The sequence below is a fragment of the Bos mutus genome, chromosome 12 (genome assembly GCF_027580195.1).
Source record: "Bos mutus isolate GX-2022 chromosome 12, NWIPB_WYAK_1.1, whole genome shotgun sequence".
NCBI classification, from domain to species: Eukaryota; Metazoa; Chordata; class Mammalia; order Artiodactyla; family Bovidae; genus Bos; species Bos mutus.
In genome coordinates, this window is record NC_091628.1 from 74,942,721 (window position 1) to 75,086,598 (window position 143,878).

General features: G+C 44.8%; 2 protein-coding genes and 1 long non-coding RNA gene across 6 annotated transcripts; 2 read left to right on the forward strand and 1 right to left on the reverse strand.

The window, feature by feature from the left end:
- Positions 1-1,571: 1,571 nt before the first annotated feature.
- On the reverse strand, positions 1,572-13,373 carry LOC138990234 (uncharacterized). 3 transcript variants are annotated; one of them, XR_011466357.1, is made up of 3 exons: positions 13,274-13,373; positions 5,698-5,827; positions 1,572-2,033 (listed from the first exon to the last, which is right to left on the reverse strand). It is a non-coding gene; the product is annotated as an uncharacterized lncRNA (long non-coding RNA). The 3 variants fall into 3 exon arrangements; XR_011466355.1 differs by having other exon boundaries at positions 1,572-5,827; XR_011466356.1 differs by having other exon boundaries at positions 1,572-9,468; positions 13,274-13,343.
- A 77-nt stretch (positions 13,374-13,450) lies between these two features.
- Positions 13,451-40,369, forward strand: ARGLU1 (arginine and glutamate rich 1). Of its 2 annotated transcripts, none has more exons than XR_011466354.1 (4): positions 13,451-14,027; positions 23,019-23,244; positions 25,045-25,614; positions 39,521-39,586. XR_011466354.1 is itself a non-coding variant. In XM_070380758.1 (4 exons), the coding sequence occupies exons 1-4, from the start codon at positions 13,681-13,683 to the stop codon at positions 39,683-39,685; spliced, it is 822 nt and encodes a 273-aa protein (XP_070236859.1). In that variant the 5' UTR covers positions 13,460-13,680; the 3' UTR covers positions 39,686-40,369. The 2 variants fall into 2 exon arrangements, 1 of the variants encoding a protein (XP_070236859.1); XM_070380758.1 differs by having other exon boundaries at positions 13,460-14,027; positions 25,531-25,614; positions 39,521-40,369.
- Positions 40,370-47,595: 7,226 nt separating this feature from the next.
- On the forward strand, positions 47,596-96,539 carry EFNB2 (ephrin B2). The gene is made up of 5 exons (XM_070380759.1): positions 47,596-48,091; positions 73,640-73,923; positions 91,322-91,414; positions 92,148-92,261; positions 94,423-96,539. Exons 1-5 carry the CDS (start codon positions 47,970-47,972, stop codon positions 94,809-94,811), a joined length of 1,002 nt encoding a protein of 333 aa, XP_070236860.1. The 5' UTR covers positions 47,596-47,969; the 3' UTR covers positions 94,812-96,539.
- Positions 96,540-143,878: the final 47,339 nt, after the last annotated feature.

Below are 143,878 nucleotides of genomic sequence, written 5' to 3' on the forward strand. Positions count from 1 at the left end.
TAACAATCCTGTTCATGTGCTCTGGAATATTATGTAGTGTTTAAAAAACAAGTTAAATCTCTACTTTATTGACAGACCAAAACTCCAAAGACATGTGGTTAAGTCATTTAAAAAAGTAAACAAATAATATATTTGATAAATACAGGAAAACATCTAGAGGTGTATGCAACAAATATAATAGACATTATCTCTGTGGGAAAAGTACTGAGGGAGACCGTCTTATCCACGTGTGCCGCGTGCTAAGCCGCTTCAGTCGTGTCCGACTCTTAGCAGCCCTGTGGACTGGGGCCTCCCAGGCTCCTCTGTCCATGGGATTCTCCAGGCAAGAACACTGGAGTGGGTTGCCATGCCCTCCTCCAGGGGATCTTCTCAACCCAGGGGTCGAACCCACATCTCTTATATCTCTTGTGGTGGCAGGCGAGTACTTTACCATTTGAATATTTTCAACAAGAGCATATTTTTATATTATGTGTGTAGAAAAAAGATAAAGCAAGTGTGCCAATTACCAACTGGTATTTTCCTCTTGTGCACTTATGATAAATTTTCATATTTTACTTCCCTTTTAAATGTCCTATTTACATTTCATTTTTTTAATTTAAAAACTGTAAATTAATCTTTAGTAATTCCTATTTTTCCTACTGATAATACTATTTTTATTGTAATAGCATACTTATTTTGCTATGATTATCATATAATAAGCATGTAAACACAAAAATTAACAAAAATTGAACAATATTATCACTGTTTTTCAACCATTTATTTACTATATATGAGGTATTTCCATATGAATATTATACATCTATATCAGTATTCATGGTGATTTCATTCTATTTCATTGGATATATATTATATGGATATATATTGTTATCTCGTAACCCCCTTCTTTTTGAACATTTATGCTGTATTCCTGTTTTTATTTTTAACTATTACAAACAATTCCAAGAAGTATACATTTGAGCTTGATTGGCTTGCATTTTTAAAAAAAATTTAGTAGTGCAAATTATTGTCCAGAAAAGTTGCACTGTTTTAAACTTGCAGTGAGCAGGAATACATTTTCCCCTACCAGTAAAATAATTGTTGATGTCAGCATTTTAAAAAATCTTCAGTATATGGTAAAAAAATAGAATCATTTAATGTTTAAATGTATGAGTCTTTACTTATTAGTGACAATGTTAATATCTGTCTTTCATTCTTTAGTGAAATTTATGCCCTTTCCTTACTGGGATATTCACTTTTGTTATTGAATTATAAGCTCTTTTTATATTTTAAGGCTATTTGGTCTTTACAACATGTGTTGAAATCTTTTTTACCAGATCATTTAATTTTAAACATTCTTTTAAAACTTTCATCATAAAGACTCTTTAAATTCTTATTTATTAAAATTAGAAATATTTTCTCTTACCATTTTTTCCTCAGAGTCACATTTTGACAATCACCCAAAATATACATGTAAGAAAATAAAAATCCTTAAAGCACTATTACAGTTTCATTTTTTACCTTTAAAATATTTAAAATATGAATAAAAAAGAAAATGTGTGTCTAGGTGCATAAGACATAAAAACATTAAAGACTTTAATTCACCTTATATTTATTGATTTATTCATACACAAAACAGGTAGGACATGAAATTTATTTTTCCCCAAGTGGTTAGTTAGCTAATCATCCCAGTACCAATAAATATCATTTATTTGCTGTTGTATAATACCACCTTCATTATATCAATAAAATTATAAATAAACACAGCTTGTTTCTGCATTTCTATTCATTCATTCCTTTATTCATTCAACCAATCTTGACTGAGCAAATAGTACGTTCTGGGCACCGTTGAGGCACAAAGAACACGGCATAAATGAGATGCACGGGAGCCTTGCCTTTGGAAGCTTCTGGTGAAGTCACAGGCACAACAGTGAAGGCACTGTGATCAGCAGGAGGACACAAGGCAGAGGGTGGAGCGACAGCGTGGAAGAAGGGGCAGGAGAGAAACTTTACGGACAGGATCAGAAGTGTCCGGGAGGCCTGAGGTCTCAGCACGCCTGAAAGGAGCAAAGGGAACGTGAATGATGCACAGAGCCCCAGATGTAGTGAGGAAATAAACCTGTGAAAGTCCGGGGGTAGAGAAGCAGCCAGTGCAAAGGCCCCAGGGCAGGACCGGGGTGGGGGAGGTGAGGCCAAGGCAGCTGGACAGAGATCAACAAGCACAAGTTCAGAGATTTAGAGTGGCAGGGGGCTCTTTGCAGCTGTGGATCAAAGTGCAAGTGAAAGTCACTCAGTCATGTCTGACTCTGTGACCCCATGGACTGTACAGTCCATGGACTTCTCCAGGCTAGAATACTGGAGTGGGTAGCCCTTCCCTTCTCCACGGGATCTTCCCAACCCAAGGATGGAACCCAGGTCTCCCACATTGTGGGCAGATTCTTTACCAGCTGAGCCACAAGGGAAGCCCAAAAATACTGGGGTGGGTAGCCTATCCCTTCTTCAGGGGATCTTCCTGACCCAGGAATCGAACCTTGGTCTCCTGCATTGCAGGTGGATTCTTTACCAACTGAGCTATCAAGGAAGCGGCTGTTGATGAAGGTTCTGTGTGTAGGAAGTGTGCTCTGATTCACATCACTTAAACGCGCGCCTTCGCAGCTGTGTGGAAAACTGACCACGTGAGCCAGCACAGGACCAGATTCAATCTGTGAAGCTGAGCTGGAGCTCACAGGACTTGGTGACTGACTGGACACACAGGAGAGGAAGAGGTATGGCTGGAACAGCTGAGGTGGGATGAACTGGAGACGCATGAAGGTTCCGTAAGGAACATCAGGAATCAGGAGTTTGGTTCTGAACAGGTTCCGGCTGAAATTCTTAGGACCTCTCCAAGTGGAGCTATTAAGCAGGTGGCTGGATATACAAGTCTGAACCTCGGGGGAAAAGGTCAGGCTGGAAATACAAGTTTGGGAGGGTCAGGAGCATAAAGCTGGTGTACAGGGCCTGTGGGATCTCCAAGGGAGACAAGATAATCAGAGGGCCTGGGGGAGAATGCAAAGGAATGGTCAGTGGGGGAGAGGGTGCGGTGCCCTGAGCCAGTTCGGTGTTTTCAGGAGAACGGCAGGATGTGAGTGGTGACTAAGGTCAAGACTGCAAATGGACGGTTGGGTTCCGTGAGCTCGGGGTCATTAGTGACATGGACAAGTGCTCTTGCAGTAGAGGCTTTCAGCTGAAGAGAGTTCAGGGCAGAAGGAGTAAGGGTAAAGCTATTTCTACAAGACATGGAGGCTGTTTGAGAAGTGTGCATAAGCAGGCACTCGCATTTTTGTTCTTCCCCATGGAAGTTAATTCAGTATCTTTGCACACTGACGAAGTAACCCAGGAGAAAGAAGAAATTAACCATGCAGGTGAGGGGGATAAAGGCAGGAACAAGAGGAAATAAGGGGCTTTTCCTGGTGGCTCAGACAGTAAAGAATCTGCTTGCAATACAGGAGGCCTGAGTTCAATCCCTGGGTCAGGAAGATCCCCTGGAGAAGGGACTGACTACCTACTCCAGCATTCTTGCCTAGGAAATCCCATGGACAGAGGAACCTGGCAGGTTATGGTCCATGGGGTTGGAAAGAGTCGGACATGACTTAGTGACAAACAACAACAGTTCTTGTTTCATTGGCTACTTTTGTAAATATTATACTTACTTTTGTTGCTTAGTTGCTAAGTCATGTCTTTGCAACCCCATGGACAGTAGCCCACCAGGCTCTGTCCATGGGATTTCTCAGGCAAGAATACCAGAGTGGGTTGCCATTTCCTTCTCCAGGGGATCTTCCCCAACCTATAGATCGATCCCGTGTCTCCTGCATTGATGGGGGTTTCTTTACCACTGAGCCACCAGGGAAACCCCCAAAGAAGGATGCACATAAATAAAGACTCTACACAAAGCAAAGAAAGCAGATACTCTAAGCGAAAGACTTTTAAAAAATATTCTAAAACTGGAAAGACAACAGAAACTAATGTGACCGATAAACATCAGCGGTAAAATTCAAACTGGAACCTGTACCATTTCAGTTGGTACAGTTACAGGAAGACCTATAAAACCACAGCTCTGCAGAGGAGCTGGGGACCTACCTAGTACAGCTCTGCATCCTGCAGTTGAGGACAGCAAGGGCTAGAGAGCTGCAAAATCTTACTCAAAATCAAACAGAAGCCTGAGAGTATCTTCCATCTAGAATGCAGCACTACTTTCATTAATGTTCTTTGAAACATTTATTTGTAAAGGGTATGGTGATGATTTTTAAACACACCTGCACATTCTGTGAGCCCTCAGAAAGAGGCCTCTTCCCCTGAAATCTGCACCAACCCTGGTGACTCAATGGTTACAAACAGAATACAGTAGAAGCGATGGCATGGCTTTGGAAGTCACGTTGAGAAAAAGCTTGGGTAGTTTCTGCCTCACTCGTTCTCTTGGGTCACTGACACTGGGAGCACCGAGCTGGCATGAGGCCCCACGGTGTGCCCAGGCCACAGGTAGGTGATGTAGCTGAGTTTCCAGATGCCCCTGGCCGTCAAGTCATGGTCCCCCTTCTGCTTTCTGCCACTGAACCTTCCCAACTGAGCCCCCAGACAACCTGGAGCAGAGACAAGCCATTTCCACTGTTGTTGTTGTTCAGTCACTCAGTCATGTCTGAGTTTTAACCAACCCATGGGCTGTAGCACACCAGGCTTCCCCTTCCTTTACCATCTCCCGGAGTGTGCTCAAACTCAATGTCCCTTGAGTCAGTGATGCCATCCCACCCATCTCGTCCTCTGTCTTAAGAGGATGAGATGGGTTGGATGGCACCTCCCACTGTACACAGAATCTCTGTGCATGATAAAATGGTTCTTTTAGGCCAAAGTTTTGGGGTGGCTTGTTGCAGCAGCATAAAAATGAATACTATTTTTCCTCCACTACTATGGATTTTTAAATGGAGAGCAAAGAGGTAAAATTTATTCCTAGTCTATTTTATCTTCAAGTCCAACTAAAGCCAAAAGGCTGCACTTGATTGAGAAGAGAAATGAAATAAAACTTGGTTCTGAATTTTAACTTTCTGCAGCACAGAGGAACAAATTATAAGGCTAGCCCAAGAAGTTTTTCTTTTTTAAGTGTCACAAGATTTTCAGATAAACACTTGCTTAGCAGCACAGTTCAGTTCAGTTCAGTCGCTCAGTCGTGTCCGACTCTGTGACCCCATGAACTGCAGCATGCCAGGCCTCCCTGTCCATCACCAACTCCTGGAGTTCACCCAGACTCACGTCCATCGAGTCGGTGATGCCATCCAGCCATCTCATCCTCTATCGTCCCATTCTCTTCCTGCCCCCAATCCCTTCCAGCATCACAGTCTTTTCCAATGAGTCAACTTTTCGCATGAGGTGGCCAAAGTACTGGAGTTTCAGCTTTAGCATCATTCCTTCCGAAGAACACCCAGGACTGATCTCCTTTAGAATGGACTGGTTGGATCTCCTTGCAGTCCAACGGACTCTCAAGAGTCTTCTCCAACACCACAGTTCAAAAGCATAGCAGCACAGTACTCAAGCAAATATCTTGGCAATTAATCACACGTATACAAGATTTTTTTTTCCCCTGGAGAGAAATTTTTTGTTGTTGTTGAAGAACAGAGCTGTACTTTAAAAGTATTTGAAAACAAAAGCAAACCAGAGGCTTCTCTGCTCTAAAGTACAATAAGGCTGACTTACTTTCATAATGTAAACATCTTTTTTTCTTCTAATTAAGCCAAGTAAACAAAGCAGGATGAGGGCTTGTGTTGGTGTCAAGTGTTCTCGGCAGCCCCTGAAATGCCTGGCAGGTACAGACACATTCAGAGACCTGGAAAACCAAGATACTGTATTAAGTGTTTCTGTTAGTTCCCTATGGCTGCTGTAACCAATTACCTCAAAATTTGCGGTTGAAAACAACAGAACTGGACTTCCCTGGCAGCTCAGTGGTAAAGAATCCGCCTGCCAATGCAGGAGACACAGGTTCTATCCCTGATGTGGGCAGATCCCACGTGCAGTGGAGTCACTACGATTACACACCACAACTCTGGAGCCTGTCCTCTAGAGCTCGGGAGCCACAATCACTGAAGCCCACGGGCTGCAACTCCTGATGCCTGTGTGCTTCAGGAGCAGCTGTGAAGCTGTGCAAAAGCCCTTTCACCTCTCCAGTCTCCCGATACTTATATGTGAGCAGGGATTAGCCAAGGCAAATGCAGTCACAGACCAGCAACCAGGCATCACCCAGTGAGGAATGCTGACACTCAGGCCCCACCCTGGACCAACTGAGCCAGCACGAGCATTTAAGCTGGAGCCCCAGCAGCTTCCAGTGCACCTTCAAGCTTGAGGAGCACTGAGCACAGTTCCTGAGGCAGGATGACTTGCCAATAAACGCGAATCCCCCGTGCCTATAAACCCCACAAAGGCACTTACATAAAATGGCTGAGTTTACATTTAATAACTGAAGACAAAAAGTAAAGAAAGGAGGGAGTAGGCCATTCTTAAAAAAAAAAAATGGCTAACTAGGAACAGGCTGGTACTGAAACACTAATTTCTGGGACTCTTTTGGGGAATCTTTTTAAGAAAAGATTGTTCACGCTACATAGGGAAAAGAAATCCAGATATGAGTCACATCTCACTCACATTTTTTTAAGGCTGTATTATCTGAAAGGAACAGGTGAATTCCTAGGTTACTGGTATATGATTTTTGTGGGAGTTAAAACAATTAAGTGTAAAAACAAAACAAAAAGCTTGGAAGTCATGTCTCCATCTCTCAGAACAAGAAAAGAGCTGCATGAACTGAAAGTGTTAGTCCCTCAGTCATGTCCGACTCTGTGCAACCCCACAGACTGTAGCCCACCAGGTTCCTCTGTCCATGGGATTTTCCAGGCAAGAGGACTGGAGTGGGTTGCCATTTCCTTCTCCAGGGGATCTTTCCAACCCAGGGATCAAACCCAGGTTTCCTGTATTGTAAGCAGATTCTTTACCGTCTGAGCTACCAGCGAAGCCCTGTACAAACTGAAAGTCAAAGAAAGGCAATGCCAAAGAATGCTCAAACTACCGCACAATTGCACTCATCTCACACTCTAGTAAAGTAATGCTCAAAATTCTCCAAGCCAGGCTTCAGCAATATGTGAACCGTGACCTTCCTGATGTTCAAGCTGGTTTTAGAAAAGGCAGAGGAACCAGAAATCAAATTGCCAACATCTGCTGGATCATGGAAAAAGCAAGAGAGTTCCAGAAAAACATCTATTTCTGCTTTATTGACTGTGCCAAAGCCTTTGACTGTGTGGATCACAATAAACCGTGGAAAATTCTGAAAGAGATGGGATACCAGACCACCTGATCTGCCTCTTGAGAAATTTGTATGCAGGTCAGGAAACAACAGTTAGAACTGGACATGGAACAACAGACTGGTTCCAAATAGGAAAAGGAGTACGTCAAGGCTGTATATTGTCACCCTGTTTATTTAACTTCTATGCAGAGTACATCATGAGAAACACTGGACTGGAAGAAGCACAAGCTGGAATCAAGACTGCTGGGAGAAATATCAATAACCTCAGATATGCAGATGACACCACCCTTATGGCAGAAAGTGAAGAGGAACTCAAAAGCCTCTTGATGAAAGTGAAAGTGGAGAGTGAAAAAGTTGGCTTAAAGCTCAGCATTCAGAAAACCAAGATCATGGCATCCAGTCCCATCACTTCATGGAAAATAGATGGGAAAACAGTGGAAACAGTGTCAGACTTTACTTTTCTGGGCTCCAAAATCACTGCAGATGGTGACTGCAGCCATGAAATTAAAAGACGCTTACTCCTTGGAAGGAAAGTTATGACCAACCTAGACAGCATATTCAAAAGCAGAGACATTACTTTGCCAACAAAGGTCTGTCTAGTCAAGGCTATGGTTTTTCCAGTGGTCATGTATGGATGTGAGAGTTGGACTGTGAAGAAGGCTGAGAGCTGAAGAATTGATGCTTTTGAACTGTGGTGTTGGAGAAGACTCTTGAGAGTCCCTTGGACTGCAAGGAGATCCAACCAGTCCATTCTGAAGGAGATCAGCCCTGGGATTTCTTTGGAAGGAATGATGCTAAAGCTGAAACTCCAGTACTTTGGCCACCTCATGTGAAGAGTTGACTCATTGGAAAAGACTCTGATGCTGGGAGGGATTGGGAGCAAGAGGAGAAGGAGATGATAGAGGATGAGATGGCTGGATGGCATCACTGACTCGATGGACGTGAGTCTGAGTGAACTCCGGGAGTTGGTGATGGACAGGGAGGCCTGGTGTGCTGCGATTCATGGAGTCGCAAACAGTTGGACACGACTGGGCAACTGATCTGATGTGATCAGAGAACTGAGGTCTTGGGATAAACTAACACCCTGAAAACTACAGACAGGTGAGGACCAAGCACACAGGACCGCACAGCAGAAGCTCTGGGACCAGGAGCAGGGCTTTCGTGGCTCCCACAGCACACTGCTAGACGCTGACGATGGGCTACAGACTAAGCAAGGATCCCCACGTTTTCATGGATTTCATGTCCAGCATCCCCATCAGGTTTTCATGGGGAAGATGGGAGAAAAATCCCCTTGTTTGGCTGGGGGTGGGGGGAATAGTAGCCCTTTCAAAATATGTCGTGACAGAAGTTTAACCAAAGTTTGACTAACACACATTTGCTTCCATTGATCAGTGGGGACAAAATAGTTCAGCTCATTTAAGAGCTAAAGCACGGAAATTTGGAGGGTCTGTGTCTGACCTTTTCATAAGTAATCAAGGTACTCCTGTTAAGTCTCATTTAGTCTTATGGGGGAGACAGGTTCCTTGCAGTGAGCTTTTTCTCCCAACATAAAGTATGAGAAATCTCTTAATTGTCACTGTTTTCCAGGAGTATGGGGTTCAGATAACAGCACCATTAACAGTAAGGCTTTCCAAGGCTGATCTAAGATTCTTCACTATTTCTTCTCTGACTCTTCTTTTCTTTATGTAGATCTGAGTTTCTGACCCTTATCTGACCCTTTCCTTCTCTCTGAAGAACTTTAAAAACTGTTTCTTGCAAGGCAGGTCTACTTTTGCTTCTCAGAGATCTGTATTTCTCTTTTACTTTTGAAGGATAATTGTGCTGGATACAAAATTCTAGGTCATTGTTTTTTGTTTTTTGTTTTTTTTTCTTTCAAAACTCTGAATATGTCACCCCAAGGTCTTCTACTATGCATGGTTTCCGGTAAGAAGTCTGATATGATGCTGACCTTTGTTTCTCTGCATGTAAGTTCATGGAGTGTGCAATGCTGAAACTTTGTTTGTCCCTCATTGGTTCAGTGCATCCTCAGAGACAAGTTCCCAGTATTGAGTGGCTCTGATCCACTTTTATTTTCCAGTTTTTTTTTCTTAAACTGTTCTTGATGGAGTGCCTCTAAGAGAAGCATGTAGGGTGCTCACTAAAAATGCAGACTCTTGGGTCCAAGCACTCTATGAGAATCTCTGGGAAAAGGACACAGGATTTTATATTAAAAACAAATCTCTAGGTGGTAAAACCATTGCTTCATAGTTACGTATTTTATGTCTCATATAATTATTTAAGAGTGATATTTTATGCTTTCCTATATATTTAGATTTCAATCCATCTTAATTTGCTTTCTGTTATGATGCAAAGGCATTCCTTGGTAGTTCAGATGGTAAAAAATCCACCTGCCATGTGGGAGACTTAGGTTCGATCCCTGGCTTGGGAAGATCTTCTGGAGGAGGGCATGGCAACCACTCCAGTATTCTTGCCTGGAGAATCCCCATGGACAGAGAAGCCTGACAGGCTACCATCCATGGGGTCATAAACAGTAAGACATGACTGAGTGACTAAGCACAGCACATGATGCAAAAATCTAAATTAACTGTATTTTTAATGTTTTTACTTTAATTATGCCAGTAGCATTTATTAATAACCCATCTTTTCCCACTAAATTAAAGCATCACCCTTATGATAGATTGTGGAGTTTCTCACAGTTTTAAAAAAAGACGCATTCCTTTATTCTTTTTGTAAAGTATCATGTACTAATCATAAAGAATTTATGACATGCAGAAAAATTAGGTTGTTTTAAAAACCCAGCTGTCTTAGATTGAACAGTATCCCCCCAAAATTCATGTCAACCTAGATTTGTGAACTTATTTGGAAATGCAATCTTTGCAGATTTAATTACATTAACATGAGATCTTTTAGGATTAGTGAAGTCTTTCAGTCATGTCTGACTCTTTGCGACCCTGTGGACTGTAGCCCACCAGGCTCCTCTGTCCGTGGGATTCTCCAGGCAAGAATACTGGAGTGGGTTGCCATTTCCTTCTTAGGGTGGGTCCTAATTAAAAGAATTAGTACTAACATAAGAAGGGAACCTGGGCTTCCCAGGTGGTACAGTGGTAAAGAATCCGCCTGCCAATGCAGAAGACACAAGAGACACGGATTCAATTCCTGGGTCAGAAAGATCCCCGGGAGAAGGAAATGGCAACCCACTCCAGTATTCTTGCCTAGGAAGTCCCATGGACAGAGGAGGCTGGTGGGCTACAGTCCATGGAGTCACAAAGAGCACAACTCAGCACACATGGAGAAAGAACAGATGCACAGTGAATGCCATGTGAGGGCAGAGACTGAGACTGAAAAGCCAAGGAAAGAAAGCATGCGACTACCAGAAACTAAGGCAGAGGCGGGGTATATAGTCTTCTTCCGAGGCTCCAAAAGAACCAACCTTGCCAACATCTTGAGTTTGGACAGCTAGACCCCAGAGCCACAAGCGACTAAGTTTCTGTTGCTTTGTGCCACCAGTCTGACTGCGGTGCTCTACTACTACTACTACTACTAAGTCGCTTCAGTCGTGTCCGACCCTGTGCAACCCCATAGACGGCAGCCCACCAGGCTCCCCCATCCCTGGAATTCTCCAGGCAAGAAAGCTCTAGGAAACCAATATATCAACTACCAAGAAATAACTAACTTTAACATCAAATGGCCCTCATTCCAGATATATTTAGTTCAGTCGCTCAGTTGTATATGACTCTTTGAGACCCCATGGGCTGCAGCATGCCAGGCTTCCCTGTCCTTCACCAACTCCCAGAGGTTACTGAAACTCATGTCTGTTGAGTTGGTGATGCCATCCATCTCATCCTGTGTTGTCCCCTTCTCCTCCCACCTTCAATCATTTCCAGCATCAGGGTCTTTTCCAATAAGTCAGTTCTTTGCATCAGGTGGCCAAAGTATTGGAGCTTCAGCATCAGTCCTTCCAACGAATACTCAGAGCTGATTTTCCTTTAGGATTGACTGGTTTGATCTTCTTGTAGTCCAAGGGACTCTCAAGAGTCTTCACCAACACCACAGTTCAAAGCATCAATTCTTTGGTACTGAACTTTCTTTATGGTCCAACTCTCACATCCATACATGACTACTGGAAAAACCATAGCTTTGACTAGATGGACCTTTGTCAGCAAAGTAACACGGCATTTAGCATGATGTACTCTGCAAATAAGTTATATAAGCAGGGTGACAATATACAGCCTTGATGTACTCCTTTCCCAATTTGAAACCAATCCATTGTTCCATGTCTAGTTCTAATTGTTGCTTCTTGATCTGCATACAGATTTCTTAGGAGGCAGGTAAAGTGGTTTGGTATTCCCATCTGTTTAAGAATTTTTCAGTTTGTTGTGATCCACACAGTCAAAGGCTTTTGTATAGTCAATAAAGCAGAAGTAAATGTTTTTTTGGAACTGTCTTGCTTTTTCTATGATCCAACGGATGTTGGCAATTTGATCTCTGGTTCCTCTGACTTTTCTAAATCCAGCTTGAACATCTGGATGTTCTTGGTTCATGTATCATTGAACTCTTGCTTGGGGAATTATATTTAAGCATGAAGTGTAGTGTGAAAGTGTTAGTCACTCAGTCACGTCCAACTCTTTGTGACCCTATGGACTGTAGCCTGCCAGGCTTCTCTGTCCATGGGATTTTTGCCATTTCCTACTCAAGGGGATCTTCCTAACCCTGGGATTGAACCCCGGTCTCCTGCACTGCAGGCAGATTTTTTACCGTCTGAGCCATCAGGCAAGTCCATAATATGTACACACATATTATATATGTAACAGATTGAGAGAAATATTTCCCATACAAGGTAATTCTGTACACTCTATATCATTAATTATTATTTTACTTGAATGGAGAAGGCAATGGCAACCTACTCCAGTACTCTTGCCTGGAAACTCCTATGGACGGAGGAGCCTGGTAGGCTTCAGTCCATGGGGTTTCGAAGAGTCAGACACAACTGAGTGACTTCACTTTTACTTTTCACTTTCATGCACTAGAGAAGGAAATGGCAACCCACTCGAGTGTTCTTGCCTGGAGAATCCCAGGGATGGCAGAGCCTGGTGGGCTGCCATCTATGGGGTTGCACAGAGTCGGACACAACTGAAGTGACTTAGCAGTAGCAGCATCTTAAAAAAAAGAAAAAAACTGGATTTGTACTATTAGTCTGCTGATGGTTATTTCTGTTTCTGTGCTAACAGCTTGGTGTTTAATTTTTTTATTATTATTACTCCTTTTTTTAGAGTTTTCTTGACCATTCACAACCGTGTGATCCTCTACACAAAATTTAAAATTAGTTACTTTTAAGTCACCCTCGAGAGAATTTGGGATTTTGATGTCAATTGTGCTAATTTTCAAATTTGACTTGGGAAGAATTGGCCTATTTTTGGTCCTGACTTCTCATCCAAAGATCTGGCACGTTTTTTTCATTTACTCAAGTCTTGTTTTCACCAAGAGTAATGGATTTATTTCATCACCAGGATCTTGTAACTCCTTAAACTTTATTCCTAATTACTTTACAGTTTTTGATGCCACTGCAAATAAAATAATTTCCTTTTTAATAGGTTATTACTTGTTCAAAAGGAAAACTGCTAATTTTCCCTCTGCTTATCTCTCTCGAGTTTTAAGCCTCTTACTAAACTCAGTTTTGATGGAGACATCTGAATTTTGGCCCTTGGCCTCTGAAGCGCTGCATTAACCCCTAGCTTTCCTGTATTCCAGCCTCCTTGCCAGCCAGTGAGCTGCACAACCGCGTCATAAAGTGCGGTGTCTCCAGGGCACAGCACCAGCGAGCTCAGCTCAGAGCAAAGTGGTCTGTACCCAGGGCCACTGACACTATTTTGGCCCGCTTGACGAAACCAGCTCCTAAGAAATAACGCCGTCAGTCAGTTCCTACTGAGGCACCTTTCACCTGCGCCAAAAGCAGACGAGCCCAAGATTACGACAGGAGCATCTTACCAGGAAGCAAAAGTGCTCTGGAGCAGAGGCCAGGGAGTCGGCCTCCCGCGCGGCGGGCCGGCGGAAAGAGCCGAGCGCACTCGGAAGCTCCGGCCACGCCTTCCGCAGAGAGCGTCAGGGGGCGGGGCTCGTGCGACGGCGCGTTGAGCGCGGGGCATTGTGGGAGGGGCGGCCGGTGCGGCCGCGGCTGCCATCTTAGCAACTCCTGGCGTTGCGGCCTTGTCGTTGGAGGCGGCCTTCGCGGCGGCCCTCGACCTTAGAGAGAGACGAGAGAGTCAGCTCGCTGACCAGCTTTCTTTCCCTCGGCCTCGACAGACCTGCCGGCCCGCGTCCGGAGGCGGAGGCGCGGGTAGCCCGGCACGTGCAGGGCCCGAAGCCAGCGGTTAGTCACAGCGTCGCCCGGAAGGATGGGCCGGTCTCGGAGCCGGAGCTCGTCCCGCTCCAAGCACACCAAGAGCAGCAAGCACAACAAGAAGCGGAGCCGGTCCCGGTCGCGCTCTCGAGACAAGGAACGCGTGCGGAAGCGCTCTAAGTCCCGGGAAAGTAAACGGAACCGGCGGCGGGAGTCGCGGTCCCGCTCGCGCTCCACCAACACGGCCGTGTCCCGGCGCGAGCGGGACCGGGAGCGCGCCTCGTCCCCGCCCGACCGCATCGACATCTTCGGGCGCACGGTGAGCAAGCGCAGCAGCCTGGACGAGAAGCAGAAGCGAGAGGAGGAGGAGAAGAAGGCAGAGTTCGAGCGGCAGCGGAAAATGTGAGCTTCCGCGCGGGGAATGGTGGGGGTGAGGGGAGTGAGGGGGACGGGGGGAGACGGGTGGTGAGGGGAGACGGCGAGAGGGAGGTGGTGAGGGGGTTGTGAGGGGAGACGGGGTGACGGGGGGCACCGGTGGGGGGCTTGGTGAGGAGAGAGGGGGTGACGGGGTCAATGGGGGGTGGTGAGAGGAGACGGGGGAGAGAGTGGTGAGGGGAGACGGGCTGACGGGCGAGTGGGGGGTGGCAGGGCAAGAAGGGGGTGACGGGGTCAGTGGGGGATGACGGGGACACTGGGGGTGACGGGCGGTGAGAGGTAGCGGGGGTGGCGGGGACACTGGGGTGACGCGGGAGTGAGGGGCGGCGAGGAGGCAGGCGGTGGCTGGGTCGGGGGAGGTGGAGGAGGTTAGAAGAGTCGCCGGAACCGGGCCCCGCGGGCTTGCAGCTTCGGCGTCTGGAATAGCGGGGTCAGGACCTACCCGCGAGTTGGTTGGGGAGGAAGACAGCGGGGACCAGCCTGGGAGGGCTTGGAGGGGAGATCGCGTTTTGGCGCGAGAGGAGGCGGCGGCGGCCGCCAGTCCCGGAAGTGGGGGGTGCAGTTCCGAGCGGGCCGGGAGCCGTGTCGGCCCCCGAGGCTGACGAGGGATGCGGGCCTCTGTCGCGTCGGAGACGTAGGACCCGAATTCTCGGGGTAAAGAAAAACACTCCAAAACCAGGCGTTGAACTTCCGTGTGTTCCTCCTGTTGAGTGATGTCGTGGTCGCTTCTCCCTTCTTGAGCCTCCTTTTTTTTTTGAGGTGTAAAAAGCAAAACACACGAAGCTTAAGTGTATAGTAAGATGGATCTTGACGCGTGTATTCACTTGTGTAACCACCATCCCGAGCAAAGCTGACTCCCTCCTTTTGCTGTGCTGTGCTTAGTCGCTCAGTCGTGTCCGATTCTGAGACCCCGTGGACTGTAGCCTGCCCGGCTCCTCTGTCCATGGGGATTCTCCAGGCAAGAATACTGGAGTGGGTTGCCATCCCCTCCTCCAGGGGATCTTCCCGACCCAGGATCGAACCCAGGTCTCCCACATTGCAGGCGAATTCTGAGCCACCAGGCAATTGTACTGTTTATTCATTTTGCTGTATAGTTCTCTGTAGCACACTTTGGTGCAAGCCTATTGTTTCCCCTTGTGGTGTACTTGCTGTTGAGAAGACAGATTTGCTTTTACTTTTGCATTCATCCCATGTAGAAGAGGCACCTCTCGAGTTCTCTTTTGATCTAAGACTAGGTGCACATCAGTTCAGTTCAGTTCAGTCGCTCAGTTGTGTCCGACTCTTTGCGACCTCATGAATCGCAGCACGCCAGGCCTCCCTGTCCATCATCAACTCCTGGAGTTCACTCAAACTCAAATCCATCGAGTCAGTGATGCCATCCAGCCATCTCATCCTCTGTCCTCCCCTTCTTCTGCCCGAAATCCCTCCCCAGCATCAGAGTCTTTTCCAATGAGTCAACTCTTCGCATGAGGTGGCCAAAGTACTGGGGTTTCAGCTTTAGCATCATTCCTTCCAAAGAACATCCAGGACTGATCTCCTTCAGAATGGACTGGTTGGATCTCCTTGCAGTCCAAGGGACTCTCAAGAGTCTTCTCCAACACCACAGTTCAAAAGCATCAATTGTCCCACACTCAGCTTTCTTCACATAGTCCCAAGCTAATGAAATGGCTTGGGATAATACGGTCTAATCATGAAATTTTGGTTTTAAAGTATAGGGTTCTGTTTTGGTTCAAGACTATGGTGCTCTGATGCTTTGGGTGTTCTTTCCCACCGAGAATTCGACTTGCTGACTCTACCTGTTTAACCAGCCATCTTCCATAGCTCTTGAATGCATGTTTCGAACGTGCCCGTGAGGCAAGACAATTACTGAATGTTGAATTTTCCCGAGCCAAGTTTTTCTTGTATACTGATTGTGCAGGGATTTTAACTTTCTCTGCAGTGTGGCTTGTTTCTAAAAGCAAATCATTAAGAGGTCTGGGAATAGAAAACTAATATTACCGTGGAAGCATTACCTGAAGAGTCCCTTCACTGCATTCCTTTAAAACATGGAAATGCTTTCATTTTTCCTTAGAAATGTCAGTGATTGTATGAACACCAAGTACCCATAATTGTGTCAGAGGAAATTTCGATTACATAGAATCCAGTTTTGTAAAGATGTAGCTCTCAAATAACTATCAACGTATGAGTATTTAAAAAAATTAAGACATCTCTGAGATAATATTTACATATGAAACCAAAGGATACCTCCAAAGAGTAATGGTTTGCCATTTGCTAGAAAGCTCAAGACTAGAAAGCTCCCATACATACGTATGGGAGGAATAGTTAGAAGGATTTAGCAGACTTAACACGAATAACAGAGAAGAAATCCAGAGATGAAATGAGAACATAGAGCAGTTATGTAGTTACAAGTTGATAGAGGAGGCACACTTCCATTAGCTTGTATGAAGGGAGGAGGGGGCAGAACTAGCATCCACCTTAAACTGAATTCCTGTGTGTCCTGCCGTTAGTCACTCAGACATGTCCAACTCTTTGTGACCCATGGACACTAGCCCACCGGCTCCTTTGTCCATGAAATTCTCCAGGCAAGAGTACTGGATGGGTAGCCATTCCCTTCGGAGAAGGCAATGGCACCCCACTCCAGTACTCTTGCCTGGAAAATCCCATGGATGGAGGAGCCTGGTGGGCTACAGTCCATGAGGTCGGTAAGAGTCGGACACAACTGAGCGACTTCACTTTCACTTTTCACTTTCCTGCATTGGAGAAGGAAATGGCAACCCACCCCAGTGTTCTTGCCTGGAGAATCCCAAGGGATGGGGGAGCCTGGTGGGCTGTCGCCTATGGGGTCGCACAGAGTTGGACACGACTGAAGTGACTTAGCAGCAGCAGCAGCCATTCTCTTTTCCAGGGGATCTTCCTGACCAAGGGATTGAACCTGTGTCTCTTGCAGTAGGCACTGCTTAATATGGTCTAATGCAGAGGAGACAATTGAAAGGTCTAGGTTTCACAGCCGTGGGAATGGGCAGAAGTAGTTGTCTATCTACAAATTGTGTTGGTTAGCTTGTTCATCTAATACTTATGGAACATTTGAGAAGTGCCAAGCACTATGCCAAGAGCTGTTATTCTGAAAGATTGATTGGCCCTCCAGGATCCCCTGGAGAAGGAAATGGCAGTCTACTCCAGGACTATTGCCTGGAAAATCCCATGGACAGAGGAGCCTGGTAGGCTACAGTCCATGGGGTTGCAAAGAGTCAGACATGACTGAGAAACTTCACTTTCATGCCTTATGCCAAGAGCTGTTATTCTGAAAGATGATTGACCGTCCAGGATCTCAGTCTAGCTTGAAGATGTATAGGTGGGTAGGTAGGTTATAATACAGTGTGGTAAATTCCATGATAGTGATGTGACTGTGAAAAGGAGGCATCCTAGACAGCTCAACACCTTAGTTCTCTTGAGGAATGAGTGGCAGATAAAGATAGGAGACTGTCAGGCTTGCCATAGGATACGTGGGCACCCAGGGAGGGAGTCCCCCCACCCCTGCCAGAATAAAGGGAGAGGTGCAGATGGTCTTAATGTGGAGTAAAGATATGAATATGGACTTGAAATTCTGTAAGTACGAAAGTCATGGAGTGACTGGAAAGGTAGATTTAGGCTGGGAATCATGGGAAGGGTCTTGTAGGCTGAATTACTGAGCTTGAATTTTGTCATAGAAACCAGAAGGGTTTAAAGCAGGCAAATGGTGTGGGGTTGTTGATTTGTTTTTAAACAGATCAACTGCTGTGTAGGATAAATTACAGTAAATACACATAGGAGTAGTGAAGGAGCAGTTGTTGAAATGGACAAAAGGGACAGATTTAAGAAACATTTAGAGCAAATAAAATTTCATGTGAAACATAAGGGAAGTAAAGCATATTCTTGCCTCTGTTGTGGCCATTGCACCTCAGCTACCAGATGTTTAAGTCATGACACTGTGGGTCAGACTCAGGTAAAATGTCAGAAGCCTGGTGCATGGTGGAGGGGGAGAAATAAAGGGAGTTTCCACTTGGCACTTCCAATGTAGGCACTAGATTTTGAATATAGTGAGTTTATCCAAGCTTGATAGTGGGGGACTGAAACCTGAGAACCTTTGATCCTAGATAGAATGACCCAGGGAGAGTGTGGGGAAGAGCGGGGGTCACAGGGATGTCTGTGATTACCATTGGACAGAAGGAAAGTGCGTGGTCAGGCAGTGAGTGAAGAAGGAGTGGAAGATACACTGTCGAGTGTACCTTCTGGTGAGAGGTCCAGTGTGGGGTGGAGAGAGACAGCAAAATTAAAATTGATTGGGCTTTAGCGATTAGAAAGTCTCAGTAAGATTGGAAACCAGGCTGTTTTGCCATTTACACTTCTGAGACCTTGAATAAACTACCTACCTTGGAGCTTGATTTCTTATCTGTAAAATGGAGATAGCTCTCATGTTTATTGTGAAGGTTAGAAATAGTGCATTTGGGGTACCTAGGTGGTATTTGTCATGTATGCAGTAAGACTCAATAATGTTGTTTGTAAGTTGCATACATGCAACCAGATTGAACCTGGTGAATTTAAGAAGTGACCTTGTAAGTCATAATTTTAATACAATAAAAGGCAGACCTTAAAATTAAATTCTTTTTCTCAATTTTGAGGTTGATAATTCAGTTGGAAAGATCTCCTCATGTCCCAGTCATTCAGTGTTGCGCTCTCTCTCTGCTTCTGCACCCTTATTTTCATGTTTTATTTTGAGATGCTTTATGCCTGTTGTAATAACTGTTGGGGAAAGAGTGACTAAAAATGGCTTGCAACAAATCAGGATAGTAGTGGCGTAGTAACTAGTGTTCAACTGCATGACTTTGAGCGCCTTCTAAATGAGAGTATCTGAAGTGAACTGGGGTCTTAGATAGATTCTGAGAATACTTGGGAGCTTATTGTGAGAGCAAATTCAGTGTGTTGGAACTGCATATCAGGGAGGATAGGGCTTTGAGAAGAACTTTAGGGAGAAAGATCAGGCTGATGTTGAAAAGAATTTTACCAATTTTTAAAGTATTTTGTAGCCAAGTTTTTGTGCATACCTGTGCTGTCCACATTTGTCTGGGGAAATCATGCAGAGTAGGTCATTGCCTGTGGAGCAGCTAGGTTGAGGGCCACCCCTCAGCCACCTGCTTTGCCTCAGAGCCCATCAGAGATGTACATGATGATATGGTGTATAAAGCTTTGGGCAGAGTAGTCAGTACTGAGTAAATACTGTTTGCTAATATTATGAAGCAGTTCCTAGAATTAAGCTCCTTGCACTGAGTTTGTACATTTTAAAGACTTAAAATAATATTGCGTGATACTCTGTGCAAAGTCCCACTCGAATTAATGGTGCTGTGTTGCTGGGCCTTTGCTGTTTGTTCTAGTGGTTGCCGTTTTAAGGTTGATTGTGATCAGTGTTTTTAAAAGACCTGAGACAATGGAGAAAACTTGGTTTTGATTCACCCCTTTCATCAGTGTCAGGTTCTTAACAAGGGGATGAATTTAGCAGAGGACTTTGAGGAAAAAATTAAAGAAAAGAATATCAAGAATGACACTCCTATGACCAAAGTTTAACGAATGGGTATGCAGTAATTACAGTGATATGTTTCATAAGATACTAGTGATGAAATTGGGTTGTTGTTTTTTTTCTTTTCCTGAGAAAGTTTCAGTGCCTCTTTTGAAAGTCAGCCTAATAGCTGCCTTATCAGTGATTATGATAATAAATTTGTCATCAGTAAAAATGAACTCAATTTTTTTTAAGAGCTATCCACCCATCCCACCCTCCTTCAGCTGAGTGGTACAGCAATGTTATGTTGTATTAGGTTTTATTCAGTTTTATACTATATATCTTTGCTTTTGTGGGAAGACAGACAAAGAAAGGGATCCAGACAAAAGAACGGTGGAGTAAAGGGATCCAGAGTCACAGTCGGAAGTCCAGGCTGTGGCTTCTAGCACAGCACCTAGTGTACAGTGGGTGGTTCCTAGAGGCTTGTCCTGTCTCTCAGGTGCTTAATCCCCTGTGCTTGTGTCATTGAGTTTCTGGATGCACGTGTGTGGAGGGAGGGGAATTAAAACAGTGTTGGGCTTTTAACTTTTTCAGAGCTGGATCTAGAGATTGATTACTTTTTTCTGATTGCTGAAATAGCAGTTCTAACCTTACCAAGAATAACAGTGATTATATCATTGATAATCCTTGTAGGGGGCAGCTCTGCACTGGTGCCCTGACCTTGCCTGTCTCCTGACCGGGCACAGCAGCAAGGCCTAATTACAGTCCGGAGTGGGGGTGCCTGTTCCTCCAGGAACAGAGAGAGATAAGCAGCCTTGTGAGAAAGTCCACTGGGCCATTTCCCATCTCCTGGTTTCAGTTAAGCTTGGCAGTTTCTGCTTGCCCTCCCCTCGAGACTGTGAAACTGCTGAGCTGTAGTTACAGAGTTGACTCCTTAGCCGCAGCTGCCTCTTGCCTACACTGCTTGTCACCATGTGTGGCATGTCACCTGGCCCCTCTGGTTTGGTGGCCATCAGTGGGAGCAGAGACCCAGGGAGCTGATACCATGCTGGTGTGGCTTTTGCTGTAAGTAATAACACTGAATTTGTTTAGGCTCATTTAGTACTTACTGACCAAATCTGTGGAAATGTGGCCCCATCAGCCATTGTGCTGTATTGCTGTCATTTAGGGACTGTTTGCTTGTCAGAAACACTAAATATATGTCAGATCTCTTCCATCTTTACCAAACTCCTTAGTTAATTAGGCAGCTTTTCTGCTGATAACCTAACTCAAAGCCTTATCCCATTCTTTTCCCTCTTTACTACTTTGTGTGGAAAGTTTTTAATTGGAACTTGGCTTATAGTGTCCTTTTAAGAGTTGAGTTGTACCATTTTTGAAATTTTTAAATGAAATTTCTTCTAGACTTACACATTTATTAATTTTACAAGAACCAACTAACAAAAGAACGTGTACAGGTTATGTGTGTACTTTTAAAACTTGGTGTTAGGAAAGCTTTCCAGTTTACCAAAATGGAGTACTGTAATCCTCATACTTCATACAGGTTCAGCAATTGTTAGCCTTGCTTGTTTCTTTTCATGTTTGTCTTTCTCTTTGGATGAAGTAGAGAAACAACATGGTTATATTTGAAATGTAGTTTTAATTTGTATTGAAGTCACTGCCTGATTTCCTTTAGATATTCTGGTCACTCAATTTTAGTGCTGAGGTAAATACCTGTTCTATTTTACTGAGCTGCTGTAGATGAAGGCTTATTGGAACTGCCTTAATACGATATTTTATTGAAACTTAAAAAAGGAAAAGGAGCATAGTTAGAGTACATGTTAGGCTTTCATGTTTTCCCCTCCAATTATAATCACCAATAATGTAATGTTGGGAAGAGATAGTTAAGAGGCAAGCAACAGAATCTTCAGAATGGTTATTTCAGATATCTGAAACCTAACAAATTATGCTTTCTCAAGAAGCTCCTATCTCCCTGGCAGAAATACGTAGAGATTATAAATGCAGAAACAGATATGAATCGGAATGTAAGATATGCTGGTGTTAGTATGGTATCACTGAATAAATAACAGGAGTTAAGAATGAAAGCACCTTAGTGGAAATTGAATCACCCCCAAAATAGTTGACTTGAAGTGGATTAGGATATTTAAAGGTCACTTAGAAACTATAAAGTCTTGATAGATAAATTGAATGACTTCATACATACATATGAGTCATCAAAAGATAGAAAGTTTACAGATTTTGTTTAATTTTGTGGTTGTGAGAAAGTTGAAGCATTAATAGATTGACCTCTTAGTATTTAGGTATACTTTCAGAGTCTTGCATTCATTTCAGCACAGATTGTCTCAAATAATGCTGTTGAATAGAAATGTAATGTGAGTCAGATTAAAAAGAAACTAGTGAAGTTAATTTTAATATATTCTGTATCTTTATTTTTTTCTTTTTACTAATCTTCAGTTCAGACTGGATGCATGTGACTAGTGGCTGTCATATTGGAGATGACTTGTATAGTGCGAGGTTTCCACCATGGTGCCTTGATAAATGTCAATATCTTCAGCACCGAATTTCGCCTTGAGTAAATAAGTTCATATATATTATCTAAATGGGATTAGAATAATTCAGCAATATCATGGTGCATTGAACTTTTTAGTAGAAGTGATGATACAAATGCATTTCATCCACTTCCCCATATCTGGAGAAGGAAATGGCAACCCACTCCAGTATTCTTACCTGGAGAATTCCATGGACAGAGGAGCCTGGTGGGCTACAGTCCATGCGGTTGCAAAGAGACACAACTGAGTGACTAGCACTCCCCATATTTGGTAGAGCTTTGAATTGACAGTTAACAAAAGAAAGAACAGGTTCATTAAAGGGAAGAGTTGTGAAGCTAAATAAATCTGTGTTTTGTCTAAAAGCTGAAGTACTATTGCTTTCGCACTGTGAATTTCTTTGGATCTGTATTTATTCTTACCTTGCTTGTAGTGGGGGAGGAGGAATCAATTGAATTGCTTGCTACATAAGTTTCTCCTAACTTTTCTGTAATTCATGGCTTAGATTAAATGGATTGGCAGATGAGCAAATCATATATTTAATAGCTTGTCCTTTCATTATAAAGCTGATAGTTTAAGTAGATTTCCTGTTTCAGATTTACTCTGCGGTTCCTAAAGCTAAGGCATTAAGCTCTTTGTATATACTAGTCTTTTTGTATTTACTTTAGAAAGTGACAGAAGAAAAAACCATGATGTTATATTTATTTGAATTTTGGTATCACTTGACCTCTTGGTATTTATCTTTTCCTTGTATGTTACATGAGAATGAGTTGTAAAATCATGGAAATATATAATCGGACTCTGTTTTACAGACTTAGAACTAGTTCTATTTCAACTCTTCGTTTACTATATTATCAAAACCATTTTTCCCACTTTGTTTGCTAGTCGGCAGCAGGAAATAGAAGAAAAACTCATCGAGGAAGAAACAGCACGAAGAGTGGAAGAACTGGTGGCCAAAAGGGTAGAGGAAGAATTGGAGAAAAGGAAGGATGAAATCGAGCGAGAAGTTCTCCGAAGGGTGGAGGAGGCCAAGCGCATCATGGAAAAGCAGTTGCTCGAAGAACTCGAGCGACAGAGACAAGCTGAGCTTGCAGCACAAAAAGCCAGAGAGGTAACGCTCGGTCGTTGGGAAAGTAGAGACAGTCCATGGCAAAACTTTCAGTGTCGGGTGCCTCCTGCTCAGTTCAGAAAGAGATGGAATACAGACTCATTCCTTTCTCGTCTAAACTTAACATTGCTGTGAAAGTTAATTTTTTAGCCTATTCAGATGTGCTGACTGATACTTAAAAGTTATTTCCATAAAACTATCCAAGGATACTTTTTGATTGAATGAAACTGGCTTACATATTTGAGAAGTGTTTGAAACTTTTGCCATGGCTGCAGGACTTACATTTTTCTTTGGGAGGGTGGGGGGAGACAGGGAGTGGTAAAGGGAAAAGGTTAATAATCCACCTGTGGTTATGTGTTCTTCTTTTCTGTTCATCACTCTTACTGCCTAGACTGTGAGAGGCTTTTTGCCTTCAGTCAGATTAAAAAGAGCAGGGCCTAACGTTGAGTGACAGCACCTGCTTTTGATAAATAGGTTTTCTTGCTCTTCTTTTTTTCCTTCTTTTATTCCTTGCCCCCTACCCCAAATCCTGCTTCAACACAATGGACTAATTCTAGCATTCTGATCATAAGGCCCTCCATTTTCCTAATGTGTTTCAAGGATCTTTTTAGGAAAAATGTCCAGATATTCATCCACTTTTTTAGTATCTACTAACAACTCCTTTTTTCCTCTAGAGAGTTATGAAGGAACAGGTTGTCCTTGTCTGGAGTCAAGCTAAACACACGATTTGTTTTATCAGCAGCTGGAGCAGAAGTTGAAAATGTCTTTCTGTGAGACAGTAATTTGCTACTGAAGCTTTATGGCTTGTTTGCACTGATTACTCCAGGATCCTAAAACTTGCTGAAAGTCACTGAAACAGTCGAGGCAAATTACTTTACAGCACTGAGTGTCCCTCAACATAGTTGCATAATAACTGAATTCCATTGATGTGTGCCATAGGAAAACCCGTAGTTCTATTTTGTTGAACTTCAATGTTTTATTCAAAATAATGTGATTGATCGTCATTTTTAATCTTGACATTATTGTGGAAAAGTTGACCTTATATTAAATCTTTGTTTTCCAGTAAGCATAGTTTTTCAAATGCATTTTCCCTCGTGCTGTCTTTAACTAGATATACATGTCTATATTTAGTGGATGTCACAGCCTCTGCAATTGAGTATATGAAATTTTGATTAGTGCTTTTCATGACGAAGATACTTTTGGAGTAATGGTGCTGTCTTGTAGCGAGTTATTAATCATAGGAAGATTTTTTCTCTTCGTTTGCTTTTTGTTTCATATTAACAAATTTTTTTTTTACACGGACACAACCCTCCTGACAGTCTTCCCAAATATTAAAATCATTTGAATATGTATGCTGTGATCTCAACACTGCCCAAACCATCAAGCAGTCTTCATATAGTTTGCATTATAAAATCTCATTAAATTCTCCAAGAAAAAATAAATTACAGAATTTTATTTCCTGACCATGCACCCCCTGGATTCCTGATTTTCAGTTCAGATTGTAGATGACAAGATAAGCTGCCTTTAGAAATTGTCAACAATTCTGAATGTTAAGTCCATTTTCCCCATGGAAGAAGCCCTTAGTTCCATGAAGTATGGATTACCATTTGTATTTTTCACTAACAGTAAATGTATTTTTCTTATTAATTGTTTGCCTTAGGAATGATGAATTACATTTTTTGTTCCTTCTTACCATAAACATCTGCATTCCTCAGCTCAGCCTTCCTTGTATGTTGTTTCTTTATAAATGGTTGAGCTGCTGATGCAGGTTTTGCCAAGCTAACAGTACAAATCATTTTAAAGAGGAAGCTGGCGCGTATGGCAGCCGAGGAGCACACTCTGCAGGACACTGGACAAGACAGTAAATATTCAACTTTTAATGCTGATTAAAGGAGTATAGGTAAAGAATACGTAGGTATACATAATTGGTGAGACAAATATTCACTTTATTTATCTTTTATATATTATTTTTTAATTTGGTAAATACTATCCAGTTTTGTAGTTGTCCTTGTTGATTTGTGTGATGTTAAAGTATTAGTAGTAACTGCCAGGAAACTGTCATTAGGGAGGGTGTAGTCGGTTGCTGTTTGGACTGGGAGGGATGATTGAAATTTAGTGCTAGAAACAAATGTTAGTGGCTGCACAGTTTATCATTTGTCAGACAGAAGGTAGCTATACAGCTGCCCTGTTAAGTCAGATCAAAAAAGTTCAGAGGAAGATTAGTAAGTATTTATCAATTAAAAAAAAACATTTTATCTTTCTAACATCTTAACATGTCCTCCCCTTTAGGAGGAAGAACGTGCAAAACGTGAGGAGCTGGAGCGAATACTAGAAGAGAATAACCGAAAAATTGCAGAAGCACAAGCCAAACTGGTATGTATAAAGCAAACATGAAAACCAGTTCAGAGCTCTCAGGACTGTTGTAAGGAATTTGATGCAGGAGTAGGAATAGTTCACTAGATTTTGGCTACTACCTCTAGAGGAATCTCTTTGGGGCAAGCCAGAAATTCTGGTTAGTCTGGAGAAAATTCCAGGATTCACAGTGGTTTAGAACAGATTTTCTAGGGGAAATTGAACTGTCCCTAATTTTTTTCTATCCTAACCTCATTCACATTTCTTCTCTACCTAAAACACAAAACCAAAAGTCTGAAGGTATTTACACCCAATAATATGCAATATTTCACTTGGCATAAGTTGCTGTTATCAATTACTAGACAAAATAAGTAGACAGTATTTGATAAAGTGTACCAGGTTAGAAAGTGTTTTGTGTTTTTCAAGTTTATAATCTAACAAAGAACAGAGACTTAAATAATGGCATTGTGAAATAGGCATATGAAAGGAGATACAATTTTTACATTTCAGTAAAGTCAACATAAGAATACCAAAGTAAATTTTTTCAATAGAAAAGCTAATACACATCACTTCTGTTTTTCGTTTCCATTCTGTATTTTAGTACTCCAGTTTTTTGTGTTTGTAGCATATACTAGCATTTAAAAGTAGATAAAGTTTTTGTTGTAGTAGGATTTTCCCACTTAAAAGTGTGAATATATTTTGAAGCATACTCAGTATGATGAAAAAGAAAGCTAGAATTAAAGGAGTATAGATATAAATAAATCAAAAACAAAAAAGATAGACATTATAAGGGAAAACTTTCTTATACAGATGGCATATAGGAATTCTACTTCAAAGTAAGAATATAAATCAAAGATAGAGGAACATGTACTTAACGATGAATGAGCGTTAGTGGTAGTTCCTGCCCAGGAATGAAAACATGGCCCAAGAGGGACTTTTGATTGTAGACAAGTTTTGCGTAGTTAGAAATGGTTGTGAATAATATAGCCATGGGAAAACAGTTGCCACTAAGTTACACTGTAGACTGGGGGGGAAGCAAGATGTAGGTTCCATTTAAGTGGTTTAGAAAAAACAAATTCTGTGACTGTGTTTCTAAAGGCACAGAAAAAGATCTGGGAGTGTCTAAGCAATTTGAGTTTGAGCAGACTCAAACTCAGAGATACAGAAGGACAAGGAAGCCTGGAATGCTGCAGTTCATGGGGCCGAAGAGTGGGACAAGGCAGTTAGAGCTGGATCCTTATGGCCAGGTCGGGGGAATGAGGGAAGACTGCAAATACTTGTTTATAATGAATAAGAATGTGAAAGGTAAACCACCAGCAGTTGGTTCTAGAGCATGATCTTTTACAAGATAATGTACCCCACATAAGAGCCAAACTCGAAATATTCTGAACAACTTACGGAGCTTGACATAAGGACTCTTATTTAATATCATTGTCCTGGTTAAAGTGAAAGCCACAAGGAAAAGGAAAGACTCACTTCTGCTTTACCAAGGAAGAGACATTAATATCTGCTTAGGTAGAAGAGGCACCATGAATGTGAAGTGGATGAGAAGTCATAGTAAGATATATCACTGTATGCTGATCAATAAGTATGTGATAATTTTTTTTTTTTAATAATTCCACATAAGGAAATCTCAGTACAAATAGAGAGTATAAGTTGGAAGTATGCCTCTTAATTTTAGTTTTGCAAGTTGAGCTTTGAATGGTACACGCAGTCTGGTTTGTAAGGCATGGATATTTGTAGAAGACAGGAGCAGTGTAGTTTGGGTTGAAACACTGAAGCCAAATTACCCAGCAGGTGAGGTGGGATTCCTTTCAGAACATGGTGTAAGAGATTGGATAGTAAAGGGGTTTGGGTTGTGGAAGGCCTGAAACGCTGGATGGTGACTCTTGAACTGGGTATATGCTGCTGCAGTCCTGATCCCTCCTGACCCGGGCTGTCTGGGTGCCTAGGGACACCTCCGCCTCCGGTGTTCCTCTAAGAGTATACCCACACGAACCTTAAATTTAGAGCCTTCTGTTTGTCATCACTGGGAAAAGATGAGCAAACATACTCTGGAGCAGCTTCTCAAGTGGTAGTAAAACTGGCCAGATTTTGTTTTTGTCTTGGTTTGCCTCAGACCCCTACTTTTGCAGAACACAGTTAGGATGCGTTATTAGAAAACTGAGATCAGAGTGCTGTAGGAGTTGCTGAAATGCTTCCTGGCTTCTCTTTTGTGGGTCAGTGACAGTTTGCACCGTCTTTGGTCCCTGGACCATACTTAGACCAGCTGCTCCGGGGCAGTATTAACAGATGGTGTAGTGACGCTACTGTTAACTGCACGTTGCCAGTGAAACTTGGGTGAAAAGAAAGGTGTCGTACAGGGAAAGAAGCTAGAATTTGAAAGTTGGTAAGAATTTGGACATAATTAGTCCATTTGCTTCTTGGTTAGGTTCAGTAAAGTTGCAAGTATAAGTTACTGTTCATATTGGAAAAGATTAATTTTTATTCGGTTCTCTTGGTGAACATTTCCTTGCAGGGAAAGTTACAGTGTCCTTTGTGTAGGGAGACAAAATGTATATTTTGCAAAACATATATTGCAGTTTCTTTAATTTTTGTTTTCTCTCCTCTTCCTCTGAATTTTGAGTGCAGTTCTTTAATCTTTATACATATTTACCAAGAAATGGGCTTACCTGGTGGCTCAGTGGTAAGGAACTCGCCTGCTAATGCAGGATATACAGGTTCAATCCCTGGGTCAGGAAGATTCCCTGGAGAAGGAAATGGCAACTCACTCCGTATTCTTGCCTGGGAAATCCCAGGGTTAGAGGAGGCTGGCAGACTACAGTCCATGGGGTCACAAAGAGTCAGACATTACTAGGGAATTCTACATGGAATATATTGAAAATCTTGTTAAAATGATAGATATAATGTATAAAGAACAATATGGAGATAAAAAGGAGTCAAGTCTCTTAAAGACTTTAATGTATTAATTGTGGAGACAAGCACAGTTCCAAGAAAAGTCAACTAATAATATGGAACTGCTTGGTAAGGAGTATGAATTATGTGAGACAACTGACATATCACCCTGAGAACCTTCCTGGAAGAGAGACCTCTGATCTGGACCCTGATGGACAGTTAGAATGAGGACCAGAGTGTGAGGAAATGAAATGTAGTGCAAAGGCCTGGAGGGAAGTAGAGATGGAGAAACAGCAGGAGTTGGGGGACGGGAAGAGCAGTAGCAGTTGTGGTAGTAAGACCACTTTGTGTGTAGCAAGCTGTGTGGTAAGTAATGGGAGAGTAGCTGTCACAGATTCCTGAAAATAAAACCTCTCCTTAGTAGGGAAGCAAAGAAATGGCCCTCTCTTTGCTTTTTCTCTGATACTACATGCCACGTTTGAAGATCTTTTCCTCCTGTCAGTGCCCAGTGCTGGCAGGGATGTGGTCACAGGGACCCTTTGTGCAGAGCGCAGTCCTGGGAGTGGAAATGGGCATGACCATTTTCAGTTCAGTTGCTTATGGACTGTATCCTACCAGGCTCCTCTGTCCATGGGCTTCTCCAGGCAAACGTACTGGAGTGGGTTGCCATTCCCTTCTCCAGGGATCTTCCCGACCCAGGGATAGAACTCTGTAATACAGGAAAAGTAGCTAAATACAAAACTTGCATACATACTATGATTTTCCTAATTTGAAACGTACATTTGCACATTTAATAGAAAAATACACCAAAGTGCTGAGAATAGATATCTCAGATTGGTAGGCTTGTAAGTGATTTTATACTTTTCTCCAGTTTCTACAAGTAATACATGTCACCGTTGTGATCCCAAAAGAGTAACTAGTAAAGAAAGTAAACTTAGGCCACACTTAGACTAACATTTAAGTAGGTCCTCTTGACGAAACTACAGAGATAGATCCCAGTAATGTCTGTAATAAGAAACATGAGCCAAGTGCTGGGCTCTCCTATGTGACAATCATGTTAAGTGGTCTAGACCAAGAGTAATTTTTGCTTATTTCAATTCCAAGTTATCAAGATACTTGATTTTATCTGTTCATAAGGAGACAAAATATTAATGGACATACACGTTTGCTTTATAAAATCAAATGAAAATTAATCAAAATGTGAATTGAGTTGGCTTGGCTTTTTGGCACACCGGGTTAGTATTGGCAGTGTACAGATAGCATCAAACATTTGCAAGGCTGTTAGCATGATGAGATGGAGAATTTTAATTTTCTTCAGTGTTAATACTTAAAAACTGTGTGAAGGTCTTTGCACAGTTTTTTAGTGATGTGTCTGGGAAGAGCCCAGATACTGTTCTGAAATGTATATGAATCTTACTTATTCAGAAAGGGGAACAAACTAAATTAAGGTGATAGGTATTGGCATGGAATAAAATGTTCTAGGCGGTTATATCAGTAGGAAAAATGACCCTCAAATAGTTCCATGAAATTGTAGATCTATCATATATTTCCTCTCTTTAACGTTGAATAGTTTTCCCCCTTTTCCCTTATCACATAGTGAGATTTCCCATGTTCATTGCGCTACATGACAATTGGTATCTCACCAGTTTGAGAGATTTAAAAAATAGTACCATTGTTTACTATGTATGAAATATATCCATATTCTTAGTTTGAATTAAACTAGATCTTACTTTGCAGTTAGGAGAGACTGTAAAAAGTTTTTAGAAAGATGCAAGAAAGCACTTTTTTAAAGCATGTGTACACATGTTGTTGAATACAGATGACTTTCAGTGTTGCAGGTGCACAGCAGGGCGCTTCAGTTAGACACATACATTATTTTTGAAATTATTTTCCATTATAGGTTATTATATTGACTGTAGTTCCCTATGCTATATAGTAAATCTTTGTTGCTTGTTGCACATCTATTTTTTAATTAGAAATCTAGCTTTCTATTCATACTAAGACAAGAGGAATAACAGTGTCATAATTTTTTAGGCAAAAACTCAAGTTTTCTAAAATATATATTTGCATACTATGTATGTATACAAAAGCTTTTAAACTATACTTGTAAAGGCTTGAAAACACAAAAGAGAGATGGAGAAATTGGAGAACATAAACTAAATGAAATGGGAGTGCTGAATATGAAATAGAAAAAATGAAACAAACTAGATAAAAGTAAAAGATCATCATATAGTCCAGTTGTTTAAACATGGCTGCTCATTGGAAACATACCTGGAGCTCTGGAGAAAAAGGCAATACCTGAGCATTTGTATTTTTCAAAAGAATTTCAAGATAATTCTGATATGCATGTGGATTTTAAAAAGTATTTACAGGTTTTTCTATTAAATCCTAGTTTTGATGATACAAAGTTTGATTATTTTTCTGTTGACCAATTGTGATAACAGTGGTATTGACTAATAGTTACATAATCACAGTAGTAAAAATGTTTTATCAGTTTTCACAATCAATAGCCAGACCCCCCCCCCAAAAGAAAAGATAATTACAGTTACAAGCCATAATGGAAAGATGCTTAACTTAACAGTATAAAATAATTACATACAATTTGGGGGTGTCAAGCAGAGTGATGTTGTAAGTGGAACTGTGTGGATGCACATGTCTTCATCCCCCCAGTCAGTCAGTGTCTTTTGGTTGGTGCGTGTAATCTGTTTACATTTAAGGTAGTTATTGATATATGTGATCCTATTACCATTTTCTTAATTGTTTTGGGTTTATTTTCTGTGGGTCTTTCCCTTCTCTTGTGTTTCCTGCCTGGAGAAGTTCCTTTAGCATTTGTTGCAAAGCTAGTTTGGTGGTGCTGAATTCTCTTAACTTTTGCTTGTCTGGAAAGCTTTCGATTTCTGCATCAAATCTGAATGAGAGTCTTGCAGGGTTGAGTATTTTTGGTTGTAGGTTCTTCCCTTTCATCACTTTAAATGTATCCCATTTACATGCCATTCCCTCTGGCTTGTAGAGTTTCTGTTGAGAAATCAGCTGATAGCCTGATGGGAGTTCCCTTGTATGTTATTTGTCGTTTTTCCCTTGTTGCTTCTAATATTTTATCTTTCTTTAATTTTTGTCAGTTTGATCACTATGTGTCTGGGTGTGAGACACCTCCTTGAGTTTATCTTTCCTGGGACTCTCTGTGCTTCCTGGACTTGGTTGACTATTTCCTTTCCCATGTTCAGGAAGTTTTTAGCTATTATTTCTTCAAATATTTTCTTAAGTCCTTTCTCTCTTCCGTCTCCTTCTGGGACCCTTGTAACGCAAATGTTGGTGCGTTTAATTGTCCTCAGGTTGTCCAGAGGTCTTGTAGTCTGTCTTCATTTGTTTTCATTCTTTTTTCTATATTCTGTCCTCCCTTTGTCCGTTCTTCTGCCTCAGTTATTCTGATGTTAATTCTTTCTAGTGTATTATTCATCCCTCTTTGTTCTTTAGTTCTTGTAGGTCTTTGGTAAACATTTCTTGCATCTTCTCAATATTTGCCTCCATGCTTTTTCTGAGATCCTGGGTCATCTTCACTATCATCATTCTGAATTCTTTTTCTGGAAGGTTGCCTATCGCCACTTCATTAGTTGTTTTTCTGGGATTTTATCTTGTCCCTTCATCTGGGACATAACTTTCTGCTCTGTCATCATGATTAACTTTCTGTAATATGGTTTTTGTTTTAGCTGCTATGAGACTGCTTCTTCTGGCTGCTTCTGGCTGCCTTCTGATGGAGGAAGCTAAGGGGCTTGTGTAAGCTTCCTGATGGGAGGAACAGGTGCTGGGAAAAATTGGGCCTTGCTCTGGTGGGCAGGGCCTTGCTCAGGAAAGCTTTAATCTGATTATCTGCTGCTGGGCCTGGGGCAGAGATGGAGGGGGGAGTGGGTCACACTCCATCTCTAGTAGTTGTTTGGTCTGAGGTGACCCAACCCTGGGGTCTCCAGGGCTCTATGGTAGGGTTAGTGGCAAACTCCCAGAGGGTTTACGCTACAGGGGACCCTCCAGTGCCCCTGTCCCTGCGGTGAGCCCCTGCGACCCAGCCTCCCCAGGAGGCCCTCCAGCACTAGCAAGTAGTTTTGGTTCAGTCTCCTGTGGGGTCACTGCTCCTCTTCTCTAGGTCTTGGTGTGTGCAAAACTTTGTTTGTGCTAAGACTGGAGTCTCTGTTTCCCTCAGTCTCCTGGGAGGTCTATGATCAAATCCTGTTGGCTCTCAAGGCCAGATTCCCCGGGGATCCCCAGTCCCTTTGTTGGATCCCAGGCTGGCAAGCCTGATGTGGTGTTCAGAACCTTCACAACAGTGGGAGATCTGTTTTGGTATTATTATTCTCCAGTCTGTGGATCACCCACCTGGCAAGTATGGGGTTTGATTTCATCGTGATTGTGCACCTCCTACCATCTCACTGCAGCGTCTTTGTCTTTGGATGTGGGTCACTGCAGCGTCTTTTTCTTTGGACGTGGGGTGTCTTTTTTGGTGGGTTCCAGTGGTGGTTCTACAGCTCGTTAAAGTTTTGTTGCTCTCACAGGAGATGAGTGCATGTCCTTCTACTCTGCCATCTTGAACCAAAAGCGCTTTTTAATGTTAGTGTAGTAGACTGAAAAATAGCCTCCAGCCCCCTAAAAAAAGATATCCATGTTCTAATCCCCAGAACTTGAGAATGTTACCTTATATGACAGATTAAGAGTTTTACAGATATAAGTTCAGGTCTTGGGGTGGAAAGTCTATCCTGAATTATTACTATGCCCTGAATGCCTTCAGACATTCACCAACTCATCACCAACTCCATGGATGTGAGTTTGAGTAAACTCTGAGAGTTGGTGATAGACAAGGAGGCCTGGCGTGCTGCAATCCATGGTGTCACAAAGAGTCAGACACGACTGAGCGACTGAACTGAACTGAATGCCTTCACATGTATCCTTTCAAGAGGAAGCTAGAAGAGGTTTTACCACAGAACACACAGAAGATGGCAAGAAGAGAGAGGTTGAAAGATACTAGCCTTGAAGACAAGAGTGATGTGGTCAGAATGGAAGAAGTCGTCCTCGCGGCACACAGGACCGGGAAGAAGCTCACAGTGGACTCCCCTAGGCCTTCCCGAGGGAGCACAGCCTGCCGACACCTTGGTATGGGCCCAGCGATGCTGATTTTGGATTTCCAGCCCTCAGATGAACTTTGTGTTGTTTTGAGCCTACCTAGTTTGTGCTAACTTGTTACCTAAAAATGTGGGCATATTTTTGGAATTGGACAGTGGATAGAGGCTGGAAGAATTTTGAGGCACATGATAGAAAATGCCTGGACTGCTTTTGAGAGACTCTAGGTAGGAATATGGACTTGCTAAAGTGCCTCTGGGCCCTGCTGGTTAGGGGTGGGAAGAAAACGAATAACATGTTAATGAAACTGGAGGCAAGGAATTCCTTATTATACAGTGGGAGAAACCTAGCTGGATTGTATCCTACAATTGTGCGAGAGGTAGAACTTACATCATGATGATCTTCAATTCTAAGTAAAGTGCAGTCTTGTTTCTTCTCATAATTTATGAAAAATGCAAGAAGAGAGAAATTGAGCAAAGAACCAGGAAGTAAACTAGATGAGAACTTGATGTTTGTGCTAGAAAGAAGGCCAAAGGTATGACTGGACATCTTGATAATGGGAAAAAGGTTAGGCGTGTGACTCACAGGTTACCTCAGCCATTTTAGCAGAAGCCAGGAGTAGATGAGATTATCCAAGAAGGACCCGTGGAAGAGCCTGTTGGCTCATGGCCACATGTGCCTGGGAGATCAGCAGAAGCACTGCCAACATGGACTGAGAGAGAAGACACCGTGGCAGAAGGGTTTCAGACTTCCAAGCAGATGAGACAGTGGTATGGAGTCAGAACAGAGACGGGAAGATCCTGGCGGAAGGAATGTGGCCCTAGAATGTCAGCACCTTGATTCTGCTGCAGTGATAACTGCCTGCTGGATACACTTCTGTTGTTTTAAGCTGTCCAGTTTGTGGTAATATGTTACAGTGGCTACCGGAAACTAACATAGAAAAGAACGTTTGTAATAGAGCTGAGTGTATGTAAGTTGACTGGTAACGACATGTTTATACAATTTAAGAGATGGGAAAACATGGTATGGCATCAAATTTACAGGTCAATTTAAATATCTTAATTTGAGTTGGAATGGTGGGCAAGTTAGGGTTTTCAGGCATTGAGAGGCTTGTTCCCAGATGATAAGGTAGAAAACTGATTTAATTATGTTGGTGTATTCTGGGCAACTGTTTTTTAAAAACTATGAACATTAAATGTATTGACATTGTGCAGTGTGGTGTGAAGGACAGAGGCTATAGAAACAAGAAAGCCACTGAGGTCATGAAAAGGTGGGCACTTGATAAGGTGGAAATAGAAATAGTAAAGAGAGAACAGCTGAACTTGGTGAGTGAGGAGGGTGTGCAGAGGGAGGAAGAAGAGGAGAGAGAAGAGAAGGAAATCTGCAGTAGGAACCAGGAAGGCCTGGTGTGGTCACGACAAGAGCCGGGGGTCACCAGGCATTAAAAGAAAGCTTTCACAAAAGGAATGCTTATTGAACAAGATAAAAGAACTGAGTAAAAGAGAATTTAGGGCACAGAATTAAAAGAAGTGCATCTAGAAGAGTACAGTTTCTTTTTTGTGAAATTTTAAGACATGAATGGTAAAATCCTGAAAGTGTCAGCTCTCTCTCTTGGCAGTAACGTCGAGCAGTCTCTCCAGAGATCTGGAAGGCAGTGATTTCTGTACCCAGTGTTTCATACCATGCTCAGTTACCAGACAGTTCTTGAAGCAGTTGTTTGTATTTTAGGTAAAATGAAGAGAGAGGAGATGTTATCTAAAGTATGTTTGTTATAAAGGTAGCAAAGGGGAATTGAACTGGAGAGAAAGGGGGCTAGAGGGAGGGTGGTCACGGTTTCTCTGTAGAGAGTAGTTGATGGTACGTGATGGTATATATCCTCAGAAGGTGTCTGTCAGAATAACTGAACTGCCATGGGCCCTTGAGGGGAAAGAGGGTATTACTTTTTTCAAGCCAAACCCTCCCCCCCACCCTTTTTTTGGCTTTGTACATGAATAACATAAAATAGTTTGCCAAGGGTCAAAACTAATTACATCAGATTTTCTTTTTAATACTTTTTACTCATTTTTTATCTAAAATGGGACCTGTATTATACTTGTTAATAGAGGGAAGGGTGTGTTAAAATTGCAAAATGGCAGAGTGAAACATATGCTTTGGAAGGTTAAAATGCAGAAATTCACATTTCCACGTTAGGGGCATGATTCCTAATTGTAATATTTTTTTATTTTTTCCCATCATTCCTGATACATATTTCATAAAAATTCATATGTATTCCAAGTAGAGAGTGATGGTTTTCAGTATCGCTATTTGCTAAAGAAACTGCTGCTAAGAACCTTGATCCAAAATCGTAGACAGGGTAAGGAGAACGTTTAGAAAAGCGTTAATTTTTACAAAGGTAATAGAACCTCTGGGTAAAGAGGGACAGGGAGACAAAAGATCCTGGGAGAGGGGCTAGGTAGACCCTTGTATTACGGCAGTATATGCTGCTTTTGTGTATTTCATCTTAGCAGTTCTTTTGAATGGGGTGAGAGTTGAAAACCTTTTTGAGACCAAGCAGGGCCCTGGGTGCAGTGGCCGGGAAGGCTGGCTTACATCATCAGTGTTGACCTTTCTCTTCGGCCTCCATGGTGTAAGAGAACTTGGTGCTGTCCATCGGTACGAACACGCCTGTGTGTGTCTGCCTCTCATTTGGAAGAATGGTTTCTTGTGTGCACATTGGAAACAAAGATGGGAGAGGAATAAAATGCATACTTGCTTGCAAACGGGATCATGAGAGACAGAGCAGCAGGTCAGTTAGCTGAGAGGGCTGCAGGGCCTTAGAGGAATACCTTTCCAGGCGGCTGTGGAGTCCCACCACACACACTGATGCCCAGTCAGGTTTCCATCTCTTGAAAGGCACTGAGTTAAAATGAGAGAAGACTGGTTTTTCTCAACTAGCCTTTTTTAATATAAAGTTTACTTTATTGTCAAGGTTTATCAATTTACCAACATACTAATTAACTTGCAATTGAAAAGGACTTTGTAATTTTATCAGTTCAACATAGTTTTCTTATTTTAGAGCTAAAATAATGGTTTTTCTTTGGTCACTGTACTTAGGCCTCATATTTTTTGTTTGGCTTAAAGGATAATTTCTAGCATTTATAAAGTATTGTACTTTACAGTACACTCTCATAATTACCGTATTTCATCTTGTAATTACCCTATGATATAATTACTCTGTGATCATTTCATAGTTATTATCATTGCTGTTAGAGTCATTCTTTATATATAAGGGTCAAAAATAATTAAGAATTTCCCCAAGATTATTGAAGTACTGAATCTTAAAAACCAACTTTTATGCATGTCAAATTCTTCCGTTTTACAAAATCTTTGAGTGTTTTACAAATAGGGAGCCTTCCCTAATATATTAAAATTGTTAAAAAACTTATTTCAGGCCACATTTTGGAATACATGTTCTTTACACAAAGACACTTATTTCTGTACCATTTTATTTGAAAATGTCTGTTTTGTTACTTTTTATTTTTTTCTTACAGTTTTGTTGAGATATAATTGACATACAGCACTGTATAGATTAGTGTATAGCCTAAACATTTGACTTATGAAATGATTACCATAAGTTTGCTGAAAATCCATCTCTTTTTTTTGCCCCAAAATATGCTTAGTTTAAAGCCATAATAAACAAACTACGAGTGTGTGTGCATAGAGGCGGGAAAGGCGCTTCAGGTTCTGAGACTCGTTCATCGTCAGGTGCCGGCAGCGGGCCCCGGGCCTCGCTAGCACTGGGCATAGCACTTGTTAGAGTCATCCCAGTTTCATAATGCTCCCCCACTACACAGACACTGTCATCTCCTGTATTTGTAGACTTAATGAAAATGAACATTTGCTTTTTCTTCACTCAAATCTGAAGTGAATTTGAGTACAGTCGAAATAGTTTTTTCTGTCTGTGAAGGAAGTTGCTGTTTAAAGCTTGTTTGATTTTTTTGATTAGGTAGTATCACATAATTCTGGGTTTAACAGTTACGCAGTATTTTCTTTTATAGGGTTTTTCCAGTCTTTTACAAACCGTGTTGCAATAAATTTGTTCAATTTTGCATGTATGCAAGTATATTTATAGAATAAAACTAGTAGAAAATGAAATTGCTGGATATAAAAGTGCTGTGAAAATGTAGTTTGGGGTAGATTAGTGCCAAAGTGCTTTTCATAAATTTCTCAAGTGGGTTGTTGAGGTTGTGATATAAAATCCTTCAATCCCCAGGGTTCTTTCTAATATGCTTTCCTTAAGGCCGAGTTAGAACTTTAGGGATGTCTGTATTGGTGAAAGTTTCCGAAGCACAGGCATGCACCCTGAGAGTCTTTACTACACCTTGATTCAGCTGCGTGTGCCATGCCCCGACCATCTAGAAAGCAATTACAGGAGAATAATGGAGATGAAAGCAATGAATTTTTGACTTTGGAAATAAAAAGCCATTCAGATGATGCAGTGAATATTTTACGATCAAGGTCAAATAGGGAGAAGAGGACAACTCAGTAATAACTGAGATTCAGAAGTCAAGGGTTAGAGCAGGTGGTCTAAACCTTGGCACTGTTAAACTTTGGAGTGAGTTGTTTGTTGTGGGGGCTGTCCTGTGCTTTGGGTGTTTGGCAGTCTGTTCTCTCCCCACGAGATGCCAGCAGCCACCCTCAGTTGGGATGGCTCAAGTCACCACCACACACTGCCTGATGTCCCCTGGGGGAGAGTGGAGTGGAATTGCACCTAGTTGAGAGTTTAAGGAAGTGGACATGGTGTCTTTGGAGAGAAGAGCGACTTGAAGAGGAAAGAGCTAGTGAGAATGGCCTGAATTTTCTTGGTGCAGAGAGGAAATCTGTAGAGAACACAGAAAGTTGGTTGCTTGAGACTGAAGGAGTTGAAGTTATTGCAGGAATTAATTTTATTGGTGTCTATTGAAATTAGCCAGGGAAGCCCAAGAATACTGGAGTGGGTAGCCTATCCCTTCTCTAGGGGATCTTCCCAACCCAGGAGGTACACCTTCAGGTTAAAGATAAACCTTCTGGTAAATTTTCTTGAAATTGGACTGCAAGGAGATCATACCAGTTCATCCTAAAGGAAATCAGTCCTGAATATTCATTGGAAGGACTGATACTGAAGCTGAAACTCCCAATACTTGGGCTACCTGATTCGAAGAACTGACTCATTGAAAAAGACCCTGATGCTGGGAAAGATTGAAGGCAGGAGAAGGGGACAACAGAGGATGAGATGGTTGGATGGCATCACTGACTTGATGGACATGAGTTTGAGCAAGCTCCGGAAGTTAAAGGACAGGGAAGCCTTGGATGCTGCAGTCCATGGGGTTGCAAAGAGTCAGACATGACTGAGCGACTGAACTGAACTGATTGAAATTAGCGTTTTATAGTCAGCCAAGTCAGAAAGGTTTATTTTTCTCTCCAGAAAAAAGTTTATTATTTTTTGGTTGTCAATATGACAGTATAATGTAGCACCATTGAGGATTTTTGTATGCCTTTCTGATTACAAATTTAGTTAAATTGGTAGATAGAATACTCTTTAGAATTCATGCCTCGATTCGTAATTGACAGTTTGTTAGTCTGGTTACTAAAATGATAGATAAAAATAGGTAATAGGACAAAATGTATACTGAGCTCAAGGCATGATTATAGAAACTACTTTTGATCTTCACAATGTTCACGTGCTTTCCTAACAATATGTTCATATATTTTTCACAAAAAACAATATCGGAAAATGTTGGAATAACTTATAAGGAGTTCTTTTCGACTTCCTCAGTGTTTTTCCCTGATACCTTCTATGTCATCTTAGGCAAGATTTTTTTAAACATAAACTTTTGTATACCACTTTTGATTAATTTGTCAGAATATTACAAATAAAAGATTCTAATTTTTTACTTTTAACTTACAGGCTGAAGAACAGTTGAGAATTGTTGAAGAACAAAGAAAGATTCATGAGGAAAGGATGAAACTAGAACAAGAGCGACAGCGTCAACAAAAAGAAGAACAAAAAATTATCCTGGGCAAGGGGAAGTCCAGGCCGAAACTGTCCTTCTCGTTAAAAACCCAGGATTAGACTGCGAACTCTGAACTTTTTACGAAGAAATATGGAAAAACTTTGTATGGTAGCTTCATGTTGAAGTGGTTTTTTTTTTTGTTTGTTTTTTGTTTTTTTAATTTGGAAAATCTGGAAAGTTAGCTTGTTTTAATAGGGGCTATGCTCTACACTTCCCTCCCCTCCCCCTGCCCGCCCACCTCCCAACCCCCTCTTAACGTCCATAAGTCAGATCCTTATCAGATCATTGTTACCTTCTAAAAAGCGATCTATTTTTCACCTGTTGGACTCTGTTAGTGGTCTGAGGAAGAACAGATCACTTTGTAAACTACGGATGGTCTGATAAGGTTTTTACTGACCCACTGACTTTAGAGTTACACTCTGTTTACTACATCATAATGCTGGTTTTGCTGACTTTTTGTTTTTTTATATATTTATAAAAAAAGAAAAAGTTGGTGATTGCATTGGAAGCCCAGGGCGTCACTGGACCTTTGTGGTGTATTGTTAACCAGTGTCTCGTGATACCGTTGCTCTTGGTGTTCCTGACACAGGTAAGGAAACAGTTGGTCACCTCTGGTACAAAATACATACACAATTCAGTATTGTCTCTGTTCACCTTGTTTTTATTTCATTGACAGAATCAAACCAGCATTCCCCACTGTGTAAATAAATGATTTTGCTGAATAAAGTAAAGTCTTAAATTCATATGTTGAAGCAATTTTTTTTAAAGTTCTGATAAGTCTTAAAGAGGGTGGTTTACTTTTTGATGTCAACAATCTAGAAATCCTAGGACTATGCTATATATTTCTTCTAGCTTATACTTTGAACATAGGATTTATATGTACTTTAAATATACTTGAGAATTAGTATTTAATGGCTATTTTTACAAATACATGATTTATGCTGACACAAATTATGGCAGCAATATTACCTTTAAGAAAGATTAAGCACCCAGAAAAAGATGTAAATTCTCGATTCTACACCTCTATTTTAGGATAATAAGTATTATCACCACAAATTATACTTAATAAAGACTAGAAAAATGCTTCTAAAAATTTACAGTATCTTAAATTATTTTCACAGTGGGCCATCAGAAAGAACTTAGCTCTGTTCTTTTACAAAAGGCTAAGGTGGTCAGATCACCCTCAGGGGAGGGTACCTGCACGTTTCTTTTGGGGAAAACACATTTCAACTTAAAAGTTTTTCTTTTGTTTTTGCATGTGGTATCTTATAAATGACTTTTATACACTAGAATCTGCCTCATTTATCTTTACATAGGTTTAAGTCAACTGGCATTAAAACATTTATTCAAGAAAAGGAGATGGATATAAAAAAGCTGCCTGAGATGCATAGATATGTCATCAAAGTAGAGAAACCTTCCAATATTTTTGAGACAGTTTGACCAGTCTTTTAAAAAGTGAAAACATAAGTTAATGAGATGACTAAATGCTAGATTATTTTTGTGTGTGCATGCTTTAGTTTGAGCTCTTCATGAGTCTAATTGTGGTAAGGAACAATAAACTAGGTTTAAGTATCTTTAAAGATAGAATTTTAAATAGGCATGAACTGTAGTGAGAACTGACTTTTAGTAAACATGGTACCTTCTATTCTAATAAAACATTCACTTTATTTACCTAAAGAATTTAGGTTGCTTATGAATCCTTTTTTTAATCTCTAGGTTAGCTCTAATTATTTTATGATTCTTAACACTTTTTTTTAAATGTAACTTTTTTTGGGGGGGGGGTGCAGATCCATTGTTCCTAAGTTGTGTATTCAAGTTTTTGGAAATGTTTATTTAAAAATTGTTTTGCTATACAAGTGTTCTAAACATTGTATCTAAGAGAGTAGCCTGGACTCTAGAATATATGAAATCAGCTATGCGTGCCTTTTTTAATTTTTAAAAGATTTCTCCTGCCTCATACGGTGTGAAATCACAGTGAGTTGCTCAGTAACGTATTGCAGTACCCCTTTGCTGTTGGAGACTCCTGTCCAATAATGAAATTGTTCCTGCTCCAGGCTGCAGGAAAGAGGATGGAATTGTTAATAAAGTACACCCAATCTTCTCTGTGCAACAGCAGTATGTAGTCATTTGTTTTCTTCATTTCTACTGCTTTTGTATACATATTATAAAAGTTCAAATTCTTTCCCAAACTATTAGCAGTTCAGATGTTCCTTAATTTATTAAGTATGCTTTTCTTCACAATTTGTTTTTTAAAGTTATAAGTTCTTACTGCATTACAGAACTAATGACTTTGTTTATTTTTATTACAGTATTTAAAATATGTAGTTATTGCCATTTATATTGTGGAGTTTGCAGAATGAAATCAGTTGTATAAACTAAACCTTTAAATTAGCTATGTGTGAGGACTCTTTAATGCTTGCAAAGAGGGGAAGGGGTTTGTAGTTAAATATACACTACTTCAGTTTCTCTTGTGAAGACAGCAAATTAGGCTCTCCCTGTCCTCAGTTAATTTCTGAGTCAGTTTTACTAGTATTGTCCATAGCTTTTCTGTGTAACCACCAGTACTTTAAGAATTTGCAAATAATTTAGTGTACCAAAAAAAAAAAATTTGCAAAAGAAAATTCGTACTATTTAAATTTTCTGAGGTAAAATAAGCATAGAATCCTGGCCAGTTGAGGTGTATGTATTGTTTCCAAGGCTTTGTTTTATATCAGAGTTCTCAACTAAAGTTTCTCCAAAGATGTTAATAAAACCAGAGCTTCTGTCATCGATTGCCCCAGTTTTCTGCTCCTTTACACCCAGAGCCATCCGTCTGTTTTGTCTGTTGGCCATGAGAAATTCTAAAACAGGGTATCAATTTTTGAGGCTCCATCCAGGAGGCTTGTGAACCCTCAGGTACCAAAGTATGACTGACTAGCGAAAGGACCAGAACCAGTGAAGGTACAGGCTCTGGGAGGCGTGTGAAGGCCAAGCAGTAGGCCCGCTCGGATTGGCTGAATTGCCACTTGCGGAGGTGTTCATTCTTCACCATCACCTTTGTCCTTGATACATTTTCTTGTTGACCCTTGTGTTTTAAGTGCTGTTTTCTCTTTTTTAAACAGTCTGTGGTCCAGTGTCACAGAGTTGCCAGTGGAGCAGTAATTTGTTTTATACTGAATGTTTTGCACTGTATGTTTTGTAGCAGATAGCCATAATTGGTCTTCAGATGGTCAAGTCACATTGCACATTTACTGTGTATCTATAATTACTAGAATGAATGACTTGCAGCTAGGAAGCAATGGAAAGAAAGGGATACAGACAACCCAGCAGGACTTAAAGGTTGGTGTGTGTGTGATTGGACTTGATGGGACGTTGTTTCACAAGATTGTCCCTTTCCTGAGCCTCTGGTGGTTGACCAGGGGATGCTGGGACAGGTTCACTTTTTTTTTAATCTTGCCACGTCTGAAGCCAGTACACCCAAATGGCTCTGGGTGTAAAGGAGCAGTTTCAGAGTAAAAGTAAAATCAGTGTTCAGGTAGTTTTCACTACCACTCAAGCGAAGGTTTATGTGTGTGTGTGTTCAGTAGCGTCAGTAACCTTGTAAGAGTGCTGTAACTGCTCATCGCTAAGCCTGGTTTATTAGGGTTAGAATAAAATGGGTTCTTTGTATACATTTGGGTAATGATTGTTGCCTTCCTCATTTTCCAGGCTTTCACAATGGATTAAATTAATGACAACATGAATTAAAGGAATATATAATTCCAGTTGGTTCTAGGTACTATGAAATTTCTTACTGCAAAATGGGATAAAGGAGCAAAAATGGTTTGATGGAGACTGCTGGTTAGTAATACCCCTTACATGTTGAGAGCAGAATTTATTACACAGGATGTCTGTATCTTAACAGTGCACAAAGTGGGAATCTCAGCATGTTCAGTCACTAAGGCGTGTCCAACTCTTTCCAACCCCACGAACCATAACCTACGAGGCACTTAACGTCCTTCACTGTCTCCCGGAGTTTGCTCAAATTCATGTTCATTGAGTCGGTGATGCCATCTAACCATCTCATCCTCTGTTGCCCCCTTCTTTTGCCTTTAGTGTCTCAGCATCAGAGTCTACCAGCTCTTTGGATCAGGTGGCCAAAGTACTGAAGCTTCAGCATCAGTCCTTCCAGTGAATATTGAGGATTGATTTCCTCCAGGGTTGACTGGTTGGATCTAACGTGAAGTCTTGTGCCAGGTTCCCCAGCTAGTTGGAGCCATACCTACATTCTTTCCACATACAGTGCTTCTGCATTAATATAAGAGCAGTGATCATTTGAGCTGGAGATTTATTAGATTACTATGTGTTTGCCCAGTTGTGTCCAACTCTTGGTGACCCCATGGACTGCAGCCTGCCAGGCTCCTCTGTCCATGGGATTTCCCAGGCAAGAGTACTGCCGTGGGCTGCCATTTACTTCTCCAGGGGATCTTCCTGACCCAGCAATCACGCTCATTTCTCTTGTATATCCTGCTTTGGCAGGTGGGTTCTTTACCACTGGAAAGTCACCTTGGAAGCCATCTGTAGTAGAAAGGAATGGTATTTGGTTCCTTAAAGAGTATATTAGGGTCTATAAGGTATGAGTTGTCATGAAACTTGCCAAAGGGGAAAAATTACTCTCTTGACCAAGAACCCTATGTAATGACTAATACTTTTTTCCTACCAAACTAATAGACACTAACTTAGCATGCTGCAATGTGTAATAATACGAATTTTATAAGCTGATGGGGCAGGAATGTGTGGCAAAGGTGATCTAAGAAAGAGTTCTGTTTTGAAAGGTCTTAACCTGGAAGACCAAGCAAAGTGTCACTCGGGGGAAGAGCTCTTACAACTTAAGTACCTTGTAGGACATGAACTGTATGTAGTGCAGTAGAGGCTTCCAGCCATGTTAGAAAATTCACGGCTTTGACAACATTGAATCCACAAGAATCAAACGTCAGCAATTTTTCTGTAATGTTAAACTTAGACATTTCTTTAGTTTTTTGAAAGTTAAAGGTGTCTTTCAAAGTAAGTCTTGGAATACTGTACAAGGAGTATGTAAGAAAAGTAAGTTCCAAAGACTAAAGCTTGAGTATGAACCCCAAAGGGGTAGGAACATGACTAGTAAGGCACGTTTACTTGGACAAAATTCATTGCCCTCTTATTTTTAAAACTACCACTATCGAACTTTTATATTGACCACTTCATTCTATGTTTATTCAAATTTATATCCATCAACTTTTATATTTGGTTATGTCTGAAATCCCTCAAAGTTTGATTAGAGTTTTAAAAATTTCTTCCTTAACACTGGAGGTAGTTGAAGTAATTTTTGCTGAAATAAAATCTCATTTTTAGATGTAGGGTTAAATACGTGCCGGTAGAATTACAGGTTTTCAAAAATAACCACGTTTCTCCCAGTTGTAAAATACAAAGTCCAAATACAATGAAGTCCAAATACAAAGAGCTATTAACCTGACCCACACAGGCAGATGGGACTGGTTGTTTTTCCTTGGAGATATACGTACAATAGATACAAGTGACTTGGGGTGATGCTTTTAGTTATTGTCATTAAAGAGCGGTGGTGGTGCTACTGCTGGTGGTTTTCACATAGTTTCCTACAGTTACTTTTACTGAAAGTGAGATTCACACTAAAGTTACATAATAGGAATCGTTTGGTGTAATTTTATTTTTTGGTCAAGAACACACTTTATTCTTTTTTTTTAAAAGGAAGCCATTTAAACATGTATATTTACATTTTCCCCAAGGTAAAATGCTCTGGATGTGAGAATATCTGATTGACTAAAAATGGAAGCCAGGGTTATTTTCAGACAATGCAAATTTCCTTTATTTCCTCTGGTTTACTTGGAGAGAGGATGTAGGCACTAAGAGGTCACAACTTAAATTTTACAACGTAAGTCTGCTAAATGTGAAACAGCTACTGAGACACTCGGTTTTAGTACTTTTAAAGGGTTATAAGCTAGCTTTATATTAAGTTTCAAATGAATCCCTTAAATGTAAGCTTATTAAAAAAAACGTGAAATATACTTCCTGTTCGCTCCCAGTTTTTCAGTCCTCTGGGAGTCAGGTGACTTCCAATCGGTTTGCTGTCTTTGAGACTTTAAAATACTTTAGCAAGTTGGAGTCTTTCATTGAAAACTAGCAAATGCAGAGAATATAGTTGTTTTCTTCTTGTAAAGAGTTGTTTGGAATAATATGAATGTATTGGGTACCTCGCCTGCCTTGGTATTTTCAGCCTCAAAAAGTAGCCTTCACAGAAGTTTTAACATTCCCAGTTGAAATGTACATTCTTAATGTCCAAAAACCGAATACTGAATGCACTATAAAACCCTTCCAAAGTTATTACAAAGAAGAGGGAAAGGGAAACTCAAACTATCTAAACAAGATTTTTTTTTTTTTTACCATATAAATAATTCTGTTTTAAATTTAGTGGATAATCCGTCTTAAAAATTAAGAATTCGTAGCAATAGTAGTGACCGGTTCTTTGCGTTTAAAACATTAAGGGAAACCTGGTGTAGAAAGGAATTTTTTAAAGCATGCTGTAGGTAGGTATGCAACATAAATTTTTCAAACCGAATCGTTGCAATCGTGCACAGCGCCTCGTTCCCGCCGCGGTTCCTCACTCCGCCGATCTCGCCCGCGGCCCCTCTGCGCGGCGGGACGCGCGCGCGGAGTAACGGCCGCCGGAGGGTTCCGCTGTGGCCGCGGAGCGCGCAGACCGGCCGCTAGTGGGCGCTGTGGGTTCGCGGAAGCGGCGGCGCGGCGCGGCGCTCCGGGGGCCCGCGCTCCAAAGGGACTCGGAGAAAAGAATGCCCGCCTCCCCTCCGCTTCTCTGTCCCCGTCACCCCCGAGATTCGCGGTCACCTTGGGGAGGTGTGAGCGTGTCCCGATCAAGGAGACTGTCCGGCGGTGCGCGCGGGGAGAAGCGCTGCCTTCGTGGGGCCAGGGCCTCGGGGCTCGGCCACCCCGCCGGATCCCCGGCAGACGTGCTCTGCCTCTCCCGGCCCCCGTGCACTGGGATCGGGCGCCTCGGCCAGCATTTGGCGCAGAAATCAGGTGTGCGAAGCGTCACTGCCAAGCCCTGGAGAGGGGATGGCTAGGGGCTGCGCGAGGGGCCGCGAGCCCCTCTACGCAGATTTTGGGGGGGAAAGTTCTCCGCCTCTTAAGGAGGAAGACCCTCGGGAAACCCACCGCCTTCCCCTCCGCAGGGAAAAGGGGCGCCCTCGCCGTGGTGTCTCTGCCGAACTTCAGGGTGCTTGCTGGGCTTTGAGATCGCGGCTGCTGGGCGCTGCCGGGCGCGGGGACAGGTGGCCCACGCTGCCCGCGCTCCTGCTCGCCCCCTGGGGCCTAGCGTCTCCACGCCGTCGCTCCGGGGACGCCAGGGGCTCGCGCGCGGGCCAGTCCCCCTTGGCCCCGGCTCCCCGGCGCTGCTGAGCTCGTACCGCCCGCCCGGGGGCGGGGGCGGGGCTCACCTGTCAGCTGGCACCGCCCACTGTCGGGTGGGGGGCGGGGTGGAGGCTGACGGGCAAGCCGGCCGCCCAACTGGCTGGCGAGAGCCGCGCGGCGGGCCAATGGGCGGTGCGCCACGGGGCGGGGCTCCGCGTTTATAGCGCTCTGACAGCGCGCCGGCCGAGCGGACTCTGCTCGGCGGGGACGGCGGCGCCGGCCGAAGCGAGGAGCCGCGCGCGGAGCTGGTCCCGGCGCCCTCCCCGCGCACAAAGGGCTCCCCTCACCCCGCAGCCCCGCGCGCGCGTTTTGGCGCTCGCGGTGAGGACCGAGCCCCCCGCTCCTGCCTGCCCCGCGGGCTGGGATCCGCGAGGACTGTGGAGGCTCCCCGTGCGCCCGGAGGCGCCCCTCGCCGCTCGCGCCCCGCGCGCGCTCCGGGACATGGAACGGCGCCGAAGCGGCGCCCGCGCGCTCGGGCCGCTGCCTGGCCCCCTGGATCTATAGTGCGAGGCGGCCCCGCTCGGGGCGCCGCGCCCGCCGCCGCGTCGTCTCTCCGCCTTTGTGTCCCGGCCGCGCGCCCTCCCCGCTTCCCGGCGCCCGGCACCCTGGAGCCGCACGGGAGCCGGCTGTCCGAGCTGCGTCCGGCGCGGCGCCCCGGAGCCCCGAGCCCGCCGCGCCGCCGCGCCCCGCGCGTGCGCTCCCGCCCCGCGCTCTGAGGGCCCCCGCGGAGAGCGCCCCCGTGCCTCGGCGACCGCTGGAGCTGCTGATCGGCGCGCCCCGGAGCTGCCTGCGGTCTCCCCCGTGTCTGCCCGGAGGACTGGGGTTCCCGGCCCGCACTTCGTTCCTCCGGCGCCAGGAGCGCGCGGAGCTGGGAGCGGCTTGGCCATGGCCGCGAGGAGGAACTCCTTGTGGAAGTACTGCTGGGGAGTTTTGATGGTTTTATGCAGAACTGCGATTTCCAGATCGATAGTTTTAGAACCCATCTATTGGAATTCCTCGAACTCCAAGTAAGTAGCGTCCACGATGCCCCTCGTTCGCCGCCCCGGGGTCCGCCGCTCCGCGCAGCCCCGAAGGGAGGATGGGTCGGGCCGCCGAGCCTCGGAGTCTGTTTCTGGATGCTCGATCCCTCGCGCCCCCTCGTCCCCCACCCCCGCCGCCTTTCGCTTTGTGGTGACTCGGCTCGGCCTTGCAGCCGGAGCGCCGGCCCTGAGGGGCGCCCTCCTCGTCCTCTTCGCCCTGTGAACAGGCTCCCGGGCGCAAAAAAAGCCCCTTGTTGACTTGGGTGTCACGTCCGGAGAGGTGTCCGATGGCGATCCCTGACCCTGACTTCTCCAGGGCGGAGAACGGGGCCACAAACAGGGCCGGCTGGCGCGCCGAAGCTGGTGGGCTCCGGAGACGCGAGGATGCCGGGCTCCAGAGGAGCGGCGGGGCGCGGGCCGGGCCGGCTGGGCGGGCGGGGCAAGCAGGCCGGGGGGCAGCGGAGCGCTCCCGGGAGAAGGGAGCCGGGGGTCCCTGGGCCGCCCGGAGCTCGAGCGCCTGGGCGCCGCGCCGCCTGCCCGAGGGTGCGCGGGGAGCTCGCTCGCCCAGAACTCGGGCGGCGAGCCCTTCCCTCCCCTCCCGGGAAACCGGCCTTCGGCTGCTCCCGGGGAACCGTCTGCAGGTCGGCCTCTCCCTTCGTTTCTAAACCCACGGGCCGGACTCTGTGGTCCCGAAAGCTAACTTGATTTTAAGGATGCTTTGCGCAAAAGCTTCATTAAGGCCCTGCCCAGTCGCCACACAGCTCCTGAAGCCTTCGCGCTTGGGGAGCCTGGCCGGGAATGGGAGCCTTGGGTCCGATTTGCTTTATTGAAAGGTGCAGCCCGAAGAAGCCAGGCCTGGCGGAGATTAAGTTTCAGTGTGAGCAGCCCGATTACGTTTAGCATTTAGAAAAGGCGATCCATCTCGAAATATACATATATAATATATATACGTATATGGCCGTGACTGGTAATTAGTCAGCTGTGCACTCAGTATTGCATTATTACCTCACTCTCGGGAGACGTTTCAAATCCTAGCCAAAATTATTTTACAGAACCATAGGATTTTTTGACCTTGGGAAACTTGGGGGGAAAGTCTGAAGACACTGGTCGTTCCCAGAGTCAGCATTTGAGATCAGAAGGGAAATCAATGACCTAATACGAAGTTGAGCTGAGTTGGCCGTGGATTTAGGAATAAAGCGATGGGGGTGGGGATGGGGTTGATTGGAAGATCACGTCTCAATCAGAGAATTATATCCACGCTTTTAAAAGTGGTGAATTACAGATTCACCAACATGCTAACCAAGAATTCCCTGGTAAAGAGCGAAAAAACCTCACGGCTATAAAGCGGATGAAACCGAGATTCTTGCACGAGGCCGGATGGCTTTATCCCAAGACTGCTCCCGTGTATAATAAAAGTTACTCAGTGCGGTTTCTTTCCCTGTAGCCTGATCTTTATGGACTTGTGTTTCTCTTTCCTCACCTTGGTGTAAGATACTGTATTTGCTGAGAAAGTGCTGGCAGTGAGAGCTGGCCTCCGCTCCCGCAGCGTGAGGCGCCGGGTGGTGCGGGAGAACGCGGGGCTGGGAGCCTGGGCCCGGGCACCCGGGACCCTGGGAGACGGGAGCCGGGCCAGGGCAGCGGGCCCCGTGGAGCCGGCCCAGGGCGGCCGGCGCTCGCTTCCTGCCTACAGGGGTCACTCTTCCCTGCGCTGTCGCCGAGCTGGCCCTCGCCTCCTCCCTGGGCCTGCCTTGCACTTTCACTCACCGACTGGCTTTGGGGGGCTGGTTTTTGGGTTTGGGTTTCCACTCTCCTCCTCCTCCCAATAAGATTTAATTTTTACATCCCTGTCTTTAAAGAAATTCCCATTAACCCCTTCAGGTTTCAGCTCAGTAGAAGTCACCTTTTTGCATTATTAACTACTGGTTTGTGGGATTTGCAAATAGCTACTTGGAAACAATAAAGGTAGTGCAGTAATTATTTCAGCCTACGGTTTCCTCCTGAATATCTTCTTCCTCTAAGATGCTGGGGGAACTGGTGACTGATACTCACTAGCCTGATATGAGGATCAGGCTGCTCTTCTGAGCTGGGCTCGGATTTAGAGCCCTCCTGGAGGCCTGGTTGTGGAGAAGCCTGCCTCCCTGCACCGACAGTGTTGCTGTTGGTGAGCTGTCTCTGGCCCCCAAGAGGAGAATTTCTTCTATAATCCTCACGATAATGGCTGGCCTAGAGGAGAGGATCGTTTGTTCCCTGGCGAAAGTCTACTTAACTCAGTTATGCAGCTGAATGCTAGCTTGAGAGATCAGAAAGATTTCTTCCTGGGGGAATGCTATAAAAGAGCCTTTTCTAAGTTTGAGAATGAATTAAAAAAAAAAGGGGGTGCCAAGGAGTTGCTCTGTTTGTTAGGGGAGGGTGCATATTTATTTCCAGGGGGGGAGTCAGGAAACGTGGCAGGAGAGTAATCAACTGCATTGAAGTCGCCCATCGGTTTGTCCAAGTGTAGAACAATTCACTTGTAATGAAGAGGCCATCAGTAATTAGGTTTGTTTCACTCGGAGGTCAGCTTTTTTAGCAGGTGGTGGACAGAGGGAGCACACAGCAGCTGTTTGGAGACACAGTCCAGAAAATCCTTTGTAAATTCACCGTCTCCATAACTACTTCAATCACACTGTCCGCTTCTCCCGCCGCACCCACCCCCCCCCTCCCCCGGACAGTTTTGAAGAAGTTTTACTGACTAAAAAGTTAGCCCCTGCGTCCACAGGTTCAAGGAAGAGTTGTGTCAACTGTGGCCATTTCGGTTGTGTAGCTATTTTTTTTTTTTTTTAACTCTGGAGAGAAAAGCAGAGCCTGGCTTTCATTGCTAATTAACGTTTCAGTAGAATAATTTTTTCCAAGCATGATGTTTTTGCCAAAAATAAAAAAGGTTTACGCTTTAAAATACACACACGTATATATATTTATTATTAACTTCACTTTAGAGTGAGCAAGTCTGTATTGGTATGGAATTCTGGAATGAATTACACTAGCTTTGTTGAATTTGGAGCGTTCATTTCTTCTGTCTAGGAGTGCTGTTCCCTAGTATATGCCCCATATACTAGTTAACCAAGCGTTTTGCTTTTCTCAGGTCATTTTTCCCCTACATAATGGTGAATTCCTGATATTGATTGACTTGATACAAAAGAATGGCTGGATAATGTCCAGATAACCTATAATACTTAGGCTCCGCCACAGTCAGGCTCTGAATAAATACAGACCTGTCAGAGATTGATAAAATAAACTACAATGGATAGTGCTGTTTAAACAGTCCATTCAATACCATATATAAGCCGGCCGGCCTTCCATTGTGTCTGAAATTCTTATTTTTGTAGGTAAACAAATGCACATTCAGCAAGGATTCAATAGCCCCTTGAACTATGCTCCCCAGTTTGCATTTGGGTTAATCTTGTCGGTTTTAATATAGAGAGGGGGAAAAAAAAGCACAAAGCACCAGGGGTGGAATTGTTCGTGCTTTCACATCCACAGCCCTCACATTTTGTCAGGATGATAAACTGTAGGTAATGGACTGTCGCTGTTGCACAGGACGACCGAGCCAGGGCGAGCACAAAGCCGGGGCGGCCTCGGGATCTCACCGCAGGCTTGGGAGCCTTCTTTTCAGACCAGGAGAGAATTGATTTGGGAATTGTGTGTCCAGGGACTGCACTTTTTAACCTCAGCAATTACAGCCTCGAGCTTCAGAAATGGGAGCTGGAGGTTAAGATGATTCCTTAAGCACTTCGTTCAAAATCTTTCAAAAAGGGTAGCTCTTGACACTTGTCCTAGGAGGCAAAGACATGCAAATGACTCCCACGTCCCGAAACGTGCCGGGCTGAAGCAGGGGGACAGGTAAATGAGCCATCAAGCCCCGTACCAGCTGAGAACTGCTTGCTGATGGGCTTGATTTCCTCCAGACGGAGTCAGCTGAAGAGTCAGCGGTATATTCAGAATCCTTATCGTAAAACCTTTTATCTGGAAATACACCGAGAGGAATCCTCTGGTTGGTGGGTCAGCATGATGATTACCTGCAGAGGGACTTTGCTACCTGGCACTGAAATAATTCAGGTAGTACCGGGGGTGGCTGAGAGTGACCCCCCCCCGCCCCCACCAGCCGCCTACGTCTCCAGCGAGAGCACCTAATGGGAAGTGATTCGAGATCCCAGCGTGACTGCAGTGACGTGTCACAGGGATGGGAGTGGCAGGGGGAAGGAAATACAGACTTGAGACCCTCATCAGAAAAGAAAGGAAAAAGAACAAGCAGGCTATTTCTTGAGCATTCCATGAAAACTTTATTCTTGAACTCTCCCGCTGCAAATAAGACGAAAAGGAGGGCTCTTCTAAGGAAAATAATCATCCAGACGGTACTGAGGGCTGCCTAGCCTCTGGCTGCTACCATAAAAACCTGTTTTTCAGGTCACTTTTCATATATCTGCATAGATTTACTTAGGAGCTCGGTCTTGGTGCAGTAAAGTAGAGCCTTAAATGGGGAGTGTTCAATTGCTTAAAATATTTTCATTAACATATACAGACTAGAAGCTGCTAGTCCGGAATTAGATCTTTCAGGAAAGAGCTCCCCCCACTCCTTTTTTTTTTTTAAGGGGAGGAATTAGAATGGGGCTGGGAGAGAGGAGGAGAAGAAAAGGCAAGAGGGAAGGGTAGGGTAGGGAAGGGACAGAGTTCCGAACAGCTTGGAAAAACTCCTGTGGCTTCATTGTCTCTCTAAAGCCAAAGAACACAAAGACATAGGCAATTCAGCCCTTCTCCCATGATGGAAAATGTAGACCGTGGACGTGGCTCTCCTGTTTGACTTGTTTAATTCTCATTTTAAATTCAGTACTATACGAGCCGTGTGAACTCTGAAGATTTCTTTAGTAATCCATTTTGTAGTTCCGAATCAAAAACAAAGTGAAAGGGTCTGACACAATTTGCTTTTATTTTTAGGCAAATCAACCCTGGTCATAGTTAATAAGGGGATTACAACCCAGACTGGGTCTTTACAGATGTAATGTAAATCAAGGGCAGAGTAAAAAGACACGGATCCCTTTTGATTGAAGTATGGTAAAAAGGCATAGAGAAGCTAGCAGCGGTAATCTGATTGTATGGCAATAAAACCACCATTTTCTGTCTTTCAGATAAAAATAATGTGGTAAATCCATGCAGTTCATAAGATGTAAAGGCAGATAAAGGGTGAAGCCATGGCAACATATAGATTAGCTGGATGTGGGGAATGACACGTCTCTGAAAAGAGTGTAGAAAGGAAGGCCCTTGCTTCAGGCTGTTGGCTATTATGTGGGAGCCATACAGACTTGGAAACTCGGATTAGAAGGTATGAAAGCCCCCCTTGTGGCCTGGGATGGTTGAAGCCGGGAAGAAAAGATGGCTCAGTTCTTGCTCATTGGTGGCGGATAATATGGCCAAGGTAGGTTCCCATTGACTGCCTTTTCCAGAGGTTGAGGTTGCGGCTGATTAAAACCTCGGCTCACTGCAGTGAGTTCAGGCCTGCAAGCTTTTCCTTTTTAACTCCTGGCCTAACAGGGGCCGCAGTAATGTAGGATTAGCCGCCCTTGGCGGTACCTGCCTTCATCTCTTTGGGCTCCAGGCAGGGACCTGCTGGGGATGAACAGAGCCCAGAGGGGCTAGGAAGGGCCGCAGGGACCTGAAAAGAAAACACAGACCTTTTGATTTCAGCCATCTTTCAGCCCCAGCCCAGGGAAAAGCTGAGCTAAACATTTATATATCACCCCCCATCCCCCGCCTCTGCCAGGGAGCTCCTCTCTGAGTTTTGTTTCCCACCCCCAGGGGAAAAAAAAATGTGTAATTAAGCAAAATCACAGGGGGAATTGCGTCTTCACTCGGATAGGTAGTAATCCAAAATGCCCCTCCTGGTGGAGACTTTCACTCCTAACCCTGAGTTGAGTTGAATGGGACAGGCCCCCACTGGGGAAACGGTAAGGCTGGAAAAGTGTGATTGCTGCCAGCTTGAGACTTAAAAACAGAAGAGGCTCTTGCTGCCTGTGCCCTGAACAGCTCTGTCCATAGGCCGGGCTTTTGTCTTGGAGGTGCACATTTTGCATTTTAGTCATTAACCAAAGTCGGCCTTTGAAGCTGTGATTGGGTTCCAGGCAGAGTGGCATCGGCAAGTTAGGTCAGGCCAGAAAGGAGATTTTTGCTTTTTCTGCCTCCTATTTGGCGTCTTAGAAAAGTCTCAGCATTTTTTTAGGAAAGTCTGAACTCTTTAAGAGGCTGAGAATACCGAAAGCTACAAACCCCCCAGGGTGATTGACTTGCTGGAGTGGGTAGAGGGCATTTGGTGGCCATCCTCGGAAAAACAGCGTGGTGACTTTCTAGATGAACGCGTCCCGTGTCTGAAGATCCTCACTAAATCGAAATTATTCTGCTTTAGACCCACCTCGTGGGTTTTGTTCCTAATTCTCAGAGAGCCAACTCGCCGGTGCGGGGCGACAGCTTTCTGACACGTGTTGCCTGCTTCTCTGGCCGCTGCGGTGCAGCTTTCACCACTTCCACACATGTGAGAGAGGGCCCAGAGACCTGCCCTCCTCAGGGCCTGCTACTCTGCCTTCCTCTCCAGTGCAATTCAGAAATCATGTCAAAAGACCCAGTGCGTTTGCCCAGGTTCATCTAAGAGAAGGGGCACCCCCTCATTTACAAGCTGGTCACATCCCAGCACCTTGCATTCTGCATCTGACAATGAGCCCTAATGGTCCATTCAGCGAAAGTATTTGCTTGTTAGCGGGAACAGAGCATGATAAATGTCCAGCAAGCTTGCGGCCTCCTTCAGCCTTTCAGTCGCAGGCTGGTGCATATTTATGGCAGGCAAGTGACAGAAGAAGCCGCTGAATTGCCCTGGCCCCCAGCTCTCTACGAGGAGCAGGGTTAAAGCGATTAAAGAAACGATGCAGGCAAGTCCTGCCACTTGTTTACGAGCCAGCCTCCAACCCACAGCTTCGCGTCCTACCTCTGAGAACCCCTTGCAGGAGCGTTAGGGATCAGGATGTTTGGATCCGGTGGCCCCGTGGAAAGAGAAGGTGATCCCTTATGAACTGTTCTGCACGCGCGCTGGATGCCAGGTGCGCCAATTTCTGTGGCTCCCGTGGAGAAGTGGCAGAGGGTCTTTATTCCCCTTTTCATGTATAAATATCAAATATGTAATTCTAGTCCAGGGCGTTTTGTGGCTGGTGAGTGCAGCTGTGCTGGTTTCAAAGAAAACACCGTAGTAGGAGAAAGCGCCATGAAAGGCAAACAGGTTGTTTCTGCCCTTCGTAATTCCCCCAACAAAATATGAAGACAAAATTGGCAGTAGTGAAGTGTTAATAGTTCGCTCTTTCCATTCTCGAGAGCACAGGTAGGTGAATGTTCTAACTGCTTGGTACTGGGCAGGCATTCAGAAGACTGTGAATGAAACATGCTCTGAAAACTTCATCTTCTTGGTATTTTCTGTATGAAACTCGAAAACCATCCAGATTTTTCTTCTCAGTTTACATTTGGTGGCACCCAGTTTTAATTCCAGTCCTTGGATCCTTCTACAAGTATTAATGTGCATGCATGCTAAATCGCTTCATTCGTGTCTGACTCTTTGCGACCCCCTGGACTGTAGCCCGCCAGGTTCCTCTGTCCATGGGATTCTCCAGGCAGGAATCCTAGAGTGGGTTGCCATGGCCTCCTCTGGGGGATCTTCCTGACCCAGGAATCGAACCCGTGTCTCCTGCATTGGTAGGTAGGTTCCTTACTACGGGCACCACCTGGGGAGCCCATGGGTATTCACGGATGCTAGTTAAGTCTCGCTTGCTTCTGAGACAGAACTCTTTGCTTTTCGCATACTGAGTACTCCTGCGTTCCACCAGAGTGGTGACGGGTGCTACCCACCCAACCCTGCGCACCTCAGTAGCTCTGAGCTGCGGAGCTAATGTTTGAAACGGCCCTTTCAGCATCTCTGGAGCATCTCCCGTACCAGCTGATGAACCTGAGGGCCAGCGTGGTGCTCTCACCTGAGGAAGCACTTCTGGATCTCAGTCCTTGCTTTTTCTACCTGTTAAACTGGCTCACTGGCTCGAAACTTTTGTCCCAAGTAGGAACTGTCTGATGAGTGAGTGGGGCCAGGCTGCTTCTAGTCAAGGCAGCTCAGAGTGCCTCTACTGCAGAAGTTAGAAGAGGTCAGTTTTCACTTAGATCTGTTGCTGTTGTTTCGTCACTCAGTCGTGACCAACTCTTTTTTGACCCCATGAACTGAAGCCTACCAGGCTCCTCTGTCCATGGGATTTCCCAGGCAAGAACACTGGAGTGGGTTGCCATTATCTTGCTCCAGGGGATCTTCCCAACACAGGGATTGAACCCGTGTCTCCTGCATTGGCAGGCAAATTCTTTACCGATGAGCCACTATTAGCTTACCAGAACTGTATTTGGGGTACTTTTTTTTTTGCAATAAACAGGGTATTTTCATCTCTATTCTTTTATATTCAGTACAAATATATGCATAGTTAGTGTTAGCAATATCATCTAATGTGTAGTGCCCTTCTCTTATGTTAAATACGTGACCTTTAAACAGTAAGTATTTTAATCTTGCAAACTCCAATCAGCAGAAAATAAATGTCTAATTGTATGGGGGAAATAATTAAAAATAAGATTGACCTTCTCTATGATTGCATATTGTGTTATTTTTTTTAATTAATTTTTATTGGAGTATTGTTCCCTGGGTTGGGAAGATCCCCTGGAGAAAGAAATGGCAACCCACTCCAGTATTCTTGCCTGGAGAATCTCATGGACAGGGGAGCCTGGTGGGCTACAGTCCATGGGGTCACAAAGGGTCGGACACGACTGACTGACACTTTCACGCTACCTTCATAGTTGGCTTCACAACGTTGGGCACAGCAAAGTGAACCAACTGTATGTATACATATAAGCCCTCTTTTTTGGATTTCCTTTCCATTTAGGTCACCACAGAGCATCAAGTAGAATTCCCTGTGCTGCACAGTAGGTTCTTGGGGTACGTTTTCGATAAAAACAGGCTCTCCTAAGCCCTGCACCCCACTTTGTCTATGGGAAAATGGACCTTCATGAGAAATGGACTGTCCTTAAAGGTCACCGTTTCCCCTGAAATGACTGCTCTGTCTTGATGGAGTAGATCAAACACAGTTTCTTTAAATCTTGGCCCTATAATCCCACAGCACTTTAGTTAAATACCCAGGGCATAGAAATAACATGATACATGGCACTGTCATGATTCATATGCAAGTCTTAATCCCCCACCACCCAGCCTATCCCTAAAAGGCAGGGAGCAGAATTCTTTCATGTCATCAATCTCTACCAGCGAGCATTGACATCCAATAAGTATTAGTTGAAAGAGCAGTCACAACCCAGAGGTCTGTTTCTGGCTGCCCCTGTTAACAAATCACCTGATCCTGGGGTGCTCCCTCCAGCCCAGTGGCTCTAGAACCATCAGAATCACCTGGAGAACTTGTTAAAACAGGCTGGCCGCCCTCCCCCAGAGTTCCGGATTCCTGAGGGCTGCGTGGGACTTGAAATTCACATTTCTAACAAGCTCTCAGCTGATGCCACACCTTAGGAACGGCTGCCCTCTTTCCAACTTTTTTTTGGAAAATGGCTCAAGATTAGATCACCATCCTCTGAAAGGCTGATAAGGATCACTGAAGAAAGCCCTGGATCGCTGAAGAAATCGGAGGCCCTTGTCTCCCAGCTCTTGACCTCTGTTTTTGCCTGGTTCATCACTGATGGTAGATAATTCACCGATTTGTTGGATGAGCATTTGTGAACAGTGAGATCTGTTAATGCTGGGCTCTGAGAATACAGAAAAGAGAAGTCTCTACCCTCAAAAGACTTAAACCTAAGGGAGTAAGGGTATCCCATGGGGAAGGCAAATAAGGCCTATGCAGTGCTGCGTGGCCGGGGTGGCCATGGGCACAGAGGAAGAAAGGGATTGGCGTTCCTCCTACGGGAGGGGAAACTGAGTCAGGAGAGACAACAGTATCGCTAAGCAAAATCCCTGGAGATCTCCGAAACAGAACCACAGTTAGTAAATCAAAGAAACACGTTTCAGCTAAGGGTGGCCACTGTCTACACCGTATGTCTTTAATAATCTGCCTCATTTCCTATGTCTCAGTGGAGCTTGAAGACAGATGCCCACAAGTGAACAAATAGACCCTGCGGGACAGCTAACCCAGCGATTCTAGCCCTCTTACTCTCAGGAGAACTAGCAGAAGCTATTGGTTTTCAGAAGGTCTGTGCTGATAATGGAAAGGTCAGGTGATTCAATTTAGCAAAGTGAGCCAGGCCAGGGCTATTTTAGTTTGCTTAAGAGGACGGGCCTTGGAATCTGGCTGTAGGAGCCCACTCCCAGGTTAGTCATTTTTTCGCTATGTAGCTTTGGGAGCAAAACCCCCTGTGTTTCTCACTTGTCCCATTTCTAAAGTGGGGGACAGTGATCTAACAGGACTGAAGAAGAAGCCTGCTAGAACTGTGCTCAGGATTAAGATTCTAGCTCCGGACGTGGCACAACTAACCGATACATGTCAGCTCCTCCTGTTGAAAGTTAACTGAGCATCTACTGTACGCCTGGCTGTCTGGTTCAGTTTGCCTTCTACATACAGATGCCAAGTAAATAAAATGTTAGTAAGGGTTAGGACGTGGTGCCTGCACCTTTTAAAGTCCCTGTTTAGCCGCCTGTGTTCCACTCATCTCGCATGCTTCGCTGCCACGGGAAGCACCTTTTTAGCTCCCTTCTGTTACCAAATTGGATGCTCTCTCCTCTGCTTCCTGCCCTGGTGCTGTGTTGTAACATTCATAACCCTGAATTCACTCAGCTTCTCCACCAGGGCTGGGGAAGGGCTGGATCCTGGGCGAGCCCCCTTAATGGGCAGGGCACGGGAAGCCATTGGGTTGTTGAATGAATACTCGAAGCAGCCGGGCGGCCTTTCGGCATTCAGTGCTGTGCCGTTGCTTATTTAGCAGCCTCCTCACCTGGTGGGCACAGTCTGTTTCATTGAATGACAGTTGCCTGCAGCACACGCTGGGGGCTGTGACTATTCTAACTGCCCACAAATACTGACTCATTCAGACTTCATAATGACCACTTGAGGGAGGAACTGTCATGACCCCTGTGACAGCGATGGGGAAACCAAGGCGGAGACTAGCTCCTCATCTTGCCTCAACTCATGCAGCTCATAGGTGCTACAGTCTGTATTTGAACCTGAGTGTTCTGACTCCAGGATCCTTCCTCTAAAGTCTCCAGCTCTCTTTTTCAGGCTGTTGCATGGAGTGGTTAGAAATCACATAACCCAGTGCAGCCTACGTGTGCTCAAAGCAGTACCCACAAGGTGGGTTGAAAGGAGGTTTGGGGTATCACTCTTCGCCTGTCCATCTTGATTTATAGTCTTTCCTGTGATGGACATGTGATTCTAAATGGATCCTTTAAATCTTTGATAACAAGGTTTTACCCAATGGAAGCTAGACAGTTACAAAAGTCCATCATATTAATAATGCATTTATTGAGTATTACTCCTCTGACTATTAACATTTTCCTTTTAAAAATGGGAGCATTTGATCGTCTCTTTGCTGGGAGAAGACAAGGTCAGGTTTTCGTGGACAGTTCCGTGGGGTACGATGCTGTACACGTGTCAAGCTAAGGAGATAGGATGACATCTTTTTTAGAGTCTAGTCACAATTAAATGCCATTTTATTTTGGATTTTGGGATCTGAGCCAGCTTCCATCTTGTCAGAGCTGAGAAGACTCAAATCAAGTCCAGGCCTATTTCTACAGCAAACTGGGCTTCTGGCTTCCTGCCTGTGGATTCATTCAGTGTAGCCCATCTGGCTTTTGATGTTCGGCGAGTTTGGAGCAGTTTGTTTCAGGAAGCGAGGCGGGGAGGATCAGTGGGCCTGGGATGCTCTTGACTCCCAAGCAGATCCTCCCCAACCCCGTTGCATCCCCTCAGGGCTCAGGGTCTGCTCATGTGCAGCCCTGGCGTGGGTTGGGGGCTTGATAAGGGACTCTCACACCTCCAGCCCTCATTCCTGCCCGAGTCAGGGCCTCCTCTTATCTCATCATGGTCCAGTTCCCCTCCTGGAGTTCAGTAGCAGCCTGGGTGACTCAGGGTGGTGAACTCCCATCGTGTTTGTTTTTCGGTCCAGCTCATCCCAGGCTGCTGGTGGCGACCGAGCAGGAAATATGTGGTCCACAAAGTTACGGCGGCATGCCATCCACATTTTTCTCCCCAGTGTACACACCTTGGGGGTGATCTGCAAGGGAATCCATCACCCAGTCTGGTTTTCCTCCTTTCTGATGATCATGGCGCAGACCTGACTTCAGGAACTGCTTGCTTTCTCTTCCTGTCTTCTGCTCCTGCTCCCTGGGTTGTGGCCCAGCCCGGGGAGGTGCAGGAGAATGGTCAGCATCACCTGCCCACAGCAGACCTGTCCCTGACCCTCTCTGGAGTGAGGAAGGAGGAATTCTCCAGAAGGCAACCGCGTAGGTGGCTGTGAAGGGCTGGCGGGCAGCCTTCTAAATTGTGTTGGTAGCTGATGCTTGCCTGGCAAGAGGATTCTCTGCTCATGGCAAGAGAGACCAGGAATCTTGCCTCTTTCTTAAACCTTACTTCTGAAAATGCTCTTTCTACTATTACACAGACACTCACTGAGCCCTCACTTGACAGGGGGGCAAACTGGGCTGGGAGCCCCAGGGGCCAGTGGTGAACAGTCCTAGGGTCACACTCCAGCCTGGAGAGCCGGCGTCCCACCCCCATGGCATGTCCTTTCTTTCAAGTCTGTTTTCCCCACCAAAGGGGAGAGGTTTCGTTCACGCATAAAACGTGGCTGGATGGTCTCTCTCATTGGGCACAATTGTTAGAAGTTAAAAGGTGTGTTTATGGAAACGAAAGGGATGCTCAAGGGCCCTCGATGGTGGTGCTGCGCGGAGATCCCAGGTCCATCTCCTTAAGATGCCAGCCCGTTTCTGGACAGTGTCCTTCTGCTTTTCCTCCCTGTGGTGTTCCCACTCAGGTAGCTGAGCACAGGGGGTCCGTACTTCGATCTGAAACAGCAGAGACCTGGCTGGAAATGCCCTTCGAATGGCTTTCTGCAGGAAAGCTGGTTTTCTGGGTTTTCTTTCTGGGCCCTCAGCTGTGAATAGAGAGAGTCCCACCTTCCTTTATAGACTCTTGCTAAGAGCATGCTTTGGAGCAAGACCGTACAGGCGCAAACAAATTACACTTGGGAAGAAGCCTGCTTGCACCGGCTCCCGCCTGCGAGGGTTACGAAATTCTTGTTTCGATAATGGGGCCGCGTGGTCGGGCCAGCCCGACAGAGGTTGGCCTGGGTGATTCACCCTCCCCTCCACCAGCCGCTTTCCCAGGCACATCCCAGCATTTCCAGCCCTCCCTGCCTCACCCCCCCACCCCCAACCCTTTAGCTACAAAATTCATGGCATCATGATTTTTTTTTTGGAAAGTTTTGAAGGAGATGTTTGGGTCACTTCCATAAAGACAGACCTTGAATTTTTGGTGTGTGTTTTGAGCCCAGTGGTTGATTTTTGTTTTTAATTCCATGCTGGAGATTAACTAGCCTCTGTGAACCTGAGAAAAGGAACCCATGACCTCTGCCCTTCCCACTCTTAAATTCTAACTTAACCACTAAAGATGTATCTAGTCCAACCTCGGCTCGTTAAAGGCGAGCCTTCTGTGAATTGGAGGGTTTTGTTATGGAGAAAATTGTGGTAGGGATCAAAAAATTAAATACCTACTTGTGTTATTTTCCGAAAATAAAATTTAAAGCTTGAGCATCATGTCTTTGAGCACTGGAGACTGAAATTCACTTTAAGCCACCAGTGTTCTGAGCCTTATATCACAGATAACAAACAAGAGTAACATCAAAGGGAGTCAGTTTTCGCCCCATTGTGCAGCCTTGGAGGCTGTGAAATTTGATATTATTTTGACTTGTACGGTAATTGTAGAATGACAGAGGGAAATGGATTAAGTTGAAATGAAAGGATACACCGCCCTGCACACACATACTGCCAAATGCAGGTTGAGGTCGTTGGGCCAAGAATGGGGGCCCGGAGTTGCGTCCTTGCAGATCAGGACTTAAATAAAACCTTGCTTCAGTCACCGCAGTCTACAGTTCTTTCGAGTGCCTGCGTAGATGAGGAGTCCGCCTCCCCTTGGAGAGTTGCAGAACTGGATCGGGCACCTGTGCTCACCGCCGTGTGAATTTCAGTGCTTCTCATCTTTCCTTTCCTTGAAAAGATGCTGCCTGTCCTGGTGTGAAGTTTGAGATGTGCTCTGCACCCCCACCCCCGCCCCACCCCCACCAGCTCCTGGATTAAGACTGCTGTGATGGTCCAAATTGTAGAGCCAGCTTTTATACACCTTTTCTTTTCCTTGAATGAATCAGTTTCATGTTGCAGATGATATTTGTTTCTAGAAAAGTGTGAAAGGAGGGACACCTGTGAAAACAGACAATTGCCCCAGCACCGTGCACATTGGAATCAAAAGCTGCAAATGCCAACTAAAGCCTCCAGTGACTACCTTATTTCTTAGAGCTTTCAAGCCACTGAGAAGACAGTGAGTGGTGCGTTTACTTGAAGTTTTAAGGTAATTACTTGTTCCTCCGAGGTGGGGTCTGGTAACCTAATTCTGTATCGGCCTGACACCCTATAGAGACACCCCACTATCTCTCTGGTTTCAGAGTAAGTGTGCAGACACTTGTTCTGATATTAGAGTACAAGAGGGGGCAGTGAAGTGCTGTCCACAAAAGCAGCACAACGGTTTCCCCGAGTCTTTCTTACGTCGGTATTGCCTAAGTCTTTCTTGGGCCCTGCTTTTATTCATTTAAGACAAGCTCTTCTGTTAGGGGCGTTTGGAGTTGATCGTATTAAGCCGTAGCAGCAATCTAGCATTAAACGGAAGTAAGGCAAGCCTGAAAGTCCTGCCTGTTTATGAAATGTGCCATCAAATTCACAAACTCCTGAGCTTAAGTCATTTTGGGGGGAGGGGGGTTTTTTGTTCCCAAGTGCACTGAGCATCTCTGGAAGGAATCTCGGGGTGCTGTGTTAATGCTGTTTTAGCTCCACCCCTGCAAAGCCCCAAATGCGTGGGGAGGTCACAGGGTTAAGGATCTGGGCTCATCTCTAGCACCGAGTCCGTCGTTTTCAGGAGGGAGTTAGGAAGGTGTGCCATGGCGAGCAGAGCAGTAGCGGGCTTGTCCTCATTCAGAATTTCAGAGACAGCGGTTTACACACCAACTGCTCTTCTTCCTGCAGCCTCTGACATTTAATTAAAAATAAAAGCATTTTCTGGGGAAAATGCATGTTTTCCAAAACATGGTAAACTCAGAGTGTACTTAAGTATACTCTGGCTTGTGAATGAGCCTATTCTGTGGTATGATTTGGGGTGTGCCAACTGTTAGGGTAATAAAAACTTGTTCCTAAAGCTGGGACTCAAGCGTGCCTGAAATGTTAGCCAACTCCCAGATCTGTGCAGTTGAATGATTAAGCAGAAACTGTATCCCATAGTTTTCATCTTTTTGAATAAACTACTTGTATGTGACCACATACAGCTTTTGTAGATTCAAGAACTGCTTCGTTAACTAGACTGCAGTTCAGAGAACGATAATTTTATTTAGTTGCGTTCTCAGGAAATGCATCCCCCAAAAGTGTAAAAGTCTACAGGCCTTGAAAATCTTATTTGAGACTGGAATCATGAAAGACTGCTCCAGAATGTAGTAGTTTGTTTTTCAAACTGGACCTTGACGCATAATGTTCTAATCAGATTACAAAGGCATTTGATGTTTATCGCAGAGAATTCTGAAAAAAACGCAGAAAGCTGACAGTCACCCCAAGTCCACCATCCAGTAGCTCAAAGCAGCCTCAGATAAAGGCCCTGCGTTTGACCATCGGCGTCTGTGTTTTCTGTCTGGTCAGCGAAATGAGCAGAGCAACACGCTCTGTGTATGCATATGTGTGTGTATTTTCAACTGAACTTAGCCATTTACTTAAATAATCATAAACTCTAATGACGTAATATTTTTTGAATCTTTTTATTTTGTGTTGGGGTATACCCCAATTAACAACACCGTTGTGATGGTGTTAGGTGAACAGTGAAGGGACTGAGCCATACATATATTAAATACATGTATCCATTCTCCCCCAGACTGCCCTCCCACCCAGGCTGGCCCATGACATTGAGCAGAGTTCCCTGTGCTCTACAGTAGGTCCTTGTTGGCTCTCCGTTTGGAATATGGCAGTGTGCACATGGGCATCTAATGATGTAATTCTGAAACGAAAGGAAAAATAAAATCAGCCATACACATGGGCTTCCAGGTGGCTCAGGCGGTGAAGAATCTACCCGCACTGCAGGAGACCTGGGTTGGATCCCTGCAGTCTCCTGGAAAGTCCCCTGGAGGAGAGCATGGCAACCTACTCCGGTATTCTTGGCCTGGAGAATCCCATGCACAGAGGAGCCTGGTGGGCTACAGTCCACGGGGTCGTGAAGAGTCAGACACGACCGAGTGACTGACAGACACGCGTGCCAAAGTCAGGTCTATTCACTCAGACACGGAAACTGCATTCGCTCGGCGTTTTGTTCAGAGGCAGAAGAGTGTCACCTGTTGGTCCCTTTCCCCCAGTTTGCACAGCGGCAGGGTTTGCATGGGTCCTGTTATATGAGTGACGTGCTCCTGTTCTCAGCCGGACGATACCTGCCACAAGTACGTGGAAATATTAGATACTCAGAGAGATGCTGAAATTGTGTGTGTATCACAGTACCCAGAGAGGACTCCAAGTCGGAGCTGACACACTTTAAAACAAGAAGCTCGGTGGTCATGCCTGTCTGGAGGGCGTTTGCCTGGCCCGGTTATTTGTTTGGACCCAGAAGCTGGTCGTTCTTGTCTGCATCCTTTCATTCCCATCTCTCCTGCTCTGGGTCAGCAGGACGTTTTTGCATTTGGCAGCAGTGTATCAATTTGCCCTTATTACTATGGCAGTTCCCTGTGTTCTCCAGTCATCTACCTGGACGTGCTGTTGCATTCAGGAGAGCAAGGGCTCCTTATTTCAAGTATTTTCAGACTCTTTGAGCATCAAGGGGCCACAGTGATTTGGCTGTCCTTCTAGGTTCAACCTACATATTTTTGGCAACCTCAGAGAAAAGTGTGAGAAGTCCTTGCACGTTTGTCCTGAGGGGCGTATGTTATGATGGAGGCATGAATGGAGGAGTGGGAAAGGGAGAAAAGAGAAGCAAGGAAAACGGGGTGTCCGTGAGGGGGTGGGGAGAATAACTGTGGGCCCGTGACCAGCCAGCCCTGGGCATCTCAGCTCCTGGCTCCTGTGGACCTCACTGTTCCGTCAGGCCTGGTTCGGAAGGCAGGCAGGCAACCATTGCCCCATCTGATGTACCTGTGAAACCTGGGCGTGCGATGCTAGTCGACAGAAGGGTCCAGACTGGAGAAGGTAACGTGTGATACTCAGATCTGTCATGACCCCTAAACTCTTCTAAGTGGAAAGTTTCGGCTTTAACTGCATTATGCCAGGTTTTTAAACAAGCATGGGATCCTAGTGTGGATTAAAGCATTAAGGAAATTTGTGTCACCAGGGAACTATATTCAATATCCTATGACAAACCTTATGGAAAAAATATGAAAAAGAATGTACTGTGTATGTATCACTGAGTCCTGTGCTGCACAGCAGGAATTGTTGATTAGATGTCTATCTGACTCTTCCCAACCCCACGGATTGTAGCCTGTCATGGGGTTCTCCAGGCAAGAATACTGGAGTCAGTTGCCATTTCCTTCTCCAGGGGAATCTTCCCAACACAGGGATCAAACTTGTGTTCCCTGCACTGCGGGTGGATTCTTTACCGCTGAGCCACCTGGGAAGGAGGGCACAGCAGAAATCAACACATGCTAATCAGCTCTACTCCCATAAAATAAATTTAAAAAAAAATGTTGTGTCACATAATGGTTGCATTATTTTAAAAGTTTCCACAGTGATGAATATGGAGTTGAAATATCTAATTGAGATTATTAGAGATCTAATTTAGATTATTAAACATTAAAGTCTAATTTAGGTTATTAGATTGATTCAGAGTATTCCCCGTGGAAGTGTTAAGAGTCTAGTTTGGTGAATAACTTTTAAAAACTTGGATTCAGGTTGATAGGTAATCAGAAGATAAAAACAGATCCTACTAGGAAAGCATTTCATATCAGGGACTTTCCGGGCGGTCCAGTGGTTAAGATTGTGCTTCCACAGCAGCGGGGACAGGTTCCATCCCTGGTTGGGGAGCTTGGACCCCACAACTTGTGTGGCGCGACCAAAATAATCATCATCACAATAAATTTCAGGCAGGGAAACGTCAGAAACCCTACTCAGAGTTTCCATTTGTTCCACATTATACTGTCCCTGGGTTTGGCTCAGAGTCACCATATCTTATTGTCTTGCTTGGGAGTGATTCATTGGGAAAAACTGAAAAACCATAGGAGTTCCCCGTTTCTGCTCGGCTCACCCCACTCCTATGCCTTCCCACGGAAGCCCTCCAGGGAGAGACCCAGAACCACAGCCCCAACACTCTGGGCAGCCATCCTGATCGTGAGCCCCCCGATGGGTGGGAAGACGGGCCTCCCCCTCCCAGGAGGGCAGCAGGGTAACTTGCCCTGACTCTGAGCCCCTGGCCCCGAAGGGGGTCTGACCCACTGTGTCTGCTCTCCTATGTAGGACATGAGACAGTGTGAGTCTCTTTGTTCTTTGTTTTCCATCAAAAGCCAGTAGATATTATTGACGAAGACCCCTAACCACTTTTTTTTTTTTTCCCTTTTTGGATGTGGTTGAACAACAACAACCTCAGCTCTGTGGCATGGGTTACAAACGTGTGGATTTTCCCCTGGGCTTCTTTGGCTATAGAAATGGACATGATCTCATCACACAGAAGGAAATCTGCGCTTGATATTCACTAGGTAGGGTCACTAGGCTTCCCTGGCAGCTTGGTGGTAATGAATCTGCCGACCAATGCAGGAGATGAGGGTTCAATCCCTTAGTAGGGAAGATTCCCAGGTCAGGAAGATCCCCAGAGAAGGAAAAGGCAGCTCAGTCCAGTATTCCTGTCTGGGAAGTCCCATGAACAGAGGAGCCTGGCAGGCTGCAGTCCATGGGGTCATGAAAGAGTCAGACACGACTTAACGACTAAACAACAGGCAGAGTCAGTGTAGTAATTTAAAATTAGCCAGTTGTCCCCACCCTAATAATTCTTTAAAAAAAAAAAAAATTCCCAAGTCAACAATAAGACAAGTGTCTTACTATTACCAAATGTTCAGGGCACAGATGTTCTGTGTGGTCTGACTTGTTAACATTTCTGAGCAATCTTGAGGTGATAAAATGCAAATATAAGTGACCTGGCTTCAAAAACAGAACTCTATGGTCACTGCCTGGGCTTTAACCTATGGGACACGTTGTTTTCCATTCGGGAATGTTACTATCAGGACATCCACGCCGTTTTCTTCCCACACACATTCTGCGATTCTCACCAACTGTCCAGATCGCTCTGTAACATTACACTGAAAACACAAGTTGCACGTCTGGTCCATTTTTCCCCTCACCCTTTGGTCCTTGGCTCCCTGGACACAGCTTGAGATGGACACGAAGGTGGATCCATCAGTCTGCTACGGACCCTGGTCTCTGACGCCTGGGCAGAGGCATGCACGTGGATTGACTTTCTTTCTCTTGATTTGCCTTTAACTGTGTGGCTTTTCTATGAAAAGCTCAATTGAGAGAAAGCTGCATTTCCCCAAACCTGATTTACGCTTTAAGGCAGTGCAGCCAGAGCTGAGAAGTGTGCAGGGCGGGGGCTTTTCCTGTCACATCTCGAGTGCGGCACGCGTGTCCTCATCTGGTCTGTGTCAGGTCCGTGTGCGGGGACTGAATGGAGACCGTGGTGGAGGGTGCTATGATCAGTGCTCACTTACGGAAGAGTCAGTGCTCAAAAGCAGCCTCGCTTCTGGGGGTGGCGCACGGCTTTGCATTGTAACCAGGGAAGGGTTGCAGGAAACTGCCGATACCCATGACTCTGGGGAGAACGAATCCAGAACTCCACCTGCAGCGCCCCTGAGTGTCCAGAGACACAACCTGCTGGGGTGGTTCGCTCGGTTCTCAGCACCACCACCCTCCCGCCCACCTCCCCCAGCCCCATCCCAGCTCCAGCTCCTCCTTTCTTCAGAATCCCTTCCGTGCCTGCCATCTGCAGCTAGTTCATGGCACTAGATTTGACTTAAATTTATTGTGTGTGTCTTAGCTGCCGCTGGTTCTTTAAGCATCTACCAGATGTTAGCACTTGGATGCTCTGTGTTGTCAGCCACACCTGGGAGCTGCCTGCCCTCAGGAAGCCGGATTGTAAAGTCCTGACATCCGGGTCCTACTTTCTGTCATCATAGCGTCTCTGATGGAGATGCAGGCGTCTCGGTCGTTACCCTCACTTGACTCTGCTTGCTCCCTGTTGCCTTAGAGACGGTGAAGGTGCTTGGATAGACCTGAAGGGCATCCTGCCTGCTTAGTAAGTGAGCCGGAGACAGGTACAGTTTGTGATCCCTTACGTGTGGAATCTAAAAACCAAACTAGTGATTGTAACCAAAAAGAAAAGTTTACAGATATGGAGAACAAACCAGTGGTTATTAATTGAGGGGGGCGGGCAAAGGAAGGTGGGAGGGGCAGAGAATTAAGAGCCACAAGCCACTGTGTATAAAATAAATAAGCTACAGGGGTACATTGTACAGCACAGGACTGTAATCAATATTTCATAATAATTGTAAATGGAGGAGAACCATGCACGTTTTGAATCACAAGGTAGTTGCACCTGGAAGTAATATAATATCATAAATCAACTATATCTCAATTAAAAAACAACAACCGTGAAGTCTCCTGGGAGGCAAAGGAATTTCTGGGCTTAATGCACTTAGTGGTAACGTGTGCAGGAAATTCAGCCCGAATCATTTGTCCACTGAGAAACCCTAATCGCTCATCAATTAAAGAAATGAGTGTGCTGAGCGCTGGTATATCTGTTCTATATACCTGTATAGTCAGTCAGTCAGTTCAGTCGCTCAGTCACGTCCGACTCTTTGCTACCCCATGAATCACAGCACGCCAGGCCTCCCTGTCCATCACCAGCTCCTGGAGTTCACTCAGACTCATGTCCATCGAGTCGGTGATGCCATCCAGCCATCTCATCCTCTGTCGTCCCCTTCTCCTCTTGCCCCCAATCCCTCCCAGCATCAGAGTCTTTTCCAATGAGTCAACTCTTTGCATGAGGTGGCCAAAGTACTGGAGTTTCAGCTTCAGCATCATTCCCTCCAGAGAAATCCCAGGGCTGATCTCCTTCAGAATGGACTGGTTGGATCTCCTTGCAGTCCAAGGGACTCTCAAGAGTCTTCTCCAACACCACAGTTCAAAAGCATCAATTCTTCAGCACTCAGCCTTCTTCACAGTCCAACTCTCACATCCATACATGACCACAGGAAAAACCACAGCCTTGACTAGACGGACCTTTTTTGGCAAAGTAATGTCTCTGCTTTTGAATATGCTATCTAGGTAGGTCATAATCCTCCTTCCAAGGAGTAAGCGTCTTTTAATTTCATGGCTGCAGTCACCATCTGCCGTGATTTTGGAGCCCCCAGAAATAAAGTCTGACCCTGTTTCCACTGTTTCCCCATCATTTCCCATGAAGTGATGGGACCAGATGCCATGATCTTCGTTTTCCGAATGTTGAGCTTTAAGCCAACTTTTTCACTCTCCTCTTTTACTTTCATCAAGAGGCTTTTTAGTTCTTCTTCACTTTCTGCCATAAGGGTGGTGTCATCTGCATATCTGAGGTGATTGATATTTCTCCCTGCAAGCTTGATTCCGGCTTGTGCTTCTTCCAGCCCAGCGTTTCTCATGATGTACTCTGCATATAAGTTAAATAAGCAGGGTAGGTAAAAAAAAATCAACCTCTAAAGTGCTCAAGTGTCGGGTCCTGTTGTATGGATTTAAAGAAGGAATAATTTTTTTTAGGAACCCTTGAAACCAGTTTTCAGAGTGAAGGAGCAAATCCTTGCCTGACTTTCTGCCACAATGCCTTCTGAAAAGTGAATTGATGCTTTTGCAAGCATTAGGAATAGTGGGTTTCATCAGGATTTACTTTTTGTAAGTGCATCCAATATGCTTATTGCAGTTGAGATTCCTCCCTCTCAAAAAGCATCCCCTGGGTTAACTCCTCCCCAGACATGGCTCCCCTGTCATTGACCATTACCAGCCTGCCAATGCAGGAGACGTGAGAGATGAGGATTTGATCCCTGGGTCAGGAAGATGCCCTGGAGAAGGAAAAGGCAACCCACTCCAGTATTCTTGCCCAGAGAATCCCATGGACAGAGGAGCCTGGCGGGCTACATGGGATCACAAAGAGTCGGACACGACTAAAGCGACTTAGCCAATATAATCGGTACCTCCTGAGAATCTGGTCTGAAACATGGAGATGCTTGTAGCTAAACCAGTTCATGTGTCCTGTGTTCTTGACTTCACCCCATCAGCTCCAGCAGAAACTGGAACTTGGATTTGGTGAGTGAAGAGAGAGTCACGAGGAGGGGCTCACGGGGGTGGAGAGGGAACCACCAGCGAGTCTTTGGTTATACAGGAAAAAAAAAATCTTCGTGAGGGAAACAGGATCTGGGTAGCATCTTGAATGAAGAAAGAGCATGGTGAGCCAAACCTGAGACGTAGGCATGATGTGGGAGAGCGTGGAGATGTGCAGAGATGATACATGGCTTTCGGGTGGGGATGGGCCTGATGTCTTAAAGGAACTGAGTGGATGGGCAAGAGCATGGGTCTGTCTGTCTCAGGATCCTGAGGTCCGGAGCCTGGTGGTCCAGGGTGAAGGTCGCTCAGCGTGGAGGTCAGAGCTGAAAGGAGGCAGGTCTGGGCATCCAGGCTACAGATTTCACTCCAGCTAACACAGGTGCCCACGGTGTGCCGGCTGCTCTCGGAGCACGTTTAGGGGAGAAGGTGTTTGGAGAGGGGTGGGAAACCCCAGGCAGGAGTCCCCCCCCTTGGTTCTCAGATGCAGTGAAGATTTCCTAAGAAGGTCCAGGGATAAGACATGAGGAAAATGATGTGTCGGAAGGTGAGCAGCATTAACACTCGCTGTATCTCATGTGTATGGACTGTCAGTCTCCCTGCCCCCGCTTCCCAACCGCGGCAGCATCACTTAGAAAAGACTAAAAAAGCCTCAGACATTCAGATTCTGCCCTTCAGTCTGTCCACCAGAAGCCAGAGCCGGGTTTTAGCCACAGAAAAGACGGGGACCACTGACCCTCGGGGTGGAGAGAGAGCGCCGGAGGCCTGCTGTCCTCTGGAGTCCAGTTTTCCAAGCAGCTTTCCAGAAAACTGCAGAAATGGCCCAGAGGTTCCCCGAGAAGCTCCTACGCAGTGGTGCTCTACATTTGCAACAGTTCTAGAGAATTCTTCAAGGGTGCACAGCATGGTTGTCTGAGACTTGTCATTCATTCTGAGTTCTGCTTCAAGGAAAGATTTTTGTCAGGTGGTTCTCATCCACTGTTCTTTCTTTCCTAACTTAAAAAAAGTGTCATGTATCCCTGCTTTAGGAATCTCAGTTAAGACAATATAAGAAAGAAAGGGGGCCACCCTCTCTTTGGGATTGTAGAAAGGCACATCCTAGGGAAAAGTGACAAGCCATCGTGTGCAACTTGCCTTTTTTTTTTTTTTTTTCTGACACAGGAATATTGATTTTTCACATAAATCTGCGATCTAGTTCTGCTATCTAGTTTTTGTTCTGTGATGCGCTATAATCAACCTCGTGCACGTTTCAGAAAAACTCATACCGCTCATTAGCACACATCATCATCTGTTCCTTCAGTATCGATTTGAAACTGGGGACGCCTCATTCCCCCTGGTTTCTCTCTCTCTCAGTGAATTATGTCCCATTCATGGTCATGGCTGGTGGCCTTCCCTGGTTCAGTAAACGTTGCATCAGACTTGACGCTTTGTTCTCAGACTTTAATACTTGAATGAGCCTGCAGGCTTGGTTTCCTTGAAAGGAATGAGATGGGCTTCCTAAGTGTGTTTTTAATGTTAGCACTTGTAGAAGGATGTTCACTGAGAAGCCCTTGTTTCAGGTTCTCAGAGGAGCTCCCTGATAGGAAAGATCTTTCAGCAGCAGGGCTGGGAAGAAAGAATGGGGAGGAGGGAGGCTGTTAGCGGTAAGCATCATGGGGATAGTGTATCAGGAGTTTGGGTTCTAAAGATCTGCACCTAAGAATTAATTGAAGCAAATATATCTCAAGGGAGGGGGAAAATGGTTTGTGGGGCCAGGACGGTAGACGCTGTCCTCCTGAGCTGGGGACTTTTCATCTTGCAGCTGAATCAATCCTCCAACTAATTATTTCTGGTTAACTTTTTATGGGTTTGTAAGACGTTCCTTTTGTTCAGGGTAATAAAGGAGCCATTGTTTGATCAGTGACTGACTAATTATGATAAGTAATTTGAAACATTCTTGATGAAACTTGTCTGTTAATTAGCATCAACAGCAAATGGAAGCTAGCAGGACAACAAAGTCTTAGTTGCATCCACCATCCCCTGGAATTGAGGCGTCTTTCTGTGGCGTGCCCAATAAACGGAGGCTGCCAATGGTTAAAAAATAACAAACAAGTGGGAAGGTCTGACTCACCATCAAGGAAAAGGCATTGTGAAGCCACACAAAGGAGCCCTGAGATGTTACAAGTGAGGGGGTGGGAAAGGACTATCAGCAGGGCGACTTGATCCTACTGCGCAAAGATAAGCGTGTGGTTTCTTTCTGTTTCTTTCTTTTTTCTTTAAAGCTTAGTTCCTAAATACATGCATCCCCTGCTGATCTGAACTCAGGCAGTTGTCGCTCAGTGGTGTCCCACTCTCTGTGCACGCCAGGCCTCCGTGTCCATCACCATCTCCCGGAGTTTACTCAAACTCATGTCCATTGAGCCAGTGATGCCATCCAACCATCTCATCCTCTGTCATCCCCTTCTTCTCCTACCCTCAATCTTTCCCAGCATCAGGGTCTTTTACAATGAGTCTGCTCTCTGCATCAGGTGGCCTAAGTATTGGAGCTTCAGCATCAGTCTTTCCAATGATATTCAGGGTTGATTTCCTTTAGGATGGACTGGTTGGATCTCCTTGCTGTCCAAAGGACTCTCAAGAGCCTTCTCCAGCAGCACAGTTTGAAAGCATCAGTTCTTCATCACTCAGTCTTCTTTATGGTCCAACTCTCACATCCGGACATGACTACTGGAAAAGCTATAGCTTTGACTATACGGACTTTTGTCGGCAAAGTGAACTCAGATACTGTTGATCAATAAAAGTGTGGAACTATGAAATTGCAGTTTGGAATTCTTGATGTTGTCTGACTATACTGTCATTATCATTAACACGGTTAATTTTTTAAAATAAACTCAATGGTACCTTTTCTTTTATGCTTGTAGATTTCTACCTGGACAAGGACTGGTACTATACCCACAGATAGGAGACAAATTGGATATTATTTGCCCCAAGGTGGACTCTAAAACTGTTGGCCAGTATGAATATTATAAAGTTTATATGGTGGACAAAGACCAAGCAGACAGATGCACTATTAAGAAGGAAAATACCCCTCTTCTCAACTGTGCCAGACCAGATCAAGATGTAAAGTTCACTATCAAGTTCCAAGAATTCAGCCCTAACCTCTGGGGTCTAGAATTTCAGAAGAACAGAGATTATTACATTATATGTAAGTATAATTCTATTCATTTATTTTATAGAAATTAGGATAAGCTAAATAGGTTTGTATCCATTTTTGTTTCCTTAAAATTATTACTGTGGCAAATAATTTGGTGGGAATCTTTGCTGAAAATTGTTCATTTTTTTTTAAAAGAAGCCTTAATTGAATGAAGGACCCTGTACTAGTAATACGCATTAATATAAATACCTAAAGAGAAAGAGCCTCCTAGAATTTTTGTAGCATTGAAATAAGTGGATATATTTGAATATACTCAGCATCTCTACTGACAAAACCATTTTTAAGAAACATTGGTGAGATTTTGATAGGTGAATCTTGTGCGATGACTTTTATCTTCATCCATCCATCCATCCATCCATCCATTCATTTCGTGTTTACTCTGTGGCAGAAACTGTGCATCAGTGCTAAGGCTTCAGCAGTGAGCAAGATGATAAAATGGTATCCATTCCTCAGGGAGCGTGCAGGTCAAAGGATGGGCGCTCCAGGCAACCACTGTCATACGTGGGCAGGCTGAAACCGGCTTTGGAAGAATAAGAATGAAGTTAGGTTTTTTCAATGAATTTCTTTTTTTTCTCCCCATATAATTAATTTGACACATCCTGTGTACCTCTTGGGGTCTATCTGAGCTCCTGCTGTTCACTCCTGAGGCTGTGAAATCCAGTGAGGCAGGCTGTGCCTAGTAGGTACAGGAGTTAGGTTGTTCCAGGCCTGGGGTATGTCAGCGCCCAGTCTGGGTGCCCAGGACAGCTGACACATCAGGCAAGCAGCACAGCCGTTTTCCTCGGTTTCTTTGGGAGTCTCCACTCAGTCGTCATGCTGGGCTCCACTTTGTCAGGGGCGCTGAGCTGCTGCCTGCTGGGAGACCGTCTCTGGGGGATCAGACTGAAACTCTCTTGGCTGCTCTTGAGAAACTGTAAAATCAACAATTCATTGACTACATATGAAGTACTCAATAATGTATTGTTTTCTGTTTTTTTATTACAGTCATTAGTAATTAAAACAAAGACGGTCATAACCGTCTAATCCTTGTCCTTTGCCGTGAACCTGAAATGCCACAGCGACGGAAAGCCTATTTTTAAACCAGCATAATGCAGAGAGTGGCTTAGGGAGAATAAGTAACAAAGAAAAAGGGAAAGTGGTGAATTACAGATTTAAAAGCAGAGTGATCATACAATGGAAGGAAAAGTGTTTTTGAGGGATGGGACAAGCAGATGGGGTGGTAATATGTATGAAATAAGAGGGAAATCTTTGAAAATGTAAAATAGTCATTAGGTAAAATAAATGGAAATCTTAAGCTTTTGGAAGTCCATCAGTGTCTTTAAAAAAAAAAAAAAAAAGACTTTTTAAAATAAGATTTCTTGTCGTTTAGTCTCTAAGTCATGTCTGACTCTTTTGCGACCCCATGAACTATAGCTCTCCAGGCTCCTCTGTCCATGGAATTTGCCAGGCAGGAATATTGGAGTGGGTTGCTGCTTCTTTTTCCCAGGGACCTTCCTGACCCAGGGATGGAACCTGGGTCTCCTGTACTGCAGGCGGATTCTTTACCTCTGAGCCATCAGGAAGCCCGACAATGTATATTACATGAGTTTAACTCCACATCCTTGCATCCAGCTAGTAGGCACCTTCATAACTAAGAGTATTAGTCCAGTCAGCATCATTACTGTATCCTGGTTTCTTTCCGTGGGTAGGAAGAACAGAAGTGACACTTGGAGCAGTTGTTCACAACCCCCAGAGAGGGACAGTCCCAGTTGCCAGGGGACCGAATTGGAACAGTCGTTCACAACCCCCAGAGAGGAACAGTCCCAGTTGCCAGGGGACCGAATTGGAGCAGTTGTTCACAACCCCCCGAGAGGAACAGTCCCAGTTGCCAGGGGACCGAATTGCAATTGGTGTTGGGTCGTTCCCTAGGTGAACTGATGCCAGGAGCCCTGAGACCTGGGTTCTAGTCCTGCTGCCTAAACTTAATGAGAAGTTACTTTATTTCTTTGAATTTTGATGTCTTCTGTAGGAAACGGCTTTTATTATTTTATTGTTCTTATTCCAGCTAACGGTGCAAGTCTCCAGTTCCAAACCATTTATGGCTGGATGCATACGTCTAGTCTAGAGTCTCTTGTCAGGGTGGCTCTTCTCCAATTGAATGGACAGGAGCCACCGTAAACTCTTTAAAGACACTGATTTGTAGTATTAACAGGTTTATAACACAGGCATCACACTTTTTTTAAGTTTTAGAAGTCAATATTAACTTTTAATTGGGAATGTATTTTTAAACCTACCAAGTATCCGCTGAGCTCCCCTAAGAAAGGACATGACAATGGTGTTCACCTAATTAGTTTTTCTCCTAGATGATTGTTTGCTTTGGCGTGGGGCAAAATTATATATACGGGTTTTCCTCATGTTGAGAACTGACTTTTTCCAGTGACCTGAGCCAGTCATTAACCCTGGGTTTAATTTGCATAATAAAATCTCCTAATCTTAAATCTTCCAAAGGTGAGGATATTGCAGCCGTTTGGTCTGTTTTTCATTATATTCTGATTCTTAATTGCCTCAAAGACAAACATTTTATATAAGCTACAGGTTTTTTTTTTTTTATCATATCTTTACATTTTTTTAAAAAGTTTATAAAATAACTCTCTGTTCTGAAGTGACCCATTGTCAAAGGAAGCCCAGTCTCAGAAAAACACTCCAGTGAATACTAGGCAAGCATTCCTAACTGTGTCCTCAGCCTTATTTGTGTCAAATTTATGCTTGGTTTCCAGTTTCTTTTTAGAAGTGATAACCCAGAAGGATTTGCTTGCTTCCAAATATCAAATTGGGAGTCATTGTCACTGATTTCTTTGGAATTGTTAAATAACTCACTTGCATTATCTCTGGGGCTTCCCTGGTGACTCAGATGGTAAAGAATCTGCCTGCAATGCAGAAAACTGGGATTCAATCCCTGGGTCAGGAAGATCCCCTGAAAAAGGGAATGGCACCCCACTCCAGTATTCTTGCCTGAGAAATCCCACAGAGCAGCCTGGGGGGCTACAGTCCGTGGGGTTGCAAAGAGTCGGACATGACTGAGCGACTAACACTTTCACTTTGTATTATCTGTGCCTTCCACAGCAGAGATTCAGCTTTTGTGGGCTTGTTAACCAGGATATTTCTAGACCTAAGCATGGTATGGGCTGCATAGTTGGTGCTTAAGAGTTATTTATTTATGTATTTGTTTTTATTTTTTATCAATAGTTATTCATGAAAAGAGAAGAATAAATAAATGGCTGAAGGATTTGAAAAGTTAAAAAAAAAGGGGGGGAATTAGTAATTCAGAGCTGAATGAATCAGTAGTTTTGGTGTGGAGGCCCTTTGCAGTATTAACCCTCAGGAAGGTCCCTTGGGTTGGTCAGCCAGCCACAGCGTAAAATCTTGCAAAATACCTGCAAAGAGGTTTTCATCACACTACCAAAACCCTGTGAGTCATAGACAGTGACAATGAATGCCCTTGTGTGGATAATTTTTAAGTGAACCATGCCCACAGCCCAGCTGTTAGGAGGAACACCATCCGCCCAGGGCACCTCCCAATTTACCCTTGAGTGGTTGGTACGTTCTTTTACCGCAAACGCATAGCCAAGATGTGGATTTGTGGAACAGTTTAAAAGGCATCATTTCTAACGATTGTTTGATTGATTAAACGCTGTTCTGTAACTCCACCCTGCTGTGTTCACAGTGGTCCTTCGGAAAGCCACCCCTCGGGAAAGTCTTCCCTGAGAAACGCTGAATGAATTTGAATGAGTCACCATTTCATAGGCCCATCATGGGTTTCATTCTCCAAAACAATTTTTTTTTAATGTTATCAGAGCATATAAAATTGGAAAGCTCCTCAGTCAGCTTTGCTATTTTTTAGGCATAAGCTCCACTTCTGAGCAAAATTGCAAAATAAATTAAAATGTTTGCACACAAATATAAGGAAACACCATTCTTAAAGAATCAAAACAGAACAGCAGATTCCATTCCTGTATTTTTGTGGAGTGTTTTCCTTTTTGTTTTTGGTTTTGGGTTTCCTTATTTCTGGGAGTAAGTGTAGCAAGTGGCACTAAATATACTGAATAGAGACTTCCCTGGTGGTCCGGGGGTTAGATTTCATGCTGCCAGTGGAGGGGGTGCAGGTTCGATCCCTGGTCGGGAAACTAAGATCCTCCCTGCTGAGTGGTGTGGCCAAAAGATTAAGGATACATATACATAAACGAAAAATAAAATATGCTGAATGTACTATAAGCCCTTTCCCTAGCAAAATCATTATGGGAAGTTTCAGATGTCCTTCTACACATAGATTTATTTTAGAATATATGTGTGGTCTCTGCAGTTGATTATGGGCTTTAGTTGATGAGTTATTTACATGATAAAGGTGGCAAAAGCTGTATTTCCCTCACGGAACATTATCAAGTTCAAGAGTATGACAGTATGAACCTGTCACTTATCCGACTTTGGGGTAAGGATTTATGTCTGATACCTGGCATAGAATTACCTTGCATATAAACTCAAGAATTAAATGCATTTTTATTTTTAACTTAGAACTCCTGGCTTCATAGACTGGTGTGCAGTCCACGGGGTCGCAAAGAGTTGGACACGACTGAGCGACTGAACTGAACTGATTGGCTTCATCATAGAATGCTCGTCGACTCTTTGCAACCCTGTGGACTGTAGCCCCCCAGGCTCCTCTGTCTATTGGATTCTCCAGGCAAGGATACTGGAGTGGGTTGCCATTTCCTTCTCCTGGGGGATCCTCCCAATCCAGGGATTGAACCTGCATCTCCTGCCTTGGCAGGCGGGTTCTTGACCACTGAGCCACCTGGGAAAACCCAGTTGGGAGCTTGGGAGTCAGGCACAGCTGGGTTCTCGAATGCCCCTCAACAAGGAACTGAACCAGTCCCTGCCTCAGGCCCCTGTCTGTCAGCTGGGGATGATGTGCCTTTAAGTGGGGTGCTGTATGTGAAGTGCTTACCATGGCGGGCCCCCAAGTAAGCACAGCTGGGGGTCTCTAGGGGAGAGGCAGGGGGCGGAGGGATGTGAGAGGCAGGAGATTAAAGGCAAGCCTGTGCGCTCCTGTGAGCTGGCAGACGGGGAGGATGCACTCCAAAAGTGTCATTTATTTGAAAAACCATCCACAAAATGAAACTCCAGAGACTTTACAAGTTTCAGTAATGCTGCATAACTTAATTATAAGACCTTCCCTCTTTTTTGTCTTCTTGGAGTGTTATAAAAGTTCTTTTGTCCTTGGGCTTTCCTTACTGAGAAACATGCATTTATGGATCTTTGTGTCGGAGGAACTGCCCAAGCTTGTTAGCAGATCCTCTGTAAGACCCAAAAGAGACAGACTGGGCGGAGTCTTCTACACGTATAATCATCTCCCACTTAGCATCTCACCAGCCTTGCCAGGTCCGTTTCTCTATTCCCTGTTACACAAAGGAGATGCTGTATTTATTGATCATTTCCACAGCATCCCAACGTGGTATACATGTTCTTCTAGAGAAAACGTAGTCATCACGGTTGCCTCATCACTGAGACGAACTGAGACCATACTTCCTTTCACATGGTCATGGTCTGACCATGAGAGCATCGTTTCTGTTATTTTTAACGTAACATAAAATCCTTTTATGACCGTATTGGATGCACTCTCGCGGAGTACATCAGTAAGACTCCTTGTTCAATTTAATATGAATAAAGCTTAAATTCTTTATAATTTCAGGAATAAAATCTCAACTTCTGCTTCATTGGAGCTTGTGCTGGGAAATGCCTGGCTTGCAGGTCTGATGGAGTCATGGCCATTGGGGTATTTATCCCGTATCTCTTGGGATTTAGGAGGATTAGGCTATTGTAGGTTGAGACTCTGTTCATGTTCAATGGCGTCACCTAGGCGGTAGTGACAGCTTATCTTATTTAAAGCTAGACAGAGATTGTCCTCTGAGCACCATTCCTTTTTCCGAAAATAACCTATGAACGGACAAGATGACTCTGGTCCTTAAAGCAATGGGGAGAGACTAAAAGCCTCTCATGTAAAATAAGAATACATGAGGAGTGAAGGCAATTCCTTGGAAAAAAAGAATTATTTAGGAATTGCTCAGAATAAAACTGCCTTTACTGTTTCATAAATTACATCTTAATTTCCCTAGCACCTGTATTTATAGCTTTTGCAAAGTTTACTTAGACTTGTAAATAATTGAACAGTCCTGGAGACTCTGTGGAAGCATGAGGACGCATTTCTTTCTTAATAGCCTTTAAATATTTATCATGAAAATCAAAATTTAAAGCAAAATAAAGTACTTCAAGAAATAGCCAGGAGGCATTAGACAGACATGAAAAGATTACTTGGCAAGAACTTATTTATATCATTCTTAAGAGTCCCGGGTTTGTTCCTGATTGAAATCTCAGGCTCTGGTGTTTGATCACTTACAAGAAAGTGTGATGGCCTCACACACTCTGTCACTGTGCAGTCTCAAAACACAGGTGACAGGAATTTTGATCACCGTGAGAAAACAGAAACTTAGGACGTGTGTGTGGTTTAGTGCAGTTCACACGGCCCTGCAGCGTCAGGGGCGAAACTGAGACCAGGGCTTTCAGCCCCTTGGACCAGCATCGTTAGATGGTGACAGTGCTCCTCGGGGTTGTCAGGCACATACCTGCGTACAGATGGAGAGGAAAGACAGTCTACAGCCAGAGCGTCCTACATACCGGGACACACGTGTCACATACACAGTGACAGCAGAGAGAGCGTATGTACATACAGAGTGCATGCATAGCAGTAGCAGGCATGGATACCCAGACGCCCAAGCAGGGGTGCTCACCACGGATACCCAGAGACCTCTGTGCTTGGATCAGACGTGTCGGACCAGAGGTGCTGGCCTGTGTTGTGTAAATGTGCAACTACCCTCAGGCTTCCCTGGTGGCTCAGATGGTAAAGAATCTGCCTGCAATGCAGGAGACCCGGGTTCCATCCCTGGGTTGGGAAGATCTTTGGAGAAGGGAATGGCTACCCACTCCAGTATTTTTGCCTGGAGAATCCCCATGAACAGAGGAGCCTGGTGGGTTACAGTCCCAAAGAGTCAGACACAACTGAGCGACTAAGCATAATCACAGTGATGGCTAGCTTCAATCATATGCCCTGAAATTGACCTACGAAAATTCTGTAGAGCAGTAGGAAAGGAGAAAAGGCCACTGGTTAACCGTGGTGGTAGTGGCAATTTGTCAGATCTTCAGAATTTTCATTTTTCTTTTTAGAGCTACTATCAGTCAGTTCCATTTCTCCAGTAAGACGGAGCTTTGTGTTTTATCAAGTACAGTTGACCCTTGAACAGCACGGGATGAACAGGTTGGATCCACTTACATGCAGATTTTTTCAGTAGTAGCTATTCCAGCACCTTAGGATCTGCTGTTGGTTGAATTCAAAGATATGGAAGAACCACGGGTATGGAGGGCCCACCGTAAACTCTACTGCTTGGGGGTTGGGACCTCGAACCCTCACGTTGTTCAAGGGTGCGGTGTACTTTGCCTGTCAGTGAGAAGTGGCTAATAGTAAAATTAAAAATAATAAAGAATCTCTCAAGTGTACACAAGAGGTAATAAGAGACTTCAAATTTTCTTAGCCAAGTACAAGCGTACAGTTTGTGTGGATGGAGGGATGGATGGAGGCATGGAGGGATGGATAGAGAAATGGATGGAGAGAGGGGTGGAGGAATGGATGGGTGGATGGATGGGTGGATGAATGGATGGAGCAAGGGATGGATGGAGGGGTGGATGGAGGGGTGGATGGAGGGGTGGAGGGGTGGGTGGGTAGGTGGATGGATGGATGGAGGGAGGGATGGATGGGGGGGATGGATGGAGGGGTGGATGGAGGGGTGGAGGGGTGGGTGGGTAGGTGGATGGATGGATGGAGGAAGGGATGGAGCAAGGGATGGATGGAGGGGTGGATGGAGGGGTGGGTAGGTGGATGGATGGATGGAGGAAGGGATGGAGGGAGGGATGGATGGAGGGGTGGATGGAGGGGTGGATGGGTGGGTGGGTAGGTGGATGGATGGATGGAGGAAGGGATGGAGGAGGGATGGATGGGTGGGTGGATGGAGGGGTGGGTGGGTGGGTGGGTAGGTGGATGGATGGATGGAGGAAGGGATGGAGGGGGGATGGATGGAGGGGGTGGATGGAGGGGTGGGTGGGTGGGTGGGTAGGTGGATGGATGGATGGAGGAAGGGATGGAGGGAGGGATGGATGGAGGGGTGGATGGAGGGGTGGATGGGTGGGTGGGTAGGTGGATGGATGGATGGAGGAAGGGATGGAGGGAGGGATGGATGGATGGGTGGATGGAGGGGTGGGTGGGTGGGTGGGTAGGTGGATGGATGGATGGAGGAAGGGATGGAGGGAGGGATGGATGGGTGGGTGGATGGAGGGGTGGGTGGGTGGGTGGGTAGGTGGATGGATGGATGGAGGAAGGGATGGAGGGAGGGATGGATGGGTGGGTGGACGGAGGGGTGGATGGGTGGGTGGGTAGGTGGATGGATGGATGGAGGAAGGGATGGAGGGAGGGATGGATGGAGGGGGTGGGCAGGCAGAACCTCTGGCAGGAGCACAGTTGACCGCTTCACAGAGGAGCCGGGCTGTGTGTCGTTAAAGACCGTCTTGCTTTGCAAATGGCTTTTTGCCTTGGTGGAGTAACCCAGTGTCATCGTTCCTGATGTTAAACCAGGAAGTTAAGGACGCAAACATGTGGGAAATGTGGCTTCTTGGAGTCTAGGACGTGTCCCCTGAATGGAATTAGGTTCACGTGTAGGGCAGATTCAGACAGGGCACTTTATCGGGGTTCCTGCTGGTCTCTAGGCGGTCAAAGCAAATAACATCATGTCCGTCTGAGCTTTTATGCATTTTCTCATCTGCAGTGTTATGTTCTAAACTGTCAGCAAGCATTAATTCAGTCTCTGGTGAAGCCCTACCACCCAGAGATGAACTCTGCCTCAGATGGAAGTTTTCCACTTCAGTGCCGCAGTCTCCCAATTACTGGGTCATTAATATCATTGCCTGTGATTAGGGACGAGCAGGAGGCTTGTGGGCTGTGCCTGCCCCACCATGAACTTTTTACTCTGACCCTTCACTATCTAGAGGTTTCCACATCTCCACAAAGATATTTTAATAATGAAGACCGTTAAACACTCAGGAGTGGTCTAGAAATCGTGTGCTGGAAATAATTCGCCAAACACACGCTTCTTCGTGGCCAAAATGTTTTTATTAGATATTATCACTCTCTCTTGACTGGAAAGTCTCATTTTTATAAAAAAAAAAATTCAGAATGCCAAAGCAAAGCTAATATAGACAATAGGGCATTATGTTTTATCTTTAGAACTCTGACCTCATTCTTTTTTTAATGTGAGTTTGGTCATTCTATTGAAGTGATCATCTGGCCCCCTAATTTTTTTTTTGAACCACAGCCATGGCAATGAGAGTCTGCAATCCTAACTAACCACTAGGCCACCAGGGAGTTGGCACCCTATTTTTAAAATGTGATTCCTCTGTTGAAGTAGATTTTGGCCCATATTAAGGTTGACTGTCGCATGTAGAAGGTGATTATTCTTTTACTGTTAGCGATCACATTCTTTCAATTCTGAATCATTGTGACACTCTCTTAAAGCACACTTGATGCAAAGCTTTTTCTTTTTTTAAAAAATCCTGTTGAAATTTTTGTTTTGCCTAATGAGAGATCCTACCTGCATAAATCATTATCACTTGGAGCAATAAAATTTTAGACTCTGAAAGGAATGCTTTCCCACAACAGAATTTATGAAAAATCAAGACATCAAGGTGTTGCAAGCCATATTTTGAGGAAAATAAAGTAAGCCACTCATAAAGGACCCCATGTATTTAAGCCTGCCTCTTGTAAAAAGAGGGGACTGGTGATTTATTTCCAGGACTGTTTGATCTTTCTCAGCGAAATGTCAGAGCAGCCGTTGAGCCTGGGAGGTATTTCTGTCATCGACATATACCTGCGATGTGTACCCACGCTTACACACACACATTCACTTCTTCTCCTTTTCCCATTTTCTTCCACTCTGGTTTTTTGTGTAGTCAGTGACTGTTCAGGGCTGTCTCATCAAAGGTGACTATGGCTTTTAGCATCTTCAGTGATTGTCCCACCTTGGACTTTGTATATACTTCCTCATGGTGAAGGGGTCTTATGAGTAAGCTGTGATGAAATCTCTTATGCTCTGATGGTCATATTTATTGTTTTCAATTATTACTGTTCCCTCGATTGGCTGAGTTCTCTCAACATCCAAGTCTCATATGACGTAGGAGATATAATAACATATGTTGGCACCTTTAGACTCAGTTCTAAGTGGTATCTTTGCATCTTCCCTCTTTCCCCAAAGAGTAATATTAGAAAAGTAATATGTCATACAATCTTTTAGTGAACACACAAGCAGAAGCAGTTCACTAAACTGTTTCAAGGTTGTTACATTTTTCAAAACTCTCATTACTGAGTTGTCAGTAGAATATCCTATCTCTGTTCATGGTGAACATTTAAAATTGAGAAAATAAAATTATACCATTTTATGCAAGAGCATTCATTTATACTGGATACCCACATCTGTTGATACATGCATGCTACGTTGCTTCAGTCGTGTCTGACTCTTTGAGACCCCATGGACCATAGCCCGCCAGGCTCCTCTGTCCATGGGATTTCCCAGGCAAGAATACTGGAGTGGGTTGCCATTTCCTCCTCCAGGGGATCTTCCTGAGCCAGGGATCAAACCCACGTCTCAAGTCTCCTGCATTGCCAGGAGGTTCTTTACCACTAGCGCTACCTGCGAAGTAGGTATCTTTACTTGTATCTTTACTTGTATTTTAATATGGGAGGAGGGGCTAAATTGTGACTCTGGTTTTTAAATCATTTTTCCAAATCATTCTGTCTAGTGGAGAAACTAACTAAATGTGTTGTATAGAAGTCACTGGGGCTAAGCCAGTTATTACCTCCAAATACCTGATTTACTGTTTTAAAAGGTCAAAACACACCCAGAATGATGTGGGGTTAAGTTCAAGTGACTCTTCCCATCATTACTGAAACAATGTTTCCTTGGGTGAAAAATGCACACATCCTGTATCTTCCTTTGTATTTTTCTTCCTTCAAATCGAGACTTTTAGAAATATCTATAAAACTTTCACTCTAAGATCAGGCATTCTGGGATGAAATGCCATATGACTTGAATTAATGCTGAACTTTTTTTGATACTGCGCCAAGCAAAAATAGTGAGGACCTTGGAAAACCATGGTGGTGTATTCGCCATTCCTTTAACTATAAAACCACAGAGGAAAGCATATAAAAAAGAAGTTAGAAGTGATGTTTTTTTCACCTTCCTTTTGACACATTATGCAGATGTTTTTGTTTTATTAGTTAAAGCAAAGGGCAAGTTCCTTTTGGCATTTAGTGATTGTTATCATTTCCATATTTAGAATTTTTCTTCGAAGTTGGCATATTAAAGGATAACTCTGATAATACCCAAGGCATTTAACTACATTGAGTTCTAGAAACTGAATCCCTGTGTCTTTTATAGTTTGAATATACATCATATGTTTTGAATTTGAATTCATGTCAGGGCGCGAAATAGGTAGATCTTAGCTCCCTGGGTTGTATGTTCATATTAAGTAGTTACACTTTTCTCAGCCTTCTGGTTTTCAACTTACATAGCTCAGTTCTTTTTTTTTTCCTTTTAGAAACTCAAAGTTTTGCCCACTGTCTGGAAGGAAACCGTCGCCCCGTCCGCGTGTCACATGTATTTTAGTGACACCGCTTTACTTTTCAAGTTTCTCACTTGGTTTTGCTTCTTTCGGTTCCTCACTGTGCCAGGTAGCAGGTTTCAAGTTCTTCCAGTTCTTGAGTTGAGTTTCGGGAGACCCGTGTGTAGAAGGGCTGCCCAAAGAAACCAAAATTAGCAGGGCCAGCATCAGATGACACAGCGTTCGCCATTAGTCCCAAGAAGACGATGCCGACAGAGGATTTTCATAAAATGCTCTTTGTTTCATAACCAAATAAGAGCAAATTACATCATGTGCGGTTTTATATGGACACAAAGTTTTTATTCTTACTACAAAACTGAACTCTCTCACTTCCTGACCCTGTATGCTTATTATCTGTCTCTTTGGTGCATCTCTCTGATGAGAAAAGGATTTGCTTTGGGGATGTCCATCAATCCCCTCTTCCCCGCTCCCCACTCCATCCCAGTCCCATCCCAGTAAGCTCCATTTTAAAATGGTCTAGGGCCTCCCTGGCGGCCCAGTGGCTAAGACGCTGTGCTTCCACTGCAGAGGCGAAGGTGTGATCCCCGGTCAAGGAACTGAGATCCCACAAGCTGAGAGGTGTGGCCATGAAAATAAACACAATGTATGACATACCCTGCATAGGATATCTCGATGTTTCATTCTTTCCATCCTAACCTAAAAATGATGGATGTGCTTCGTCGGAAGGCGCCCACTCTGTAGAATTTCTTGGTGCTGACCTCTCTGTGCATGGGACTGACCCAAGTATGCGTAGGCACGCAGCCAGCAGTTAATTCTCCATCCAGTTACCGAGGTGGAAGACTGAAATAAAAACAGCAGAGATCCAGGACTCCAGCTCACCCTCCCCCGGGTGCAGAGCCATAACCACCAAGTGAAGACACATTAGAATGTGATAGGACTTCCTCTCCGTGGGCACAGTCCAAAAACACAGCCAGAAATGCAGTCTGCCTTGCCCACTGGTTCTCCTCTGTTACTCAGATCACCAGCACGCTGCCTACCTGCAGCAAGGGAGAAACTGCAGTTAAGTCCGCGTACAAATACACGGGCAGGTACAGATGTTCACCGAGCAGTTTTCAAAGGTGAAGAGAACTTTTAGGCGATATGAACTCAGGGTATTCCCCTCCTCCGCCGCTGAGCCATGATCTCCACCCACTTAAAATCAGGCCCCGGGGGAACAAGCGAGTGATTTCAATACAATAGCTCGGTGCAATTAGATACCAGAAGCAAAAGCTTTTAAAAGCAGGCTATAAAATGCCCATGTATCTTTATGAACCCTCCTTTCTAACTAGATAGAGATACTCTTCTGATAATTTTTGATTCGATAAAATCTAGTTTTTCTCTGAGTCAAGGGGGGAAAAAACTCTGGGCACTAAAAGCTTAGATATAACAATGTTACTTTTTCTCTGTAAATGATTAAATGCAATTTCATCCATTTAGTTCAGTCATACTATGATTGTGGTGGCATTAGATGATGCTGGTTGAGAGATGCAAAGAAAAATTAAGTAGAATGAGGTTAGCAATTTATTTTTACCTTCTCCCAGTTAAAAATTCCCAATACATTCAAATCAACAATAACAATAATTGCAAAACTGTCTCCTGAAGTAGAAGTAGATTTTACTCCCAAGTCTTAGCACTTGTTCTATTTCAAAGTCAGCCACTAAGCCTTTTAAAGCTTGTTGGTGACTAGCTGTTGCAGCAGAAATCAGAATATTAATCTTGAGGCTTTATTTCAGAGTTCGTGGCCAATAATGAGGTGTCATCAGGTCAGAAGACTTTCAGCTGTGCCATTTCTCAAGGTTGGGGACGTAGGGAGGGCAGGGGACACCTCTAGAATTAGGACCACATGCCCTACATTCCTTGATAAGAAGGTCCTGAGGAACACAGACATTAGTTTTCACTGTGAGATTAAATATAAAATAAGTTGAAGTTACTCGAGTTATTTTATAACTGAACTTGCTGTGAAGTTTACCGTCTGAAGTTTCCATTGGTACTCACATCTTAAAACAGGGTTTTCCCAGACAGCTTACATCATTCCTAACTCAAGGCAAAAATCCTTTCGTGGTGGAACATATAACTGTATTCTTTTTTTTTTTTGACCGAGCTGCATGGTTTGTGGGATCTTAGTTCCCTGACCAGGGATTGAACTCGGGGTCTCATCAAGGAGAATGTCAAGTCCTAACCACTGGACTGCCAGGGAATTCCCTCTTAACTGTATTTTAAAGTTTAGCCCCCTTTTATTTTTTTAAGTTTTTGCTGGAGTACAGTTGCTTTACAAAGTTGTGTTAGTTTCTACTGGACAGCAAAGTAAATCAGCTATACATACACGTATATCCCCTCTTGTTGGGATTTCCTTCCCATCTAGGTCACCACGGAGCTTTGAGTATAGAGTCCCCTGTGCTGTACAATGGAGTATCAATAGCGTCTATGTGTCAGGACCTACTGTACAGCTCAGGGAACGCTGCTCAGGGTTACGCAGCAGCCTGGATGGGAGGTGAGTTTGGGGAGAATGGATACCTGTAAGGCTGAGTCCCTTCGGGCTTCACCTGAAGCTGCCACAACACTGTTAATCGACTGTACTCCGATACAAAATGAAACGTTAAAAAAAAAAGCAACAGGGTATATGTATCAATCCCAATCTCCTAATTCATCCCACCCACCCCCCACTTCACACCCTTTTAAACAGCCAAGTATTGGGATGCTAAAACAAACATTAGGAATGAAATTTTCAATATCTTCTAGTAACTTTGCGACTTCCAAGTGGACTTAGAGGGAAGGGATGCAGAGCCCAGAGTGGAGAGAAGAACCTTCCGCGGTCACAGTCTTCTGCTCCTGGCCGCCCTCCACCCTCATCCCCAACCCCCACCCCAGCAGTGGCCTCGGCCTCAAGAACTCAGCCAAAGCTGCATCTTCAGGTTTCCTTCTGGGACTCTCCAGGGCTTGAGGGTTTTTTTTTTCCCCTCCCCAAGGAATAAAAATGTCCTCAGTTGGAGATGCAAAGCAGTCTTCTGCTACAACACAGTTTCTGCCTGCCGTGTATAGTTTGTGGATGCTAAATTATAGACGGCCTTTTGATTTGAATACTTCTGGAGTTCTTTACGTTTAGGGGCTCCTCAGACATCACTTTGAGTAAACCAAAGGGAGGTCTCCACGGAGGCACTGGTATTCAGAGAAGGCACTGACCTATAAATTAAAATCAAAAGAAAAGTCACTCGGATTACATGCGCCCCTCCTGCTTCCAAACTGACAAGTGGAGGTCGGCTGTAGTTTCTGCGTCTGTAGATGCGGTTCTGAATGTTATTCACCAGTGACTTTTCTCTGCTGTGACTTGTCTATCCTTTTTTTTTACTTTTAGACCTGAATCTTTGATCGTTTTACATCAAGGTTAAAATAAATAAATCTATATTCCTTCCCCTTACCTGTTTTTTTTTTTTCTTCTTCTGTGTATCAACCTTCAAATCTTATTTTTATCATTTGTCAGCTCAACGTTAAAGTTTTAGCAAGAAATACTTAGTCATTGAACTTTGCATTGGAGTGTATTTATGTGTGTATGAATTAGAAAAGATGAGAATTCCACTTCAGTTAAGTAACTAAACCTTTGAGACTGTCAGCCAGATAAAGACATCAGCTTTTCACCATTTTTTCTGTATAAAAACATATCCTAAATTGAGAAAACGCAAGTGACAATTATAGTTCTGCTCTGATATTGCTCAGAAAGAGTGCCTGCTCACACTTACCCATACTATTCTAGGCCTTTGGGAGGAAAAGATACTTTGAAATTTAAGCCCAGGTTTGGAAAAAACAAAAGGGAAAGAAGACAGAAAATGGAAAGAAAAAATAAAAATTTTTTTAGAATCGCCAAAGCATGCAAGCCTCTTAGGTATTTATTCTAACTTATCTTCCAAACATTTTCTCAGACATCTACAAGAGGATACTATCTACTTTTTACTCTTAAAAAAAAATTATCATGGTAATTTTTGTCCAGTTTCCCAGGAGAAACTCAGTATCAGCAAGAACAGAAGAGTAAGATATGATTGTAAGCCTGGACTTTAAGGAAGCACTCAGATAAGCAAAGAGATATTTATACACACAAGAGGCAGCCATTGTTATTAAGGAAAGGAGTGAAAGTAAAAGTCAGTAACTCGAGAACACAAAAGCGAGTCAACCCGGGCCTTCTTTTCCAGCTCAGGTAATTATCCACAGCATACATATTTCTATGCACACCTGTCCAGATTTGTCTGCTGCCCTGCCGTTTGGGAAACAAACAGCCCATTAAAAGAATGTCATTGGATGTATTTTTAACAGAAAGTCTGTCCCCTTTTCAGTACTTTTAAAAGTATAGAGTTAGTAGGCACGACTTTGTTAATTAGAGAAGGGAGACTACTGTGAGGGTCCAGTGGTTAGGGTCTGGGCTTACCGTAGGGGCCACAGGTTAGAACCCTGGTCAGGGAACTAAGATCCAGAATGCCACACAACATGACCGAAAAAGGAAAAAAAAAAAAAGAGAGAGAGAAAAATAATAGAGAAGGATTTATACGGCAGAATTGGATGTGAAACATTTGTGTTCCCTGCCCTTGAACTGTGGAGGAATAGAAGTGTCTAAACGTCCACCTCCTTTTCTCGTCTGGAGCTTGACCTGTAATTTAAATCCTGTCCCTCAGCAAGTTAGCTAGCAGCCTGTCTTTTTTCGGCTTTAGTTACAATGCTCTTCAGAGAACTCACTGTCCTAAAGAGATAGACCTTTGTCTTCAAATAGAGTAGGGCATGGATTGCTGGGGGAAAAAAAGACATCCTGCCTTCCCCCTCCTGCTCGAGGTGGAAAGGGAATCGAGCTGGTGGACCTGAACCATGTCCTTGCCTTATGTCCTGAGCTGCCCCGGGCGACTCGCAGAGCAGTGGGCACGTGTGGGTACCTCTGTCCACCCAGAGTTCTGCACCAGGGAGTCTGGTTGATGAGTCTGGCCAAGGTCGATGGTGGTGGTAATAGCGCATCCATTCATTCGAGTTGAGTACAAAATGATGGAGGAGGAAAACTCCAGAGCTGGAAGATGTGAATTCTACTACAACCTCTTAAGCTCCAGAAAGGCTGGGGAAAGAAAAAGGGGCGTGGGAGTCTCCTCTCTGAGTGTTTATAGAACTTGGACGCTTGACAATCAGGGAGCATCAAGGTAATTGTTCTTGAGGCAGGAAATCAGTAGTAGAGGAAGCAGGTGCTGGGTGATGATTACCACGGTTTGAAATTACCGTATTTACTGTACTGCTCTTTGGAGGCTGAACTCCAAAATAGTCAGCTTTTGGAAGATGCCGTTCCTTTTATCTACAGACTCAGACGAAATCCGTTGATTATAAAGGGAGGAGAAAGCGCTTGAGTCCATTGGAGACCAGAGGTCATACGTGCGGCGGTGTGGATGGCATCATCGCTCTTTGTTTCTTTATTTTTTTCGTTTTGCCTTTCAGCATCCCATACTTTCAGCAAACCTGTGACTAAGAGTGAATTCTTATTTTCCGAATTGTTTTCAGACATTTCATGTTCATGTAAACTTGGCTTATTGATTTCCTGATTTTTTCTTTATTTTTTTGTTTTGTCCATTTTATTTTTGATCAGCTACATCAAATGGGTCTTTGGAGGGCCTGGATAACCAGGAGGGAGGGGTGTGCCAGACAAGAGCCATGAAGATCCTCATGAAAGTTGGACAAGGTAAAAACCGTCTGCTGATTCACGGAGCCTCTGATCTGGTTGGGCCCCCAGCTAGTATGGCTGCCCCCAAGGCTGCGCACACGCACCTCCACTCACTCTTCCGCTTAGTTTCCAAAGCAAAGCTTTCTGCGCACCTCGAGCCACTGACCGATTTCCTTAAGTTGATGCAGCCCATTTCTTTTTATTGGAGACACTTCTAAAAGTTGAGGTCAGCCAGGTTCAGTGTCTATGGCCATGTCTGTATCTGCAGATAGATTTTTCCTTCTTCAAGGCAAAACACCCCCTTTGGCTCACAATGAAAATTTCCAGAATGCAAACTAAAGTTTCTGCCATTTTGCCCCTTTCTGCCTCTCGACTACCGAAGACTTGTGTTCACTGAGCCTTTTCACACAGAGATGACCTCTTGTGCAGAGAGAATTATTCTTCTAATTAGAAATTGGGGTAGTAGTCAGTCAACTTGCTCAGTTAAATTAAAATGTCATCTGCAATGTTCTGCCTGCCAAATGCAAGAATCCCTATAGTTTCCACAGATGGCCTCACTAGCTAAACCTCTGAAATAACTAGTAGAACTGTTGTGCTTTCAAAGGAAAAGTATATTCTTGCATCTCACAGTACTTTGCGTAAAGAATCTTATGTTCATTGCTATTCGTGCCTCTTGAGATTTAGATCCAGCTCCTCAAGGTAGATGCCGTCAGATCTCTGTGCTGTAAGTAATTGCTTGTTTTTCATATAGATGCAAGTTCTGCTGGGTCAACCAGGCGTAGTGATCCAACGAGGAGGCCGGAACTCGAAGCTGGTACAAGTGGAAGAAGTTCAACAACAAGTCCCTTTGTCAAACCAAATTCAGGTACAGCAGCGTGACTTGCGCGACTGGCCTGTGTGTGCCACTGTTACTGTGTACCACGCTTACTGTGTTGCACGCAGCGGGGAGTACCAGAGTGTGGCGGGTACTTCTGCCCCAGAATGTGAACTTGAACTTCCCACAGCCAGTAATCTTTGCTCTCGGTTAGTTGTTATTAATTACCCAATCAGAATACAATAATTCAGTCCCACGCAAAGTCTTAGATTCAAGAGAGCAGAATCCATCAAATCTCAGCACCAATTATTAGCACTGCTCTTTCAGATCAAAGTTATTTTCATTGGCTGACACTTTATCATGCTGGTTGCAACACTAGCTTCAAGCCAGTGTTAATGTATATATAATTAAGGCTCTAATGCCTCATCTAATTATATCTAATCCACAGAGAGCCTGATTGATCCTCTTCTACATTTAAGGTGGTAACATCTTAAAATGTTGCACAATGCTACATTTTTCAGGTGGTTTCATCAAATTTCTTTCTTCCACAAATTCAGTGTAAAATGAGATATTAAAGGGAGTGCTGGCAAAAGTTTAGAATACTGGATAAAACTGACTGTTGTGTAACTTCGCTTTTTTAGCAGTCTTTGAGCAAATAGCTATGTGTTTGTTACCACTGGAATGAACTTGTTGTGTGGTGGTCGCTGAGCAGACGTCAGATCCGCACGCCTGGTTGGTAGTCGCACGAATTTAGCATCTGTAGCAATATTCCATCTCTTTCCAAGCGTCAAGGAGGGAAGTTGTTATTTCTAACTTTCAATGACAAGATGTGTCAAATTCTTATGACAAACTGATAAATGGATAATATAATGATGCCAGGCAGTTTTTTAGTGCTTAACATTTGGGTTGGCAGTCTGTTCCGTGTGAGAGTTTCTACTGCCTTCCAGATATATTTTAAGTGTAAATCAAGTAATACAAACGAGTTACGGGTTGAACGTTTTCCCAGGTCCCATCCCTCTTCGCGAGCACTCCCGCCATTCTGCGGGGGGGCGGGGCTTGTCCTTAATGACAGGGGGTTTGGAGATTCCCAGGAAGCCTCGGGAGCCAGAAGGCGGTCCAAGAGCCGTGCCGCCTGAGCGGCAGACGCTGACCTGAAGACCTGGCCACTTCCTTTCCTGCGCCCTGTGGTGGCTGCAGGCTGGCTGACCTGGGTTGAGACGTGGGGCAAGATCAAGGGCTGCCTGTCACAGCCCGTTCTCGCGGCTGATGGATGATGATGTATGGAAGGGAAATGAAGCAGTCTGGGAGCAGCATCAAAGCCCCACCTGGAGTCCCGTCTCCCCCCAGGGCTGGCTTCTGCCATTTGCATTTAGCTGTTTTGTTTTGTTTTGTTTTTAACTGAAGTGCAGTAGTGGCTCGCTGGTTTTAAAAAAAAAAAAAAAATCTGCCTGCCAATGCAGGAGATGCAGGTTCAATCCCTGGATCAGGAAAATCCCTTGGAGAAGGAAATGGCAACTCATTCCAGTATTCTTGCCTGGGAAATCCCATGGACAGAGAAGCCTGGTGGGTTACAGTCCATGGGGTCGGCAAAGACTCACAGGACTTAGTGACTAAACAAAACATAATTATCATGCCGTGTTACTTTCAGGTGTATAGCACAGCGATCCAGGTGTGCATATATGCTCTTTGTCAGATTCTTTTCCCTTATAAGTTACTACAAAATACTGAGTATCGTTCCCTGGGCTATACAGGATTTTATTGTATTGTTAGTTGCTCAGTGGTGTCTGATGCTTTGCAACCCCATGGACTGTAGCCCACCAGAGATTCTTCAGGGAAGAATACTGGAGTGGGTTACCATTTCCTTCTCCAGGGGATCTTCCGGATCCAGGGATGGAACCTGGGTCTCCTGCATTGCAGGCAGATTCTTTACCTTCTGAGCCACCAGGGAAGCCCACAGTAGGTCCTTGTTGGTTTTCTAGTTTATATATAGTAGTAGTTGGTCAATTCCAATTTTCTGATTTACCCTTGCATTTGGCTAATAAACAAGGTGTGCTTTACCAGAGTCTAGCTGCCAGGGAAATGTTCCCCCGCTGAGTTTTACCACCTGGACACCACCATCCCCGCCCCCCCATTCCCCAGCAGCTCTCCAGACCCCCCCTGGGGACAGCGCTGACTCTTCTGACTGCTCTTCCCACCCCCATTCTCCCCACAGGTTCCAGCACAGACGGTAGCAGCGCCGGACATTCTGGGAGCAATATCCTCGGTTCCGAAGTGGCCTTATTCGCAGGGATAGCTTCAGGATGCATCATCTTCATCGTCATCATCATCACGCTGGTGGTGCTGCTGCTCAAATACCGCCGGCGGCACCGCAAGCACTCGCCGCAGCACACGGCCACGCTGTCGCTGAGCACGCTGGCCACGCCCAAGCGCGGCGGCAACAACAACGGCTCGGAGCCCAGCGACATCATCATCCCGCTAAGGACCGCGGACAGTGTCTTCTGCCCCCACTACGAGAAGGTCAGCGGGGACTACGGGCACCCGGTGTACATAGTCCAGGAGATGCCCCCGCAGAGCCCGGCGAACATTTACTACAAGGTCTGAGCCTCGGCGGTGCCTTCGCTTCCCGGAGGAAACTTACTGTCCCCGCTGCTGCCCGCCGAGGGTCCGAGACCCCCTGTGTCTGCGACGGACTGACGCGCAGCGGGGAGCGGGGACACCCCTTCTCGGAAGAGCCCCGTGGAGTCGGACAGCTTACTAGTCTGTAGCGTTTCGGCCGCGGTGACGGAGGATGCGTCCCGCCCGTCGGAAGACTCGCGTAGAAGATGTGCGCGCGCGCCCCGCCCCTCTCCTCCTCCGGGTACCACTGGGTACCACGAGCGCGCGCGCCCGCGGGCCTCCGCAGGAGCCGGGAGACCGAGCGGCTGGTGGGCAGGAGCGAGAGCTGGGAGCATCCCAGGCCCCTGGGTCGACCGGGCCTGGCGGGGCCGCCCTCTGCCTCGGGCGTGGCCCCCGAACCCCACTCCTGAGCTGCACCCCGGACTTGTCTTGTCGCACAGACTCTGGCTGCGTGAGGCCTCGGGAGACCGCTGGCTTCTAGTCCTCACTGTTGCACACGCTCTGTCATCCAGGGCTCTGCAGGCCTTCACACGAGATCCCCCCCTTCCCCCAACACCACACTCGCATTACTCACGGGACATTAACGTTGGGCGTCTCCTACTCCATCCTTCTGCAACAACAGCCGCAGCGAAAGGGGCCACACGTTGATAGGAATGGCGTTTGCAGGTAAAAAGGAGCCTTCCAGCCAGATGCTCGGCTGTCAGCCCAGGAAGACGAGGAGTTTCGTGAGAAGGGGGCGTGGGGGAGACGCAAAGGCTGTCTGTCTGCAAAGGCAGTTCCGTGCTGCCGCCTCTGAAACAAGATTTGGGAAGGGAAAGCCCCAATTAGAGAGCACAGCACTTTGGTTTTGCTAAGATTTTTAAGAGGCAAGTAGGAGACACAACGACACACACAGTAGATTAGGGTGCATTTGAAGGAATTCACTCTTATCAAATAGCAATGCACAGGAATAATGAAATAAATAGTCCCTCTCTAGCCGGGTGGAACAAAGGGGCATTGTTGGTAGAGGACCAGGCTTGGAGAGAAGGGTGATTCGGGCAGGACTTTCTTGGTACTGGCAATAGACGTACAGCTGTGAAGCTGTAGGGAAGTCGTCGGTCTGCTTTGGATGTTGTTTAAAGCGGACCCAGCTGCTATACTTACCACATTTTATTAACACAGGGAGAGCCTTTAGGAGAATAGCAGAGAGCCAAATCTGACCTAGAAGTTTAAAAAGCCAAAGGTCACACGGGCTGTAATTCCATCATCATAGACATTATTAAGGCATCTTCATATCCGAAAGGAAGGTCAGATCCCCCTACCCCCTCATTGCCCCTCCCCTGCCACCCCCTCTCCTCATCTCGCCTTGTGACACTTTGGTTTATGGTGGTGCCACCCTGGCCTCGGGGCGAGGGGTGGGTACTGAGCGAGACTGCAGTCCCGGGTACTGTGTCGGGGTGAGGCACACACGGCAACCCTCCTAGGAGTCCCGAGGACCCAAATGATGATGATGTCCAGGGAGGAGAAGGAAGGCAGGATGTGTTTATAATAGGTATATAGAACACAAGGGATATAAAATGAAAGAGTTTTACTAATATATATTTTAAGATTGCACACAATCCACACCAGAAGATGTGAAACTCATTTGTGGTGATTAAGTGGTCTCAAACGCTCCGTGGTGGTTTTTTTTTTTTTTTTTCAATTGGACTGCTACTTCTGGGAAAAACGACATTACTCCAAAAATAACAATAATGGGAGCAAACACAAAAATAACCAAGTCCTCTGAAGGCATGTCACGTCACCATAGATTAGGAAGTGCAAGCCCCAAATACCAGGAAATCAGTGTTCACTGCATCGTGTTTTCAACAATGAGAAGATGTGCCGGCCTTTAGCTTCTGTGCTGTGTTTTCCTTGCCTCATGGGCTGAAGTGTTCGCTAGAATCCACCGGGTCACGTCCAGGGGGCTTCAGCTGAAAGTTCAGCCTGAACCCCTTCCTTCCTCGCTCCCCCCTCCCCTCGCCCCTTCCCTGCTGGGAAAAGAATCGAGTAAACAGGAAACCTACTTTTTATGTGCTATGCAAAATAGACATCTTTAACATAGTCCCGTTACTATGGTAACACTTTGCTTTCTGAATTGGGAGAGAAAAAAAAAAGAAATGAAGCAACAGCATTTTAAGGTTCTCAAACCTCCAGTGAATACCTGCAAAAATGAGTTATCACAGAAATTCTTCTTCTTTCTACTCCCTGAACCTGAAAATGATGTTGGTCCAAAGTGCGTGTGTGTTTGTGTGAGTGGGTGTGTGGTATACATGTGTACATATATGTATAATATATATCGACAGTATATATTATATATATCTATATCATATTTCTGTGAAAGGTTGCCATGGTGACCAGCCACAGTACATATGTAATTCTTTCCATCACCCTGGCCTCTCCTGTACGTGCATTCATATAAGGTTTTCTTGTAAGCCATCAAAAATTGACCTTTAGGATGGGGGAGAGGGGCGAGTAGGGGAAAAATGGGAAACAGTCTGATTTTAATGCAATTGAAGGTGTGCGTCATCAGTTGGCTACATTTTGAGTATGTGCTAAACTGTGAAAAAAAATCAGATGAGTTGATGAAGAGTTGCCTGCAGGCAGTTGACAGTAGTCTGTGCGTCTGTTTTGTGTGTGGTGCAGAATATGACAATCTACCAACTGTCCCTTTGTCTGAAGTTGGTTCAGCTTTGGAAAGTTACTGTAAATGCCTTCCTTGTATTCTCATCCCTAGTCGCCTGACTTTGGAATTTGCACCATAATGTTCAAGTGAAGATGCTGTAAATAAGTTCAGATTTTACTGTATATGGATTTGGGGTGTTACAGTAGCCTTATTCACCTTTTTAATAAAAATACACATGAAAAACAAGACAGAAATGGCTTTTCTTACCCAGATTGTGTACATAGAGCAATGTTGGTTTTTTATAAAGTCTAAGCGAGATGTTTTGTATAAAATCTGAATTTTGCAATGTATTTAGCTACAGCTTGTTAAACAGCAGTGTCATTCCCCTTTGCACTGTAATGAGGAAAAAAAAATGGTATAAAAGGTTGCCAAATTGCTGCATATTTGTGCCGTAATTATGTACCATGAATATTTATTTAAAATTTCGTTGTCCAATTTGTAAGTAACACAGTATTATGCTTGAGTTATAAATATTTTTTCTTTCCTTTGTTTTATTTTGATAGCCTGTCATAGGTTTTTTGATCTGCTTTAGTTCCACATTGCAGTTAGCCCCCAGCCAATGAAGTCACGTTCCAAACCTGTTTCAAACTGAATTTGTTCTTAAAAAAATAAAATATTTTTTTCCTATGGAAAAAGCGCCTTCAAAGTATTTTCCTTTCCTGCTTGTTTTCTTTTCCTTTGGCTTTTTTTTCTGTTGGTTATTTTAATTTGCCTCCCATGTTTCTCTGTGAGTGCAGTTACCCAAACCCTTCTGCCCAATAGGCGTGCACGCGCCCATTTTTCAAACCAGGCCGTGCGCACAGCGGAAAGGTTCACCTTGCCCCACACTGCTGCGTGAGCCCCGTGGTTTCCCCGTAAAACTTCTGAACTCAGTTTTAGTGTCAGGTTTTACATGGACTCCTCTTTATCCTGAGCAGTTTGACCTGCGCAGTGTGAAAACAGCCGTGAGGAAAAGAGAGACTTCTACAAACTATTTTTATCTATTTGGCTGCACTGGGTGCTGGTTATGGCTCACAGGACCTTGCGTTGCATCTCGGGGGCTCTTAGTTGACACATGTGGAGTCAAGTTCCCTGACCAGAGATCGAACCGGAAATGAAATGAGAGTCACTCGGTCGTGTCCGACTCTTGTGACCCCATGGACTGTAGCCTGCAAGGCTCCTCTGTCCATGGGATTCTCCAGGCAAGAATACTGGAGAGGGTTGCTATTTCCTTCTCCAGGGGATCTTCCCCACCCAGGAATCAAACCCGAGGCACTGCAGGCAGATTCTTTCCCGACTGAACTATGAGGGAAGCCCATAGCTTCCATGGAACCAGAGCCCCCTGCATTAGGAGAGCAGAGTCTTAGCCACTGGGCCACCAGGAAAGTCCCAGAATAAGGACTTTTATTCCAACCTTAGTTCCGGATTGATCTGGTTTCCATTCAAACAGAGCAGTTTGCTTCCCTTTCCTTCACAAAATAATCCCGGGAGGACAGAAAAAGTCAAATGTTCTTTGTGAAGACGTAGCACGGATGAAAGCGAATGTTGTGATGCCGGACTGAGGCAAGCAGTGAATTTAGCTTTAGCCACCCTTGCTGTGCACCTACCGGGGAAGGTGACTGCTGCCCAAAGTGTTTTCCCCAATCTTGTGGTCTTTGAGGCCTTAGTATTGATCATCAGACCCCCACCGTGGTCATCCTTCGATTTCCGAGGGCAGAGCTGTGGTCAAGCCAAAAAGTGACTGGTGCCCATGCAGGGCTCAGTTCTCCACCTACACTGGTGTATGCAGCACATGAGTGTTCAGCTTCTCAGTCGTGTCTGACTCTGCGTGACCCCCTGGACTGCAGCCCACCAGGCCCCTCTGTTCATGGTATTTCCCAGGCAAGAGTGCTGGAGTGAGTGGCCAGGACTTCAGAACCTCACTGGAGTGAGACCCTCCAGGGAACCTTCCTTGCCCAGGAATTGAACCTGCATCTCCTGCACTGGCAGGCGGTTTCTTTAGCCAGAGCTACCTCGGAAGCCCTCACTGGCTACATGAGCTCTGGTTAATCCTTCCCTTAAGGAGTAAAGCCTTTTAGGTTGAGAGGATGAGAAAGGACCCCTGAAGTAAGGAGCCAGAGATCGTTCCAGCCCACGGTGATTTGCCCCAGACCACGGCTGCAGCAAATGAAGAATCTGTTTCAGAAGCCCCTCAGGAGACTGTCATGAAAGTCTGCGTCTGCAGCCTTGGCCCAGCAGACTTGGGCTAAAGGCGTGTTTGTCGAACAAACGCTCTCTTTCCGAAAACCAGAAACGAAATTCTCCAGAGGCCTGCAGCTTCACTTGGTGCTTGAGTAGTAGTTCGTCTTCCCCATCAGGTTATTTCACTGCCCCTCCAGTGCAAATCCGAGGTTCGGGCACAGCTGACAGCCACGTGCCCCAGCTGAAGGTTCAACCCCGATCACGAATGATTAGTCTGAGTAAAAAAAAACCGATGACAAAATACCGTTTTCAACTTAGCGTTGTGACCCCTGACACAGTTTCAGTGGTCGCGTGCATAGTGCCATTTCTGCCACTTTGTTTTTGAAACCATCCTTTCCAAACTAAGTCAGCCTCAACTGAGAAAAATGAAATGTGCCCAACAGTTGTGATTCTTCTCGATCAGAGAGAGGGAATGTCACATACAGAAACTCCTTGCAGAGGTTGCAAAAGCAGGAGCCCTGCGTCCTGTTTGAAAGGTAAGCCCGCGGTTGCGACTTCCCTGCCTTGTATCCCCAAGTGTTGTCCGGCCAGCTGACGACCCTTCGGAACAACTCTCTCTGTTGTCAGTCTCCTTTTTGGTAAAGCAGTTGTCCATTCAAAGACTGTGATAAAGGTTCACAATGGAAATGAGAAAAAAAAAATAATAAAATATCAGTGTCCGGCTGTGTAGCTTGGTATCAGTCTGTGGCCCCAATCCAGAGAAGAATCAGGGGAAGAAGAAAAAATAAATAAAATTCAGAGGAATAAAACTGACTGCTAATGTACATAGAAAAGACTAATTACCTGCCTTTTGGTTGGGTAGAAAAGAGGTCTTCAGGTGACTCAACAGGAGGCAAAATTGCAACTGCATCCAAAGGCCCAGGATGGTCTTCTGTTTCTGTTTTCAGTGAATTTGGCGTAATGTTTGAGATATTTACACAACAGATGCCCTTGACGGCACAATTTCTGTATTTCCTAAATATTTTCCTTTTTCTGTATTTCCTACCTCATATTTCCAGGTAACGAAGCATTTATCAGTGATCAAGGGGATGTTAAAATATTATACTTTTTCTAGCAAAATACAGATAAATGAATCTACTTTTTAGTGATGAAAGTGTGCTCCCAAAGCTGAAAAATGTATTCACGTCAAGGTTTTTATACCGTGGTAAATGAACTAACAGAATCTCTTAGAAACAGTTCTTCACATGAAGCTAATTATATATATATATAATATATGTATATGATTATATATATATACTATATATTTTTTTAAAGAGGGGGTCTTTGCTGGTGGCTCAGACAGTAAAGAACTTGCAATGAAGGAGACTCGGGTTCGATCCCTGGGTCGGGAAGATCCCCTGGAGAAGGAAGTGGCAACCCACTCCAGTATTCTTGCCTGGAGAATCCCATGGACAGAGGAGCCTAGGGGGCTACAGTCTCAGGAGGTTGCAGAGAGTCAGACACAACTGAGCAACAAACACACACACACATTTTAAAAAACAACCAAACTCCTCAAAAAAAAATCTCTATAGACATAAGCGTGTGACATGAGGAATAAGGAGAGCCGCACAGTTCACGGACAATCGTAGATAGTCGATACATGTGTCAAATGAATGAAAGTAAGACCTGGCTTCCTGCTCTGTCTCTACTGCCACTGACTCCATGGCCTTTTAGCAAATCACTTTGTGCTCCGCACCCCAGCAGCCTCACCTGTAAAGTGAGAGGGCGTGTCTCCAACACACTGAAGGTCGCTTTCAGCTTTTTACAGGATTTGCAGCAAAGCCATCAGTCTTCTGTACAAAAGGATCTCAATGCAAGCTCCTATTTATCCTGGCATCCCACAGACAGAGCTCTGAAGACTGTTCACTGTCAAACCCCACCCCCCCTGGGGCTGCACTTGACCGTTCACCCCTCCCCCATCGAGAGTCCACCTCCGGCTCTGAGCTCAGCTGCTCGCCACCCCTTCCTGCCGGTAAAACTAGAAAGATCCAACTTCTAACAATCTGCACACACTGACTGAACTGGAAGCCCTGCTCTTGTGTGTTCGGGCTTTTAGCCATAACTTTTAAGAACAAGCACATCTCAGAGATAGTTCGAGTTTGGTTCCGGACCGAAACAAAGTAAATACTGCAATGAAGGCAAGTCACATGAATTTTTTGATTTTCCGGTGCATATAAAAAAGCTATACTTACACTATACTGTAGTCTAGCACCAATGGCTTAGCGGTAAAGAATCTGCCTGCAGTGCAGGAGAAGCAGAAGATGAAGGTTCGATCCCTGGGTCAGGAAGATCCCCTGGAGGAGGGCATGACAACTCACACCAGGATTCTTGCCTGACAATCCCACGGACAGAGGAGCCTGGTGGGCTACAGTCCGTGGTGTTGCAAAGAGTCAGACACGACTAAAGTGACTGAGCACGCACACACATGGTCTAGTAAGTGTGCAATAACATTATGTTTAAACAAATGTACAGACCTTAATTTTTAAATTGTTTTATTGCTAAAAAATGCCAAAACAATTACAGCAGTAACATCAAAGATCACTGACCACACCATAACAAATGTAACAGAAATGAAAAAGTTTGAAATATTGTAAGAATTACCAAAATGTAACAGAGTCACCAAGTGAGAAAATGCTATTGGAAAAAATGGTTCCAACAGACTTGCTGGTTGAAGGTTGCCCCAAATCTTCAATTTGTAGCAACAACAAACAAAAGGCAGTCAAGCTAAGTTCAGTAAAACAAAGCATGCCTGCAAATCTTTTTTTTTTCTTTATTTAAAAACATTGTCAGGCCACTCTGAGCAGGCTCCCAGCTTCTGTTTAAAGATCTCATGAGGGGCCAGGCAATGTGGTAGCGATTGGTCATGTTCTCGTCCACCAGTTAACTGAGCCCAAGTTCACTTTGTTTTCCTTGTACTTGAGATTAACTTGCTCAGTAGTTCATTCTTTCCATGCTGGTTGCTGGAACACGTCTTTATTATTAATACGTCCTTTCTGATTTACACCTCTGCTTCTGCAGTCTGTGGCAAAGAAGTACCTGACTGAAAAACATCTTTTGGTTGTTAAGAGCGCTATTATTTCCTAAGAATCATTCATGCATAATAAAGACATCACAGAGTTTTTGTGTGTGTTGTTTTTAAAGCCATCCCTGACTCTATCTATAAAAACTCAAGAACAGTCGAGGAGATAATGGTCATCAAAGAAAACTGCTTAAAATCGACTGAAATCTGAAGATGCCTTTGAGGTGTATCATTTTTGTCTAGTAGCCTCATTAAGGCCACATGAAAGGGAGACAAAAAAGGTGGTCGAGATTAATGTCTGGCTCCAGGACATATCAGGTGGGAAAGCAACAAGGACACCACAGGAGAAGCTCCTGTACCAGTTCTCTTTCGAGTCTACAAGGTATTTGGTCCCTTGGTCATCCTGGCAATCTGCATATTGTTCAAGATGCTGAGAAGTCTGTAAGCGGTTTCTACAAACATCACCGCAAATTTCTTTGTTTTACACGTGGCATTTACTGTGTTTGGGTTCCTTCATATCCTTCTGATGAAGTGTCATTTGCCTGAGAGAATGCATACAGCTCTCAGAACTGGGGACACCCGTCTGGAGCTTCTGGTTCCTTGTAGGATTCCCCCCAACCCCGACCCCGCCACCTGGCTCCAGGCAAAGTGCATAGCTGTTCCTTCCTCCTCCGAGGACAGTCATCTGAAAGTGGGTTTTAGGGACACTCACTCATAAGGTTTAACTTAATTCCTTGCATCCCATTTTGACGTGTAGCTTATAAAACACAACAAATCAAAAGCTATTATCTATGTAGCTTCCTGGGAGTGAACGCTTAGAGATTAGCAGGTAATCATGACAAAGAAGCAGAATTAGCAGTGACTTTGGCTTCCCTGGTGGCTCAGACAGTAAAGCGTCTGCCTGCAATGCGGGAGACCCGGGTTCGATTCCTGGGTCTGGAAGATCCCCTGGAGAAGGATATGGAAATACACTCCAGCACTCTTGCCTGGAAAATCCCATGGACAGAGGAGGCTGATAGGCTACAGTCCATGGGGTCACAAAGAGTCGGACAGGACTGAGTGACTTCACTTTCACTTTCAGCATCCTCAGAGAGATCCTTTTTACCAAATTGGTCCAAGACACTAACAAGGGGCCCAGTAGGCTCTACACAAGTCTAGAAGCTTCTGTCCACTGAAAACACACACACATTTAACTTGCCCACTTACCCATCATGCATCTATTTAACAGTTAATATATGCCAGGCGGGGCCCTAAGCCTTGGAAATGACGACATGAATCAGAAGATTTCTCCTGTTAGGGAGCTCAGAGTCCAGTCGTCAATTCAAAACCTTCACAAATAAAAATGAAGCATCTCAAACGCATGTAAAGAGGGGAGTAACAACTCTAATAACCACTCTATGATTTATTCCCAGAGCATCTTTTGTAAGAAGTATTTGTCCATTAGCAGCCTATGTCTTTGTTACTGTGGGTTACATTTCTTTCCTTTTAAATCTTTCATTACATATATGCCAACGGGCTGGTTCAGATGCTAAATTTAGTGTAACCGTTCTTCAAAATATCTTCAGAGTCTGCCTCAAGCGTCTGCCTCTGGCCTTAAAGGGCAAATCAAAACGTTTCCAATTGGTTTCCAGCCCACATTACAATGTGTATGTGTATTTGAAAGACTGTTTCTTGGCTATAATTGGTAGTTTTCTTGTAGCTAGTTCTGAGGAAAGAATTGCAGAGAGCTCTCTGTCTGCTAACAGTAGTTAGCGCTGAGCTCAAAAACAGCAGGAAAAAAAATGAAGTCTGAGTGTCTGGGATGCTTGCCAGACTGACCTCCAGAGTTTCTTGCAGCAGAAGGTTTTTAGCCGAGCAGACGCAGGGCTCCTCCTGTCGAGACCAGGGCTCTGCCTTTTAACTTCTCTCCTTGCAGCGGAGAGAAGAAAAGGTAACCACCAACTCCTTTAATTATCTTGCAGAAATCTCACTGTCATCAGTGACACACGTAAGACTTGGATTCCTCCGTACTGTGGTCAGGAAAAGACAAGATGACACCACGCATGTTCTTTCCAGGAGCACGCGTGTCACATTCAAAGAGGAAGTCACCATTCGTTTTGTCGGACGATGGAAGATAACCTGTGATGGTTCCTTTCCTCCAGGCCCCTTGGCTCTGCACCGTGGGGACGAGGTTTGGCTGCATGTGATTGCTGAATGTGGGAAACACCGCAGCCTGCATGGAACGCAACGGACAAGAATCTGTGTGTAGCATCATGTGGGATGCGGAGAGAGGCCCCCAGCCACTGGGGTGGCAGCATCACTGCCTCACCGAGGATGACCTGCAGGAACACACCTTCTCGTGAGTCACCATCACCTCAAGGACACAGGAGAGGACGGATTACCGTCACTGGGCTTTTCATCCCCCTGCACTGTTTTGAAGAGTCTCCTTTAGGTTAACTTGAAGAACAGATTCCAGAAAAGGATCTGATACAAGGCAACCTAACTTTTCAAACAGCATCTCCAGCCAAGAAGGTAGCATGATTATGACAGCGATGAAGCAGTTGAAAGAGTCTCGTTACCCTTACCAAGTTTTCCCAGCTTCTCCTAGGCCTGAACAGAAATCCTTCCAGAGAGCTCCTTCCACCAGACCGTGGTCTCCACTCTTTCTGTGATGCATCTTCATTTCAGATTTTAATGCCTGATTTCTGACATTTTAATACGGCAACCTGTGAACGCTGCCTACATCAGGAAGACGGGGGATCTCTGAAGCTCTCTGTCCTAAGGTGCCAAGCTTTTTAATTATTTCATTTTCCTTAGCTTTTTACTTTGCAAAATCTCAGATATACAGAAAGCTGAAAGACCAGAACAGGAAACTGCCACAGAGCTACCATGCAGATTCAACAATTGACATTTTGCACATAAGTGTGTATTCTGTGGGCACGTGTGTGAGCGCATGCACACGATTCTCCGGCTAAAGCATTTGAAAGTAGTTACAGATTTCACGACATTTCCTTTCACCGCTCATCATCTAAGAAGAGAGAAACTCAGGACCTCCCTGGAGGTCCAGGGGTTAAGACCCCAAGCTTCGGTGCAAGGGGCGTGGGTTTGATCCCTGGTCAGGGAACTAAGATCCTATGTGCTGCGCAGCATGGCCAAGAAAATATTTAAAATAAAAGAACAAAGATTCCCCCCTCGTGGAACTAAAATACCATGATCAATCTTGAGAAAACTAAGAATTTCATAATATTATTAACTAGTGTGTTAGAGTTATCTTTTTAGCGATCTTATTTTGGGTAAAATTAGTACTGAGCTTGCATCTGGCAAAAATTATCTTTCTTTTCCTGTCCCTTCCTTCATTCCTCACGGCAACCATGGTGAACTGAACCATGTCTGTCTGTTCAGAAAAGCACTGTATACTTGCATATGTGCATTCTCTGAATGATGTCTCTAGAGATCACGCTGCACATTGTCCATGTTTTGTTTCTTTTCTTTTTTTGCTAAATAATACATCTAGGAGGTCTTTCCTTATTCGAACATACAGATTCATTTTTTAAACCACCATATTATAATATATCACAGCTTATTTAAATCATTGGCCACTAGCAAAATTTGGTTTTTCAGCTTGGACACACAATACATCATGTGTAGCTCACGGTTAGTGGCAGAGACAGTGGGGTTCATTGGCTAATTACATACTCCCGTGCTTTTCTCAGCTTCATTTGCAATTAGGTTGAAGGCAATGGGCGGTGATGGGGATGTCGTATGAAGGACAAAAAAGCAGGTGAGGGGTTGCCACGCTTCCCTCCTCCCCAGCCGTCACGACGAGGCTGCCACAAGTTCCAGAGGGCACAGTTCAAAGGCAGTGGAGGCTGGGTCTGGCCTGCCTGGATCCCGAGTGACCGTATGGAGCAGAGCCTCCGCTGGTCTGTGCTACTGTGCTCTGCGTGTGATGACTCAAGTTTACATGGTAAGCCAGAATATCCGGGGGCGGGGGGCGGTGTTATTACCACAGCCTGTGCCTACCTACCCTAATTTATACATCCTCACCATCTCGAGGTATTTTTCCAAGTATATCCATAGGGCAAATTCCTAGTGGTGAAATTGCTATACAAAAGGCAATACACATTTGAAATGTTGATAAATACTGCCAGATTGCCTTCCAATTACCTTCCTCTTTTTTTTTTTTCTGATTTAAATATACAACTTCTGCTCCACTCCATTGCCTCCCTTCCCTAGTTTGTTTACATTTTTCCTCTGTGATGTGCTTTAAAACCTGCAAGAGGCAAATGGGATGAAAAAGATTAATACCACCAGGAGCTTTTTGCTTGCATGTGTGGCTGTGTTTAAAGTACCTTCTCCTTAGGTAGCAATTGTTAAGGCACTAAATATTGCTTTGGTGCCAGGCTCTGGGAATTAGAAATATCACACACACAAATACGCATATTTATATTTACATAGGACGCAGTGCCTTCTAGAATGCTCACAACCTTCAGTCTTGCTTTGTGATTACAATGTAAGGAGACATATTTTGCTCCTAGTAAGAAGATGCCTGGGCTTCCCCTATGACTCAGCTGTTAAAGAACCTGTCTGCCAATGCAGGAGACACAGGTTCAATTCCTGGGTCAGGAAGATCCCTTGGAGGAGGAAATGGCAACCCACTCCAGTATTCTTGCCTGGACAGTCCCATGGGCAGTGGAGCTTGGTGGGCTACAGTCCATGGGGTCACAAAGAGTCAGACAGAAGTATCTGAGCATTATCAGGGCTAGAACTTAGATCTCAGACTCCCTAGATTGTACTTCCTATGTAGTTGTCCAAGCAGTCTATGAGTAAAGCTTGTCCTCAGCATCAAAGACCTCCTCTCCAGGCCTCTTCAATATTCACCTGGGCCTTGCCTGTCTGCCTGTATTACAGATGATTCAGAAACAAACTTTACACAGAGGGGCCCGCAAAAGGATCAGCTCTTAGCAAGACAATGACGTTGGTTCTGGATGAGTTTAATGCCCTTCTTTTTGCTCACATGTGGCTGTATTTAAAGTACCTTCTCCTTAGGTAGCAATTGTTAAGACACTAAACTTTTGCCCCTCCTCCTCCCAGTGAAGCGGGCTGGCCCTCCTTGCCCGGATCCCTTCATCCCATCACGACGCTGCCAACTTCACTCTGGCGGGAACCACACCCACTGACGTCGCCCCGTATCTCAGTTCCTCCACTCCCAAATTTCAGCCGCCTAATCTGATGAGCAGTTTCTACAAGTGAGAAGGCTTTGCTCAGGAAACACATGGTTTATTTAACTCGGGCCTTCTGAAGACAATGTCCCTGTTTTTCTTGTTTCTCCCAATAAAAATCAGCTCGTAGCAAGTCAATACAGAATTATTTTTTTGGCAACAAAAGCTTCTCTGTAACATTCAAACTATGCGTTTCCCTGTCCAGAAGTAGGGTTGGTTTTGGCCATGGCTCCTTAGAACAGCGAGGACAGGCATAATCGTTTTCTTTCCTTCTCTCTTTTGCATGCCATGAACATTCCCAACTTTTTCACAGAGGCATTAGAAACTGGGCGAGTCTTTCAACTGTTTAAGACGCACACACACAATCCGTAGCTAATGGTGATAACCGAGAGAACACGAGGCCTGTTTGTTTTCTTTTGGGCTCTTGCCCTTTCTTTTTTGCCAATTTCCACAGGCAGGGAAGGAGCTCACAGGACTTGCACTCCGTGGATCCGAGCGACGGGAGGCTGAAACAGAGCATTAGCAAAACATATTAGGGAAAGATCACGTTTGGAGAAGAGCAGGTTGGAGCTGGGAGGGCGGCCTCCCGCTGAGTTTGGAATCCAGGGGTGTGCAGCTGGGTGCGATGGTGCTCCCTGGGGATGTTCCCCTCCCTGCATTGTGTAGGATCTGCCAGGCGGGACCTCCCTGTTCAACCCAAACTGTGGTACGTGGCACCTGATATAAAGGGACTCTCTCAGAAAAGCCTTGCTATCATCAGCACAGCTTCCATGAACCGTCGCTCAGAGCGCGTTCCCATTGGCTACGGGCGACTCTGGCCCCGCTGCTGATTGGCTGCGTGTCTAGGTACTTGACCTCCTGGAACCTCTGGTTTCTTCATCAATGAAAAGAGTTAACGCCCACCTTGAGAGCTGTTGTGAAGATTCGTGGAAATACCATACGTCAATGGGTCTGGAAGACAGTAGGCCCTGCGCAATGATCTCTGAAGTGTGTCTGTATCAAACGGCCCATCCCAAAGCTTGGCTTTTGATGGATTTTACTCTTGACCACAAGTCACCCTGCATTGCTGTTTTTTTTTTTTTTTTCCTTTAAAATCTCTGTCTCTTTCAATGGACATACAAAGCATTCATATTAAAGACATTACATAACATACATAGCATCTTTGTATCCCTCTACCCGGAGATGGGACTTCCGTGTTGGCTGAGATGGTAAAAGCGTCTGCCTAAAACGCGGGAGACCCGGGTTCGATCCCTGGGTCGGGAAGATCCCCTGGAGAAGGAAATGGCAACCCACTCCAGTATTCTTGCCTGGAAAATCCCATGGACGGAGGATCCTGGTAGGCTACAGTCCATGGGGTTGCAAAGAGTCAGATATGACTGAGCGACTTCACTCACCCAGAGATAGGGAAGGACAGGAAGCCTGGTGTGCTGCAGTCCATGGGGTCTCAAAGAGTCAGACATGACTTAGCGACTGAACAACAGCAAAATGAAGGGGGAAACCATTAGCAATTTTTTGCCAGAGTAAGGAGAGAACAAACCTTCTTTGCACTTTACTTTTCTGCCTTGACTATTTAAGCCAGTCCAGGTTCCATGCAGGATACAGGAAGCTTGGGGCTGGTGCACTGGGATGACCCAGAGGGATGGTATGGGGAGGGAAGTGGGAGGGGGGTTCAGGAGGTGGGAACACGTGTACACCCATGGCAGATGCATGTTGATGTATGGCAAAACCAATATAATATTGTAAAGTAAAATAATAATAGTAATAATAAAATTTAAAAAAAAAAACCAATGGCCATGCATTTATAAAGTTGAGCTTAAAGCCAGTGCTATATATATCGCATATACATATACAGCATATACAGCATATATATATACAAGTTCAACGTAATGGACTTAATACATATATACTTAAAGCAAAGAGTCAAGAATGACTGAGCACACAAACATGTATCATCCAAACAGGACCCTCTCAGATAACCAGATATGATACTTGTTTATTTTTTGTTGTTGTTGTTGTTTAGTCGCTAAGTTGTGTCTGACTCTTTTGTGACCCTGTTGATAGCCTGCCAGGCTCCTCCATCCATGGGATTTCCCAGGAAAGAATACTGGAGTGGGTTGCCATTTCCTCCTCCAGGGGATCTTCCCAACCCAGGGATTGAACCCGTGTCTCTTTCATCTCCGGCATTGGCAGACAGATTCCATTAATGAATTAAGTAAAAGCTTTAATGTGCGTCTATTATCTTTAATATTAGAGAATATTTATTCCTTTCCATCTGTGACTATTTTCTTGAATAGTATCTTTATCTATGTGAGCAATATATTTAGACTTCATTAAACAAAATATCTCTTTTTTTATCGTTTACCCCTCTATGTGCCTTTGAAATAGAATATTAATTATAACTGTGTGTCCATTTTCCTATTGATTATGGAAGCATGATTCCACCTATTTTGGGAAAAATTATGCTTTAACACTGGGTAAAGGGATTATGTTATTTGGGCAGATTAAACCGTTGACTATGTTGTCCTACAAAAACACCAAGAAGCCCCAGTGTGAGAGGCAATAAGTTATAAAGTTTTAATGCAGCAGGCTGTCCTTCAGCGCTGGGTTGCTGAGTGTCAGGCTAGGAGTTGGACAGACAGAGCGATGCACAGCTCAGAGCAGGGCCTGGAATCCCGCAGATTTTGGTCTGCTTCCAGATGGCAACTTAATTGTTGTGACCTCGGAAAGCCTTTTGGCACTCGGTTTTCTCACTATAAAATGGCCATAGTCATAGTAAGTACTGCACAGGACTGAAACGAGTCAGTGACTGCAAGAGGTGGGTCATAGTCCAAGACCACGTGCGAAGAGCATGCTGAATAGCATGTGAGCTGATGAAATGCAGGCAGTTATTGTTACGAAGGCAAAAAAAATGATGAGTTTGACGGGAAATGTGACTCGGGAAGAGGTTTTGCCCTGTTTGTCTGGGTGGCAGCATTAAATGTTCGGGGGGATTTGGCAAGGAGGTGCTGTCATGGCCAAGGGTATATAAGTCTGCCATATCTCCCAACCTGATAATGGCTGGGAATTTCTTTGGACATTTTCTGCCAATGATTCATACTTGCAAATTTTGTGATAATATGTAACAAAAACACAGTCACAAGGCTATTCCCACAAAGGGCTGGCATGTGAACAGCCTGTGTCGCTGCTGGGTCCGGCACAGCCAGAAAAGCTTCTGGGTCCTGAGAACGTATGAGGGTCAGGTTGCAGCATCAGGCTGAAACAATACAGCTTAAGAGGACGCAACGTTTTGTGTTCTTCAGGATGCTTTTTATTCTTTAGCACAGCTCTCAGGGGATAATGAACCCATCAAGTCTCAAAGCATGCTATGCTATGGATTACTTCTTACTCATTTTCTTTCAGTTTAGTTCAGTTCAGTCGCTCAGTCGTGTCCGACTCTTTGCGACCCCATGAACTGCAGCACGCCAGGCCTCCCTGTCCATCACCAACTCCTGGAGTTTACCCAAACTCATGTTCATTGAGTCAGTGATGCCATCCAACCATCTCATCCTCTGTTGTCCCCTTCTCCTCCTGCCCCCTATCCCTCTCAGCATCAGGGTCTTTTCCAATGAGTCAGCTCTTTGCATCAGGTGGCCAAAGTATTGGAGTTTCAGCTTCAACATCAGTCCTTCCAATGAACACCTAGGACTAATCTCCTTTAGGATGGACTGGTTGGATCTCCTTGCAGTCCAAGGGACTCTCGAGAGTCTTCTCCAACACCACAGTTCAAAAGCATCAATTCTTCAGCACTCAGCCTTCTTCACAGTCCAAATCTCACATCCATACATGACCACTGGAAAAATCATAGCCTTGACTAGATGGACCTTTGTTGACAAAGTAATGTCTCTGCTTTTTAATATGCTGTCTAGGTTCAAGTAGTTATTAATTGTATTTTAAAAATAACTCTGTCCAAATTATGATTCAAAATGTCTGCCTACACCGGAAGCGAAGTCCCACAAATTCAACAAAGAAGCAATAAACTGCAACCACGCTGACTTCTAAACTAGAAGTAGAAGGGATACAGGATGAAGATGGCTTAGCCAATCACCAAGAAGCTTTCAAACCTTGGCAAGGATGCTCTTCATTGTAACCCAAGGGAGGGTGAGACAGGGTCTCCATAAGGGCTGCTTATCCTGGGACCTCGACTACCAGTAAATGACATTTACAAAGGCTCCAACAGCCAGGATCTAGCTGCCAGTTTAGTGAGAGTCACTTTAGGCTAAATGCCGGTGCAGATCTGTTCAGGAGGGGCGATGGGAGGGAAAAGGGCAGGAGAGGAGCCAGTTGCCATAGCTCCCTTGTGGTCACCATCACAAGCGAGTCACGCTGTGTGTGTGGGTTCATTTCTTGGGGTTCCGTGTTTAATTCCCGCCATGAAGATAGTATGCTTGGTTCTCACCGGGAAAGATACAGACAGACAGCTGTCATTGTGCTCCAGAGGCAAAGGGGTAGGATACCTGAGCTCAGATCAGCGTAAGGAGCCAGTTGAGCATTTTCGGGCAGGGTCCAGTTAATTCAGCAAGAGTTCACGTCTCACAGTGCTGCCCCAGGCTGAGTGCAGGCTGGTCACACAGCTTGTGAATTTCTTTCCACTGTAACGCAATTATGTTACTGGTACATGGTTACTTCACACACACACACACACACACACAACTGAAGGAAAGTTTCATGAAACATTATTGAGATCAAACTGCTTTTTACATAATTTTTGTTCTATTACATTTTAAAAAATCAAACTTGAACTGGTTATCTATTTTATATATGGTCATGCATATGTTTCAATGCTAGTCTCTCAGATCATCCCACACTCTCCCCTTCTTCCCACTGAGTCCAAAAGTCTGTTCTTCAGGACTCTTTGCAACACTATGGACTGTAGCCCCCCAGGCTCCTCTGTCCATGGGATTCTCCAGATGAGAACACTGGAGTGGGTTTCCATGCCCTCCTCCAGGGGATCTTCTTGACCCAGAGATCGAACCCACGTCTCCTCCATTTCCTGCATTGGGAGGCAGGTTCTTTACCCCTAGTGCCACCTGGGAAGCACAAATAGCAAATTACATTTTCACAATTTTACATAAAGCCCATATTATGTACTTGCCTTCAGTCTCATAGGAAGCGGAAGTTTTTAGTCTTGCTCTATCTGTTTATATTGTATGGAGGTCTCTGTATTTGACAGTTTTATTATACACCATTTCTTCTTCCATGTGAGTTAATAAGCCTCAGTTTCAGTGCACAAGAACAATGAAAAACAATAAAGTATGAACTAGAAGGCTGAACAACAACTAAGAGTCTGATTCAATACATGTATCTTGCAACTTTTCCCAATTTCCTATGGAATCAAAACCCACAATTTGAAAATCACTGATAGAGGAGTTTTACAGTTTTCAAAAAGCGTTCGAGATAAGACGGATGTTAAGGGAAGGCCATCAGAGCCTTGAACCAAGAGAAATATTCTTGCATCCACATGGTTATACTTCTTCAGTCTTGGCTCACAATGAGTACAGGTTTCTAAATGGACCCAAGCCTCAGTTTCCCCACCTGTAACGTGAGGGAACTGAGAGTACCAATCTCACAGAGTCATCACGATGGCAGATGGGTTAACATAATAAAAAAGGAAAGTTCTTAAAATAATGTTGTCAGGACTTGCCTGGTGTCCAGTTGAGGCTCCAATGTGGGGCCACAAGTTCGAGTCCTGGTCAGGGAACTAAGATCCCACATGATTCACAATGTGACCAAAATAAAATTAAAAAGAATCATTTTGTCTATAGAAAGAGTGCTAGGTTTTATTGCTATTCTCATTGTTGTATTTCCATGCAGCAGATTCAATGAGTTTGTAAAGATACAGTTATTTATCTATTTTTTTATGGAGACATAACTGAAATATATTAGTTTCAGCTGAACAACATAATGATTTTAAAAATCAGAGCTGAGGATGAATGCTCTTGCTACCTTATGCTTCTCATTAAAAATTGTTGTTGTGTTACTCACTAAGTCGTGTCCAACTCTCTGAAACTCCTTGGACTGTAGCCGACCAGACTCCTCTGTCCATGGAATTCTCCAGGCAAGAATACTGGAGTGAGTTGCCATTCCCTCCTCCAGGGGATCTTCCCAACCCAGGGATCGAACCCATATCTCCTGCACTGCAGGCAGATTCTTTACCGTCTGAGTCACCAGGGAAGCCCGTTAAAAATCGGGCAACCATTAAAAATTGCACTTGTGCGTAATAGTAAGTCAGAAGCTCCCACAGCGCTTTTCTCAACTTACCAACTTACAAACCGACACAGCTTCCAAACCATCTATTATTAGCACAATATGCCAATGAAAAGAATACTGGCAAGGCTTCGCTTTACAGAAACCACAAGCCCCATCTCTGTTATGAAGAGCTCCTCCAAAGCCTCCGCCAACTCTGCTCTCTGTTTAATTGAACTTCAGGGCCCTGGAGGCTGGTTCCAGGATGCTGCTTCATCACGCCAGCATGAGGTGGTACCCGGCCTGGGCGTGATCATCACCCCAGGGCGCGGGCCTGTCTAGGGCAGCTAGAGGGCCGGGGGTACTGGCTGACGTCTGCAATGAGCCAAGGAGCTTCCTAGGGAAGGAACGTCAGCAAACCAGGATGAGACGGGGCTGGGTGATTTGGTCCAAGGCCCCAGGCTGAGGTCCTGGTGAGGCGTGATCCAGCCCATGACAGTCTGCCCCTCCGGAGGCCCCTGGCCTAACCCTCACACACTCCCATCAAAGTCCTGGGCAAGGGGCCGAAATCAAAGCAGTGTACCATTTGGCAGAGCAAATTGGGACTTCCCTGGGGGCCCAGTGGCCAAGACTGCGTTCCCAATTCAGGGGGCCTGGGTTCGATCCCTGGTCAGGCAATTAGTTCCCAAGTGCCTGCAACGGAAGATCTTGTATGCTGCAATGAAAATGGAAGATCCCGCGTGCTGCAGCTTAGACCTGGTGCAGCCAGATAAATAAAAGAATATTTTACAAAGAGAAGAAGAAGAGCAATTTGACTGAAGTCTCTGCTGCCTGGTGAGAGCCCAAGGCCTACTTCAATTCAGAAAACATCTCAGCCTGCCGACCACCCACCAGGCACCGTGCCAGGAGTGCCCCAGAAGGCCCACGTGGGCCCACGGGAAGCACTGACCGACACAGGCAGCAGAGTCTTCCACGGGGGCAATAGCACCCCGGGCCCCTCTCATGCAGCAGCTACGTTGGCATCACCCCGGGCAGCCGTGTCACAGGTGGACACAGGTAACTTGGCCCCAAGAAGAAGATGCTTCAGGGCAGCTGCAGCTGAGGCAGGAAAAAGGGTGATGAGCTCCTGGTCATCCAGAGGACTTGAGGAACCCACATCAGACCCCCCTCCCACAGCAGCCACCCACTAAAGGGAGCTGAAAGGAGCTTAAGAGGGAGGCAAGCCTGCATCACCATGCATACCGACTGCAGCCGTGAGGTTGAAAGATGCCTGCTCCTTGGGAGAAAAGCCACAGCCAACCTAGACAGTGTATGAAAAAGCACAGACACCACTTTGCCAGCAATGGTCTGTACAGTCAAAGCTTTGGCTTTTCCAGTGTCATGTATGCATGTGAGAGTTGGACCATTAAGAAGGCTGAGAGCCAAAGAATTGATGCTTTTGAACTGTGGTGTTGGAGAAGACTCTTGAGAGTCTGTTGGACTGCAAGGAGATCCAACCAGTCCATCCTAAAGGAGATCAGTCCTGAATATTCATTGGAAGTACCGATGCTGAAGCTGAAACTCCAATACTTTGGCCACCTGATGGGAAGAACCAGAACCAACTCATTGGAAAAGACCCTGATGCTGGGAAAGACTGAAGGCAGGAGGAGAAGGGGACAACAGAGGATGAGATGGTTGGATGGCACCACTGACTCGATGGACATAAGTTTGTGCAAGCTTCAGGAGTTGGTGATGGACAGGGAAGCTTGGCGTGCTACAGTCCATGGGGTTGCAAAGAGTCGGACACGACTGAGCGACCGAACTTTACTGAGTAAAGTTTACTGTGCTGCATGTGTGGGGCTTCCCGGGTGGTGCTAGGGGTGAAGAATCCATCTGCCCAAGCAGGAGATGCAGGCTCGATCCCTGGGTTGGGAAGATCCCCTGGAGTAGGAAATGGCAACCCACTCCAGTATTCTTGCCTGGGAGATCCCATGGACAGAGGAACCTGGAGAGCTACAGTCCTTGGGGTTGCTAAGAGTCGGACATGACTGAGTGACTGAGCAGGTACATACGCACATTACATACCTGAAAGTTGCTAAGAGAGTAGATCTTCAAAGCTTTCACCACAAGAAGAAAAAAAGCGTGTGTACTAAGTGTGATGTGGAGGTTAACTAGGCTCATTAAGATGATCATGATGTTGTACACCTGAAACTAATATAATGTTATGTGTCAATTATATCTTTAAAAGAGAGAGAAGTCGAGTTGGTCAGATGTGTCATTTCTAGAAAGATGGGCTGAGTCAAGGAGCAGGCGGATAGCAGAAGTCAGGCCTCGGAAGATGAGTCAAGCCGAGAAGGAAACCGCAGAGCTGACAGACGGGAGTCAAACCGCGGCTGGGAAACCAGAAGTCAGAGGCAGAGCAGGAGACACGTGGGGGAGCCTGGGCTTTGTGAAGGCAGCCAGGGGCCCTCTCCTGTCACGCAGGGCTCAGCGGACTCAGTGCCGGGGGCTGTGCTCCCAGGTGAAACCAGGTGGGCTCCAGACGGGCACGGCCCGCCCCTCTCCAGGCTGGCCACAGGTACCAGCCAGTCACCCACCCTAGGGAAGGAGGAGGAACCAGTTGCCCAATTTCAAGAAGACTGCTTCACAGCTGAGAAGGAGCCACTTCTGTACCCGAGAGAGGCAGTGAAGAGACTTAACCAACTGCTGAGCCAAAGACCCTTCTAGCAATCTGGCGAAGCCTAAGGGTCCCTACTAGGAACAATATTTTAAAACCCATCGCATAAAAATATAAGACACCAAAGACACTGCAACTGAAGGTGGGATCTGCCTGTTCACCAGTCTAAAGCGAATAAAGTCTTTATTGAAAGAGGCACACTGATTGGTGCAAAGGAAAATTTGCTTTATTTTGGATGCCGGCAAATTGGGGGTCAGTGGGGGGCGAATGCCTGTCCAGTCCTCCCCACTGCCCCACTGACAACCAGGGGACGAGAGCTTTCATATGCTGAGGGAGGGGGCTCCGTGCAGAACAGCACAGTCAGCTCCAACACTTGTCTTGACTCTGGTCATCGGCGGTCTGACCAACATCATCCTGATGGTTTTAAGGACAGTCGGTCTTCGGTTCTAGGGTTGGCTTGGTCCCATGTCTTTGAGGCCAGTTCTCAGAACTGTGGCAGCTTTGGTCATGGCTACGGTCTGGTCACCATGTAACTTCTCCCACCTGCTGGGGGTTTCAGTATCTACAAGACAGCTCACAGGATACGGCTCAGAATATTGTCTATAGCCCATGAAGAGGAAATGAAGGTCCTTGATTATTCTTAACGATTAAACTATTATTATCTAGTTTTGTTGGACTGGTTTTCTTTGTTTCTGCCTTTTCTCCTTTCTCTCATTTAAATTTTTCTCTGGCTAAAGTTTTCCCACAGGCAAAAGGCAGGCGGAAAACAGGGCATGGGAAGGACCATAGGGTCCTGCTGTGTTTCCAAACCAATTATATTGAAACAGAGTTATCAAAGGAAACCAAATATCAAGAAACAGAGTTACTAAAACATTAGAATAGCTGAGTTTAGTAATCTCAGGGTCTCTTCTTTATTAACTCACTGAATAGCAAGGTCTGCATGGAGAAAGCAATGGCAAGCCACTCCAGTACTCTTGCCTAGAAAATCCCGTGGATGGAGGAGCCTGGTAGGCTTCAGTCCATGGGGTCGCTACCAGTCAAACGCAACTGAGTTACTTCACTTTCACTTTTCACTTTCACACAATGGAGAAGGAAATGGCAACCCACTCCAGTGTTCTTGCCTGGAGAATCCCAGGGATGGCAGAGCCTGATGGGCTGCTGTCTATGGGGTCACACAGAGTCGGACACGACTGAAGTGACTTAGCAGCAGCAGCAGCAGCATGTAACTCAGGAGTAGTGATGAGTGGTGATGACATTGCAAGGTATTTGTGCCACCTTCCATGTGCTGTGAAAATAGCTGCATTTTCCATTGGTGATAAAGCGACACTTCATGTCACACATTCTTTCAGGGAGGGCATGGTGTGTCTCCTTGCTTCTCAGAATAGCATGGTGCCCACGGGAAGGAGCTCACGACAAAGCAGCTTCCACTGATGCGACTGAAGCACTTAGAGTTAGCCGTTCCATCTTTCAAATTCAGAACCACGAGGAGGAATGTCACTATTCAGTAACATTAAAAACGGCTTGAACACATTGTTTTTCTTCAGGGTAGGAGCTCTGGGGCTTCCCTGGTGGCTCAGTGGTGAAGAATTCACCTGCCGATGTAAGAGACAGGGGTTTGATCCCTGGTCTGGGAAGATCTCACATGCCGAGGTGCGATTAAGCCCATGAGTCACAACTGTTGAGCCTGTGCTCTGGAGCCCAGAGCTGCAGCTGCTGAAGCCTGCAAGCCCTAGAGCCTCTGCTCTGCAACAAAAGATGCCGCCACATGAGAAGCCCACGCACCACAGCTGGGAAAAGCAGCCCTCCTAGCCACAACCAGGGAAAGTCCGTGCAGCACTGAAGACGCAGCACAGTCAGAATAAACTAAAGAAGAAACACAAAATGTAAAACACAGTAGGATCTCTCAAAAATATCCAACCATGACACACCACGCCAAACATAATTTGCTTATGATTCCCCATGTAGATGTTCTATGTAAATGTGGGTGTGTGTGCTCAGTCGTGTCTGACTCTTTGAGCGACCCCATGGACTGTAGCCCGCCAGGCTCCTCTGTCCATGGGATTTCCCAGGCAAGAATCCTGGAGTGGGGTGCTAGTTTCTACTCGTGGGGATCTTCCTGACCCAGGAAATCTTCCTGCATCTCAGGTGGATTTTTTACCTCTGTGCCACCTGGGAAACCCCATTCTATGTTAATGGACTTCAAACTTATGTTGGAGGGTTCGTCACAGGAACAGCAAGTGTGAGCGGTCTCTAGGAGAGAGAAGGGGAGGAGGGGAAGTGGTCAAGGAGGACTAGGAGCCTCAGTAAAAGTCAGAGGCCTGAGATTCAGCTGCAGATCCCCGGGGAGCGGTGAAAGGTTTGGGGGCCTGAGTGCCACAGAGCAAAGCAGAAACTGCAGCAATCACTACCATTATCGGGCATCAGCAGAACACGAGACATTTTATTTTTTCAATGAAAATATTTCCTTTGGAAATAGGCGAAAGGATGCTTGTAAAGATAATGCATTCACCATTTATGTTTTAATTCACTTTAACATATTCAAAGCGAAAACTGTTTTTATTCAACTGTCCTGAAAACAATTCACGAAATGAGGAAATCTGGGGCATAAACAGCAGGGACCAAACTGAATAGGCTCTCCCAGCCTTGAGAGTCCCTGCTTCCTGATATTCACAAAGGTAAGCCACCCGCAAACATAAACAGCATTAACGTGGGTGAGAGATGATGGTTGTGTCGGTTTGTTTTATGGTGGTTATAATCAATAAGGTGTTATTTGCAACTAAATAAACCATGGAGTCATTCTACAGATTTGGTCTAAAAAGCTCTTTTCAAAACTAAACTTGTATGCAAAGGCAATAAACCCAAAATATCCAGCACAGAAGTAAAGAAGAGCTCAGTTGTAGGAATGACACCACTTGACTTCAGGAATTATGAAGCCTAGTGATCAAGACTGCTTAGTAACAAAATAGACAAAACAGGTGATCCAACAGAACAGAAAGCCCATGCAACCCAATAAATACAGTTAATAAATCTTGGCAAAAAGGAACAATGATAATACAAATGGAGAAAAGACAGTCTTTTCAGGAAAGGGTGCTGGAACCACTGGACATGCAAAAAAAACTAATTTAGACACAGTTCTTACACTCATCACCAAAATCAACTGAAAATGAATCACAGACATAATTGTAAAGCTCAAAGCTATAAAACTCCTAGAAAATAACATAGGGAAAGCCTAGATCATCTTGGATTTGGCGATGACTTTTAACCTGGTGGCTCTGACAGTAAAGAATCTGCCTATAATGTGGGAGACCTGGGTTCGATCCCTGGGTGGGGAAGATCCCCTGGAGAAGGGAATGGCTACCCACTCCAGTGCTCTTGCCTGGAGAATCCCATGGACAGAGGAGCCTGGCAGGCTACGGGGTCACAAACAGTCAGACACAACTGAGTGACTAACACTTTCAGATACAGAACCGAAGGTATGGTACATGAAAGAAATAATTGATAAGCTGGACTTTATTAAAATTTTAAAATTCTGCATTATAAAAGACACTGCCAAGAGAATGAAGAGACAAGCTTAGAGACTGGGAGAAAATATTTGCAAATGCATATCTGATAAACGACTGTTACCCAAAATACACAAAGAACTCTTAAAACTCAGCAATAGGAAAATAACTTAAAAAATGGGCCAAACATTTTAATGGACACCTCACCAGAGAAGATATGTACATGGCAAATGAGCATATGCAAAGATGCTGCACATCTTATGTTATCAGGAATACTCAGATTAAAACAAAGAAACACCGTCACACACCTTTGCTGCTGGTAAGTCGCTTCAGTCATGTCCGACTCTGTGTGACCCCATAGACGGCAGCCCACTAGGCTCCCCTGTCCCTGGGATTCTGCAGGCAAGAACACCAGAGTGGGTTGCCATTTCCTTCTCCAATGCATGAAAGTGAAAAGTGAAAGGGAAGTCGCTCAGTCGTGTCCGACTCCTAGCGACCCCATGGACTGCAGCCTACCAGGCTCCTCTGTCCATGGGATTTTCCAGGCAAGAGTACTGGAGTGGGGTGCCATCGCCTTCTCTGAGATGCCTTTGAGATGGTCTGAATCCAGACCACTGACAGCGACAAGTGCTGATGAAGAAGCAGAGCTCTCATTCGTCGCTGTGCTGGTGGGGATGCAAACTGGGACAGCCCCGCTGGAAGACGGGTGGTTTCTTCCAAAACGAAGCATTCTCAAGCCATACGATCCAGCAACTGTGTTTACCTCTGCGTTTATCCAAAGGAGCTGAAAACTTCTGTCCGCACAAAATCCTGCACCCAGGTGTTCATAGCAGCTTTGTAAGAGCCAAACCTTGGAAGGAACCAAGACGTCCTTCAGTGGGGGAATGGAGAAATAAACTGTGGTGCATCCAGGCAGTGGAATATTATTCAGTAATAAAAAGAAATGAGCTCTCAAGCCCTGAAAAGACACAGAGGAAACTTAAATACATATTCCTAAGTAAAAGAAGCTAATCTGGAAAGGCTACCTACTACATAATTGGGCTTCCCTGGTGTCTCAGCTGGTAAAGACTCCTCCTGCAATGCGGAAGACCTGGGTTCGAGCCCTGGATTGGGAAGATCCCCTGGAGAAGGGAAAGGCAACCCAGTCCAGTATTCTGGCCTGGAGAATTCCATGGGCTGTATAATCTACGGGGTTGCAAAGAGTCCGGCATGTCTGAGCCACTTTCACTTTCACACTTTTCACTACGTAATTACAACTATATGACATTCTGGAAAAGGCACAATTACGAAGCCAGAGAAAAAGATTAGAGATTGTCAGGGACTTAGGGGGATGGGGGATGAATAGGTGAAGCATGGAGGATTTTTAGGGCAGTGAAAATATTCCGTAAACACCGTAAGGATGGATACACGTCATTGAGCATTCATTTGTTCAGACCCAGGGAATGGACAACACTAAACTGAGTCCTGATGTAAACGACAGTCTTTAAGGGGTTGTGACGCATCCACGTGGCTGATCCGCGGCAGCAGACGTCGCGCTCCAGCGGGGATGTGGGTGATGGGGCCGGCTGAGGGGCAGGGGTTTCGCAAGAAATCTGGTGCCTTTGCCTTAAATTTGCTGTACCTCTAAAGCTGCTTTAAAAATAGCCATAACGCTTAATTTTTTAAAAAGACAGGAACTTACCTTTTCTTCCAGAATACTCTTCTTGGTTTTCTTTACTCATGCCAGTGTTTTTTGGATTTTGTGTATTTGTGGCTGCACTGGGTCTTCGCGGCTGAGCAAAGGGGCTCCTCTCGAGCTGTGGGCCCGGCGTCTCACTGCGCCGTCTCCTGCTGTGGAGCACAGGCTCTAGGCTGTGGGCTTAATAGTTGCGGTGCTCGGGCTTAGTTGCTCCGAGGCACGTAGAAGCTTCCTGGACCAGGGATCAAGCCTGTGTCCCCTGCCTTGGCAGATGGATTCTTATTCACTGGACCACCAGGGAAGGTTTTATATTCTTGTAAGCATCCAGGCTGAACACCATAGTGAAGGGACAGCACAGGGAAGCAAACACAATTCCACAGTGTGGGCTCTTCTGAAGGCTAAGTGATGGGATTTCCACGCTAGTCAGTGGTAGGAACCAAAGCAAGCACACACAAAAAGCAGGAAAGATGGCTGTGGAGGAACACGACTTGCAAATCATGACAATTGACCATGATGTATCGATGTTGTCTGAACCCTGATTTGAACAACCCAACTGTAAAAAGACATTTTTGAGACCATTGGGAAATTTGTTTATAGATTGGGCATTAAATGAATCAAAAGACTATTGCTGACAATGTTGTTGATCAACTCTGTGTACATGTGTGCTAAGTCGCTCAGTCGTGTCCGACTCTTTGTGACCCCATGGACTGTAGCCCCCCAGGCTCCTCTTTCCATGGGGATTCTCCAGGCAAGAATACTGCAGTGGGTTGCCCTGCCCTCCTCTGGGGGATCTTCCCAACCCAAGGATCAAACCCGCGTCTCTTATATTTTCTGCATTGGCAGGTGGGTTCTTTCCCACTAGCATCACATAGGAAGCCTGCTAATCAAATATTCTCCAATATAAAATAAAAATGAAAAAAAAGAGAGAGACTATTGCTGATTTCATGGGACATGGCAGGGAATCAGCCTGCTTATCAGAGATGCAAATGCAGTGTCGGGCTCTTCAGGATTTATTTCCCATAAAATTCTTGAGCAAAGAAAAAGTGCAGATAAAGCTAATATGACAAAATCTTGAAGATCATTGAACTTGTGTACTGGGTGTGGACGGTCATTGCACTATTCTGTTTTGGGGTATACACGCAAAGTTGCATAATATGAAAAAAAAGTAAGTCTGCTTTGATGTTTCCCCTCTCTGTTTAACTATTTCCCCTGTTCTGCCAAGTTGGATGCCCCAACAACCTGGCACACTGTCCTTTCTTCTTTCACTCCCGTGTCCCAGTTGCATCCCTCCTGACTGGTCTGGGTCCAGGATCAGCTGACATCCCTCCTCCTCCACCGAGTACCTGTCCTTCCTCTGACCCGGAGCCCAGCAAGGCCCATCAATCTCTTTTTTTCACGAAAATAAAAACAAGCCTATTGTTATTTTTATTATTTTATTTTTCAAGTATAGATGATTTGGGCTTTCCAGGTTGGCACTAGTGGTTAAAGAACCTGCCTGCCAATGCAGGAGACAAAAGAGATGTGAGGTTCGATCCCCGGGTCGGGAAGATCCCTTGGAGGAGGGTATGGCAACCCACACTGCACTGTTCTTGCTTGGACAGAGGAGCCTGGTGCGCTACAGTCCGTAGGGTTGCGAAGAGTTGGACTTGGTCACTAAAGTGACTTAGCGCACACAGGCACACATAGATGACTTATTTCATGCAATGTGGTGGTCATTACTGCTGTATAGCAAAGCGATTCAGTGATATATGCATTCTTCATTTTTATTCTTTTCCATTATGATTTATCATTGGAACTAGGCACGCTTGTGCTAAGTCGCTTCAGTCTTGTCCAACTCTGTGCAATCCCCATGGACTGTAGCCCACCAGGCTCCTCTGTCCATGGCATTCTCCAGGCAGGAATACCTGAGTGGGTTGCCATGGCCTCCTCCAGGTGATCTTCCTGAAAGTGAAAGTGAAAGTGAAAATGAAGTCGCTCAGTTGTGTCTGACTCTTTGCGACTCCAGGGACTGTAGCCCACCAGGTTCCTGCATCCATGGGATTTTCCAGGCAAGAATACTGATGCAGGGATCAAACCTGTGTTTCTTTTGTCTCCTGCATTGGCAGGCAGGTTCTTTACCACTAACACCACCTGGGAAGCCTTATACTTCCATAAAATAACAACTACTACAACGATAGTAATAATAATAAGACTAAAAGTCAATCAAACAAACAGACTAATTTCCTCCAATTTCAAGATTTCTGGAAAGTGAAAAGGTTGCATTGTATACAAAATCTGGTCTTGACTTAGTGACATAAAAGGAGAGCTTACCTTAGCCTTACAGAGACTACTCTTTGAAGTTGCTGTTTTTCACTTTGAATTCTTCAACTTGTTCCCCAAACGAAGGGCTGAATAGTCACACCATTGCTCTGATCAGTGTCGAGGCCAACCAAGCCTGAGTCCTCAGTAGGGATTTTAGTAGCAGCATTTCGTTCAGCCCTGATTATTGACTATTGACCCTCAGGTTCTCTCCACTCCTTTCCCGCTATCTTGGCGGGAGAAGGTGCCCTGACTTTCCTGTGCTGTCGGGCCTGGGGACACCCTGTGCCTGGGTGACATTTCCAGAAGCATCTGTCCGCGTGCCTACAAGGCACCAGTATTTTCCTCTCGGACACAGGAGGATTGTCTGCACCCTCGTGCACAAAAGGCGGCAAAAGTGCTTCCTACATCAATTTCAGTTTCCCCAAGAACGGGGAGCTTTGACTGAAAGAGGTCTTGTCTCCAAGGCAACGCATAAAAAGAAAATTGAGACGAATCATGTCATTAGTTTTTAGGATAATTTTTTTTTCCATTTGTCAACACTTTTCAGTCTAAGATATATTTTGTCTTGGATCCCAAGCTATCAAGGTGTCAACTTGGTTATTTTAGAAACAGACATATGGGGGAGGCCTGGGGAATCCTGTTTAAGATCAGCGCACAAAGTGATGCACTTCCAGCCGACTCTGCAGAAAAGTTAGGTCGGAACTTGCGCTCCAGTGTTCCAATCACGTTCTCCCTGTCCCCGCAGACAGGAGCTGGAGGGACGGCTGACTCCGTCAGAGCCCCGGCCCCGCCTAGCCCCCAGTTCCTCTAATTCATTTTTACTGCTCCCCGTGTTCACTGCCGTCTCTCCCTCCAGATCTGGCTGTGTCGCCCCGTCTGAGGTGGCTGATGGGCCGCCTCTGTGCCAGTTGACAGGTGGCCAGCTCGGCAGAGCAAAGTGCTAATTGAAAGTCACCGTCATCACCCCCGTCATCTTCTCCGCTAGGCTGATGCTCTGACAACGTTCTCAGCCAAGGCTGCAGGCCCAGATTGGAGAATCGGGGACCTGTGAACCCCGTCTTCATGTTGGCGGGGGGGCCTGGCATCTGTTGCAGAGCTAGGAGGTTGGCATGTGCCCGAGGCCATGAAAAATCTGGCCTTTTCTCTTGCCATCCAATTCTGATAGTGAAGAAATTGCATGTATTGAAACATGCATCCTTCTGCTGAATCGTTGACTCAGGCCGCTGGGTTTGTCTGCGTGGATCACTGGGGCAAAGTTAAAAGAAGGCCGCCATGCATGGCCCGTGGGCTCCGATTCTTGTCTGGCTTCTAAAAGAACAGCTTTGAAAGGCCCTAAAAGGGAAAGGTGGGTGGTACTACCCCCTGCCCCACAGAGGGTCCATGCCTGCCAAGGAGAAGCCAGGTCACAGGGGTCAGGAGGGATAAGGGAATTTCAAAACCGTCCTAAAGGAGCTGTCAGGCCCCGACACGCTGAGAGGGGAATGAAGTCCGATCCCTCCAATCTGATGTCCAGGACTAACGAAATGATGGGTCTATTCCGCACAATGGACCTGTCAAGAAAATAGTGTCGCTTCAAGGAAACTTGGAGAACTCTCCTCCTCCACCTTCAAAGTATCAATTTTCAGGTGCTAAGTGGTAATTAAAGTTAGCAAGTTCTAGTAGCATTCAGAGAAATTAGATCATGTCAAAGACCGTGGAAGGGGTCAGGATGAGTGATGGTTCCCACGGACGGTGCATTCCAACCACAGTGATATCTGCAATAGTGGAAAACGCTTTAAGGTCAAAAAGGAGAATGCATCTTTTTATCTCACCAAAATGCGCTGTTCTTGAGGCTTAAAATTCTCCTGTGAGGGAATGGTCAGCTTTATTTGTCTTTGATACTCAGAGAAATAGTTCATTATTGAAAAAAAGCTATTTCTTCATTGAATCTTTTTTTCTTCTTAAAGTTGATTGTAGAAATTATTTTTTCCCAAATGAACTAATACGATTCCTTTACTCTACACTTAGGTTACACAACTTGCATTAATTCATAATCTCTCTCTCTTCTTTTTTTTGGTCATGGTTTCTGTGAAGCTGGGCTTCCCAGGTGGCACTGCTGCTGCTGCTGCGTCGCTTCAGTCACGTCCGACTCTGTGCGACCCCACAGACGGCAGCCCACCAGGCCCCCCCCCGTCCCTGGGATTCTCCAGGCAAGAACACTGGAGTGGGTTGCCATTTCTGGCACTAGTGGTTAAAAAAAAAAAAAAAAAAAAAGGCCACCTGCCAATGCAGAAGACCCAGGAGACGTGGGTTTGATTCCTGGGTCAGGAAGATCCCCTGGAGCAGGAAAATGGCAACCCACTCCAGTATTCTTGCCTGGAGAACCCATGGACAGAGAAGTCTGGCGGCTACAGTCCATGGGGTTGTATAGACACGACTGAACTGAACACGCACACTTTCTGTGAAGCTAAGAACTGTTAAAATCACTGGGGACTACCTATGTGTCAGTTAGCCTTAGATATTTTTTTGGTATAATTATTCCCTACCCTCTTCATTATCTGATTTTTTTTTAACTGTATCTTTCTTATTTGAATCATTTTATAATAGCTGTACATTTCTTCTGAGTTTTCATTACATAAAATAATTGACAATAGATGAGCTGAATTAATAAATAGGAGAATGAAGTAGTAGTGTGTGTGTGCTAAGTCACTTTAGCCATGTCCGACTCTTTGCAAACCCACGGACTGCCAGGCTCCTCTGTCCATGGGGATCCTCCAGGTAAGAATACTGGAGTGGGTTGCCATGCCTTCCTCTATGGGATATTCCAGACCCAGGGATTGAACCTGCATCTCTTATGCCTCCTGCATTGGCAGGCGGGTTCCTTTGCCACTAGCGCCACCTGGGAAGCCCCTGAAAGTGGGTTAGGCCATGTCCGGCCCAGGCGGCTCTGCTGACGGGAGGATGGGTCCCCGGGGCCAATGGGCCAGCCCGTGTTGATGGGGAGCCTGTTTGTTTTATCGAAGAGTCAGAGAAGAGAGATGAAAGCCAGAGGCAAAAGGAGGGCTGAGGTCACAGACTGAGAGAAGGTGGATCATGCATCACGCCGGGATGACAAGGAGAGGCATAAACAGAGATTAGGCCGGCAGAGCGGTAGCCAAGGAGGTCGGAGAAATGGAACGGGGAGCCAGGTGCGGGCTAAGTGACGTTTGACAGGTGGGGAGCTAAATCTTCCAGGGTTAGACACCCAGTTGGGTCTTTCCTTTACGTCGACCAGGCCAGATAACATCTGTGTAATATCTTCAGGCTGGCTGGACAAAGCCAAGCCCCCCAGAGGCAGACTGGAGGCAGACGCTGGGGGCTAGGGCTGCTCTATGCGCGGGGGCGGGGCATCGACGCTCCATCTCTCTGAGTCACCCCCGTCCGCTGGTACCTGTGGGAAGGGCATACTCAGAACTGGAGCAATACGGATTTTCTTTGCAACACTCCAAGTTACCATCCTATGTTGCCTTGAATCTATGAAACTGGGCAGGCCAAGTCAATATCAATTAAAAAAAAAAAGAAACAAAACAAAACAAAACATGTGTATGGTCCTTGGGCCAACTGTTTGCATCACAAAATTACAGAGCAGCTTTACAGTTGAAAGAACTGGTCCAGTCTGGTCTCTGCCCCCTGGGAGCTGTTTGACCTTGGACCAAGGACACAGGGAGCCCACGGCCACCTGGGAATCCTCCTTACCAGTAGCTGCGCCTCCATCTCTATCAGCGTCATTGGGTGCAAGGTACCCAAGTGTATTTTGAGGTCTGGGAAGACAGGTACGATGGTTTACATTTCTTTGATTGTCCCTTTCACATGATACTAACACATAATAAGAGCTTAACAAATACGCATTGCTGGGGGAGGGATAAATTAGGAGTCTGGGATTAACAGATACACACTACTATATATAAAATAGGTAAATGACAAGGACCTACTGTATACCACAGAGAACTACACTCAATATCTTGTAATAGCCTAAACAGAAAAGAATCTGAAAAGGAATATTTATGGGTACAGACATATTTGTATATATTACTGAATCACTGCTGTACACTTGAAACTAACACATTATAAATCAACTATACTTCAAAAAAATGCACTGCTTACTGAATACCTGTTTGAATTTCCAGACAGTATTGAGCTATTTGTTTTTATATCCTCTGTAACTTATCTTTTTCCACTATATAGCACCAGAACTCATAATTTTGAACAAATAGCCTCTGTGATTTTTCCTCGTTTCTATTTCCTCATGTTCTAATCAGGTTATTTTCTTAAATAAGTCTTAGCTGGACATCCTTTTAAGTAATCATTCTAAATGATAATAAATAAAATACTAAACTGTAAATTCCTGTCTTATTTTTTAAACAATGGATACAGTGTCTCTGAGGAAGTAAGAAATGAGACAGGAGCTACAAAAGGGACAGTTTGAGTATGTTATCAAATGTTTCAACACATTCTTAAAAAGAAATGAAAAACAACAAATGCGGACATTTGTTAATTCTGGGTAGTGGCCGTACAGGTGTTTGCTGTACTACTTTCTGTACTTCTCTATCACTCTTCTAAACATCACGTTATTCTATTTGCTGATATCCCATACTTTTGCAATAGTATTGCTCCATGGGTTGCCTCCTCCACTGAAAATTTTTCCAAGTAGACCACTTCTTTTTGCTCCATGGATTTCGGCTTTTCATCTGGGTGTCATCAGTGAACTCACCCATATTCATTATCTGAAACCTATCACTTACTTGCCTTTTATTCCACTGCCTGAAACTTTAGCCCTTCAGCCCGTGGCTGGGGCTGGCAAGCTCTTGGTCTTACCATGTCCCGTGATTCCGAATCACCCATATTTCATTCTCAAGTTGCATAGTGTTTATCCCCATATCCACAGATACTCATGGAGACAGAAGTGAAAGAAGTCAAGAGTTGTCAGATATATTTATCCGTGGCTCTATGCCTGGGTCGAGAAGATCCCCTGGAAGAGGAAATGGCAACCCACCCCAGTAGTCTTGCCTGGAAAATCCCATGGACAGAGGAACCTGGTGGGCTACAGTCCAAGGGCTTGCAAAAGAGATAGACATGATTTAGGGACTAAACAACGTGAAGAAATGATTTTATTCCTTTTATACCAATCGTGCTTCCAAACATGTAAATTATACCACTTTCTCAGACTCTCCAGCAAGCACACGGAGCAGAAAGATTCTGGGGTTCCTGCCAAGAAAGCACCCCCCCCAACACAGCTTTTTCCATGTTCTTTGATAGGCAGCCGAAAGGATATAGAAAGTTAAGAATTGAGGCTTATGTATACTCACCACCTTCATGAAAATCTTTAATTTTTTTTGAGGTGAGTGAGCAACATTCTGAGAGATTTCTGGGTTTCCCTTTCCACTTTTGGCTGCCCTTAGTTTAGCAAAATGAAATGAGCGTGTCACCTGATGTTCAGCCTAATAGATGATCACCCATCGTACTTGGCTCAGAAACCTTTCAGCTATGACATTGCAATTGAAGTTTCGGTGGCCATTAGTAACTGAAGCCTCAAGCAAGGAAGCCAGTGGAATTAAAAAAGCACAATAAAAGTGCTGCCTTCAACATCGCCCAGCAGTGGGGCAAAAGAGTCAGAAATGTGAGTTGTTGGCTTGTTCAAAACTGTTTCTCCTACATACTTTACCATACGTGAAAGAGATAGCCAATGGGAATTTGATGTGTGGTCCAGGGAACTCATTCCAGGGCTCTGTAATAACCAAGAGGATGGGATGGGGAGGGAGGTGGGAAGGATGTTCAAGAGGAAGGGGACATACACATACCTATGGCTGATTCATGCTGATGTTTGTTCAAGCTGGATTTAGAAAAGGCAGAGGAACCAGAGATCAAATTGCTGACATCCGTTGGATCATCGAAAAAGTGAGTGAGTTCCAGAAAAACATCTACTTCTGCTTTATTGACTATGCCAAAGCCTTTGACTGTGTGGATCACAACAAACTGTGGAAAATTATTAAAGAGATGGGAATACCAGACCACCTGACCTGCCTCCTGAGAAATCTGTATCCAGGTCAAGAAGCAACAGTTAGAACTGGACATGGAACAACAGACTGGTTTCAAATCGGGAAAGGAGTACCTCAAGGCTATATATTGTTACCCTGCTTATTTAACTGCTATGCAGAGTACATTATGAGAAATGCTGGACTGGATGAAGCACAAGCTGGAATCAAGATTGCCGGGAGAAATATCAATAACCTCAGATATGCAGATGAAACCACCCTTATGGCAGAAAGCGAAGAAGAACTCAAGAGCCTCTTGATGAAAGTGAAAGAGGAGAGTGAAAAAGTTGGCTTAAAGCTCAACATTCAGAAAAGTAAGATCATGGCATCTGGTCCCATCACTTCATGGCAAATAGATGGGGAAACAATGGAAATAGTGACAGACTATTTTTTTGGGCTCCAAAATCACTGCAGATGGTAACTGCAGCCATGAAATTAAAAAGACGCTTGCTCCTTGGAAGAAAGGTTTTGACCAACCTAGACAGCATATTAAAGAGCAGAGACATTACTTTGCCAACAAAAGTCCATCTACTCAAAGCTTTGGTTTTTCCAGTGATCATGTATGGATGTGAGAGTTGGACCATAAAGAAGTCTGAGTGCTGAAAAATTGATGCTTTTGAACTGTGGTGTTGGAGAAGACTCTTGAGAGTCCGTTGGAGTGCAAGGAGATCCAACCAGTCAATCCTAAAGGAAATCAGTCTTGAATATTCATTGGAAGAACTGATACTGAAGCTGAAACTCCAATAGTTTGGCCACCTGAAGTGAAGAACCAACTCATTTGAAAAGACTCTGATGCTGGGAAAGATTGAAGGCAGGAGGAGAAGGGGATGACAGAGGATGAGATGGTTGGATGGCATCCCCGACTCAATGGACATGAGTTTGGGTAAACTCTGGGAGTTGGTGATGGACAGGGAAGCCTGGCGTGGGATCCCATCCGTGGGATCGAAAAGAATTGGACACAACTGAGCGACTGAACTGAACTGAACACAATATTATTAAATAAATTATCCTTCAACTAAAAATAAATTTAATTAAAAAATTGTTTCTCCTTATCTGGACCTTTCCAATCAGCTAGGGAGACCGTCTGCATTAGTCAAACTTACAGCCAACAGTCTGTGGGCAATCAGAACCTCACCATGAGTCTTTGAAACTCTACAAGTTGCCGGGGCTGCGTCCTTATGCATCCTCAACTCCAAACTGCTGAGCATCCCGTTCAGACTTGTGATCTTATGGTGAGACAAGGTGTGTTTTCAGAACTGCTGATGTCAATACGTAACGGCTGTAGGCATCTGCATCCATCTGTCCCACGGCTACGGAGAGTCCACAAAGACCCCAAACTCACCTCACCAGCTTTCCATGCAAAAAGCAAAGAGAAATGGACAAAGCTGGCTCTTTGTTTTGTACCCACCACCTCTGGTGATGGCATCAAAGTTGCTGCAATTTCCCTCTCCTTACACCTACGTTCAGGCAAGCACAGGACAATGCCACTTGCCAGAGCGTGCTTTCATCCCTGGGTGTTTCAGTCGGTCATCAGCTCCTGTCCTGACTACGGAGCAGGAGTAGATGGACTCTGCTGTCCCTCCCCCAGCCCACCACTCCCAGAACCCATACTTGCCTGGTAACCATAGTAATTTAATTAAAACTTAAATCTGTCCACAGCCATCCTTCTTCCCAGGGTCCCCACTGTCTGGGAGCTAAAGTGTGGGCTGGTTAACATGTCACAAAAATTCCTCCAGCTTTCCATGGTTCTTAGACCCTCACCTCTAGAAAATCTCCCCAACCCTTTGGACTAGGCATGGGTACCATTTCCCCACCCCCCACAATAACACTTCTTTGTTTCCCTTCAGACAAACCTCTCAGGCACTTTCTATCCTTCATGTTGTTAAATCCATTGGGTAGAGTCATTTCTCCATCTTATATTAAATTCTCAGCACCATTTCACAAGGTGGCCCACATCCTTCTTGAAACAACAGTTTCTACCCTTGGTTTCAAGAAATCCTTCTTTCCTGGATTTCTTTTACTTACATTTTTATTAATTGGCAGTTTAATCTGCAGACTCATGATTCTTGTCTTGAGCTCTGAATGTGGGAGATGTTCCATGATTCAGTCATATACCCTTGACTCAGTTTACCCTCCCTTCTCTCTCAAGGGTCCTATTCCCTTCCCTGGGTTTAAAAAAGGTGCTTTTTCTTCATCCGAGGCCTGTCCATCAGCTGGATTCCTATTGGCACATCCACCTCTGTATTAGGTATCTCTGCTGATGGGACCATCTTGTGTCAATGTGGCAAGACTACCGTACCCTATTATTAGACACAGAGGGGTTTTATGAAAGCGGTTTAGATGTGGCTAATGTTTACAATTAGTTGACTTTAAGTAACGCTGTGAAAAAAATGAAAGCATTCGTTACTCAGTCATGTCTGACTCTCGCAACCCCATGGACAGTAACCTGTCAGGCTCCTCTGTCCATGGGATTCTCTAGGCAAGAATACTGGAGTGGGTTGGCATTTTCTTCTCCAGGGGATCTTCCTGACCCAGGGATCAAACCCACGTCTCCTGCATTGGCAAGTGGATTCTTCCCCATCTGAACCACCAAGTAATGCTGATTCCTCTCAAAAATGTGGGTGGGACACATCTAATCAGCTGGTCTTTAAGAGCAAAAACTGAGGTTTCCAGGAGAGAAGATGGTACCACAGAAATCCTGCCTGCGTTTCCAGCTTGCCAACCTGCCCTATAGAGTTAATTCCTTAAAGTCTGTCATCTGTCCATGCTTCCATCCATCTGTCCATCCACTTATCTGTTTCAGGTTCTGTTTTCTGGAGAACCTGGCTGATAAGAGGCTGCCTCACATCTCCTTGGTCTCAGCCCATCTTACAAACTCACAGCTGGTCCCCTTCCTCCTCCAGGTCACTAGTGCCAGGGGCCCCACCCCAAGCAGAAGTCATCCTTCATCCCGTTCTTCCCCCGCCCCCTTGCCCTGGGTCCTGAGTTGCCTGGAACAGTCACGGAGACTTGTGGATCCGGGATATCTATCTGTAGCATCCCCTTCAGCTCTCACAGTTGTTCCTGTTTGAACAATCAGTTACGTGTTGGGATATTCTATCAGCAAATTCTGCAATTCCTCCTCTAAATGAATTCGCCATCCATCCACCTCTCTTCATCTCCTCTGCCTCTCTTCTGGTCCATGGAGTATCATCTCCTCCTGACGCTGCTCTGTCCTTTCTCTTCCTTCAGTCTTGATCCTTAATGTTCCCTTCTCATCTCACCAGCTTTGCCAGGATGACCTCTGAAAATGCCGAGGGGATCATTTTACCCCTTCTGTAGACGCTTCCAGTGGACCCCCATTATATCAACATTTAGGGAAAATGAAGCCCAACATTCTTACCCAGCAAGTAGGCTCCCATATATCAAATACTTAGGAAAAAATGAAACCCAGCGTTCTTACCCTGCAAGCCTTCACTGCTCTTTCTCCGACCACCTCCTGGTCCCCACCCCCTTCCAGTCTCCCGTCTCTCACTAGGCTCCAGCCACAGCACATTTCTATCCAACCCAGCTCACCCCCAACCAGACGGCATCCTTGTTTCTACCTCTGTCTAGAACGCGCTTCCTCTCCATCTTCAGTGGCCGTTTCCTGCTTGTTCCTCAAGTGTATTTCAGGCACTACCTTCTCAGAAGGCGCTTCTTCCCAGGAGTAGTTCTCTGACCCCCTCCCCTTCAGCCTCTATTTCCCCTCTCTGGGGATGGCCGTGGGGTGTGCCTGTGGTGGGGGGACAGCCAAGTGGGAGCTTGGCAGGCGGACGTCACGTGTGCTGGTCTTATCCCTTCCTCCCTGCCCGGTGCTTTGGCCGCCTGTCATCCATCGGTCAACCCACAAATGTGTATCAAATGAATGAATGAGTGAACACTGTCTCGAATATGAATCCGTCTGTGCTCTCCCTCTGTATTTTTGCCTGGAGAATCCCACGGACAGAGGAGCCTGATGAGCTGCGGTCCACAGGGTTGCAAAGAGTTGGACAAGACTGAAGCGACCTAGCATACACTGCCTGTGTGGAGAAAGCAGATAAAAGCAAGAGAAAAATAAAACAAAAGCTTTTAAAACCTCCTGGTAGTTAGGACTGGCTCCTTCAGAGGGAAAAAACTAATTCAATTTCGAAATAGTCATCTGCTATCTACTCCCCCTTCACTCCACCACCCTCAAACCTGTAGATACAAGGCTCTAGAGAGATCCAGATGGGCTCCCTGCTCCAGAACCTCCAAGTCTACCAGGCCAGCATTCCTCACCCGTGCCGACATAATTACAGCCTAGTAACAGCCAGGGAATGAGCTCCTCCCGACTCTGATTGGAGCGTCTCAAGCCCTGAGGCCTTCGGAGATGGTGGCCTAAAAGGCCTCATTAGACGTAATTATAAAGCTCTCTATCTTTCAGACTCTCATACTTTTCAAAAAACTTGCTGGAATTTTGTTTAGAATTTTATTTTAAAGGGACAGAGAGTGTTTTCTCCCTCCTCTTTCCAACGAATAAGGAAAGTTTTACCTTCAGGACGCTCCTCCTGAGGAGCCAGGACGAGGCACTGCAATTCCTGGGCCCCACGAGAGCTCCGTGTTTCCTGGAAGAAGCACAAGGAGTGGTGACATCTGACACTCCACACGCACTTTCGTCTCTCTGTGTTCCCAGCTTATTAAAAGGATGCCGTCAAGAGCTATAAACAAAAAGGATGCATTTTGAAGGTGAGCCCGGGTAAGACACCTACCCCCAAGCCTTTGGGATGAGCAAACCCTAAGCTCTCCTATTTACTGAACTTGCTCATGAACCCTGAACTTGTGAGACTAGCGAGAAAGGAATTGGAGCTCGGCTCTGGCTAGGATGTGTGTAGCTAGTGAGAACTTCAAAAGCTGATCTTGGCATGGAGGTTCTTTATAAAACTAAACACAGAGCTACCTTACGATCCTGCAATCCCACTTCTTGCCATATATCCAGAGAAAAACATGATCCAAAACATACATACACCCCAGTGTTCATTGCAGCTCTGTCCACAATAACCAAGACATGGAAGCAACCTAAATGTCCATCGACAGAGGAATGGATACAGAAGATGTGACTATACACTAAGGAATATTACTCAGCCATCAAAAAGGATGAAGTAATGCCATTTGCAGCGACATGGATGGACCTAGAGAGAGTCATACTGAGTGAAGTAAGTCAGACGGAGAAGGAGAAATACTGTATGACATCCCTTTATATGTGGAATCTAAAAAGAAATGATACAAATGAACTTTCTTACAAAACAGACTTAGAGAATGACCTTACGGTTTCCTGGGGAAGGATGGGGGAAGGTATAGTTAAGGAGTTTGGGATCAACAAGTACACACTGCTATATTTAAAATGGAGAACCAACAAGGACCTGCCAGATAGTACATGGAACTCTGCTCAGTGCTGTGTGGCAGTCTGGATGGGAGGGGAATTGGGGGAGAATGGATATATGCATGTGTATGGCTGAATACCCTGGGTAGTCATTGGAAGGACTGATGCTGAAGCTGAAACTGCAATACTTTGGCCACCTGATGTGAAGAGCCAACTCATTAGAAAAGACCCTGATGCTGGGAAAGATGGAAGGCAGGAGGAGAGGGGGGTGACAGAGGATGAGGTGGTTGGATGGCATCGCTGACTCAAAGGACACGAGTATGAGCAAACTCTGAGAGGTGGTGAAGGGCAGGGAGGACTGGCATGCTGCCGTCCACGGGGTCGCAAAGAGTCGGACACGACTGAGTGACTGAATGACAACTTAGGCCCTTCACTGTTCACCTGAAAATATCACAACACTATTAATCAGCTATATGCCAATATAAAATAAAAAGTTAAGTAAACAAAAAACAAGCTGACCTCAGTTACATGCAGATTCTGAAACCGAGCAGAAGGGACTGTGGGGGGCCTCTCAAGTACAAAAGCCCCTCTGTGCCCCCTGTTTTCCTTTTGTAGGAAAAGGCTTTCATCTTCTAGGCCCTCCCTGAGTTCCAAACAGCAAGCATTGTACGGAGGATTTTCTCCGTCCTTGAAAATCCTCTGGGCTCCGGCCACTCACTCCCCTCCCCTCCTGCTAAGACCTGGCAACCACTGGTCTTTTTACTGTCTGCACAGTTTTGCCTTTTCCAGTATTAAACATTTTAATAGTTTGAACAAGGTAGCCAGCAAACAGTGCCCACTCTCAGAGCAAAGTGAAAATTTTTATAACAGTTGATATTATATTAAACAATAATATTTCTTTAAGCTTTGCTCACAATAAATTTTCATTATGCAGAATAACAATTTCATAACACCACATGAGAAACAGATTGTGACTAAATTTGAAAATATATGTGTTAGTCGCTCAGTTGTGTTCGACTCTTTTGCAACCCCATGGATTGTAGACCACCAGGCTCTCCAGGCAAGAATACTGGAGTGGGTGGCCATTTCCTTCTCCAGGGTATCTTCCTGACCCAGGGATTGAACCCAGGTCTCCTGCAGTGCAGGCAGGTGAGCCAATGGGGAAGCTATATATATATATATATATATATATATGACTGATAAGGATTTGTTCCGTTTTCTAGTTATCTTGAACAAACCTGGTTGGAAAGAAAACCTCTGGGAAAAGGAAATGTTAAACTTTTCTAAAACATCCAAACGTCTAGTTTCAGATTTTTGCTACTTTAATTCAAGACATTTGTCCATGTGGTGGATTTAGACTCATTATCTAGTGCCACCTGGAAAGCCCCAATATGTAAATAGCACCCAGGTGGTGCTAGTGGTAAAGAACCCACCTGCCAATGCAGGTTTGATCCCTGGGTCTGAAAGATCCCCTGGAGGAGGGTATAGCAACCCTCTCCAGTATTTTTGCCTGGAGAATCCCATGAACAGAGGAGCCTGGCGGATTATTGCCCATGGGGTTGCAAAGAGTCGGACACTACTGAAGCGACTTAGCAAGCACTCATGCATGTAAATATTATTTAATCTTACTGTTTTCTGGGTTTCTGCTCAACATTTGTTTTCAGATACTGCTCAATATTTGTTTATAGATACACAGATGTTGACTTCCATAGCTACTTTTGAAAAATTAAATTTAAAACTTGAGAATCAAAGTAGAGTTTCATCCACTAGGAAAATGGGTTGAAGGAAATACATATTTAAAATAGAAGTACTTCTGACTTCAGTAAAGTCCAAGCACAAAGTTTCTTGTTAAAGATGGCCTTGTGTGATTATTTTCACCATGAGATTTCTTCAGATGTGTATCACCAGAAAATAATTATTTTGAATTTCTCTTTCTCCTTTATTTCAATCTTTGCCATAAAAAAGATAATAGCTTCAGTTCCAACAAGTTTATTTCCCTTTCTTGGAAGATAGTTTATTATATCTTATATGCATAATGAGACCCAGTCTGATTATTCAGTTCAGTTCAGTTCAGTCACTCAGTCATGTCCGACTCTTTGTGACTTCATGGACTGCAGCACGCCAGGCCTCCCTGTCCATCACCAACTCCCGGAGTTTATTCAAACTCATGTCCATTGAGTCAGTGATGCCATCCAACCATCTCATCCTCTGTTGTCCCCTTCTCCTCCTGCCTTCAATCTTTCCCAGCATGAGGGTCTTTTAAAATGAGTCAGTTCTTTGCATCAGGTGGCCAAAGTATTGGAGTTTCAGCTTCAGCATAAGTTCTTCCAGTGAATATTTAGGACTGATCTCCTTTAGGATGGATATTAGCTATATCCTAAAAATTAGATCTGAAATGGCAAGTACATTGTTTTATTTTTTAGTAGATAAAGTGTGTTTAAGACCCAAGTTCTAAGTGAGCACTTATTTTTGTAGCATTTATGGGGTACCCATTGGTGTGTTTAGTTCCTTGAAATGACATCAATGTAACATATTCACATTATTCCCACTACGCATTTTTATAGTAAGTTCAATGATTTGCTGAATGTGACAAAATGTATTAGAATCAGGTGTTGTGTAGTCACTAAGTCCTGTCTAGCTCTTTGCAATGCCATGGACTACAGCCTGTGGCATTTCCCAGGGATTTCCATGGGATTTTCCAGGCAAGAAAATCTGGAGAGGATTGCCATTTCCTTCTCCAGGGGATCTTCTCAACCCGGGGATGAAACCCACGTCTCCTGTGGCTCCTGCACTGGCAGGCGGTCTCTTCACCACTGCACCACCAGGGCAGCCCAGAATCAGGTGTGTCTTTTATTATCATATTACCATCCCAAAGCATTGTCTGTATGACATGTCTTCTAATTTGAACTTCTTAAAAATATATACAGAGATATATTAATAATGTATAATGCCAGCATTAATGTATAATAAGTTGTATGTACATATAGTTTATTAATATAAATAGTTTGTCACAGATTTGCTGAAGCTAAAAAGGACTAAATATGATGTTTTTATGCTAGAGGATGCATCTTACTGAAAATTGCTAAAATGTGCCTTAATAGTTATATTTTTCCATCTCCTATTTATGTGTTTCATGGAACATTATCAAATTAAAATGTTATCGTAGGGTTTGGCTAAAAAAATAAGTAAAATAATAAACAGCAAAGTATTTAGTCATAAGGATTTTTTTCCAGCTTTTCAGCTGATAAAATAAGTAAGCCTGGAAAGTAGATTAAGAAAATAATCAAAAGTATAAAACTAACAATACACATATGAGAAGAATGAAACATTCCTGGACCAGGGCAGACTTTCATTTTAACAACTATACAGCATGAAAGAAAAATCAGCGAATTGATGAAGGACATGGATTGCTGTTTCATCATTGCCAAGTTCGGTTCTCTAGTCTGTTGCAACAAACTGTTACACCTTGAAAAACAAGCCAGGCACTTTCCAAAGTAAACCAGCCCTCTGGTTTAACCTTGCTTGGTGTGTACCTAACACTGGTGCCCAGGTGCCTAGGGCAAGACCCTTTCATCCTTCTTTAGTTACCCTAGGTTCAGAAATGCTGGTAGACCACTACTTCCGAAGGGACTCTGAAAGAATACTAATGGCCACTGAAATTGCCCTGCAGTACAAAATGCTTTTACACTCGGAAAGAATGTTATAGCCTTGCACTATTTCTCCTAGCAGCCCTCTGGCGTTGGGTGAAACCTCCATCACGATGGAACAGTTGAGAAGTTGAAGCATGTCTTTGTGGGCTTGGGGGGAACGTCCTGATCTATTAATAGGATGCTGGTTCCAAGATGGCAGCAGAGTCAGGTGGCAGCAGGTCAGCAGAGTCTGCCCTGTGGACTTGGGGAACACAGCCACGTTCTTGGGGAGAGAACTGCTCATTCTTGGGGACAGAACTGCCCTCTGCAGCCCTTGTGGAAGCCCCCACCCCAGCCCCCTCCTTCTCCAAGGGGAGCCGGAGTCTTCCATCCAGGCCTGCTGGCAGAGCAGGCGCTGTGCTCCAGACAGAGGGTTTAGTCATGGAAACGTGATGACACGGCCACACCAAAATCTCAAAACCGCCAGGCAGCAGGGAGGGGCGCGTGCCTCCCGTCCGTCTCCCCAGCAATTTGGACAAGAACCTTCCTGTCCATTTCAGCTTCAATGCTGAGTCTCCTCTGGGATCATCACTCTGCACAACTTAAGTGTCTCTTATCCACACCTGAAGGAATGCGGAGGAGCCGAGTTTTCTGTTCTGGCTCCAGAACATGGGGCCTTAGAGGATCGGGGAGGAGAAAAATGCCTTTCTTCCTGCTTCTAGCTGAGCAGAGGGTGTGGCTTTTGTCCGGTCTGGAGAGACGCCCACTTACCAGGGCAAGCCGGCACCCCCCGGCCAGTGGCCACCGCTGGGGAAGGCGTATCCCCCCTCACTCCCACCGTCACGCCCTGCTCACGGTGGGTGTGCTACGCTTGTCGTGTGCATACACCAGTCACTGTGTGTGAACGCTTGTCTCTGCAGGATTAAACAGGCCACGTGCAAACCTGCCAATTAGGCTGTGGTCACAACTCATGAATGACTGCTTTTACGCCCCCTTCCAGCTCGTTTAGCGAACTTAGCTAACGTTACTTCCACTTACTGGACGGGTCTTTTTAAAAAATTCATTTATTTACTTATTTTTGGCAGTGCTGGGTCTCTGTCGCTGTGCAGGCTTTTCTCCAGTTGTGATGCTGGGGCTTCTCATTGCAGAGGGTTCTCTTGTGAAGTACGGACTCGAGGGCACAAGAGCTTCAGTATGTGCAGCATGTGGGCTCAGTAGTTGTGGTTTCCAGGCTCTAGAGCATAGGCTCAGTAGTTGTGGCACACGGGCTTAGTTGCCCCATGGCACAGGGGATCTTCCCAGGTCAGGCATCAAACCCATGTCCCCTGCATTGGCGGGCAGATCCTTAACCTCTGGACCACCAAGGAAGCCCTAGACAGATCTTTACTGACAGACTGTAGTAAGTAGAGCATCTTTCTAGGTCTTGTGGGGAATGAGCGGGTTTAAAAGAAGGGTTCTATCCTTAAAAACTTCTATTCCTATAAGGAAAAGGAGACACATATGAAAACCATAAGGAATAAAATCGAATACTGATGTAACAATATAATGACCAGAGGGTACTAACACACATGTAAATAAGTGACTACGTGACTGATAGAATAAATGAAGGAATATTTGAGTCTCCTGAGCCCTGCAACTGTTACATTATAGATCTTCACAGTATCTCACAGTTTTTCATTGTCTTGTTAGCAGCACATCGCACAAAGAAATGTTTTGTAAAGACAAGCAAGGCTAACACAGGCTTTGGCTCAAGTGGCATGAGAAAAGACATTTTTCTCCTCCTCCCAAATCCTTCCTGGTTTGATAAATCTGTTTTCTGAAGCCTGAATGGAAGGTTTGGCTCATCTGGGTTCCTGCAACAAGTCTAAGAGATAATTAAACTCCACTTGGGTGTCCAGAAGTCAGCTTGCCCAAATGACTTGTAATCTAGCAGGATTCCTTATCTCAGGAAATGAGGTGAGTGATTTGCTCACCCCTAAGCCAGAAATCCCAGCCTGGCTTCCTCCCACTTGCCAGAACTCAGCTCTTCACCAAATCCTAGGAATCTCACTTACTTATTTCCTTCTCTGCCCCACTGTGCTGGGGCCTGAACTGTCAGCCTTTCTTGCCTGGACACCTGTACTTGTCTTCTAACTGGTCTCCCTGGGCATTTCCCCTTAAAAAAGGAACTGTTTAAAAAGGAAAAATCATCTGATGTTCTACATTGCAAAATAACCCTTGACTGAAGGATGGTCAGTGATTGACCAGTTTACTTTTATTTTCCAGAAAAAAGATATTTTTTGTTGAGAAATGATTTCTGTATTTCTTTAGATTTGTTCCTTTTCCTTAAATAATTCTAAAATTTAAAAAAAAAAAAAGTTTCTTGGTCCTGGGGAATTTTACAAAGACCTGTGTGCGTGCTAAGTTGCTTCAGTCATGTCCAACTCTTTGCGACCCTATGAATGGTAGCCCACCAGGCTCCTCTGTCGATGGTGGTGCACCAGCAATTACGGAAGCTCCCAAGCGGCTGACCTTGGAGGGGTTGGGCAGGGGAACCTCACGGGGTAGCCCTGTCAGGACGTATCCAGCAGAGAGACACCGTCATGAGGGGATTACGATACAGAGGATTGGAAGGTCAGGGAGCGCCTCTGACACCAGCAAAATAAAGAACGAATTCCCATCCTGGAAAATGTCTTTTCTGAAGAAAATGGAACTGTATGACCCATATAGGCAGCTGACATCCATTTATGGGGATTTCAATATGCAGGGCTAACACGCAAGCCTTCCCGACAAACAAAAACTAAACTAAAAGATAACACTCATAAATATTAAAACAAAAGGCAAGGTGCGGCAGTTTGTCTGTTGAGCTACTGCGTGGAGAGATGAGATGTGACGATTAGAAAAGAGCTGGTGTCTGGACCCCGTCTTTAGTAAGACTTCCCCCAACGTTCCAGGCTTCCCCCTTCCTCTGCCTCTTCACAAGTGCCATTCCCTCTCCCCGAGTTTCCTTTCCACCTCCTCATCCTCCAGGGTCTAGTTTAGGTTTCGTCTCCTTCCATCAGTCAGTCCCGCTTGGTGAGCAGCCCCAGGGGGAACAACTCACTCTACGGCCTGGGTTTCCGCCGTGCTCTGTGACAACGCCTGTTCCTTCCGGTTCCGGCTTCCTCTCCTCCCGCACGTGGTGCATCTTCTCAAAAACAGGGTCGAGCGCTTGTGCATCACACAGCTGCCCAGACAGGCCCCGGACAGGCTGGGGGCGCTGTCCAAATTTGCCCGGTTATGGAGTGCCTAGCAAAGGACAATATGGAAGAAGCGTTTGCTTCCGCATCCAGAGTACGCCTAATAATGCCCATCTCCTACTACCTCTTGGGCATGAAATCATTCCACAAAGTACTCTGAGTTCCCTAGAATAAATATAAATAAAAGCTGTTATTACAGAACGTATTTGAACACGTTTTACTTGAGAACCAGGCCCTCAGGTGGAGCTAATGTGACCCTGTGTCTTTACTAGGTTCTTTCATAACTACTCAAATTTAAAGAATAAAAAGGGTTTGCTTTTATAGATTGGTAACGGTGATCTCTTATGGGGGAATCTACATATTTTGGTGTATGTTCAGCGTGATGTTATTTATATTTTTGTGTTGAATTTTGGATGAAAATTCTGTATTATTGTTAGTCTTTTTTTTTTTTTTCTTTTAAGAAAGATAGCATTAATATACAACCAGTTTTGTCCAGAATGCCATGTTCTGAAGGCTTCAGAGTGCTACTTAGAACAAAGCCAACAGGGCGGTGTTTTAAATCAGGGAGAGATTATGTACAACAGGATTAGTACTGCAAAGCGGAGATTCAGTTTGTGCATGGGTGTTATTTTGTACTTTTTAGCAATGGTAAAACCATTGACACTCAGTCTCATCTTGAGGGCATGGAACCCTCATCGTGAGGTCTGTTTGACTTTTATTTTTTATTTTTTTTTTTGGTGATGTTTTATTTGTCTCCTTAGACCATCATGAATGTTAAACCATGTTCTGAACTCCAAGATACTGGGGGCTGTTGGCACAATGATAAAACGAGTAAGCTTTGAAGAGAGACATACTCAGGTTAGGTTAGGTCTGAATCCCAATCCCTATTGTATTCTTAACATTTGGTGCCTGGTTTTCACTGGGTAAGTTAAAGACACCTTTCTCAACTGGGAAACGGAGACAGTACTTCTATCTCACACAGTTGTTCCAAGAATTAGAGTAAATGGCGACTTTGCTATCACGCCTGAGTTCTAGTAAGCATGCGAGGAATGTCTTTGGAGTTGTGAATGTGATTTCAGGATGCTCCGCTGTCCTCCCCTCCCCTTCAGGATGGCACATACGCCAGCCTGAACCCCCCTGTGCTGGGCCGCCAGCTAGCTAGCCCCCAATGACCCCTGCCTTCTGGTCTTCACACCCTTGGTAAAAGTCTCCCCTAGATTGAGAGCTGTACCTGGTGGCTGGTTTCTTTCTTTTGAATTGAAGTACTGGTGCTTCACAATGTTGTTTGTTTCTGCTGCACAGCAAAGTGTATCAGCCAC

Coding starts and splice junctions, on each gene's coding strand:
- ARGLU1 (XM_070380758.1), top strand. CDS start 13,681: ATGGGCCGGTCTCGGAGCCGGAGCTCGTCCCGCTCCAAGCACACCAAG. Junction 14,028..23,018: donor TTCGAGCGGCAGCGGAAAAT/GTGAGCTTCCGC, acceptor TTTGTTTGCTAG/TCGGCAGCAGGAAATAGAAG. Junction 25,615..39,520: donor CAGAAGCACAAGCCAAACTG/GTATGTATAAAG, acceptor TTTAACTTACAG/GCTGAAGAACAGTTGAGAAT.
- EFNB2 (XM_070380759.1), top strand. CDS start 47,970: ATGGCCGCGAGGAGGAACTCCTTGTGGAAGTACTGCTGGGGAGTTTTG. Junction 48,092..73,639: donor TGGAATTCCTCGAACTCCAA/GTAAGTAGCGTC, acceptor TTATGCTTGTAG/ATTTCTACCTGGACAAGGAC. Junction 92,262..94,422: donor CTTTGTCAAACCAAATTCAG/GTACAGCAGCGT, acceptor TTCTCCCCACAG/GTTCCAGCACAGACGGTAGC.